The sequence below is a fragment of the Melospiza georgiana genome, chromosome 24, assembly GCF_028018845.1.
Source record: "Melospiza georgiana isolate bMelGeo1 chromosome 24, bMelGeo1.pri, whole genome shotgun sequence".
Taxonomy (NCBI): domain Eukaryota; kingdom Metazoa; phylum Chordata; class Aves; order Passeriformes; family Passerellidae; genus Melospiza; species Melospiza georgiana.
Genome location: NC_080453.1, coordinates 4,707,377 through 4,850,007, shown reverse-complemented (window position 1 = coordinate 4,850,007; position 142,631 = coordinate 4,707,377). Strand labels below are relative to the sequence as shown.

The window sequence follows — 142,631 nt, the reverse complement described above, 5'->3', positions numbered from 1 at the left end:
AATATAGTCCAGATGCCTGGGAAGATGTTTAATGTAAGCCAGAATGATTGACATGTCTCCATACAGGATCTGAAGGCTGTCAGATCTGAGGTTATTGAGTGTCCCACTTACTGACAAATATATACACCAGCTAAGTAGGGCACAGAGCCCCAGTCCACCCTGCTGAGCTCAGGCCCTTCTCCTGGAGCTGCTCTCACAGGAGCTGTGAGGTGCTGATGGCATTAGCAGATGATATTGGCAATTCCTAAAACCATTAACAGCCCCAAACCTGCAACTTCTCTTGTGCAAAGGAGGTTTGGAAAGGGCATTGAGTCAGGTAAATTCATTAATTTAACTCCCATTAATCCCTGACCTTGGGCTGCAGCACAAGTATAGGAGATATTTTCACCCCCCGATGAAGGGGAGAGAACGATGAGGACTCCATTCATATCAGAAGGCTAATTAATTACTTTATTATACTATATTAGTCTATACTATATAACATTACAACTAAACAGAATCTGCCAAGCACTCAACCCTGCACACACTGCACAGAATCTCGTGACTGTCACCCAACAGTCCTGACACACACACACACACCTGGCCCTGACAGGCCAAGGAATTCCCAATTCCTTGGGGGGAAAAAGCACTGAGCTTCTGCCAGTAATTAAAAAATAATTATATAATTAATATATAATTAATTGATTATACATATTAATACAATTAATATATAACAATATAATATAATTCTTCCCAATTCTTCTTGGGAAGAATTGTGCCTTGCCTTTCTCTGTGAAGAGAAATGTGGGGCTGCACACTTGGCCCTGACAGGCCAAGGAACCAGAACCATCATTTTGGGTAAAAAAATCTGCATATTGCATTCTGCTTTGGCACAAACACAGGCACAGCAAATGAGATAAGAATTGTTTTTCCTTTCTCTGAGCTTCAGAGAATGTGAATCTCAGAAATATTCTTGGGAAGTTGTGCCTTGCATTTCTCTGTGAAGAGAAATGTGGGGCTGCACACTTGGCCCTGACAGGCCAAGGAACCAGAACCATCATTTTGGATAAAAAATCTGCACATTGCATTCTGCTTTGGCACAAACACAGGCACAGCAAATGAGATAAGAATTGTTTTTCCTTTCTCTGAGCTTCAGAGAATGTGAATCTCAGAAATATTCTTGGGAAGTTGTGCCTTGCATTTCTCTGTGAAGAGAAATGTGGGGCTGCACACTTGGCCCTGACAGGCCAAGGAACCAGAACCATCATTTTGGGTAAAAAATCTGCATATTGCATTCTGCTTTGGCACAAACACAGGCACAGCAAATGAGATAAGAATTGTTTGTCCTTTCTCTGAGCTTCAGAGAATGTGAATCTCAGAAATATTCTTGGGAAGTTGTGCCTTGTTTTTCTCTGTGAAGAAAGGACTTTGCCCCTCTGGCAGAGGCCTTGGCACAGCACCAACCTCCTTGGGCAGGGTGACAGCAGGCTCAGGTCACACCAGGCTGCCCCCATCTCCCCTGGCCTGCAGGCAGTTTGTGTTGGCCAGGCTCTGCCCACATTTGGGGAGGCCCCTGGGGTGCATTGCCTGTGGTTTCTGCCTCGGGAGCTGCTCCAGGTGGCTCAGGAGAGCAGTGGGGCTGGCACAGAGGGAGGGGAGCCCAGCAGCCAGTGACCCTTGAATGGTGGGGGGACCAGGAGGGGACAGTGACGCCACAGCCACACAGGAGCTTCTCAGGTGCACCAAGACTGTGATGCTTTGGGAATATTTCTGCACCTGGGCATCAAAACATCTCTGTTAGTGATGCCTTATGAAGCTACCGAAAACACAAGCTAGAGACTGTTAAAGGAATAAAGTATTTAGTAAAAGGCATCCAAAGGATACAACTTGGGCAGTGCAAGAGCCCAGCCATGGCTACACCCAAGATTCACCACGGGTCATGAGTTTTCACACTTTTATAAGTTTTGGTCCATTTACATATTGGAGTTAATTGTCCATAATAACAGCTTCAGGTTATGAACTCCCATTTTCCCAGTTTGCTCTCCTCAATTTGCTGTTGTTTACACTTTTTGGGCCTGAAGCTGCAATGATGTCCTTGCCTGCAATGGTGTCCTTAGCTGGAAAAGGATTGTTCTGTCTACTAAACTGTGAGGAGAACTTGCTAACACTTTATATGAAGTTCAGAGTTACACACTAATGCAGCACAGAATCTGGAAAATATGAAAGCTAAAACTTAAGGCATCATTAGCATTCACTCACTTTTCTTTACACAATAAAGGCCAAACTCTGGGATTTACATTGTCCTAGAGATGTTTTTGTCTGCATCAGCAAAGCTTGGATCCTGCTCCCTTTGAACCCAACCAAATATTTGGGCAAGAGACATCCAAACAGATTTGAGAGCCATGTCCTGAGGTTGATGAACTGACCAGGGCTTGGTGGCTTTAACAATTATTCCCAGGCTGACTTTGCCTTGCTGCAGCTCCCACTCAGGGGGTTTGCCTTGGGCAGCATCTTTGCTGTCAGTCTCTTGGGTTTGCAAGACACACAGCAGCACCCTGTGCTTCGGATCCAACTTAATGGGCTCAGGCAGCATTAACTGGGAAATGGCATCCTGGGGATAATGAACAGGTGTCAGCCCAGACTCAGGGTCTCGTGTTGAGGGAGGATTATTTTATTATAATTAATATTCTTATTTCTTATATTGTTAATTACTGGCAGAAGCTCAGTGCTTTGGGGAACGTGCAGTAATGCCTCCATCCGTGCTCCAGATGATCCTGCGGGCTTGGAGAGGACTTGTCAGAGCTCATCAGGTTTTGCAGATGACTGGCCACTACATAGCAACCAGAGGTGAGTGGAAATATTACAGACACACAGGGAAATCTTCTTTCAGACTAATCCCCGTGAATCATTTTGTTTGCATTCATGACCTCTTTTATATATGAGTATTTGGTAGGAAAACACTTCCTTCTAAAGAAGGACTCGTGAAAAACAAGCATGTCCTAATTACTCGTGCAAATATTCTCATTTGAGTATTTATGCAAATATACTTGCCCATGTGAGCTGGTATATCAAACTACCATGAATATGTATTTTCTTGAGGAAATACATAAGCTGAAAAAACCTTTTTGTCCAACTTCCCTAAAATTCACTTCAATATTACAACACTTTTCTTGTTAGTATTGATAAAACATGGGGTAAATTATGACTATGCGAGTTTATGTCTGTTTAAATGATTGTGCAACTGCAAAGGATTAACAGGGACGTGCCAGGGAAAGATCACAGTACACTTTAGCCACAATTTGGTGCAGATTGTGCAGCTAGAAACCTCTTCTGAAGAAAGAATTCATTTTCTTGTGCAGGCCTGTTGGCATAGCTGAAGTGCACTGTACCATGCTGATCCCGGCCCAATGGCCCTGTCTGCCCTGGAAATGAGATTTTTGTCCTGGGTTGGCTTAAAGAGTTTCCTGGCCCACCTCACATGAAACTCTCCAGACCCAGTGGGCTTCATTGAATCATTTAGGTTGGAAAAGATTGTTAAGATCACCAAGTTCAACCCTGGACTTAAGACTGCCAAGTCCCACAAAGCCACATCCCTGGGTTACACATCTACACATCTTTTTAACCCTTCCAGAGATGCTGGCTCCACCTGTGCCAGGGCTTGACCACCTTTTCCATGGAGAAATTTTCCTTAATACACAATCTAAACATCCCCTGGTGCAACTTTGGGTCATTTCTTCTTATTTTATTCTCTTTCATCTGTGAGATCAACCCCCACCTGGGTACAACCTCTTTTCAGGGAATTGTAGGGAGAGAGAAGGTTCCTCCATCCCTGTCTCTCTGTAGATGGGCACCACATTTGAAAATCTGAAGTCAGCTGGGACCTCCACAATGAGTCAGGAAAATAATAACATAACAGCTATTTTTCGACTTCTGGATTAATTTTCCTGGAAAATTCTGGCAATTTTCCTACTGGAAAACAGTAGAAAATTGTCAACTAATTGTTGTTTCATTAATTTAAAGTGTTAATGAATGTCTGTTTGATCTGTAGCCTTTACTGGAGGAACACTGGTGGATACTCACCTCCTGCAGGTACAAATTTTCATGGAGGAATTTCACGTTTTGGACTTTGTGTAATGTGATCCATGTTAGCCAGATGTGTTTTGCCTCTGAAGAGCTGAGTTTTGGGTCTGAGACAATGCAGCTGAGACATCACCAGCCCTGTTCTCTCCCCTCTGTGGCAGATAGGAGAATTTGAGGCACGAGGTCAGCCCATGGACAGTGCACAGCCCTGCCTTGTCTGCCTGCAGGAGTCTGTGCAAGGGGAATTTGGAGCTGAGGGAGGATGTTAATCAGCCTTAGAGGGTCAGGTTATCCTGCACAGCACATCCCTGCCATGGGTGCTGCTGAGGGCACACCAAGCCCCCTGACCACACAAGCTCTGTGGTGCTGTGGGAGCCCACAGGGCCACTCTGCAGCCCCCCATTTGGGGACACTTTGTCTCCTGCTACACCTGGCACTGACCATGGGGCACACGTGGCGCTGAGCTGTGCGAGGGGGAGAGCCTCAGACACCAGCCTGGCAAAGCCAAGCTCAGGCTCAGACGCCAGCCTGGCCAAGCCAAGCTCCTCTCCCCCAGTTGCTCCCTCCCCCACGAGTCTCTGAGAGCTCTCCCTCCTCTCTCCTCTCTCCCAGCGCGTTCCTGCAGATTGCTTTGTGGTAATTAGCACATCGGTGGGGCTGGGAAGTGGAACAGGAGGAGAAGCTAACGAGGTCAGAAGACAGCATGTGGCATCCCCGCGAGGAGAGGGAAGAGGATTCAAAACCTGCTGCAATCAAAGATGCACCTGCCTGGGATGAATCCCCGGGGCCAGGAGAGAAAAAGGAGAGGGAGAGGATTTCATTCTGCAACATAAGGCAGCAAGTCTTTCTCTCCTGTTTGTTTCAGAGACTAATTAGGTCAATGTTGCCCTTGTAGATTCAGCCTGGAAACCTGAGGTCTGCCTGCTCTGCAGATTGCAGGTCCTGGCAGGATGGAGGGGATGGGGTAGGAGCATTGAGGGGTAGGATGGTGGGGATGGACAGAGAGCAGAGAGCTGCCAGCCACAGCTCAGAGCAGGGACCAGAGAAGAGAGGGGTAGAGAGGATGAGAGAATAAGAGAGTAAGAGAGCAAAGTTCCCGTTACAATACAATAAATCTTCTTCTGTGCTGAATATTCTCATTCTCACTAACTGATCTAGATACAAATCCTACAGCATTTCCATATAGCCTACAAGAATCATTACATTCCCACACTGAGTTACATTTTAAACCCTAAAAACTCCTCTTTGGCCCCTTCTGCCAAGCTGGCAGGGTCTGCTCTGAGCCTTGGGCCTGTCTGCAAGCAGAGGGGATTGTTTGATCCAAAGGGGATCACCTTCAGCTGGCCATGCCATTGTTTTCCAGTTGTTCAGTAACTGAGGGATCTCAAAGCTTGCTTTCATTTCAATCTCGCTTAGAGTTTCCATATTCTCAAAATCTTTTGCCAGGCAATCACATTTATAAGGCTTTCCTGTTTCACCTTCCCCAACAGAGGGGCTGGACTGCAGGATGGGCACAGCTGGTTCTGGATGTGGATGGGACTTTTGGCCCCTTTGTACTTGGTCGGTTTCAGATGCTTTCCACCCCCAATAACATCCCTGAGCCTCACACATGGAGATTTACTGAAAGGTAAAATAGATCTGGCTTCAAACCCACATTACCATTCACAAGGTACCTAATGTGCTGTTCCCACCTCGCTGCCAGCCCTGAGTCAGCTCACAGCCGGCTTCAGCCACAGCCTCGTCCACCTGTTCCGTGTTTCTTATATACCACAGACATTCTGGGAAAGTTCTTAGGGATCATCTCCAGAAACCTGAATTTTGGGAGCATTTTGCTTCTGTGTTTGCTCTTAGTGGTGGAATGCTGAGCTGCACAGTGCAACAGTGGGTCAAGGAATGCAGCAAAATCAGGACAGGCCAGAAAGGATCAGCATGGAAGAGAGAGAAAAAAGATCCATCACCTCTCACCTCACCAGGATTTCTGCAGAAAGAAAAAGATAAAATCAAGATGTTACATATCTTGAACATGTTTCATAATTTTATTTGACAGCAATATACAAATATAAACCCTAAATCCCTGGGTATGAAGGTAGGAAGCAGCTGCAGAGGGAAGAAAAGAGGAAATTCTTTCTTACAGGGGTTATTATTGCCCAGAGAATCTGCTGATGCACCATCCCTGGAAGTGTCCAAGGCCAGGTTGGATAGGGGTTGGAGCAACTTGGTCCAGTGGGAAGTGTCCCTGTCCATGGCAGGGGAGTGGAACAGAATTCCTCTACAACTGCAGCCCTCTGCCAGCGCAGCTGAGGTGGGATTTCCAGGGATAGTTCATATCTCCAGGTAAACAGACACACATGGAGGGGCAAACCACAGCAGCTGTTGAAATGAAGCTCTCACCAAGCTCCCTGGAGCACTGCCTGGCACAGTGAGCCTGAGGGAGGGGGAAGCTCTTTCCCATCCCTGGTGGGTTCAAGCTCATGTGCTCACACGGGGCCCATCTCACGTACACCCTCCCGCCCAGCCCAGGACTCAGGCTGAGCTCCAAGCCTCCCAACCAGCCACCTCTCCATTTCACAAGCCCTGAAACCCCTCCAGGGCACAGACTCAGGACTCCAATACAGTTGTTTCAAATCTCATCCACTCAGCCATGCAGCTTTTCTTCTGGCGATGGTTTGTTTAGCCTGTCCCTAACAAGTGACCCATGAGGAGCCTGGCAGTGTTTATGCTACTGCTGATTAGCAAACAGCCCTGGGACCCGCTGGGAAAATCCCAGCCAAGTCCTTGTCTGGCTGCTGACCCATGTAAACAGCAAGAATTACTCCTGTGGCTGCAGTGCTGCAGGTCTGGGGTCAGGGGATTAAGCTGCAGGGAGTGAGAGCTGCTTTGCTGCTCAGTGACAGCATCTGCACAGAGCTTTGGTGCCTCACGCTGACAGGCACCACCTTCCCTGCTCTGCCTAACTCAGCTCTCCCAGCTTGGCAGGCAAGCCCAGAGCACCCCTCTGTTTGATCTGCTCTCCTCATGGGTCTGGGAAACCAGCAAGGGGTGCAAAGGAAGCAAAAAGAGGTCACAGAAGAAGCAGAGAGAGAAAGCACACACAAAGGAGTGAGGGTCTCTAGATGTCAGGTGTGGGACATCAGTGCTTTGGGCATTTCCCACCCTCAGTGCTGTCCTGCAGCAGCTCTAGTGACCAGATCAGGGTGAGCATGGTGGGGTCACTGGGGCAGAGAGTGCAAAAGCAGCACGAGCTGGTGTGATGGACTCTGTGTGACAATCCTGCCATCCCCACACAGCTGAGGCCACAAATGCTGACTCCACTCAGGGTTTCTGCTCAGGTCTCTTGAACACTTACTTCCTACAAGCTTGCAGCCATGCCTCTGGCTGTGCCTTCCATCCTTTGCATGCTTGGAAGGAATTATTCCAGCCAAGTGGCATTTGTGGTTTTTCACAGAGCCCAGGCAAAAACCAGAGCTGCACATGTGAACTGACAGCTCTCAGAGGGGATGCTGCACCAGGGACACAGAAAGAAACAGTCTCTGCTCCTCCTGTGCCTGCTCCACTTATTCCACATGAGAGGCACAGGGGCAAGGAGAGCAGTGGAATGATACAGGGATGATGGTGAGGTGCAGTTTTACTCTTTATTTCTTATTCCCATCTCCCTGTCTGGAGCTGACTTGAGGCTCTGCCCTGGAGCTGTTGCCCAGTGGGGAGCTCACTTCACAGCCCCGAAGTCAACAGAAACTTTGGGACCTCCAAAACCAAAAAAGTCGTTTTTTTCAAGAAGATGTTTCCTCTGATGTTTGCCACAGAAGGGAGAATGGGCACATGAAGGGCCAGGGTGACCCAAACTCTGAATACAGACCAGGAGCAAAGGGACAGCAGGTAAAGCCCTGGGCCATGGCTGATGGCAGGGGTACCCTCTCCAGGATCTTTGTTGGATCCAGTGAAGCTGTGGTGTCCCTGCTGGGCTCCCTCCCTTTGTCATGAGGGTGATGATGGTTGGTGCCTCACCAGACACAGCTTGGTAACACTGAACTTTAACCTGCCCAGGAGAGGTGACAGCATGGTTTATGCTCAGCTGGATTTCTGTGGTTACATCAAATGGGAGAAAGGAACACAAACCATGGGCTTGTCAGCTGAAATTCATGTTTGCTGGAGAAATTTCCTCACTTCCACATGATGGTACCAGGAATTGCAGGGGAAGCCAGCTGCTGTGACACAGCTGCTCCTGGCATGGTGCCTCAGACAAAGAGGATGGATTACTGGGACCTGGGGGACATTAATAAAAGATAGTTGTCCTGAAAGAGTTTTGTCTATCTCCAGGCTCCATGCAAAGAGAGCTCTCCCTTCCCAGGCAGCGTGTCTGTAACAGGGCTGGGAACAGCACACCTTGTCCTGTGCACCAGCCCCAGGCCCTGCTCGTGGTGGCTCTGTGCTGCCCTGGGTCCTTTTCCTTCTCACTTGAACTTCCAACACCTCCCCATACTCAGGGGATAATTAATAAGACATGTTTTCCTTCATCTTCACTGTAAACTGATAACCCACCAGTGTCTCTTACAGTGGAAAGCCATCCTTCACCTGCCCCAAGGGCTCACCTGATACCTGCTGCTCACCTTGGCTCAGCACAGGACCTGCCAGCAGGACTATTCAAGGACATGGTTTCCTGCTTTTTGCTGATCTGGGTCACTCATCAATTTAAATTCGAGTTAAAAGCCGTCAGCTGTTTTGCCTGATAAATACATGCACATGGGATTTGCTTCAGTTCAAGAGAAAATAGGAATTTATTTGACTAAAAGTTGCTTGGAAAAACTGTGGCTTACAGAAATTAGTCTTGCAACCTCCCAGCTTCGGAGACCTGCTTTCTGCCCTGGTATCGCATCGCGTTGTTATTCACCTCAGCACTCCGGAGTTAATTGCAGAGCTCACACTTTCTCTTGGCTCGTTCGCTTCCTGCTGTTTCATGATTCATTACTTGTAAATGAGTCCCTGCGGTTCCCACAAAGCTGATTCCCAGCCTCACAAAACCCTCAGATCTGTCCCTTGGCTGAGCTCTCCCTGCTCACGCCTGTGCCTGCTACTGGGGAAACTGTCGCTGAGTTACAGGTACATTTGAAGAATAGCTTCATCTTCTTGAAAAAAGACTTTTTTTTTTTTTTTTGTTTTTGGAGGTCCCAAAGTTTCTGTTGACTTCGGGGCAGTGAAGTGAGCTCCCCACTGGGCAACAGCTCCAGGGCAGAGCCTCGAGTCAGCTCCAGACAGGGAGATGGGAATAAGAAATAAAGAGTAAAATTGCATTTCACCATGATCCCCATATAATGCCATTGGTGTCCAGTGTGGATTCTGGCCACAACTGCTCCCCCTAACCAAAACAGCACCAGTGCCCAGGCACAACCCAATCCTGTCTCTGGGAAGAGGAATTCAATCACCTCTGAACTAGAGCAGTGATTGTTTTCACCTGAGATGGACAGACAATAACCAACCCAGACCAGAACCATGGATTTTGCTGCAGATTGCAATAATCCCCCCAAATTTCAGGGTGAAGCTCCTGCTTCAGTGCATATGGTGAGTTCCTGTCCCCCAGGGCATTCAGAGCAGGCTGGGATGGATAGGCCACTAAGAACTGGCTTCTTCTGGACCAGTCACCATGCTCTGAGTGGGGAAAGCCTCACCAGGATTTGTGTGATTTGTCCACAGCAGGACAGGCACAGCCTCACCAGGTGCCCCAAAGTGAACTCCTGTCTTGGAGCCCCTGTGGGTGTGGGCAGGCCCCTGAACACTGCAGCTCCTGGTCTCTAGGGCTCAATCCATCCCTTGATCCAGACCAGGACAACAGGGCTGAAGGTTAAGGATCAGTCAGAAGCTTGCAACACAACCTGGCAGTCATTTGGGGCATCTTCCCACTTCCTGGGGGGACATTTTAAAACAGCCTGCCTAACAGAGGGGTATGCACAGCTTTGACAGTGAGTACCATGGATCACTGAATCCCTTCTCCTGGGCTGATGGTGGGGGATGCAGCCCTTAGTGCTCACAGCCATGTCCTGTTCATGGACAGCTGTTTCCCCTCTGGAATGAGCCCCAAGCAGCAAGCTGGCATGACAGGAATCTTCATCTCTGGACCCCTTCTCCTTTGTATTCAGACAATGACAATGATTTCATTTTTGTTGCACTTTCTTCCTTGTCACCAACATTTCTTTTGTCCCTTTCTTTCTTTACAAATGTTAATTTCCGTCTTTGTCTCAGCCCGAGCTGTTTCAGTGCATTGTCTTCTGCCAACTGAAATGAAATCCTCCTCGATAGACAGATCTGAGAAAATTAACATCATGCTGCAATTTGGAACAAGCACAGCTGCAGCAGCTGCTCAGAGAGAAAGAGAAGAGAAAGAGGCACAAGAACAAGAGGAGTGAAAAGCACCTCCGACCCAGGAGAGCTTTGTGGCCATACTCTGCCTGTGTTCATCAGAGTGGCATTCCTTTATGATTTGAAATCAGTAAAAATGCCTAGGGACAATGTCAGGCAGGGTTTTACATTCCTGCTGAATTTGCATCAGCTGGGGCAAGAAGAGGGCTGGGAGCTCTGGGACAGTCACCTGCCTATGCAAAGATAGATCTTGGAGCTCATCCTCTCGGGGTCCTCATTCAAATGTGTGCAGGATGGGGAAGTGACCACAAAGAGCTGGAACAGATTTACTGAGGGCAAATTGGGTTTACAGAGAGGCTGGAGAGAGACTTTGGACAAGGGCCTGGAGGGACAGGACAAGGGGAAGTGGCTTCCCACTGCCAGAGGGCAGGGTTAGATGGGATATTGGGAAGGAATTGTTCCCTGTGAGGGTGCTGAGGCCCTGGCACAGGGTGCTCAGAAAAGCAGTGGCTGCCCCATCCCTGGAAGTGTCCAAGACCAGCCTGGATGGGGCTCAACCTGGGACAGTGGAAGGTGTCCATGGAATGAGAAAAGCTTTAAGGTCCCTTTCAGCCCAAGCTGCTCTGTGATTCTGTGATTCTATGAAAACACAGAGCTGCCTCTGCCTCCTTGTCCCATGACATTCCCATTAGCTTATTCTCATTCACACCAATATGAGTAAGACCAGAATGGGCCTCAAAGGGTTAGAAATGATCACATAAAGTTTTTTGGTTTAAAATGTTACAGTTCAGGAACTCAAATTTAACAGAAATGCTGTTATTACCTTCCAGATTACATCTTACATCTCCAATGTGCACAAATGCACTGAACAGAGGTGGAAGTCTCTCTGGGTATTGTATGATTTTGAGAACAAAAGCTGAACATCTTCCCAGACCACCAAGACAAACGCCAGAATCAGAGCTAATGAACAGCACAACCAGCTGCAGCTGCAGAACCAGGACATGAAGGAAAAAAGACTTTTCAGCACTTCTGCTTCCAAAGTGAACTTTCTTCCTTGAGCTGAGCAAAACAGCACTCAAAGAAAGGCTGGCAAAAAAGGATTTTGATCCCTCAAGTTTCCAGCAGCCACCACTCCAGGGATTTTGGAGGAGGTTAATGGTATTTAGTTATTCACAGGACTGAGTCCAAACGAACTGGAAAGCTCCAACTCTGGGAAGCTGACTGATAATGTTGTGGTAACCAGCAGAATGCCTCAATTAATTCCTCAATTAAACCCTCAATTAACTTATCAGATGCAGGACAGGCTGAGCTGGACAAGGCAGTTGATGCCTCAGCAGAATCCTTTGCCAGGATGGAAGGAATGTGGAAATCACTCAGGATTAAAATTCCTCTGGCCCATCCAGTTGCCCCTGTGCAAGCACAGCAGGAAGGCAGCCCCAGGGTGATGGCAGGGACAAAAGCTTCCCTGATCTGCCCTCATGGCACATCCCCTCCTGCTGCTGGACTCTTGAGGACATGCTCAGCCTCATACTAAAGAGATCAAGAGGGAGACTGTGGTGGTATTTGCAGGGTTCCAAGGAAGAGATGAGAGATGAAAATATTGACTCCATGTTTCAGAAGGCTGATATATTATATTATATTATATTATGTTATGTTATGTTATGTTATGTTATGTTATGTTATGTTATGTTATGTTATGTTATGTTATGTTATATTGTATTGTATTATATTATATTATATTATATTATATTATATTATATTATATTATATTATATTATATTATATTATATTATATTATATTATATTATATTATATTATATTATATTATATTATATTACTACACTAAAGAAAAGAGAAAGGAGACATCAGAAGGCAAGAAAAGAAAGGAATAGAATGAATAATAAAATCTTGTGGCTGACCAGAGTCCCAACACAGCTGGACCTGTGATTGGTCATCAAGTAGAAACAACCCACATGGACCAATCAAAGACGCACCTGCTGCATTCCACAGCAGTAGATAACCATTGTTTTTCTTTTCCTCTGAGGCTTCTCAGCTTCTCAGGGGAAAAAAAATCCATGCAAAAGGATTTTGCAGAAAATATGTCTGTGACAGGAGACAAGAAATAAAAATGGCAAATGCTTCCCTGTGGGGTGGGTATTGCTGATTTTACACTCCCAGGGTGATTTTACACTCCCAGGGCTGTTCACTGCTCCCTCTCTCAAACACAGGCAATGGATGGCACTTGTTATACCTGCAAACAACCCAGATGCGCTTCTGCAGAGCTTCCTTCTCTTCCTGACCCACCTTCTTCCACTCTTGACTGAAGGAAATAAATCCACTTGCCCCCCACACTCAGCTCTGCCAGGGTTGTGTAATTTGCACTGCCCCTGCCTGCAGGGACTGCCTCTCTCTTCACACCTTCAGCCCCTTTGAGCTCTTCATGCTTTTGTGCCTTTCACAATGTTGGGCCTCTTCTCGGCAAGGATTTGGGTTTACAACCTGCTCACACCTCACAAGATCCCGTCTGTGTGTGTGCAGGAATGTTCAATAAACGAGCTGGAAGCTTTAGCTTGGCTGCAGCACAGCAGGAGAGAGCACTCAAGCCCTTTGACTTGAGGGTTTCTTCTGTACTTGAGGGTTTCTTCTGTAATGACTCTCTTTGTGCAAGGAAATGTTATAAATGGAGGCAGGAATTTGTAGCACAAGTGTGTGAGTATTTCTTTATTGTCAGTTAAGCAAATCCAGTATAAAAATTAGCTGTGAAGTGGCCTCTAAGTGAAAAACTCATCACATCTCCATCAGCCCAGCAGAAGTAGAGTGCAAATGGGTTTGTGTCAAGAATACAAATGGTTTTATTTCAGGAGTTTTGATTGAATTAAATAGAAGTTGAAATTATCCTGCAATTGAATTAACTGAATGTCACTGTATTTCTCACACATTTCGTAGATTTTAAAGAGCACTTAGAGCAGGGTTTTGTGTCCTTAGGGCTGCATGAACAATGAGTGATTTGTCCTTTTCCATGAAGTGCCTTTTGAGATATCTCACACCGGTTGTGTGACACTCTCACTACCAACCAACAAAGCATGTATGCACTCAAAAAAGGGCTGAAATCCCTCAAGTTTTTGCCTCTTCAAAATTAGAAAATAAATGACACACCAGGAGGAAGAGGCCACCTGCAGAATCAGGTTCAAAGTGCAGAAGTCCAAGAAAATCAGTGGAAAGGAGTAAAAGACCTTTTGGACTGTTGTCCCTGCACGGTGGAGCTGCTGTGTCCCTTTGGGTGGATTCAGGGATGTCACTGGTGGTGACAGGCTGTCCTCAGGGGCTGTGCTGCTCAGTCATACCCTGTGTTGTGCTACACCCAAATGTTTTACCCAGGGCTTTATGTGTTTGATCTGGTGGCTCAAAGCCCATCCAGCTCCTGAAACAACCCCCCAGTTCTGCTGGCACCCTGCTCCTGTCACCTGCTGCAGCCAGAGGCTGCTTGTTAGAGGCAATGCTTTTTGTTGGATTTCTTTGACTGTGGACAGTGACAAAAACTCCCCACTGGATGCTGGGGTGCCCATGGAAATGCCATCTCCCCCTTGGCATGTGACCTGCATGTGGCTGGGGCAGAGCATGAGCTCAGCTGCTCTGTGAGGTTTCCTTGCCAGCTTAGCTTCACCTTTATAGGAGTCCACCCAGGAACCCTCCAGGGCATTCCTCCTCTCTCAGGGCTTTGTGTCATCCTGCATTTCCTTCATCCTCTCTCCACAGCCTTTGTGTCTTTCCTCCTCTCACCCAGCTTGCCAGGAGGAGACTCACAGGAGTGACACTGTGGGACCTCATCTTTCTCAGGCAGCAATGCTGCCCTGGAAACTCTTCTGCCTGCATGTTTGCTCCATGCTTCTCCACCTCTCTGCTCATGCTGCTTTCCTCACCCCAGTTCCTCTGTTTGCTTAGCACTTTGTCAGTGGAGCTCCTTCTGCCTGTGCTGAGCTGTGCTTTGCTGCTCTCAGGCCAAGGCTGGGTCCCACAGCTCCCACACATCACTGTGCTGGTGGCACACTCTCTCCTGCTGGTGGTCACATATGCTCTGCTCCTAAAATAGGATTCCACCTTTTTTTTACAGACAAAAAAGCCCCAAAAATGAGGGAAAGGGACACTGGGTGTGAGTCTGTGTCAGCTGTTCTGTGCACGAGAGTGATCTTGTCAGATTTGTGTTGCAGAGTGAAACATGGAGATCAGTTCTCACCCCTTAACTCTCTCAGAAATTGTGACAGTGTTCACAGGGGTCCGAGGATGAGGGAAGAGACAAGGATCTGGCTCCACGTTTCAGAAGGCTGATTTATTATTTTATTATATATATTATATTAAAACTATACTAAAAGAATAGAAAAAAAGGAATCAATAACAAAGGTTTCTGTCTTGGCCAGAGTCTGAGTCAGCTGGACTGTGATTGGCCATTAATTAGAAACAAGCACATGAGGCCAATCACAGATGCACCTGTTGCATTCCACAGCAGCAGATAATCAATGTTTACATTTTGTTCCTGAGGCCTCCCAGCTTCTCAGGAGGAAAAATCCTAAGGAAAGGATTTTCCATTAAAGATGTCTGCGACAAGAAATCCTATGGGACCTCCAGCAAACACTGAGTGCCTTCATTCCTAGATCACAGAATTACAGAGCCATGGAATAGTTTGGATAGAAAGGGACCTGAAAGATCATCTTGCTCCACCCTCTGCCATGGGCAGGGACACCTTCCACTGTCCCAGGTGCTCCAAGCTCCATCCAACCTGGCCTTGGACACTTCCAGAGATGGAGCAGCCACAGCTTCTCTGGGTACCATGTGCCAGGGCCTCACCACCCTTACACGGAAGAATTTATTCCTGATATCTCATCTAACCTTTCCCTCTGTCAATTTAAAACCATTCCCCCTTTTCCTGTCACTACTTGCCTGTATAAAAAAAAGTCTTCCTCTCTCTTTTTTCAGAGGCATCTACAAACTTTTGGGAGAATCTAACATTTTCTGAGAGCTTCCTGGCTGATCCTAGTCCCTAAAATTTACTTTTTGCACCCTGTTACCTGTTTGCAGCTCCAAACCTTCCTGTGTAGTATTGGGAAAAAGCAGCTCCCTTATGCCTTGAACAGAGCTGAGTCCCACACTGAGGTGAGACTGTTCCTAGAAAATGGGAAGACTCAGATATTCTCTGGTTATGCAGAATTCACCTTTGCTACAAGGCAAATGTTGAGGTGAAAGCAGAGTTCAATCATTACAATGCAAATATTGTCAGTACAGATTTAAAGACAGAAAAATGAAGCACTTGAGCAGAGCTTTAAATGAACTCCAGCTGGGCTGTTTTGTGTGGTCAGTGAGCTGATGGGACACTCACAGTTGTGGCAGAGAAACAGTATTTTAAAAAATTCCAGTCTTTGACACATCCATAAAAGCATCTTGGATTAGGGACAGGTATAATTTCACACCCCCAAAGCTCCTCTGGGATCCTGGTGCTCCCTCAGAGTGTTTTGCTGTGACACACAGGTCTCCTATGCATGGTCACACCTGATTTTCTAGCCATGGTGGCTTCTGTGTGTGATAATCTGGACTTGACCAGATGGTTCACAGTCCATGTGTGAGGAGAGGGCTCAGCTCTGTCCTGGACTTTTTCATATGTTACCTGAAAATGTCCTTCATGGATCAATTTTAAGATGTGCTGAGAGCCAAAAAGGTGCTGGGGGAACAATGGCCCTGGTGTGTGGGTGCATTTCTCTTCACAGAGTAAAGCAAGGCACAACTTCCCAAGGATTTTCTGGGATTCACGTTCTCTAAACCTCAGAGAAAGGAAAAAACAATTCTTATCTCATTTACTGCTCCTGTGTTTTAGAACAAGTAGAATACATTGTAAAAATTGTTTACCTAAAAGAAATTAGTAATTAAATTCTAGTGTAAGTGTTTGAAATCATTAACCAATTAAATCCATGTATGTGTGTCAGGACTGTCAGCTGACAGTCACAAAATTCTGTACAGTAAAGTACTTAGCAAATTCAGTGTAATATAGAATAATATAGTATAATAAAGTAATTATTTAACCTTCTGATATCAATGGAGTCAGATGCATCATTTCTCCCTTCGTCAGGGTTGCCCTGCTTTTACTACACTGGCGTGTATTTTAATTCAAGGAAAATGCTATAGAAAATCACATTTATTCTTTTCCCTGACTTTTCTGTTGAGAATATGAACTCTGGGACAGATGAGACCCCTCCCTGTGTGTCTGTGCAGCACCTCCCCTCCTGCCCTGGGCCTGGCACTCTTGGTTGGCATTAATGTAAACCTTGGCCACACTCTGTTTATGTGTGGTACGTGGCAAATAGTGAGGCCAAAACCTGTTTTGCCTCTTGGCACCTCAGTGCTTTGCTGAGTGTTCCTGCCCTGCAGAGCTCTCCAGGTTTGCTGAACCTGACCCTGCCTGGGTGAGTACATTGTACATTGTTTTTCTAAGCACTGACACCATGTTCTGTGCCTGGCAGTGACATTCCTGCCCCCATGCAGGTCCCACCACAGCAATTCTGCCCATTTACCAAATGCCCAGACAGGCAACCTGTCCTGCACTTTATCACAACATCAAAACAGGTGTGACTGACAAGGTCACAAGCAGCAGGGATGGCTTGGGTTAGTTTGTGAACCTACAGGCACACCCTGACATCCCAGGGTGAGGTCACCTCAACAAATCTTCCTGCACATTTCTCACCCCATCCCTTCAGCTCTCTGGACCAAGCCTTTTCTTCAACACTTGGTTCATTACCACAACCATGACTGAAGAGCAGCTCTGTGAGATAATTTTATGATGGCTCCTTGCTGCTGCTAGAAAGATAGGGAACAATTAGTCTCCTTGGCCAATAAGAACAGAAGGTGCTACTTGACAGCAGATCAAATTTAAGACTTGAAAATACAAACTTAAGACCTGAAAATACAAACACAAGACTTGAAAATACCAACACAACAGTCAGTGAATGAAGATTTGAGTACCAGAGAAAACCCACAGAAAGTCAAGCTCACAGCATCAAAGAGGCAGATGAAAATGGACCTATGGAAATATGACAGGCTAAAAACATGAAAGGCAGATGATTGAATGGAAAAGCCAACCAGCATGCTTCCTGTGGGTAACAGGTCTCTTTTCCCCACACTTGGATGACTCACTACAGAGTCCTTGTCCCAGCTTCCCCTGGTCTCTACTAGAGGCACCCTACAGGCTGCAGGGCTCCCAGACCTGTCACAGCACTGCAAATCGTTACAAACCTAAATCTCATGGTTCATGTGCAAGGGCCAGGCAGCTCTCCTGAGAGCAGAGGTAATTAAATTTTGCTCAGTCATGCAGGTAGAGAGAAGCAGCTCTTGATAATCCTGCCTCTTGTCCTTGCATGTCTTTGTAACACACTCTGTGGCAGCTGGCTTGGCCTCTCCAGAATGCATGAGCTGGAAATGCACTCAAGCAGAGCACTGGGGGAGCTGAGGACACTCCTTAGGCTTCACATGGTCTGTGTGGCTTCTGTCCTCAGAAAAAAGGTGTCACAGAATCACAGAATTACAGGATGGTTTGGGTTGGGAGGAACTTTAAAGGAAATCTTGTTCCAAGCTTCTGGGCAGGGACACTTTCCCCTGGAAAGGGGGCAAAACCACCACCAGTACAGTCCCCTCAGAGAAGGAAACTTCATTTGTTAAAGGAAAACATTCTGTTTAATTAATTAATTAATCTCATTCCGTTTCTACAGCTTCTCCACTCATCAAATCTGCATGAATCTTTCTGCAGACATGAAGGTTCGGCAGAGCCTACACCCCCAGCAGGCTGGCCAAACAGTGACAGCAGCTCAAGCAGCTCCTGTCACCCCTTCAGCAGCAGCTGGCTCGGGCACATGTCCCTTTGCTGTGTGCAGGACAGGCAGCTCTGACTGAAATGAGGGAACCAGCACAGTGCAGGCTCAGCCCCCTGCTCTGGACAGTGCCATGAGTGGAGCTAAAGCCTCAACTCCCCAGCTCCAGGCACAGAGGGCACAATCCCACCAGTCAGTAATGAAAACAGAGAGCTCTGACACCCAGTTCATTGTAGATAACAAAAGACTGTTCCCAAAAGGTCAGAGTCCTTGACTCCATCTTACACAGGAGAAACTGAGGCACAGAACTGTGACATGACCTCTCAGGGCTGAGGGCTGAGAGCTGATTTCAGTTCAGCACTGTGTCTAAGGCCAGCACTGCTCCATCACATAGACTTGAGAGCTTTAATCCCCATCACACATCTTCTGCACCTGCAGAACTTTTCCTCCCCATCCCCCCCTTTGGTGACATGCTGTCCTATTCACAGTCCTCCAGCCAAAACATTCCCTTCCTGGCACGGATGAGCTCTGCAGCACACCAGAGGCTTCACTCCTTGCCCCCTAGGAAAAAGGCAGCTCTTCTCCGTGGAGAAAAGGAAGTGGAGAGGAAGAGACCTGAAGGTGAAATCTCCCTTTCTGAAAGAATCAAGACCTGTGGAAGGATCACAATTTTTTAGTCCCAGCGGCTTTGGGATGGCACCGCAGAGACTGATGGAGAGGGGGGCTCCCAAATGCCCCCCAACACGCAGGGCACGTGTGGTGCTCCAGGATCTGGTCCTGAGAGCAGCTCTGAGATCCCCACGGGTGCCACCACGGCCTGATGGTGTCCCTTTGTTACTGCACAAACTCTTTTACTGGTGCATTCCACCATCTAGTGGAGATCTCGGAGAGGACAGAGCGCAGCAGGGCAATAGCTGCCACAAGACACAAAACCACAGGACAACTAAAAATGGAAACGACCTCCAAGATCATCAAGTGCTACCTCTGCCTGAATCCCACCCTGTTCACAAACCATATCACGAAGTGGCACAGTTAATAATTTTTTGAACACTTCCAAGGGATGGTGTCTCCACTACTGCCCTGGGTGCCCTGTGCCAATGCCTGACCACTCTTTCAATAAGAAATTTTCCCTAACATCCAACCTGAATCTCTGGCACAACTTGAGGCCATTTTCCCTTGTTCTGTCACTCATCCTCTCAGCTGCTCCTCATCACATTTGTGCTTCTGTACATGTACTAACAGCTCTTGTTCCTACATAATTTTCTATCTTATTCAAGATCCTTTGGTTGCTCAGGGTAACAGATGTGTTTACTTTGCACTTAGATGAAAACTTGATCCAGTTCAGAGCACAACTGTAGACTAGTAAAAGTCTACACTTTTGATTTGAACGTTTTACACAAACCCTGATTAATCCTGCAAATGGAGACCTCAAGGAGCCATACAGAAGGCTCACAGGGAGCATCCTGCTGTGTGGAAGTGGGACTGGACAGTGCTTGACAGTGATTCCACATCACCCCTTGTGAAGTTTATATTAATCACGAAGTGAAACCCAGTGATCAGCACACAGTGGAAACCAAACACAGAACAGCTTTCCCAGTGTGTTCAAGCACTGGATCCTGGCTTTGAACCATGTGCTGATGGGAGCTGCTTAGGAGAACCTAAAAATGGGGAGTTTTACAGTCACCTCTATGGAAGGAAATTCCCTATCCTATCTCAGACAGTACACACCTGCATTGCTAAGAAAGAACTTCCACCCCAAACCACTGAAGAAGCCTTTCAGAAGGCTTTGGGTCACAGCAGGAACTATTTCATCACCACTTCAGCAGTCACAGAGGGTGAATATGGTGATATGACAATCACCCCCACGCCTTGATTTTTAGCTGTTTGCAATATTCTTTACTTAAAAATGAGCCAAGATTTTGCAGCTTTTCACAGATACTCAGAGACAGAAATGCCCAGCACATGAGATGCTCTGCCTGGAGGTGTTCAAGACCAGGCTGGACAGAGCTTGGATCAACATGGGATAGTGGAAGGTGTCCCTACCCATGGCAGGGGATGGAACAAGAGGACCTTTAAGGTCCCTTCCCACCCAAACCATCCTGGGATTCTGTGATTCCAAGTGTGCTGTCTGTCCTTGGTGATACCAGAGTTCTGCAAAGCCCTCTGCTGCTAACAAGGGATGGGGTCAGCATGGATGGAGATGGTGACAGGGATGTCCTCACCCACACTGCTGCCACCTGGGGCATGTGCAGGGCATTTGGAGTAGGAATCAGTCAGAAGAGCATGAGCTGACACCCACGCACCATGATAGGAGTGCTAAATGTGCACATCAGACACCTGTGGTGATAAGCAACACTGGTAACAATAAAGACAAAGTGTTTTCTCTGCAGTGCTGCCCAGTGGTGGGGTGGCAGCCCCACAGGGGCCTGCAAGCTCCTGGATATTCTGTCAGGAACATTCCAGTGCAGGAGTGCCACCTCTTTCACAGGTCACAGAAAGGAGTCACTGCCTGACAATGGTATTTCAGTCTCATAATCTTGTTGCAACAGGTCACCCTGTCACCTTCAGGAGGGACCATGTAAGAGGAGGCTGTCCTGACTGTCATACATAATATATAATTTATTATTATCACTGTCATTAATGTTATATTAATGTAACATCACAATAAGCCTTTCCTGACAAATAGGCCCCTAAACTGCAAGGAAGTTCAAGTGAGTGTTTGAGGATTCCAGTCTATTCATTCCTTGCATAATCCCAGTAACATATTAACATTCCCCCCAGCTATGCCAGTCCTCCCAGCAATGTTTTCCAGTTAAGTTGTTTTGTCGTGAATCAAATCCTGTTAAATAAACAGAGCAGATCCATTTAATCTCATTTCACATTTCTGAAAGGGAAATATTCAGTATGTATTTTGCTGAGAGCTGAGAACAAGGCACTGCGAGGGCAAAACTTACTGAGGGAAAAATTAAGGGTGAAACACACACATCCACATACACTTTCACCCACTTCAGCAAAAAGCAGATGTAATTTTGCATAACTTGAGATATTTGTGATCTGACTTTTCTGGGTCACTGTTATTCCACACCATTTAATGTTCACAATAGCTCCCACTGAGTGCAGTTCTCTCCTGAGCACCACGGGATGTCCAAGCCCTGAGGCCTTTAATGAGGCACTGAGAAGAGGATTTGTGTGTGCTGAAGTTAATGCTCCCATCGAGGTTACACACATCTCCACAAGAATGGACTTCCCTTCAGCTACAAGACACTTATCTTGTGCCTCACTCATGAAATGGGAAAAGCTGGGATGTCTAAATGGAGAGCTCAGCCTGCCTGTGCCTTATCAGGATGTGCCACCAGGCAGTGACAGTCTGAGCACACACAGCCCTTGCTGCTGTCACCCATCTCACTGCCACCAAACCTGTGGCCACCATTCTGCAGAAAAGGTGCTGGAAATGTTGTTTTTTTAATTTCCCCACTTAGGAGCTACTTGTGGGACAGCAGAAAACAGGAAGAGTGCTTTGTGGAGGAACAAATGAGCATGGCCAGGTAATTCTGAAAGCAAACGCTTCCTCCAAGGGGGCAGCAGGCACTGCACTCCTGTGTAGGGTCACCAAGTGCCAGCAGCGAGGGGACAGCCCCAGAAAGCAGAGAGACATCTCTGCCCACAGAGCTATCAACACCCAGGGGACATGTCCTTGGGGAAATGTGCTGGCAGGACACACGGACAGCAGAAAATGTGGCCAACAGTGACAGAATCCACCTCCGGCACAGGTGAGGGAGCTGGAAGGGTCTGGAGCCCCAGGGGAGGCTGAGGGAGCTGGGCAGGGGCTCAGCCTGGAGCAAAGGAGGCTCAGGGGGCCCTTGTGGCTCTGCACAGCTCCTGCCAGGAGGGCACAGCCGGGGGGGTCGGGCTGTGCCCCAGGGAACAGGGACAGGAGCAGAGGGAACGGCCTCAGGCTGGGCCAGGGCAAGCTCAGGGTGGATATCGCGAATTTCATTGCTGAAAGATTGTCCTGGCCTAGACTGTCAGGGCAGCGGTGGAGCCCCCATGCCTGGAAGCGTTCAAGAAAGGTGTGGATGTGGCACTCGGGGACATGATGAGGAGGTGTTAGTTCATAGGTCGGACTGGATGATGGTAAAGGTTTTTTCCACCCCACTTCATCCCGAGATCCCACGGCCGTGCCGGCCCTCCATGAGGCGCAGAGGGGGCCGGGGCGGGGCTATCCCGGCTCCGGCGACGCCCCCGCCTTCAGGCTCTGGGCCCGCCCCCTGCCCGCCCCGCCCCGCGCATGCGTAGAGGCGCAGCTGGGCCTCATGCGGTTCCCAGCCGAGCCGGCCGGGAGCGGCGCCGCGCGCGTTCCGCACCTCCCGCCCGCTCCCCCCGCGCGCGCGCTGTCCGCGCGCCCGGCGGCCCCAGGTGAGAGCTGCGGGCGGGACCATCCGGGCAGCGCTGAGGGGGGGGGACACGACCGGGGCGGGCAGCAGAGCGGGACCACGCGGACCCCGCGGGCCTGGCGGCGGGGCCACGCGGGCGGCGGTGGCGGGAATTTATGGCGGGAGGAGCGGGCAGCGCGCCGGCCCTCAGCACGGCTCGGGGGTCGCTGTCAGCGATGTCAGCGGGCAGGGCACCGGCCCTCAGCACGGCCCGGGGGTCGCTGTCAGGAGTGTCAGCGGGCAGGGCACCGGCCCTCAGCACGGCCCGGGGTTCGCTGTCAGCGATGTCAGCGGGCAGGGCACCGGCCCTCAGCGCGGCCCGGGGGTCGCTGTCAGGAGTGTCAGCGGGCAGGGCACCGGCCCTCAGCGGCGGGCAGGACGCGGCCCAGGGGTCGCTGTCAGGGATATCAGCGGGCAGCGCACCGGCCCGGGGCCGCTGTCAGCAATGTCAGCGCCCAGAGCGCGTTCCCCCGGCAGAGCCCGCGCTGAGGCGGTGCCAGTCGGTGTCTGTCGTGTCCAGGCTCGGGGCAGATGAAGTACATCCTGGTCACGGGCGGCGTGATCTCGGGCATCGGCAAGGGCATCATCGCCAGCAGCATCGGCACCATCCTCAAGTCCTGCGGGCTGCATGTCACCTCCATCAAGATCGACCCCTACATCAACATCGACGCCGGCACCTTCTCCCCGTACGAGCACGGTGGGTGCCCCGCGGGCTCGGTGTCGGGGGCTGCCGGGTGGTGCCGGGGCTGCCTTTCCTTGCCGTGAATCGTTTCCTTTGTACGAGCCTTTGTGCCTGCTCCTGAGGCTGCCAGCACTGCGGGCCGGCTGCTGTGCCCACAGCACAGATGTGCTCTGCCTGTTCTTGCTGCTGCCTGAAGGGGTTCGGTCCCCAGAGCAGCTCCTCTCGGTTATAAAGGCTTTCAGTTCTGTTCGCTACTCCTGAACTCGTGGCAATCACGGAAGGAGTTTCCTTATGTTCCCGACACGTGTGCCTGTTTCTGTGCCTGCAGGGGAGGTGTTTGTGCTGGATGATGGAGGGGAGGTGGACCTGGACCTCGGCAACTACGAGCGCTTCCTCGATATCCGACTCACCAAAGACAACAACCTGACCACGGGGAAGATCTACCAGTATGTCATTAACAAGGAGAGGAAGGGAGATTATCTTGGCAAAACGGTCCAAGGTGATGCAAAACTTCTTTCCTGGTGCCTAGAAGTGCATTCTGTATATTTCAACCCTGGCTGGATGCTTTTGCCTTTCATCTTTGCTTGAGGCTCTGCACCATCCTGCCTGTGTTTGGACTGTGCTGGACTTGGGTCCAGCTGTCTAATGTACCCAGTGATAAATGTGAACAGACTTTCAGACCAATACTGGGGTTGTTTTTTAGCTGGTTAAAATGGTAAATGCTTTTGTTAACTCATGTCATTAGAAAACCCAAAGGATTTCTGAGTATCAGATCAGTGTCTTTTTAACCACTCTTCACAGCTGGTTGACATCAGGACTTTTACAAACAGTTAAAAAGAGAGTTACTTTCTCTATTTAGGGCAAAGAACAGTTTGTGCTTGACTCTTTCAGCTTAAAGGAAACGTTGCTTACATGTGTTTAAATTAAGGCAGGGTTCAATTTCCTGCCAAGGCCCTTGAAAATCATAGCCAAGAATAATCACTTCAAAAATGCACAGTTCTTTAAAGACAAAAATTCCTGCTCAAGCCCTATGGGGAGCACTGGCCAGTGATTGTCAGTAATTTGCTCTTTAATGAGTTAAGAGGGAGAAACGTGTGGGGACTTTAACCCTTGCCTGGGTTTCTTTTCCAGTTGTTCCCCACATCACAGATGCCATACAGGAATGGGTGATGAGGCAGGCACGGATTCCTGTGGATGAAGATGGCATTGAACCCCAAGTTTGTGTGATTGAGGTTTGTAACTTTTTAAAAGTAGATAGTTTTGTTTCTTGTTTGCAGTAAGCTGATCTATGTGCATATTTTGCATTTTTTCTTTACAGAAATGTTCAACTTTGTGTGTTATTGAATGGGTTAAAAATTTCCCTTGTTAATTTCAATTATTAATCTTTTGAATTGCTGCCTCATGAGGGGCAGCCCCAGAGGACCCCAGGGAACAGCTGGAGCTGTGTCAGGGGAGATTTAGACTGGAGATCAGGGCAAGGTTCTTTCCTCAGAGGGTGCTGGGCACTGCCCAGGCTGCCCAGGGAATGGGCACAGCCCTGAGGCTGCCAGAGCTCCAGGAGTGTTGCCCAGGGTGGGGTTGCTGGGGAGTCTGTGCAGGGTTTTAGACTGGACTCATTGGTCCCTTCCAGCTCAGGATATTCTATGAATTAACCTACAGAATGAATTTTTTTAGCTCAGTATTCCAGTCTGAGTTAATTGTGCTGTGCCCTCTTCTCCCTTGGTGGATGGAGGGAGGGGAGGTAAATCCCCCTCTGGGCTCAGTTGTGTTTCCTGCTCCCAGTGACCAGTTCAAGCACAGACACGCTGCAGGAACTGGCACAAGGTAGTTGTGGCACTTCTCAGGGTGTTCGTGGAGCATTCTGCTGCCAGAAGGACACAGAGCAGGGTGAGGGCTCTGGGAGTGCTGAGCTGGCTGCTGGGATGTGCTAACACAGGAGAGGGAGTTTGTCACAGAGCCCAGGGCAGGGTGACTTGGACTCTGCCTGCAGCCAGTTTGTGTGCCAGGATCACAGGATCTCAGGTACCCTGGAGGCACTGTCTGTCTTGCATCTGTTCCTGCACGTGCCCACTCTGTATAGTCCTAAAACTTAACAGGAATTTTGCTTCTCAGTGCCACCTAATGTTCATAAATCATAATTTTCACATCTAAGTCTTTTCTCTGACTAGAAAATAGAAGTCAAGCCGACGCCTCTGAGGCGCTGCCCATAGCAGAAGCTGTTTTTCTTGTGGCTTTTTGATGTATGGGGAAATAATGACAGTAGAATAGCACCTGGAGTAGATGATGTGTATTTTCATGTCTCTAGTGTGCCCCTTGGGCAGGTTTTGGCAGTAACTCCCACTGTGTGTGTGTGTGTGTGTTGCCAGCTCGGGGGCACCGTGGGTGACATCGAGAGCATGCCGTTCATCGAGGCCTTCCGCCAGTTCCAGTTCAAGGCCAAAAGAGAGAATTTCTGCAACATTCATGTCAGCCTGGTTCCCCAGGTAAGGACCTGGAACATACTGGTGGGCAGAACCTTCCTCAGTCCAAAATTTCCTAAATAGGTATTTCTGAAATGCTTAAGTGCTGTTACTTCTGTATTTCTGTGTACATATAAACTTCTGGAAGAAATGCAGAGATTACATGCTGATGTATTTAAACAGTCTCACAGGAATTTAAAAAGAACTTTTCAGAGGGTGTAAATGTGTAATAAAGGTTTGGGAGTTGCAGAAATGCAGCATGAGGATTCCTTGTGTCAGACTGAACTGGATTTGACAGAGCAGATTGATAATTATGGAGTGCAGATCAATCTTTGTTCTCTTGTCCCTTTTCCCCCTTCTGTCCAGGCCAGGTGATTTATAAAGAAAAATCAGAAATACGAAAATTAGGTATTTGGAAGGAGCAGTGGATAAACCTTAGGGTCCTGTCCCTCTCCTTCCTGCACTCCAGTGGGCAGATTGGAATTTGGGTTCCTGCTGTTGCTCTCAGTCCTGGGGATTAAATGGTTCAAGTGAATTGTCCAAGAGCTGAGTCAAAGTTTTTATGAGATGTCTGAGATATTAACCTGCTGAATCACTGCTGCTTATCACAATCTGATGCACCCACTGCTCTTCTCTGGCCAGCCAAGCTCGACAGGGGAGCAGAAGACCAAACCCACCCAGAACAGTGTTCGTGAGCTCAGAGGTCTGGGACTCTCTCCAGATCTGGTAAGGTTTGTGTAGCTTGGCTTTAAATGTAAAAATCTGGCATGTTGCAGCAGCAGTCTGGTCTAAGTAATTCTATGAGAACTCTTCTATAGTGGTGATAAATAAGGAAAAGAAACTGAATTGTGTTTTTTTTTTTTTCTCAAATCAGAGGCTGCACAAAGACAGCTCTTTCTAGAGGTTTGTTTTGTGGATGCCTGAGTGCTTCTGTTTGCATCACAACCCTGATGTTGCTGCTGTGTTAGATTGTTTGCAGGTGCTCCACTCCACTGGATACCTCAGTAAAAGAAAAGATTTCCATGTTCTGTCATGTTGAACCAGAACAGGTGAGGATTGCTGTCTGTGCTTCCTTGCAGTAAATACTGGAGCTGCTTGTCAGATGCTGAGGGAGTTTTGTCTAGTGCAGCAGTTCTAGCTCTGTGTTTTGGTAGCTGCATAATTCATTTGCTGCTTTGTCTTGCCTCCCTTCCTGACACATGAACCTGCTGCTAAACCAATTCTTTGTTGTGCCAGCACCCAGGTTTTCTTGTAAGGTGATTGGTATAAGGTTCTATGGAATCCAAGGTGATTTCTGAATCACTGTTTTAACCTTAATTATAGTTCCACTTTCCTTCTGTGAACATAGAACGAGATTTTCCAGTATTTAGAGGTGAAAAGATTACCCAAAATTAGTTTTAAAGGATATATGACTGTGCTTCTGCTCTTTTCACAATATTATTGTTCTGCCCAAGAATTCTGGAGGAGAGATTTCTCAGAGAGGTTGAAATGGTGTTTGGGAGAAGCAGTGCTTCACTTGAAGGTTGTGATGTACACAAATTCCATGTTTGCACGATTCTTTCTATACTGAGACTTGTAACACTCTAAGGTAGACCTTGGAAAATAGTCAGAAATGTGAGGCTGAGTTTTAGCACTTTGCAATCCAGCTGGAGCTTGAAAAACGTTGTCTTTTTGTGAAAGACTGAGTATAAAACTTCACAATCCCATGTTCTGTCAAGTAATTTTCATTAATCTGCTCTATAGCAAGACCAAACTTGAGTCCTGCAATTTCAAGCACTGCACTGCTGGCAATAATGTTGATGTGTCATCAGTAAAATATCTACCTCTTGTTGGCCAGGAATTCAGAATCAGTTGGCTCTTGTCCCTTTCCAGGAAGTTTAATGCAGTTCTCTGTAGTTCTTGCTCTGACTGCTGTTGCACTTGGATTGAGAAGTGAGCAGTAAAAGAGGAAAATGTGCAGCCAGAGAGGTTTGACTGGTGCAGAACTGAACTCTGCTTACATTTGAGTCAGTAGAAATGAGGATTTTAAAAAGTTTTGCCAAAATGAGGATTTAAGGAAGTTTTGCCAGTCTGTATTGGATCCTCAAAGTACAGGTTCATTATTAATGTACAGGTGACATTTGTCCTGAGCCATCTTTTCCCATTTCAGTGCACTAGAACTGTGGATGTAGATTTTCCTCATTGACCTAAGAATTCTTTGCTCATAATTGTGTAATCCCAAATTGGATGAGGGGCACTGGGGTCACAGATTGCCCTGGGTTTCACTCAGACTGGGAGCCCTGGTTAGGAAGGACAGGGAGGGAAGGGGGAAGCTGTGCCTGTGGCAGTTTGTTTGTCTGGAGCTTCACTTGTGATTCTGCATCACAGGAGCCTCTCTGGGCTGTTCTTTGAACTTTGCTGAGTGCTGCTCACATGAAGTGCTGGGCAGCTGACTCTCCTGCTGGGTTACTGTGTTCTACCCCTTCCAAGGGGCTCCAGGGAGCAACAATGCCTTGGAAGTGCTGAAGAAATGGCTTTTTCAAGCATAAGCAAACCAGTATTAAACTACTGATAATTATATTGTGGTGGTGTTCACAGGGGTCTTAGGGTGAGGGAAGAGATGAGGATCTGACTCCGTGTTTCAGAAGGCTGATTTATTATTTTATGACATATATTATATTAAAACTATGCTAAAAGAATAGAAGAAAGGATTTCATCAGAAGGCTGGCTAAGAATAGAATAGGAAAGAATGATAACAAAGGTTTGTGGCTCGGAGAGTCTGAGCCAGCTGACTTTGATTGGCCATTAATGAGAAACAACCAACAAGGGCCAATCCCAGATGCTCCTGTTGCATTCCACAGCAACAGATAATCAATGTTTACATTTTGTTCCTGAGGCCTCCAGCTTCTCAGGAGGAAAAATCCTAAGGAAAGGATTTTTCAGAAAATATCATGGCCACATTATATTATTCAAAATGTTATTGTCTGGAAGTTTAGGTGATCATATGGTTTTCTGCTGGAGGAACTCTGTGACTATCTGAATAAAAATGATTGTACAGGCACTGTTGTAATGATATCCTTATTTTCTGAACAGGTCATTTGTGTCCATGATGTCTCCTCCATCTACCGGGTTCCTCTGCTGCTGGAGGAGCAGGGGGTTGTGGATTACTTCAGGCACAGGCTGGACCTGCCCATCGAGAGGCAGCCCAGGAGGATGCTCATGAAGTGGAAGGAGATGGCAGACAGGTGAGCTGCACTGCTGGGCACACTGCAGCACGCTTCAGGATTTGTTTCTGTTCTTGGTTGTTGATTGTTTGAGATAATGTGTGTCTTTTCCTGTTCCTCAGGTCTATTCTTACATGCTCACATTGGTTTTTTACTTTTGCTCAGAGCCCCATCTGCACTTTGAATGTTTCCACAGCTGCTGTGGGAGGTTCTTCCCAAAGCATTCATGTTGAACTAACAAAAATTTTATTAATGCTTTCAAATGGAAATGAAAATTATGTGTTATCTCAGAGATGTCAGGCTTGATGAAACCAAAAATCCTACAGCTCCAATTTCTGTTCCTCCTGCTTTGTTTAGCTGAGCCTTAATGCAGTGATGATCCTGCAGACCCTTGGAGGTGAAGACAGAAACCCTGACTGGATTAGAATGTGGAACTTTTATTCCAGCTGGGTTTCTTTTGCTTGCAAGAGCTTCTCTGAACTTCATTCATTATTGTGCTGCTAAAACAACTGAATGGCTTTCAGACAACCTGTGCCAGTGCCTCACCCCTCTCATTGTACAAAACTTCATCCTTATATCTGCCTAAATCTCTCCTCTTTTAGATTAAAACCATCACCACTTGTCCAGGCACAACAGACCCTACTAAAAAGTTTCTCATAAATCCTCTTACTGGAAGGCTTCCATAATGTCTCCCTCTCCCTGGGGCTTTTTCTTCTTCAGGCTGAACCACCCCACTTCCCTCAGCCTTCTCTCCATAAAATCCTGTGGGATTAAACTTAGTGAGATCCTTATCTTCTGTTGGAAGTTTACTGTCTGAGTCAAACCCAGCTTGAAGTTATTAAAAGCTCTTGAAGTTATTAACAGCTGGACAGCTCTGCCCTCCATTTTTATTAAAAAAAAACCCCAAACTCTCAGTAACATTACAAAGTGTTTTGTAGCTATATGGAGATGTCAGGAGTGTCAAAGAATATCTTTGAGAGTGCTTTCAGGCAAGTGAGACAAGTTTGGTACCTGTTCTGAGACTCCTGAAATTGAGGAACTGAATTGTGAGGGTTTTTTTCTTGTGAGGAATAGACTCACAGTTCATGGGGAAATGGTGAATACAGTCTTTTCAGAGAGTGCTTGAATGTCAGCTGAAGCCTTAAATATGCTTTTTCTTAAAATAAATTAATTTTCAAGATGTAGATGCTTTCCTTGATTTCCTTGACATAAGCCAGCCCTGTCAATAACATTTCTTGTTGATGGGAAATGCCCTTGTCACCAGCTGGGCTGAAGTTATTTAGCAATTCTGAGAGAAACTTCAAACAAACTCTTGGCTGTGGCCAGGAATTCTGTGTGAATCCTGTGCTGCCAGGTGCTGGGGATTGAGGGTGGAGGCAGCACAGCCTCAGGGCTGCAGAAATGCTTTCTGTGTGTGGAGCTGCTGATAGGAGCTCAGCAGCAGCGTGGGAAGATGCTGTGCAGTACAAACATACACCAGGCTGTGCTTTGATCCTCTCCTAGGAGTTCACTGCAGCCTTTGAATCTGATACAGCTTCCTGAAAAGGCAGCTTGGATCTGCTCAGAGTGGCTTTTCATCATCAGCACAGAGGAGTGAATTTATGTGTGGCTTTCTGCAAGTGTTTTCCTCAGTCATTGTTCTGGGTTTGATCTCGCTTTGATGTTTCTAAATCATAATTATTGTAAAAGGTCACTCTTGCAAGGACATCAGCTCTGCTGGACACACTGAGGAGAGCAGGAAAAGTTTGTTTGTTCCTTGGAAAGCTGAAGAGAATGGAAGATTCCATCCCTGTCCTGTTGCTGCTGGAATAACCTGTGTGCTCTGGTGTCCTGCAGGTACGACCGTCTGCTCGAAACGTGCTCCATTGCCCTGGTGGGCAAATACACCAAATTTTCTGACTCCTATGCATCTGTCATCAAAGCCCTGGAGCACTCTGCCCTGGCCATCAACCACAAACTTGACATCAAGGTAGGGCTGGCTCTGTGTGTGGGGAAAAACTCCAACCCATCCTGCTTCCACCCACAGTGCTGCCCATCCTAACTCAGATTTTCACAAAGCCGTACACAGAAAGGGAGAAGTGATTCAGCCACTGAACATCCAAATTATCCTTGCATCAAAACAGTTGTTTTGATTATAAGAGCTTTAAAACAGCTGTTATCAGGCCCAAAGCAGCTTCAGAGCAAAGCAGCTTCAGAGCAAAGCAGCCTGTCCTCCTGTGAGCTGGAATGGATGGAAACTCCACTGTGACAGTGGTGGATGGATTGGAGGTGGCACTCTCTGCTGTCATTTCTCTGACACTTGTTATAAGTGATCCTTTTTGTTGTTTTATCCTTTTTGTTGTTTTATCCTTTTTGTTGTTTTATCCTTTTTGTTGTTGTTAACCTTGTGATACTCAGGTTTTATGATGCTCCTGCCTCTGCCTTTATTAAGGTTTTCATGCTGGTTTGGATGCACAGATGCTTTCAGGGGTCTTGGTCATAGCTGGATGCTCTGAAGAGGTGAAATAGGAATTCTACCTGTTGCTAGAAATTTAAATTTCATTTCAATAGATTTCTAAATGCCCAGCAGTTCCATGATGTCAGTGAGTCATGGAAATAAGTGATTGCTTTTTAACAGTGCTGATCTAGGTCAGGGTTTCCTTTCAACTTCCAAAATCAGTAGAGGTGAAAATAAGCAAAACAAGATTGGTAAAGTGCAAAGCCTGCATGTGGATCTGTGGGTGTTCCCTGGCACAGCTGTGTCTGAGTGGCTCTGGAGTGAAGTGAGCTCTGTGAGCCTTGTGCAGGGAGAACTGAGTGACTGTAGTTACTTAAAGAACTGATTGGTAGTTTTGCAACTTCCAAAAAACAAACAAAAAAGGAGGACAAAATTGTTCTTTTAAAGGGTCAGCAGCCTGCCAGACCATCCAGAAGTTCAGAGGTAATGGAATGCTGGAGATGAGAAAATGGAAAAATTGCAGGGTTTTTTCCATTGTCATAACACCCTTTAATTACAGCAGCCTGTTTCACCATAGCCTGTTTCCTCTGCAGTGCCTCTTGAAGGAGATGTTTATTTGATGAGAGAGGGACAGGTTTATTCCTCTTTGTGTGGTGGTTTGTGCCTGCACAGCCCCATGCTCCCACCTTCCTCACATTGACCATCACAGGCTGGGGCTCAGGGGCTGGGTGTGAGGCCCAGCAGGGCTGCAGAGAGGGGAGGACACAGAAACCATGGGTTCTGTTTGTGCACCAGGAACAGGGGCGTGAGGAAAGGAGTTTTGTTGGCTAACAGATGGGAAATCAGCCCAGAAAAAAAACTAAAGAATCCATTAGGAAACAAACCCAGAGTTTTCCAGGAGGAATGATGCTGTCTCAGTATCTCATCATCTTTTTTTTTTGGATTTCTTCCCAGTACATTGACTCTGCTGACTTGGAGCCAGACACTCTGCAGGAGGAGCCTGTCAGGTACCACGAGGCCTGGCAGAAGCTCTGTGGTGCTGAGTAAGTTCTGCTGTGGCCCTTTCCTTGGAAAATGTCTGATAAATCTGTTTTCAGCAGAATGTTTGATAAATCTGTTTTCAGCACACTCTGACAAGGCCCCAGACACCTCTCAGGGACATGTAGGAGAAGGTGTTCAATGAAGAATTGTTAAATAAGTGAGGGAGGTCAGGGGAATGGTCCTGCTGGTGAGGATATGCACACCTGCATGATCAAGTGGAAACAGAGGAAATCAGGAGGAAGGAAAGGTACTGGTGAAGCCAGAGTGGGGATGGAAGATGTAAATGGGGTAACAAGTTCTTCAGAAATAGTGTGAGAGGGGGGAAAAGCATTGGTATGCAGAGGAGTGCCAAGAATTAGCACAAAAACAAGAACAAGGATTGGAGTGAGAGCAGAATAAAGAACCTCCTGCAGTTTGGTGTTGGGACAACCTGACACTGGGCTTTCCTCAGCATGGGCCTGGCTGGGTGATGTGTTTGCAAACATGTTTGGGGCAGGGTGTGTGAGTCCCACAGCATGAACCATTTCTGCACGGGAACCTGTGAGATATTTGGGATCTCTCTTTGGGAAGGTAAAATTGGCATTTATGAAATATTTCCCCCTCTTTATGTGACAGCTCATGTGGGAACTGCTGCAGCCTGGCCTTGCCACGTGGCTGTTTCAGGGCCCTTTTCAGGGCAGAGAGGCCTTGCAAGGCCAGGATTTTATGGGAGGGAGGTGATTTGTGGGTTTGTGGTGTGGGGCAGCCATGCTGAATGGAATCTCTTCATCCTCATGCAGTGGAGTTCTGGTTCCTGGTGGATTTGGTGTTCGAGGGACAGAAGGCAAAATCCAAGCTATTTCCTGGGCAAGGAAACAGAAAAAACCCTTTTTAGGTGAGAATAATGTTTCATCCATAAGAAATAAAGGAAAGGAGGTTGAAGGTGTCTGTAGTGCTCTGCAGCAGGAGCTGCCCTGATCTTCACTGGTGTGTGGGATGAGCAGGCAGTGCAGCCTCACCCCTGCTTGGCTCTGAAGTGCTCACAGTTGGCTGGGCTGGCTGACAGGGAGTGTGTAATGAGGGGATTGCAGTCTGGGGATGTTTCACATCAGGCTCTGGTGATCTTGGCACCAGGAGATACAAGGCTGCATTTCAGTGAAGTGTCTGTGGTGAGAAAGTGGAGTTTGAGCAGAGGGGATGAGAAAGGGAGGGAAGTGAAGCTTGTCAGGACTACAGAGCCCTAAATCCCAAAGATCTGCCTCATCCAGGTGTTCCTCTGGCTCAGGATCCTCTGTGAGGGTGTGTGTGCTTGCAGCAAGGGCTCAGAGGTCCCTGTCCTGACCTGATCCATGTCCTGTCTGTCCTTCCACAGGAGTCTGTCTGGGAATGCAGCTGGCAGTGGTGGAGTTTGCTCGCAGTGTCCTTGGTTGGAGAGGTAATGGCACAAAACCCTTCCTGCCTTTGGTCATTTCTTGGGTTGCTGTGACTTTTTTAGATACTTTTTAGACTTTTTTAGATACCTGTGATTTTAAGTTTTTCATAGGTCAGTTTAATTTTTCACTTAGACCTGTAAAAATCCCTATGTCTTTTGCTAATTCAGCTTAAAAAGAGCAATTTCCTTGCCCTATTTGAATAAAAATCAAAGGAGTAAGTCATGCTGAAAATGACAGAAAACTTCCTATTGCTCAACATGAGGTTCTTAGCTCCTGAAAATGAAACACCATGGCAAATTCCCACTGCAGCCAGTGGCAATGAAGCCCAAACAGCAGTTCAGGCAGTCAGCAGCTGCAGCTCCTTCAGGGAGTGGAGTTGTCTTCTGAGCCCCTCTGCTTGGATTGTTAACACAGCTCCCTTCAGAGGGTGCTAAATTGAGTTCTCAGCCTCTTTGATTCTCTGCAGTAATGAGGGTGAGGAAAAAGGAATTCCTCAGGGCACTGTGCTCCTTTCCCCCTCTCTGCCTTTATTTCTGTATTTGAGGGTGAGATTTCCTGAATGAGGGTGGGTTATCCTACAACTGCAGCCTTTGAAATTGGTGCTGAACAGTGCTGGCAGCCCTGTTCCTGCTGCCTGGGCTGTTCTGGGGATGAGCAGCAGCAGCTCCTGGAGGTGATGCCATGGTTTGAGCCACTCTGTGCTCCTGACTGCTCAATGTTACCTTGCAGATGCCAACTCAACAGAGTTTGACCCCAAAACTTCTCATCCAGTGGTGAGTTCATGGTGATTTATTTGTGATAGCCTTACCTGACTTTGCTGCACATCCCTGGGCATGATGGCCAGGAGAAGCTGTGGCTGCCCCTGGATCCCTCAGGGCTGGACAGGGCTGGGAGCAGCCTGGCACAGTGGGAGGTGTCCCTGCCATGGCAGGGGTGGCACTGGGTGGGATTTAAGGTCCCTTCCAACTCTAACTGTTGTATGATAGCTGCAGACAGACCTGAATTCCTGGGAACAACTGTGGAAGGCTCTGTGTTTCTGGTCCAGGGTCTGCCACAATGATTGATTTCCTCAAAGTTGAGGAACTTACCAAAACCAGCTTATGGTGTTATTTATCAAAGAGTGAGCAAGTCTGATTTCATTTTTTCCCCCATAAATTTGCTTGTTTGTTTAAAATGCAGTTCAGTGAACAGCCCAGTGTTGGTGTGTGCAATCTGTGTAAACTCTGACTGAGGCAATTTCCTCTGAGAAAGTGCCCTGAATATCCACAAACCTCCCATAGGTACTGAACAACTCAGGCCAACCCCAGTTCTCTTGGTCTGCCTTGTCAGGACAGTGTTCTTGGGCTGGTTTCCTTGGTTTTTTGCATGAATGTTGGTGGGATTTTTTTTCCTTTTATGTGTCAGAGTCTGCCTGTTATTGTTAATTCTCCCTGATTCTCACCTCCCTCTGAATTCTTTCCACAGGTCATAGACATGCCAGAACATAATCCTGGGCAAATGGGTGGGACAATGAGGCTTGGCAAGAGGAGGACACTCTTCCAAACCAAGAATTCAATCATGAGTAAGGCCCTTCTTGCCTCTTCTGGAAATGTTTCCTTGGGGATGTTCAAACATCCCTGAATGGCAGCTGTTCTGTTCTGCTGGGGAATGGGGATCAGGGAATTTAATCCCCTCCAGAAGTGGCAGATTCTGAAGGATGCTGATCAAATGGATGTGTTAAAAGCTGTGATCACTGCTCTAAGGAACATTTTACTTCTGCAGGGAAGCTCTATGGAGATCATGATTTCTTGGAAGAGAGACACAGACACAGATTTGAGGTAAAAATGCTCATGTGGGTGTTGAGCTATCCTGTGTAATCCAGACACAAGAGATCATGGCTTGTCTTGCTTCTGATTGTCTAGGTCAATCCAGAACTGAAAAAGTGTTTTGAAGAGCAAGGTCTGAAGTTTGTGGGGCAGGATGAGGAGGGAGAGAGGATGGAAGTGGTTGAGCTGGAAGGTGAGTCCTTAACCAGCTGGTTTGTGTGTGTGGGATGGACAAGGGAAAGTGTTTGGAGCAGCTTTTCATGTGAGACCATTCAGACTGTCTTGATTCCATCCATAAATGATGGTAAAAATAAAATCCCATGTCTCTCTCCATTTATGGACAGCACAAAGAGGATTTCACCTGCAGCTCAACCCCAAGCTTGAGAGCCTTGACCTGAATGTTTTGTTTGCTTTCAGACCATCCTTTCTTCGTTGGTGTTCAGTATCACCCCGAGTTCCTCTCCAGGCCCATCAAGCCATCACCCCCATACTTTGGGCTCCTCCTGGCATCTGCAGGGAGGCTCACCCACTACCTGCAGAAGGGCTGCAGGCTCTCCCCCAGGTGGGTTCCACACAGACCCCAGTCAGAGCTGGCACAGGACAGTGCTGCTTCCTGCAGGACAGCCCAGAGCATCCTCTTGGCACAGAGCTCCTGGGGATAACTTGGTATTGAACCTTCTTCTTTCCACTTCTGTTCTCAAAGCTCACATCTGATGTGTTGGGGCTGATTGTGGGGCCACAGAGAGGCCCTGGCTTCAGGGAGAGGATCTGCAGCCTTGTGCTGTATCAGTCAAACTCTGGGGAAACTGAGCTTGGGCCTGCTCTTTTACATAACTGGAGACCTCATGGGCTTTTCCCTGCATTCCTCACAGTCCCATGTACAGGCTGGTCCATGAGAAACCTTTGCTGGTTTAAAGAACAAGCCCTGGTCCATGAGAAACTTGTTCCTGTTGCTGGTTTAAAGAACAGGCCCTGGTGGTTGCAGCCTCTTATTATTTTTTTTTCCTGCTGACTTCAGCTTTCTTTGTTCCAGTTTGCAAAGCAAGTGGTGTTTTGGGTGGATTTAATGGTGCTGCTGTTCCCCAGTGCCTGCAATTCCCTTTGGCACTCAGGACTGTGCAAGAAATAACAAGCATTTGGTGCTGACCTGTTCTCCCCCCCACACTGAGGGCTTGCTGAGTGCTGACAGGCACTGAACAAAAACCAGACCAAATGCTGAGGAGAGTTAGCAGTGTCTGTATCAAACCCAGGCAAATGCAATGCTAAAAATCAAGTGTGGGCTTTGTGGGCTGAGCTGCAGAGCAGCTGCACCACAGGATTCCTGTGTTGGTTCAACATCACAGTGCTCAGGTGTGGTCCAGAGGAGCTTCATGTGTCAGGCACTCTCATTTCAGTGCCTCCAAGGCTGGAGGGATATTTTAACTCTGCTTTTGCACATTTGAGTTTGAAATGGCTCCTTGCAGCAGAGGAGCTGAATTTTCCCCGTGCTGCAGCGTCCCACATTAATTAATGAATTAATTAATCTGTCCTTAAAGCACTTGTGCTCCCTGACCCCAAATCCTTTACTCCTGCAGGGACACCTACAGTGACAGGAGTGGCAGCAGCTCCCCTGACCTGGAGATAACAGAGCTGAAGTTCCCTTCAGCAAACCACGACTGATTCCTGGTAATGTTTCATTATCTCAGCCTCTTCCTTTGGGGAAAAAAAAAAATTCTTGGCCAATCTTTGCTCCTGACAACTGATTCCCACATTATTTGGTAGAAATAATGGAGACCATGAGATGTGCTGGTGCTCACAGTTGAGATGTGTTGGCACAGTTTGGATCTGTTCCAGCTGTGCTGAGGGCTGGGTGCTGCCTCTCTGGACCAGCTGGGGATGGGTGTCCCCTTAGCAAAGTGACACACAATGAAATAGAAATACACACAGAGGAATTTGGGCTTAGATTTGGATAAAAGCACCAGTGGAGCACTCCTGGAAACGGGGGCAGAGCTGCATAAGGGGTTCCTGGGTTTAGGAAATTCAGTATTTTGCAGTCCCTCACCATAGTAAAAGAACATCTTGGAAGTATCCATTGTGTCCATCTTGTGGGACAGGAGATCTGTCAGATCTAGGGCTCCAGCTCTGCTCTGTAAGGGCTGCAGGTGTTACAGGGATGTGAAAACTGGATGTAAACAGTCCTGGGAAGGAGAAGACACTAAAACCTGGCACTCAGACTGCACCAGCCAAACAGAGTTTACATTTGCATCCTCCCTCTGTGCAGTGGGTGTCATGGATGTGACACCTGCCCTGCTCTGGCTGCTTTGTGAGGGGATTTTGCAGGAGCTGAGCAGCCTCTGCACACCCTGTGCGTGTGTGGGCTCCACTGCTGAGTGCCAGGGCACTGGAGAGCTCCAGGCCTTCCCTCCTGCCCTTCCAGAGTGCCCTGCAGGGGGAAGCAGGGTCAGCCCCAGTCTGCCACAGCAGTGCCCCCCATCCCTGGGCACAGCACTGGCACCAGATGGGACTGATGGGTGTTGGGCTGCTCCACAACACCAACAGCTGAAGGATTCATTCTCCCTGTAAATGTTGATCCTAAAGATACTCTGAGCCTTGGTCTCACTGAAGCATCCCCTGGGATTTGTGTCACCCAAATCTGGGCTGCAGCACAGTGAAAATGCTGCTTTGGTGGTGGCTGTGGCTGAGCTGTGCTCACTCTCTGTGGAAGGAGCCATGGCCAGGGCAGCAGTTCAGTGCCCCTGGAGGTGCCCCTGTGTCACACTCTGCCTCCAGTGCTCTGCAGTTCCAGCTGTGGCTCTTCCCTGTCAGTAATTCCTGCTCCTTTTCTCTCCCCAGGTGTGTCCTTGCTGCACAGAGGAGTCTCCATTAGGTTTTCCAGGTGTTCTTACAGCAGCAGCTTCAACACCCTCAGCTTTGGCCTTTCCTAACTTATGGGTTTATAATTTTTGTTCTGAGATCCTGTCCCTTTTTTCCCTCAGCTCTTCTGTCCTTCCTTTATTTTCTCTATAGATCTTGGTTATTTGTGGAGGAGAGTTCACAAAGGCAGAGTTCCTTCAGCATTTTGAGTTGCAGCAGCTTGGAGGTCAAGGCAAGCTGGGTGTGGGATTTGCTGTGCTGAGGGGAATCCCATGGCACAAGTCCTTCCCAGGGCAGGGCAGGCAGTGCCTGGCACCAGGGTGCCTTGGGCACTGACAGTGGAGCTGCTTTCTCCAGTGTTCCTGCTCCCTCCTCAGTCTTTACTCACTGGTGAAATTATGGATGGCACAAGATTTTGGGGGCTGTGCTGCAGCTTCATGCAGCCTTTTTGGTTTGGTTTTTCTTTTTTTTATTTTTCAGGGAAAGGGGGAAGGGGATGATTTTTTGTTTATTTTTTTTTTTTCAGTAGCATTTGCAGACCTGGTGCTCTTGGTGCATTCATTGTCACTATGAATTTGTAACAACCAGGAGGATCCTCCTGGAACAGTGTTAGTGTGGAACATGCTCAGCTCTGGCTGAGGTGTCACTGCAGGGATGTGATGAACTGGGATCAGGCTGGGGGGCAGGAGAACAAAGCTGCCAGGGAAACCCAGACCTGAGGGGTCCCTGTGAGCCCTCCCTGTGCTCCTGGGGCTGGGAAGCTCCAACCCCTTGCATCAAGGGGGAGGTGAGCACAGAGTGAGCCCCTGAACCACTTCCACTGCTGCCTTCAGCTGTGTCCCTGGCCTGGGGCACGGCAGCTCCTGGTGCTTTTTCATGGATTGAAGTGGAGCCTTTTTGTTGCCTTTTTGTCCTCATTGCAGTCATGTCCTGGGCTTTGCAGCAGGAGCCCTTCTCCTGCAAGGGCTGTTCCTGAGGGAGGGGATCACCACCCCTGCCTGGGTGTTGCTGTCCAGCTGTGTGGGGCTGAGCTGCCTCGGTTCCCTGCCCTGTGTGGCCCTTGATTGAGGAGAAAGGAACAAAGAAAGGAAGGAAAGTGTGTCCCTTGTCTGATGTTGCACAGACTTCAGCAGCTGCATGGTCAGACCTGGCTGAGCCACCAAACCAAGCCCTGTCCTGTCCCTCCCAGTGATCCATTCCCTGCTTTAATCCTCATTTGTTTTAAATATTCCTGTAAAGCTGCTGTGAGCCTGGAGAGCTGGGAGCATTCCTCGTGTGCCAGTTCCAGCTGTTGGGCAGGAATCCTCAGCTGCAGTGCTCTGCTGCTGCCCACTCCTGCCCTGGCCTGGCCATCCTGGGGCAGGGTCAGATCCTCCCTCAGCTGCAGCACAACTCTGTGGGTTTTTTTTTTTCCTCCTGAAATGTTTGTTTTGGCCAAAACTGTGCAACTGACTCAGTCATTAAATGCTCATTTGTAACAAACTGAGTGCGGAGCCTGCTCTGTTCTGCCTGCTTGGAGGGAGGGAAGGAAGGGATTGAAGCAAAAAACTTCCCAGTCTTGAATAAGCTAACAAAAACTTGTGAGCTGTATTCACAGTGGGTTTAGACGTGGAGCTCCAAAGTCTGAAGTTACTGAGCTTCCTTCCAGCCCTGGAGAAACCTGGGGAGCCTGGGCTGAGCCTGCAGGCTCTGCAGGGCAGGAAAAGGTTTCCAGTGCCTTGGAGCTGCCCCAGGAGGGTTTGTCCCACTGTGTCCTCCACACCTGGGAGTGCTGCCCAGTGCAGGACAGGCAGGGCTGTGCACAACATCCACGGGGTGATGTGGGGCTGTCACTGGCACCACTCTGCTGTCCCCAGAGCAGCCTCAGCCCTGGCTCTGGGGTCAGGAACAAGTTCAGGAACAGGATTGGGATAAGACCTGTGGTTCAGGGGGGACAGGATGTGCTGCCCTGGCCTCACATCACCCCCAGCCCCACCCTGGCCCCGCTCTCCCTCCCTACCCAGGGCAGCTGGGGCTCAGTCCTTGCATTCAATCCCTGGGTTTCAGTCCCTGGGGTTCAGTCCCTGGGTTTCAGTCCCTGGGGCTCAGTCCCTGGGTTCAGTCCCTGGGTTTCAGTCCCTGGGCTCAGTCCTGGGCTCAGTCCCTGGGTTCAGTCCCTGGGTTCAGTCCCTGGGTTTCAGTCCCTGGGGTTCAGTCCCTGGGGCTCAGTCCCGGGTTCAGTCCCTGGGCTCAGTCCCTGGGCTCAGTCCTGGGCTCAATCCCTGGACTCAGTCCCGGGGCTCAGCCCGGTGCTGCCATCAGTGCACAAACCACGGGGAGGAACTTGGTATCCTTTTATTTATAAACAAATCAAGGTAAAATAAGTGCAGAGGAAAGCACAGGCTGCCCTGGGGCAGGGACACACCGAGGGCCCCGCGAGCAGCGCAGGCTGCGCTACAGGACAAAAGCCATTTTGCCTTTTTATTACTTTGGGGTTTGGGGGATTTTTTCTTTTTGTTTTTTTTTTTTTTTTTTTTTTTTTTTTTTTTGCAACTTTGCCCCTTAGGGGTAAACCTGACTCAGTGCAAGAGCCTGGAGGGTTGGTCACCACCACAGGGGCTGGTCCTGCTGCTGCTGGCCAGGCCCTGGAGGCTGCAGGGAGGTGTGAGCTGTGGCTCCCATGCAGAGGCTGGGGACAGGAGAGGGAAGTGCTTGGAGTGGAGATTCTGTCCCAGCCCCTGGGTCACTGCAGAGGGAGCGTGCTGAGCTGTGTGCCCTGGCACCATCAGCCCCGTCCTGCCAGGCTGGTGCCAGGGGTGCTCCAGGGTCTGGGCAGCCCCCAGCTGGCAGCTGCTGTCCAGGGCACACTGCGGTGGCTCCACTCTGACACTCCTCGTGCAGCTGCAGAAACCTGTCTGGGACCATGGGAAGCACTCAAGTGCCATCAAAAATAAATACATTAAACTGCCTGAGACCAATAGGTGCCTCGGGAAGGGCAAAGCCCTCACAGCCCTCACAAAGCCCTCTTCTGAGAGATGCCAGGACAGGTCACCATCCTGGGATGCTCTGGCCAGACCCAAAACCCTCACACACGCTGAGCTGGGACAGACCAAAACTCTATAGAGGAGCAGCAGTGCCCCTGGGAAGACAAACCTTAGCAGCTCTGGCTAAAAACCACCAAGAGCTGCGAGTTCAACACAGGTAGAAAAATCATCTCGTCGTTTGAAACAGACAACTCCTTAGTAGAAAAAAAAAATTTCCAAATTAAAAAAAAAATTAAAAAAAGGTGAGAAGGATCAGCTGAGTCCTGCAGCATCCAGGCAGCCTCCAACACCAGCCCAGGCCCATCTGTGCCAGGGGCACGCCAGGCCCAGCCCTCTCCATGCTCCCACACGGCCTCCCCAGTCTGGAATAAATACAGAGGCCTGCACCCCCAGCCCAGTGTGCCCAGCTCAGGAGCTGGGGGCAGGCAGAGCTGGGTGCATGGGCTCCCCCAGTTTGGAGACAGGGCTCTGAGCTCTCTGTGGTGGCACAGGGCTGGGGGCACCGAGCCCCTGGAGGCAGGCTCAGTGCCCAGGGGCTGCCCCAGCGGGCACAGGGAGGGGCTGAGGCAGACCCCGGGTCCTGGGAGCCCTGCTGGAGCTGCTCCATCCAGGGAAGCAGCACTGGGAGCTCATGGAGAAATGCTGGCTGGGCAGCAGGGAGAGACCTCGGCTTCCAATGCCCACAGCTCAGCCTGGTGCAGAGCCAGCTGTGCCCGTGCCCACAGCTCAGCCTGGTGCAGAGCCGGCTGTGCCCGTGCCCACAGCTCAGCCTGGTGCAGAGCCCGGCTGTGCCAACACCCACAGCTCAGCCTGGTGCAGAGCCCGGCTGTGCCAGTGCCCACAGCTCAGCCTGGTGCAGAGCCCGGCTGTGCCAGTGCCCACAGCTCAGCCTGGTGCAGAGCCTGGCTGTGCTCGTGCCCACAGCTCAGCCTGGTGCAGAGCCCGGCTGTGCCCGTGCCCACAGCTCAGCCTGGTGCAGAGCCCGGCTGTGCCCGTGCCCACAGCTCAGCCTGGTGCAGAGCCTGGCTGTGCCAGTGCCCAGAGCCCGAGTCTGGTGCAGAGCCCAGCTGTGCCAGGCCCCTCCTGAGCGCTGTCGGGGGCCCGGCTGGCGTCGGGAGTGTCCGTCTGTCCGTCTGTCCGTCTGTCTGCTGCGGCGGAAGGGGTGTGTGCATGCGAACCTGTGGCAGGTGAGCGCGGGTGGGGCGGCCGGGAGCGGAGCTTCCAGGGTCCATCCTGCCAGGAGTCCTCTCAGAACTTGCCTTGCTTTAGCTTGTCGATGTGGTAGGTGAGCTTCAGGGCTGGCCCCAGCTTCAGCCCCATGTATTTCATCATCATGTCACTGCGCAGCAGCAGCAGGGCCTTCCCGTCGATCTCCTGCAAGGACCGACCACAGAGCTCCTGATGGCACCTGGGAGCCACAGCCCTGCCTGAGCCAGGCCCAAAATGCAACAGCAGGGCTGGGTGGGAGAGCCCTGCTCAGCAGCATCCCAGTATGGATGTCCCAGTATGGACATCCCAGCAGGGACATCCCAGTATGGACACCACAGCATAGACATCCCAGAATGGACATCCTAGTGAGGAGATCCCATTATGGACACCCCAATATGGACATCCCAGCATGGACACCCTAGTATTGACATCCCAGCTTGGACACTCCAGTATGGACACCCCAATATGGACATCCCAGTATGGAGACCTCAGTATGGAGATTCCAGTATGGACATCCCCGTAGGGACATCCCAGTATGCCCAGTAAGGAGACCCCAGACACACAGAGCTCTGCACATGAACCCCAAATACACACAGATCTCTGCACATGAACCCCAAACACACAGAGCTCTGTACATGAACCCCAAACACACAGAGCTCTGTACATGAACCCCAAATACACACACAGAGCTCTGTACATGAACCCCAAACACCCACACAGCTCTGTACATGAACCCCAAACACAGCCAGAGCTCTGTACATGAACCCCAAACACACAGAACTCTGTACATGAACCCCAGACACACAGAGCTCTGCACATGAACCTCAAATACACACAGAGAGCTCTGCACATGAACCCCAAATACACCCACACAGCTCTGTACACAAACCCCAAACACACAGAGAGCTCTGCACATGAACCCCAAACATCCAGAGCTCTGTACATGAACCCCAAACACCCACACAGGTCTGCACATGAACTCCAAACATACCCAGAGCTCTGCACATGAACCCCAAACATCCAGAGCTCTGCACATGAACCCCAAACATCCAGAACTCTGTACACAAAGCCCAAACACACACAGAGCTCTGTATATGAACCCCAAACACCCACACGGCTCTGTACACAAACTCCAAACACCCACACAGCTCTGCATATGAACCCCAAACACACACCCAGAGCTCTGCACACAAACCCCAAACACAGCCAGAGCTCTGCACATGAACCCCAAACATCCAGAGCTCTGTACATGAACCCCAAACACACACACAGCTCTGCACATGAACCCCAAACACACAGAGCTCTGTACACAAACCCCAAACACAGCCAGAGCTCTGTACATGAACCCCAAACACACACAGAGCTCTGTATATGAACCCCAAACACCCACACAGCTCTGTACACAAACCCCAAACACACACAGCTCTGCACACAAACCCCAGACACACACCCAGAGCTCTGCCCACTCACGTGTTTTCGGAAGAGGTCGGCGTGGGGGCCCAGCTGCGGGTCGGCCTCGCGGATGAACTGCATCACCTCCTCCACCGTCCAGGCCGAGGGGTCGCGGCTGCTGAGGCGGGAGCTGTCCCTGGAGCTGTCCCTGGAGCCCGGGTACCTGTCCGAGCCTGGGGAAGGCACAGCTCTGTCACTGGGGCTCCCTGGCACCGCCCCAGCACTGCCCCTCAGCCCCTCAGCCCCCCACTCAGCTCCTCTCCACAGCACGGCAGAGACACAGCAAGGGATGCCCCAGATTCCTCTGGCACAGGTCTGGCACCCAAACCTTACTCCCCCTCTTTAGGTCTGACTTTTCAGGGCAGCCTTCTATACTGAGCTCCACTCCCCTTGTTTGGCCCCAGCTCCCTCTCCTCCCTGTCCATGGGCAGACACTTCCCACCTCAGCAGAACATCCCCTGCCATTCCCACGTCTCTCCCAACACCTTTAGCACATTTAACGTGGCAAAACTGGTTTATGTTTTCACTGGCTGCATCTTCTGACGGACTGAACCCACAGGTGACCTCCCAGCCTGAACTTCACCATGCACAGTCCCTTGTCTTAGCTCTGCCTGAAAATCTGTGGCAGGCAGCAGCAGCCTGAGCTTTTCAGAGGCTTTTACTGATGCCATGCACCTAAAATGACATTATTTGCAACCCCAGTTTCTACAGTGAGCAGTTCAGCTCTCCTGCCCCTCTTCCCCCATACACAGAGGTGCCACTCATGCATCTGCCCATCCTCCCAGCCCCACCAGGCAACTTTCGACTCCCCAGCCATTCCCAATCCATCCTTGTGGACTCAGACACCCATTTATCACTTGGACACAGTTCAGCTCCTGCCTGTTCCTCTCTCCCCGCTGCCAAAGCAGAAATGTCACCTGTCCACACTGCCAGGCGCCATCACACCTAACAGACTCTGCTGGCTGTGCAGAGCCCAGCCTGTGGTACTGGCTGAAGTCAGGAAGGTGTGACTGGAGTCAGCCCAGCCCTTCACTGCCCCACGCACAGCTCAGGGCTGTGTGAGCTCTTACCCCCAGAGCTCAGCCTGCGCAGGGCAGAGCTGCTGCCCTGGCTGAGGCTGCAGGGCTGCTGCAGGTGCCTGTATCCCGGCAGGCGAAAGTCTCTGGAGCTCCTGCTGTGGCTGGATGAACTGACAGAGTTCAAGGCAGAGTCCATGGGGTCCAGGCGAGGCTCTAAGGGCCCTGGGAGGCCATCTCCCAGGACAAAGGTTTCACCTGGAATGCAGCAAGCTGCAGTTAGTGCACCTGAACGCCACAGCCATGCTCCTCTGCTGGGCTCACTCCAGCACAGGGATCAAACCAGGCCCTGCCACAGCCCTGGCATTCACCAGCTGCCAATGGTGTCACCATCTGCCAGTGCCAGTCTAACTAGTGTCATGACAATGGTCCCAGACTGGAGCAGCAGCTCCTTTTTCAGCTACTCTGCTCATGCCACCACCAGCCTGACTGCCCTGGGCCCCTGTGGACACCCCAGCAGGGACATCCCTGGGATGGGCAGGGCTGTCCCCTCTGGATGCCAATTGTCCTAGGGTGAGGTTATGATGCTGTATCCCCATTCCTGTGTTCTGTTCATGCTGGATATCTGTTCTGTGCCTTCCAGACTGGCTCTGAAGAGTGAATGTTTTGTTTTGGTTTTGCTCTCAGCCACTCCCCCATGGTTGGTGGGACACGCAGACAGGGCAGTGCATGGTGCTGCTTTTGCTTTCTGCTTTGCTTTTCGCTTTGCTCTTGCTTCTGCTTTGATCCTGCTTTTGCTCCTGTTCATTAGTTAGTTTAGCTCAGCAGTCCAAATTTTCCCTGGGCTGTTTCTCCTTTCCCTTTTTTGGACCCACTCGAACCTGGTCCAGACTGGGACCTGGGAACACCGAGAGTTTGCACCTTGGGCCTGGTGGGGCCTACTCTGGGCAGCAGCTGCCCCAGCACAGGAGGGACTGAGAACAGAGCGACCACCCCCGAAAGAGACTTTCTGACTTTGTCATCTTTGTCAGAGCGGTGACAGAGTGGTGTCACCTGGTATTGTTCATTCCGTGTGCTGGGGGCGCTGTGCCTGTTCAATAAACAGGTTCTTTCCACTCCTCTCTGAGGAATCCTTCCCGACCCAGTTGTGGGGAGGGGCTGTGTGGGTTTGCTTTCTGGAGGGGCCCCTTTGGAGATTCTCTCCCAAATTTGCCCTAAACCTGGACACCAATGGACACAGGACTCACAGCCAGGCCTGAACAGAAGGGGAGGGGATGCTCCCCGAGGGGTCACACACCGAGGGCACGGCCCTGCTGCTTGGCACGGGGTGGCAGACACACGCAGAGCAGGAGGGAGCTGTGCCATCAGGGCCAGGCAATGCTCCCACACCCTGCTGCTCCTCTGGCCCCAAAAGCAACCATGAGCTGCCCCAAAAGCCAGTGATGAGCTGCTCATCCATCCTGGGCTCCTGCTGGGTTCTTTTCCAGCCTAACCACATCAGAGGCCAATTCCCTGTACTGGAACATGCACAGGAGGGCCTGGGCCTCTAATACCCTTCCCAGAGCAATGGTGGCTTCCTCATCTTCCCCAGAAATGCCCTGAATTTGCAGCTGTCTGTGTGGCAATGCTGGGATGGAGGGGCTGAGGAGGCTGTCCAGGGTGACAGGCTGCACTGGCTGAGGCAGCAAGATCTGCTGTCACAGACATCTTTTATGGAAAATCCTTAGGATTTTTCCTCCTTAGAAGCTGAGAGGCCTCAGGAACAAAATGTAAACATTGATTATCTGCTGCTGTGGAATGCAACAGGTGGATCTGGGATTGGTCTCATGTGGTTGTTTGTAATTAATGGCCAATCACAGTCAGCTGGCTTGGACTCTGTCTGAGACAGAAACCTTTGTTACCATTCTTTGCTATTCTATTCTTAGCCAGCCTTCTGATGAAACCCTTTCTTCTATTCTTTTAGTATAGTTTTAATGTAATATATATCATAAAATAATAAATCAGCCTTCTGAAACATGGAGTGAGATCCTCGTCCCTTCCCTCATCCTGTGAACACCATCACACAGCCCTGACCTGCCAGGGCTTCACACTGTAAGGACATGAAATGGGAACACCCTTGTGTGCCTGCTGGCCAGCCTGGTGTGGGGTTAGCACTGGGAAACTGCTGCTCCCACCCCAGGGCTTTGCCACTCTGCACTTGAGGCACTGCTGCCTTTGTTTGCTTTTGGGTCTCTGGGATGTGCCCAGGAACAGCAGCACAGCCTTAAAATCTCCTCTACAAACTGATGTGGACTGTCACCCCTGTGCCCTGTGCTGTGCTGGCCCTCTTGTCACTCTCCCCCTGCATGGACAGCTGTGTTCTCACCTGCTCTGCTTGCATAAAGAATGGTTTGCTGACTCACGGCTGTTCCTGAATAACCTCAAACCCCTCCTGCACTCTCCCCATTGCATTTCAGCCCCAGACTGGACACAAAGCAGAGCTTGGCTGCCCTGGCCTGGCCTAGTGGGGATCCCTGCCCAGCCAGAGCCACTTGTGGGTGTCACTTACACCAGTGGGGTTCCACTGCAGCTGCTTCAAACTACATTTGGTCTCCTCCTTGTGAAAAATGCATGTATTTTATGATTGGCTTTTTGAAAATATTAAAATGAATATTATATGTGTTGTGTCAGACAGTAATGCTGTATTAATTCTCTTAAGTAGTGTGGTAAATATAGTTTTAGCTTATAAAAATGTTAAAATAGAAACTATGCTATGTAGGATACTTTTTTTTTTTTAAAGAAAGGACCAACAGCAAGGTAGCAGCCACAGGACACCTGAATATTTCAGAGAAAAAGAATTTACTGCCCTCTTATCAGAAGAAATGAACTTCTTCCCATCTCAAAGGTGCTGTCAGGATTCAGAGGAAGAAGCTGACACTGCCCAGACAGAATCCTGTGTTTGAATGGAATTTATGCATCATGTATGAGGTGTATGAATATGCAACAACCTGTTGTTTTTAAGGGTTAATCCTTTGTTAACTGTGTCCTTTTTCAGGCTCATTTTGCCCAGAAAGAGGTACCTGGACTGTCCATAACTCTTTGTTTCTATTGTCTCATATTGTCCTAATTCAAATTGTCCAAATGATTATTACTCTAATTGTGTTACTATTTTAGAACCATTTCATTACTATTAAACTTTTAAAATTTTAAAAACAAGTGATTAAAATTTTTCACACTCCTCAACAGGACAGTTCTGTTGAAACCCCAAAACTTTTCCCACGAAACACCTGGGGGAGGGTTCTGACTGCCAGGGAAGGACAGGGCAGGAGAGGGGTCAGTGGGCACAGCCCCCAGTGGCTGTGGGCGTGGGAACAGGTCCAAGCTGGGCATCTCAGCCCTCCAAGGACTCCCAGCACCTTCTGGGGTGACACAGAGCTGCAGCTGGCCAGGAGGCCCTGGGACACTCACCCAGATGTGCTGGGTCACACAAACACATGTCTGAGTGCTCCCAAAAACCCCAGGGCTCTCAGCAGGGATTGGTGTCAGCAGAAGGAATTTCAGGGCCCAGTTTAGGAGAGCACATGCACAGATTCCCGAGGATCCAAAATTCACCCTCAGAAATGACTTCACTCAACAATGAGCACTGTCATGACAGGAATGTGCTGTGATGCATTCTGCAAACACAAAAATGTGATCCTGTTCTCACAGCTGTGATCACACACTGAGGGCTGTGGGATCTCAGCACCTCAGGACTGATGTGCAGAGTGACCGAGACCACCCTTGGGGGGCTCGGGAGTCCTGGAATGTTGCCAGAAGTGTCTGGTGGCTGGACTTTGATCCTGCACGGGAGATGACACCTGTATGAGGATGGGAGGATTTCACTGGGTGAATGGTGAAGGGATAAGTTAATTAGAGTGTAAGACACAGGGTTTAGGATTTCTGTACAGGGGGGTCTAAAGAAGTAAGATGGAGGAATTGGGGCGTGTCCTGTCCTTCTTCTTCTTCTTCTTGGCCTCCATCTTCTGTGGTGATGGTGGCACTTTGGGATTGGTCATTACTAAAGGTGTACTGGTCAATAAGGGTAAAAGGTATTGGGGGAAATTGATAAATATTGTATACGTAACTTCGAGTATAAAGATAGGTGACCGCCCCGGGGGCTCTCAGTGTGCTCATGGCTGGCTGCTGTGCAGACCTCTGTCGGGCTGAGAGAAAATCTTTTAGATAAACAACTAATAAACACTGAGACCGAGAAAAAACCTGAAGCCTCTTCTCATCCTTTGGAGCACGGGCTGTCCAAGGCCTCCCCGAGCCTTTCCAGGTCATTAAAACAGCTGAGACACCGACAAGGGCCACAGGTGAAGCCCTGGGGCCACGATGTGCCTTTGCCCAGGAGCTAAAACTGAAGGCACACAGTGACCCCCAGGTTCCCTCACCCTGCACAGGGCAGTGCCTGCTTGGGCTGTAACTCTGCAGCAGGATCAGTGCATGAGGGAGTGAGGGTTTTCCTAAAAATACAAAAATACAAGTACACGGGGAACTGCTGAATGAATGATACCTCCAGGGAGGGGAGAAGGACAAGAGGGGAATGATTGCTGCCCTGGGAATCATCTGTAGATGAGACACTCCTGCACAACTGCACTCAGACAACACCCAGGATCCTTCACCCTTGATAACAGAGTGGGAGGTGGCTGATCCTCAGGCAGAGCTCCTTACACACACTGTTAGATTTAACTAAAGGCTGGCAGTTGGCACATTGTAGGGAAACATGCCACAATTAGTGGCTGAGAGGCAGGGAGCAGATAATTAAAGTTTAATTAAACAAATAGTGCTACAGACTCAACAGTGTCACTTTACTGCTAAAACATGGGAGTTTAGCCACAAGCACAAATGTGATTTGCACTACTCCTGAACACCCACTGCTTCCAGCAAGTGATGGGCTGTGAAGGCAGGTCCCCACTGTGCTGGGTTTCAGCAAAAAGCCACACAAACTCCACTGGTTGCAAGAGGAAAAACAATGTAATATGTGAGATCCCTTCCTCATGTCTCTGCTTCTTGCCAAATGCAGAGTGAATGGAGATGTCCCACTGCTGCTCACAGCCTTCCACATGGCAAAGTGGGATGTGCTCAGGAGCTGCTGTGTGAGACAGAGTTCATTCCCATGAGAAGATGTGCCTTGTTCAAAAATACTCAATATCTGAGTATTTCAGGTGCATATTCTTAAAATATATCCTCTGAAATGCAAATATTCCTGCCTGAACCTCAATTTCATGGTGGAGGAGGAGGAGGATGTATTCATTCCAGATTTTAGCTGTGGGATAAGAATGAATTTCTAGATGGAATTTGCACCTCATTTCTCCCTGCCTGGATGAAGAACTGAACAAGACCAAGCTGCTGCAGGAAGGATAAGGATCCCCCCTCACATGCAGCCACCCTTCCTGCCCACTTGTCGGGGTTTTTTGGAAGAGGCTGGAGCATTCTGGCATCCAGATGGCACAACCCACTCAAAGGCCAAGGAATAACTGAATAGACTTTGCAGCAGACTAAGATTCAATCTTGTGGGAACCTAATGAAGGCTCCTCCTTGGAATTACCCATTATGGAAGCCTTCTCTCTTCCCTGACAATACAGAGTGGGCAACAATCACCACCCAACCAAGGCATCTGATCCTTTGGAGCAATCCATTTCTCCAAGATCAGGCTGAACACTGCCTGTCCCACCTGCTGGGGGAGAAGAAGGGGCTGGGCAGTGCCAGCAGTTACCCACATTCAGTGGCTGATGCATCAGAGGGGAACCAAGGAGAACAGCACCCATTTGGAGGTGAGGAACAGAAGGGGACTCTGGGGACAGTTTCTGACCTGTCTAGATGCTGGAATAGATGAAAGTGGTGTGTGGCACTGCTGTGACAAATGTACAGTTTTAATCACTGCAGATAAGGAGGCCACTAGAAACTGTTCACCAGAGAGCCAGGGAATGATTTGGGTTGGGAAGGACCTTAAAGCCCATCCAGTGCCACCCCTGCCATGAGAACCAGGGAATGATTTGGGTTGGGAAGGACCTTGGGTTGGGAAGGACCTTAAAGCCCACCCAGTGCCACCCCTGCCATGAGAACCAGGGAATGGTTTGGGTTGGGAAGGACCTTAAAGTCCATCCAGTGCCACCCCTGCCATGGCAGGGACACCTCCCACTGTGCCAGCTTGCTCCAAGCCCCAATGTTCACCTGGCACTGGAAACTTCCAGAGATCCTGGGGCAGCCCCAGCTGCTCTGGGCAAGTTCAGCGTTAGAGGCAGGGTCAGAGATCCTGCAGAGCACAGGACACAGTGATGGACACAGACAAAAATCACCCAGCCAAACCAGGGAAATGGGCATTCTAAAGGGACACAGCAACAGAGCATGAAGCCACTGAACTGGGAGCCTGCCCAGGAGTCTCCAGCAATTTTTCAGGGATTTCAGTCACAAAGAATTGTGACTAACACTGGCAGATTTCACGATCCATTAATTAAAGGCCCCAGTAAGATTAAATCTTCAGTCTGCATTAGGAAGGGTTTGCAGTTCAGTACAAAGTGGGAGGGTATTTATTGAGGATTACTCAGTTCAGGGAGTCCTCCAGCTGCCTGGATCTTCTGGAAATCTTCCACCTGTGCATGCACGGGTCACCTATGGATCCCACAGCTAAAATAACTGAGTTCATGAAAAATCAACTGGGCAAACTTTGCCTCTTCCTGGGAAGATGAATTCTGCTGCTGATTTGCATCCCAGCTGTGAAGGGGTTTAAGTGTCCCTGTGCTTAGTAAGGAATAAAAGTGGCAATTCCTGCTTCTGCACCAGTGGCATCCAAGGGACTCTGGGAAGGAGCAGCAGTGTGGGATGGGAATGGTGTGGCTGAGCTGGGGGAGCCAGTGACACCCCACAGCTGTTACAGTGAGGAACAAGATGAAATCCTGGGAAAGGGCAGCAAGTTCCTGCACATCAGCATCTGTACAACAGGCTGCAGCAAACCCTCAGGGAAAAATCCACAAATCAGACTGAGGCAGCTGGGCAGTCTGAGCACTGTTAATCCCATGCACAGTGAGGGAAACTAAACCAGATTATACAGTGAGAGATGATGCCTGTCAGGCTTAGGAGGAACTCCTGCTGCATTCCACATGCCTGACACATCAGTGTGGGGAACCTGGCTCACCACAGAGCAGCTCATCTGTCAGGACCCAGAATATCCCTCTGGCTGTCCTGAGCAGCCAGGACCTCTGCCAGGGGGCTCAGGGACCCTGGCACAGAGCCCAAAACACCTGTGGGTTTGATTATGACCCGTGGAGCAAATTACCAGCCTTAGATGAGGATCTGTAAGCCACAACAGTTTAGGTAGAATAACAGTGAAGTTATCACGGGGTGGAAAAGTCGATTTTGGGATTTTGGTATGGGGGTTCAGGGAGCAAGATGGAGGGAACTGGGTGTGTCCAGCCTTTCTCCTTCTTCTTCTTCTTGGCCTCCATCTTCTGCTGTGATGTTGGCACTTTTGGATTGGTTTAGAGTAGAAGCTCACTGTCTAACCAAGGTGATAGGTATTGGGAAGTGATTGTAAATATTGTACAGGTAGTTTTTAGTATAAAGACATAACACTGCCCTGGGGGCAGGCAGAGTGCCTGGAACTGTCCTGCTGGATGGACCTCGGCAGGGCAGGAGAAAATTTTTATAGATAAGACACAATAAACAACCTTGAGACCGAGAAATGAAGAGCCCTGACTCTTTCTTCAAGTGCTGGGCTGGGGAAAGGGATTTTTAAACTCTTCTTGGGGTCACTGTGAGCAGTTAAAGCCCCAACACTCACCCACTCCCCTCTGGAACACCAAGCACTGCCCACGGCAGGGACGAGCAAAGCAGCTCCCTGCAGCCAGGGCAGTGTGAGCCTGCAGCAACCAGGACAGGCTCTGGAGCAGCTCTGGGAACAGACACACTGTGCTCACCTTCCAAAGGGTGACGGTCATTCTTTGGTACCTTGGGGGAGAGAGGAGCACTGTATGGAGGGGGGTCTTGGGAAAAGCGCTTTGTACCCCGGCCTGGTCCCTGCAGAGAGCCGTCTAGGGAACTGCTTCTGTCTAGGAAAAGAGAACAAGGCCTCTTTAGTCACACCTCTGACTCTGGTTAGTTTATCTTTAAGTGCTGCAAACACTCTGAATCAGAGTTCAGGATGGGCAGGTCTCAGCATTGTGGCACATCTGGTGCTCTGCATTTCCCTGAATTCTGATTTCTATTTTTCCACTCTGCCCAGCAGCCCAACTCTTGGCACTGACCTCTCACGGAGGCTGGAAACTCTGTGTGTGAGCTGATCCATGCCCAGAGCTGGGTGCTTCCCCTCTCACTCAGGTTTTGCCCTCTCTCATGATGACATGGGTGTAGCCATGATATTTTATAAAAAATCCTTTTGCTAGGAATTTTCTCCTGAGAAGCTGAGAGGCCTCAGAAACAAAATGTAAACAATAATTATCTACTGCTGTGGAATGCAATGGGTAGATCTTTGATTGGTCTCATGTGGTCGTTTTTAATTAATGGCCAATCACAGTCAGCTGGCTCAGACTCTCTGAGAGTCACAAGCTTTTGTTATCATTCCTTTTCATTCCTTGCCAGCCTTCTTATGAAATCTTTTCTTCTATTCTTTTAGTATAATTTTAATATAATACACATCATAAAATAATTAATCAGCCTTCTGAAACATGGAGTCAAGATTCTCATCTCTTCCCTTGTCCTTGTGAACACCACCCCACATGGGGATTTCTTTAGGAGTGCAGACATCCTGGGAAATGCAGTCTTGCCAGAGTCCCCTGAGCCCTGTGGGCATCACCAGCCTGGGCACCCACCACCTGCTCAAGCTGCAGCCCAGCACATCTGGCAGGGCTCAACAGAGCAGAGTTTGCAGGTTTTACCAGAAAGAAAACGGGTGGTGTGAGAAAAATAACACAAAATCTTAGCCACGTTTTGCCATATTTCACCCAAATTATTGGCTTAATTCCATTTTTCCTCACGGCTCATCCCACACAATTCCTGCTGATCCCACTGTCACCTTTCAGATGCACACAACCCTTGGACAACTGGCAAAGAAGCCTTGGATGATTTGTTGCTGGATTAAACCCTACTCCCATTTTCAATCTCCCCCTTCCATGGAACCCCCAGGCACTGTCCTGTCTGCACTGGCAAACAAACCTTGGATGATTTGCAAGCCCTCTGCCATACCCAGTGCTGGATTAAACCCTACTCCCATTTTCAATCTCCCCCTTCCATGGAGCCCCCAGGCACTGTCACTGCTGCTCCTCTCCAAACTCACCATCCCAAGGATGGGACTGTGAGCAGAGCAGACAGGACACTGCCATGGCACTGTCCCTGCACTGTCACTGCTGCTCCTCTCCAAACTGATCCCAAGGATGGGATTGTGCCCATCCTGCCCACCAGACAGGACTGCCATGGGCTGGGACAGCTCTGCACACACAGCATCAGTGGTGGATGGACAAGGAATGGAAGGAAGCACTGACACTGATGGGGACAGCAGCCAGGTGAGTGACACAGGGGTGGCAGAGCCTGTCCCAGCTCAGGTGACCCCTCCTGCTGCCCCACATTGCCCAGCAAGTGCCAGCTGGGCCCTCCAGCCACCCTGAGAGCTCTGGGGTGGGCACAGAGGGTGAATGCTCCGCACAAATGCCAGGAGCCAGCAGCAGCCCTGAGAGCTGGCACAGGGACAGCAGGGAGTGACACCAGGGAGATGCACAATGCCCAACAAAGGGAGGGACAGGTGGGGGAGCACCAGATGGGCACAACTGAGGTGATTAAGGAGAAACACAAAGGTGGAGAAGGTTCCTGTTCAATCAATATCCTTCAGGGAAATGAAAGAGCTGCTTGCACTGAGGATTCCAAATCACCAAAAATCACTGTGACATTGCCAGAAAAACCAATTCCGTCCTCAGAACCAGTCCCTGTAAGAAATACTCACTGCCCAGAGGGGGAACACATGCTCTTGGTAATGTCTCTGTGTCAAACTGCACAACCTTCTTCACCCAACAGCCACAGAACCACAACACAAGGTGATGCTTTACAAAGGTTTTTCCATCAGGTTTTGGTATTTCAGCTTGTTTTTTTAAGTGGTTGATGTTGAAATACTGCAAACACAACAGGTCAGGTTATAGAAGTTAGTCCTAGGAATGAGAAGTGAGGTTGGTGTAAATTAATGAGAGGATAAACCAAAAAGAGAATTGTTTTTAAAGGACGAGTTTTAAGAAAATAAAGAGATGGAGTAACAGACAGAGCTGTACTCAGATTATCAGGAATAAAAGGAAAATATCTTTAGTCCAAAAATGACATAAACCTCATGAATGTGCTCATCAAAGAGGAAATAATCTGAGAGGGAAGGACCCCAGATTTCAGTGGATAAATGCTCACTTTGAGAAGGATGCTGAGAACAAGCAGATCATTTCCTTGGATAAAAGCAGACTGTGCACCTCAGGATGGGGAGTGCAGGATGAAGGGAGGTTATGAATCACAGAATCACAGAAGTTCAAGGCTGGAAGTTTTGGATGAAGGGAGGTTTTCAACTCATTCTGTGTTTGGAGACAGTGCAAAGGCAAAGATGGGTCTGTGTTTCAGCTCCAGAGGAACAGAGTGAGGGGGCACTGTGCAGAAAGGTGAAAAGGGCTGTCTCCAAATGACAGCACAGCTGGGAGGGATATTCCACCTGCCTTGCCTTGGGGGGAAGAGCAGCTCAGCTGCTGTGCCTGGGTGGTGCTGTGGCCACCCCAGGGCCATCAGCATGGACACCTCAATGAGCAGTGACAGCCACTCACCTCATCTCGTCAGCCCACTCCTAATTAGGGCTTCTCATTTAGGACAATGCACCTTGCACTGAGTGCACTGCCACCTCCTCCCTGGCTGCAGAGCACACCTGGCTCAGGTGTTGATGCATCCACCTGCACTCGGTGCACTTGTATGCTGAGAGATGGCAGATTCACACTGGATTTATGGAAGAAAAGTCTTCCCTGAGGGTGGGCAGGGCCTGGCACAGGGTGCCCAGAGCAGCTGTGGCTGCCCCTGCATCCCTGGCAGTGCCCAAGGCCAGGCTGGATGGAGCTGGGAGCACCTGGGACAGTGGGAGGTGTCCCTGCCATAGCAGGGGTGGAACGAGATGAGTTTTAAGGTTTCTTCCAACCCAAACCATTCTGGGATTCACTTCCAGCTGCAGCCATGCTGAGCATTGGGGCAGGGCTCTAAGGATAAAAGAAACAGGACAGGAACTAAAATATCCACCACTAAGTCACACAACTGAATGCCCTCAAATTGGAGACTTAAGGGTGCAGAGGAAGCCAAGAATGCCAGTGCACCTGAAACTCTGGGTCTGCTGCAGTAAATTCTAACAGAACTCAGCACTTAATTACTGAGACTCACTTGAAATGTGGTGCCAATATTTGAGAAAATAAGTGGAAAACAAGATTTTTACAATAAAATGCCTATGTCTGACCTCAGCAGCACCACGAGGTTTGTGGCAGGCTCTGAAGGAAAGGGCAGGAAACACACAGGGCACATTTTATGGCAGGTGTTCATCAGAGGAGGCCATCCCAACATCCTCCCTGTGATGGGAAATCCTGATATCACATGAGGGAAGAGACATCAACCTCACACACCTGGAATTCAGCAAGATGCTACACACAGAGCCAGCTGAGACAGAACATGAATTAGCAGGAGCCTTGCTCTATGCACAGAAACATGATTTGAGAGGAAAAGCTGTTGGCAGCACACTGAGAAGGAACATGAGACTGGCAGTGAATCTGCCTGAGGATCACCCTTGAGCCCAGGCTCATTTAATAACTGCAATTATCTTGGCAGAAATTTAAGAGATTTACCAATGAAATCTGCTGATGCCTTCCCATGTCAGGTGAGACAAAGCAGCATTTAAAACCAGGCAGGAAGGATAAATATATACATATATAAAAATATATATAACCAAGAATCAGCAAAGAGGAAAATCCAGCAGCCAAATCCAGATGTGCACTTGCAGCACTGTCCCATGTGACCTGCAGGTGACACCACTGATGAGAAGAACAGTTTCTGTGACCAAGACAGGCTGATCACCACCTGGCACAAGGACACAGAGGCTCAAAGTGACTGCAGAGACATCTCCTGTCACCATGGTGGTGCCAGGGCTGTGGCACCAGGTCCCCATGAGCTCCTCCCCAGAGTGCTGGGTGGCACTCTGAACGCCCCATGGAGGTTAAGTCAAACCAACACTGTCTGAGGAGAGCAAAAAGCAGAAAAGATGAACTCCTCTGAGGGCTACAACTGCTCTGCAACTACTTCCAGAAGAAAGAGAGCCAAGTTAAACTAAAAGACAATATTAAGATCAGGAGACACAGACACCAAGTTGCCCAAGAATAAATCAGGGCTGGAAATTACAACACAGTTTCTAAAATCTCAGCATAAAACCCTGGAGCAGTGGAAAAGCAAAATCCACAGCTCCAGAGTAAACCCAAGAAACTCCATGTGCTGTGGTGCTGCAGGAGCCAGGGCTCTGTGGCCCAGAGGGTCCCTCCAGTCCTGAGCTTTCAGACAGCTCCAGGTCCCATCATGTTCATGGAAGCTGTGAACAGCAATCAGGGCTGCTCCTGATGCACAACCCAATCTGCTCCTCCTTATTTCCATTTACTCAGCCAGAATGGCAGCAAAGTGCTGAGCTAAGGGGCACTGCAGACCTTCCCCGTGCCCCAAGCACACAGCCCAACTCTCCATGGTACCCTCAGGGTGCTCCTGCAGAGCCACTTTGCTCTGGGAACTCAGAGCAGCTGCCAGTCCCAACCAGTGGCTGTTCACTGGGAGAACCAGCCCCACACAACACACTCCTGTCCTGCAGAGGGAACAAGGCAGGACATGCAGAGCTCAGTGTGAGACCACAGCAGCCTTGACACCTGGTGGGACTGAAGGATGTACACCTCCACCCTCATTCCTCCATGACCAGCTCAAACCTCCCAGAATCACCTGCACTGATTCCCTGCCCTCACCAGGAGCACTGTGATGTGTAGATCATCACCTTCTTTCAGGTGAGAAAGGTGTTCCATGAGCAGATGCCCAAGAAGCTCACAGATCAGCATGAACTGCAGGATTAGGTGCTGTCACACCTCTGACTGTGGTTAGTTTTTCTTTAAATGCTGCAAACACTGAATCAGAGTTCAGGATGGGCAGGTCTCAGCATTGTGGCAGATCTGGTGCTCTGCCTGAGTTGCCCTGAATTCTGATTTCTATTTTTCCAATCTGCCCAGCAGCCCAAATCTTGGCATTGATCTCTCATGGAGGCTGGAAACTCTGTGTGTGAGCTGATCCATGCCCAGAGCTGGGTGCTTTCCCTCCCTCATGCCCTCTCTCATGATGAGAGGGCACCTCCACACTGAAACATGGGGATTTCTTCTATCTGAGGGTTCCTCAGGGGAAAGCCTCCAGCCCCAGTAACCAGTCATGGTGCTCCTGTCCCTGCATATCCTACAGCTCCTCTGCTCCTGGCCCTGCTGGCTCCAGCCAGGAGGAAGCAGAGGATGGGAAGATCCTCTTGCTCTCCAGACTCTGCCTAAGGTGCTTTGTGAGGTGCAATGAATCTTTGTGAGGTGCAATGAATCTTTGTGAGGTGCACTGAAAAGCACTGTGGCCTTTGGCTGTTGCTCCTTCACCTCTTAGCAATTTCTCTTTAAACAATTCTTCCTAAGTGCTCATCCTTTTACATTCATACAACTTTTGCTTTTCTTGCCAGAACCATAATTATGCAAAGGATTAACTTTGGAAAGACCTCAAACAACACAACAGCCACTTGCTGACTATAGGGGGAAGAAAGCAAGACAGGAGAGGAGACCAGCACTTGTCAGCCACCAAAGAGGGTGCAGACAGCTTTGATCCTCTCCACAATTGACATTCCTGGAGCAGGAGCTCCTCAGTACCCCCAGACAGCCTGTGGGCAGCCATCACCCCCGGCCTGCTGCCACTGCCCAGCACTGTGGGGGAACTGCTGGGTTTGCTTTCCACTGCTTTTACTTCAGAGCAGTTTTGCAGCCTGACAATCGGCACCGTGGCATGAGCTGTCTTGCTGGGGTGAGCTGGAGCTGCTTCAATGCCATGCCAAGGAAAACAAAACCACCTCTGCCTCGGATTGAGCCTGAACATCACCCCTGAACAGGAACCCCACGTTGTTACCAGGGCTATGCCAAGGAAAACAAAACCACCTCTGCCTCAGATTGAGCCTGAGCATCACTCCTGAACAGGAATCCCATGTTGTTACCAGGGCTGGATGCCCTGGCTGATGCCAGCAGATCCATGACCAGTGTGGAAACCACTCTGCTTTAATTCGTTTCTAATTACAGTTTACTTGCTGCATGTTATCACTGTCCCTTCTCTTGCAATCTTTCACCTGAATTCCTAGCTGGATGAAGTCACCACAATCAGACCACAGGAAGTGGGAAGGACTGGGGGACAAGGGGAGGAGGGAAGACAAGGAGACAGCATGGATGAGCGGAAACCTCCAGCTGAGATGGAAACCAAACTGACAGGCAGAAAATGCAACTGGAACCCTACACAACAAGAGTGTGTACACGACACTGGGTGTGATGTAATGAACCCTGGGAGTGGGCTCTGGAACAGGAGCCTGCCTTCTGAGATAAGAGACAAAACCTGGGTCCCTACAGTGCCACCCCCCCAGCTCCTACCTGGTAGATACCTGTCGTGGTCGTACTGGTGAGAGCGCTGCATGTGGCTGTGCTGAGTGAAAGGCTGGTTCCCAAAGAGGTTGTCACTGCGCAGATTGTGGCACAGCTTCTCCAGGAAGCGGAGGACGTAGGTGATACTGTTAACTGCTGGCAGGTTCAGAGTGTGCTGTTCCCGATCAAACACAGCTGGAGACAGAAACAAACAGAGCCCAACACGTGAACCCCCTGCCAGGGCGGGAGGCTACGCCCAGGGCCGCGCAGGCAGCTCCTGGATCTCGGCATCTTTGGGCTCTCAGAGCCAACAAAGCCTTCCTCTGCCAGGGCAGGCCAGGACCAGCCTGCTGCACCCAGCGCGGGGCCGGGGCAGCCGCGTCCGAGCGAACGGAAAAGATTCCAGGAGGGGCAGATCCAGCTAGGCACGGGCTTAAAGGAGACATAAAACCCAGGGTATTTCTTGTCTTTCCGTGAGGAGCTGTGCAATCCCCCCTGGTGTGGCTCTGGGATCGCTGCCCAGGCGGGCCATGGGAACTGCTCCGCTCTGAGTCAGCCGCCAGCTGTTGCTTCACTGACACACACGTGTGGCAAGAAAGAGAAGACAGAACTCTTGTGTCTGCCCCTGGCCTGTGGCTGCAGCGAGCTTCAGGACAGACATCTTCCAACGAGAGAATTCTTGCAACAACCTCTCTGGAGGAGGCCAAGTGCTGCGGGCCCGTTCTCACCTGAGATCACCTCTCCCCCGTGGCCTTGTTTTAAGAAGGAGAAGACTGTTTTCTGATGATAAGCACAATCAATGCAGGCCTGTACTGCTTGCTGCAGGACAACAGAAGCTCGAGCTGGTCCAAAATGGTCTGGCAGCTGCTGAACTTTCTTCTTGTCTAGGTGGGGCCCAGTGCTGCCGTTCTTGTTCAAGTAAATGCAAACTGCCAAGATGAGAAATGTGTTTGCTGTTAACCCACTCGAGAAAGCAAGAAACAGATGCCTAAAATCCAACCTGAGAGATGCTGAGATATTAAGACTGTGCCATCACTGACAAAGTGGAATCCACCATGACTGCCTGACTGCATCCTCACAGTGGAGCCGCTTCTAGAGGGGAAGGAATCCCCTCCAAAATCTTCCTGCCTCAAGCTCACCTTCCAAACTGCTGCTGTTTCTCCCACGCTCTCCCCTGCAGTCAGGCTGTAAAGTGCTTTCCATGCCAGCCAGGTAAGGTGGCTGTGATGTTCAGAGGGGAAGAAGGAATGCAGCCCTCACTTTCTAGAGGTTCCCACAGTGTTTCCTTTTTAGGGAAACTGGCTTCTTTAGGTTCCTCTGAAAACTGGCCAATTACATTCTAGGGAAACAGAGGGCTCAGCCCATACCCAGTGCTTGACTCAACATGTCAAAAGCAGCTTCGCATTAGACCTTCCTGACCAGATTCACCCTGTAGCACTGCATACTCTTCCCTGCTACTCCTTCTCCTCCCCTATTCCCTCCTGTCCCTGTGTGCCTTGATATCCTGGCTGGAGCTGGGCAGACCTTCAGCACCTCCTCTGCCCCTTGTGCAGTTCCAGCAGCTGTGCCTTGCGTGGTGTGGGACTCACAAGGGGGGCTGCACACCCGACTGCCCCAGGGCACAATGGACCACAAATGTATCTGGAGAGCTGTGGAGTCACCAGCATGCAGGGGAAAGGGGTCCTTGCACTCAACAAGTGGGCTTGCAACCTTCCTACTTCATTATTTCCAATAGAAAGATAAATGAACAGCTGCTCTGGCCTCCCTCAGGCCAGCCTCTCTGGAGTGGTAAGGATTGCTGGTTTACAGGCTTAGGCAGAAATGGGACTCTCAGGGAGTTGCTGCCTGCCTGCTGCAGCTCCTAACTGTGCAATCCTGTCAAGAACGTGGTCCAAGACCCTCCTTACCTGTGGGAGCCTGCATGGCAGAGCTGGGGATTGTAGCAGCGTCCTGGGGCACAGTGCTTGTGTCTGGCTCTGGGGTACTGGTTGTTGGAGAGGTGGGTGCTGGGTTCAGCAATGTCCTAGGTTTCCTCTGCAGAAAAAGAGGAGATATTTCTCCTTTTACCCCTGCTCTCCTTTACCACCCATGATCACTACACTCTCTCCTCTGCATCCAACAGACAAGGCACTGTGGAACATGACACATTTCTGATGGTGATGATGGGGTGTCTCAAGAACCTAGCAATCAACACGTGTGTATTTTACAAACCACAAGCCTGGGATCTGCCACCTCTGTTTGACTCAGACTAGCCACACACAAAGGACAGGAGAGCTTACTCTACCCTTTGGCCATCCTGGCATGCTCCCAGCATCTGCCATGCTACTCCACAGCCAACGCACTTCCAAAGCCACGGATTCTTGATGGAAATGATCTTTAGGACACAGACATTCTCTACAGCTCTGGGGCTGGGCTCTGAGGACACTCCCAGCCCACACACCCCTCTGCTCTCCTACTTGCTGCAGTCACCCAGCCAGAGGCTGAGCCAGACGTGCACAAACACACGCATGCACCAACCCGTGGCAGGACCTGCAGCACCCGCCTGCATCAGCATCAGCTTTTACCTTACTGCCAGGCTTGGGGCCTCTCTTTCTGGGGAATTTCAAAGGCTCCACTGACTTGGAGGGTGTAGGCATGGGGTGGTGGATTAGTGTTTTGGTCGTTCGACCACTCTTCTTCCCTGTTTTGCGACGCCTTTGCCCTTGTTGATGCCCCAAACCAGTCTTTGTGCTACTGTGCATGCTAGGTTTCTCCGAGTTTACTTCGGAGGCAGGTAAAGGGCTCTTTGGAATCACAACTGAAATAAAAAGAGAAAAAGCAAATGTAATTAAATCAGGTGAGAATCAAAACAAGAGCAGCCTCCATCTTTATACACATGGAAAAACCTGGAGAACTCGCAGACCCCTGCGTGGGGGGACTGCTCTCCATGCCAGAGTTAAAATCAAACATACAGACCCCCAGCTCAGAACTCGAGCTGGGGGACACTGGGGCTTAACCTGGATGGGCTGAACTCCAGAAGGATCATGCCTGCAGCCATACCTTCCTTCCTGAAAATAACTGGCACCTACATCTCTTCCTTCTGCAAGCAGTGACCTGCCAGTGGCCAAGGAAAAGGCTCTGAGAGCATTCCTAGGAGGGATCAGCCAAGACCTGTCTGACACTCACAGAGCCAGTGCTGCAAACACTGGAAATCCCCTCTCTCAAGGCTGATGTCAAATCTGTCCCTAAATTCCCAGCAAACTGCAGTGGAAGGGACCAGCTCCATCCTTGCTGCCTGCAGGGATTGCTGCTCCTGGTCCTGAGCAACAGCTCATCTCTGCTGGACCAGCTGCCCTGCTCATCCACAAACCAGAGCCAGGTCTGTTCCTTCTTATCTTCTCACTCTTTCCATCACAAAATCAGGTTTCTGCTATACTTGCCCACACATCCCCTAAATTTGTTCAGCCATCTTCCCCAAGCCTGCTAAAGGCCAGAGATGTGCTGGCCCAGCCTAGCAGACCAGTATTTCCTTCTGTTTTAAATTTCTGCTAAAAACAAACAAACCAAAATCCTGCTGCACTTTGAAAACTGCAGCGTGATCTTTAGGATGTCTTGTTTCTCACACCTGGAAACCTCAACATAGGGGCAAGGAATTAGGAAAAAACACAGGCAAACACTCTTGAAATCAGGGGCCTTGTAGTGAAGGAAAAAAGTCTTAGCCAAGGAAAAAAAGTGCAATCAGATTGATACCAGGATGGCACAACTGTGGGTTTATACAGAGATTTTTAAGGTTTCTGTAATGAGGTTTTAGGAGCAGTTGCTGTGAGCAAGGATTTATTCCCCTGGCTGCCCCTGGATCCCTGGCAGTGCCCAAGGCCAGGTTGGACAGGGCTTGGAGCACCCTGGGATAGTGGAAGGTGTCCCTGCCATGGCAGAGGGTTGCAAGGAGATGAGCTTTAAGGTCCCTTCCAACCCAAATCACACAGTGCATCCAGGATCCAGCCCCATTCTGCTTGCCATGGGGGCATGTTTAGTTTCAATTTTATTTCCTTGCTTTTGTGCATTCTGTATCAGAAGCTGGGAAGAAACACAATCATCAGGATGTATCTGACTTCCTGAATAAAGACTTTTTTGTTTCAGGCAGACACAGGGAATGTGGCAGAAACTGGGTTTTACTACTTTTTGCCTGAGCTGATAGTGTTAAAAGCAAGACTATTTTGCTGTTAAGAAAATGAGTGTGATAGCTCAGGTGCTTCTTGCAGTTGATGGTACTGCAGAAGTGTCACCTGCTCCAGGTGACAGCTGGCACTGAGCTGCAGGAGGAATGGCACAGGTAAGGCAGGTGCTGATCCTGGAATCGTGGGGCCTCTGGCTTCAGGTGTGCAGTGACTGATCTCAGCAGAGAAATGTTTGTGTCAAACCACTTATTAGAAACCCACAAGTTGACAGAACAAGGATAAAGGCTAAATGGAACAGGGTGCCCAGAGCAGCTGTGGCTGCCCCTGAATGCCTGGCAGTGCCCAAGGACAGGGCTTGGAGCAACCTGGGACAGTGGGAGGTGTCCCTGCCATGGCAGGGGTGGGATGGGATGGGATTTAAGGTCCCTTCCAACCTACATCAATCCAAGATTTCATGATTCTAAAACTCTCAATACTTCAAAGAAACTTAAATATCAAAAGGATGTGGAAGACAGGGCAGGGAGCATTTCATTTGAGATCAGCACAACACTCAGTGTCTAAACCAAGCTGTGCCATAATGAGGTTTCTCTAATGTGGAGAAAAATTGAGAATTCTACAGACAAGCTGTGAGGCAAACATGTTTTCTCAGTTTTACTAGTAACAAACCCAGAGAAATGGTGCATTTGGGAAGCTGGCATGCAGCAGGCAGAGCAGCTGGACTGCACCCTTTGCTCCCAGGCTGGGACCACATCACTGCCAGGAAAAAGGAGACTGCAGTCAGATTAAGTCCTGGTGAAAGCTTTCACTGTATAATCTTATGTTAATAAGTGATTTTAATATGTGATTTCATCTTTTGGTGAAATAAATGCAAGAAAAATCTGTTGCCCACTTCAGCTGTAAAGACAGTACACATGACAGTAATTTACCAGGCTTGAAGAACTGGTTGTGGGATTTGGACAATAAAATCCCATAACTGGGTGCATGCAGATCCCCTGATGGGATACCTCATGTCATTCAGCCACCCTGAGGAGTTCCCACTGTGCCTGTGCCCCTGGCAGCACATCCCTGGTCCCTCCACAGCCACAGCTCCTGCAGGGATGGAGGAGCTGCCACAGCAAGGGAGGCTGTTCACTCAAACAGGCAAAATTACATCTAAATGTGCAGCCAGCTCAGGCCAGAGAGACACAGACTGTGACCCAGATTGGTGCTGTGTGCCCAGCAGGGCTGCAGAGCACAGCCCTGAGCACAGCCCTGAGCACAGCCCTGAGCACAGCCCTGCACAGGCACTGATGTTTTCCCTGGGGCTGATTCCACCACACTGATGCAATGCACAGACATTTTTCTGACCTGCAGTGATTTAATGAAATGAGCTCTTATCCTCCCACGATCCAGCAGACTTGCCTGGCTTTCTGTTGGATTTGAACCAGAATCTGAGCAAACACCAGGCTGTGCTAACACATTTCTGCTGCCCTAGCAGATGCACTGAGCAGAGTCCTGCCACCAGCTGTAGCTGCACATCAATGGTGCAGCCCCCAAAGCACAGGGTTACAGCTGGCCACACTGCCTCACCCCCAAGGCACCACTTCTGTCACAGACATCTTTTGTGGAAAATCCTTTCTTTAGGATTTTTCCCCCTTCTGGGAAGCTGAGGCCCCAGAAGAAGAATATAAACAATGGTTATCTGCTGCTGTGGAATGCAACAGGTGCATCTGTGATTGGCCCATGTTGAATGTTTACAATTAAGGGCCAGTTAAAGACCAAGCTTTCTCTGGGACAGTATCAGAGAGGGCTCCTTTGTTGATTCATTCCTATTCTATTCTTAGCATAGCAAGTTTCTGAACTTCTCTCTCTATTCCTATTAGCATAGTCATAATGTAATATATATCATAAAATTCATAAATCCAGCCTTCTGATCATGGAGTCAAGATTCTCGTCTCTCTCTTCACCCCCGAGGAACCCTTGCAAGCTCGGTAACACATTTCCAGTGACTGCATGCTCCCTAAAGGAGCCTGTAGCTCCTTTTCAGGTGCCTGTTATTTTCCTGCAGGATTTCAGCCCCTGCTGTCATGCAGATGTGGTCCAGAAACACCGGAGTGCTATGGAGGGAATCAGTGCCCAGCACTCAGCCCTGCCTGCACCCATTGAGCTCCAGAGGTGGAAACAGCTGTGCCCAGCAAGCAGGATTATCTCACAGCTCCAAGCACTGCCAAAGTCTCCTTTAACTGCCAAAAGCTTCATTTTACTGCATCTTATTCTTACTATTCTTACATCTTAATTATTAAGGATCTAAAGGTATCAAAGAGTGTCCAAAGAGGCGGCACAGGAGGAGCAGCTGAGGGCTCTTGGTGTGTGCAGCTGGAGCAGGGCACACTGAGGGCAGAGCTCAGGGATCTGCAGCTCCTCCCGAGGGGCAGCTCCCATCCCTGCTCTGGGACAGGGACAGCAGCCAGGGCACGGCTGGGGCTGGGCCAGGGCAGCTCAGGCTGGAGATCAGGGCAAGGCTCTTCCCCCAGAGGGTGCTGGCACTGCCCAGGCTGCCCTGGCAATGGGCACGGCCCCGAGGCTGCCAGAGCTCCAGGGATGCCCAGGCTGGGCTTGCTGGGGGCTCTGGGCAGGGTTTGGCTTTGGCATTGATCATCCCTGTGGGTCCCTTCCAGCTCAGCACATTCCATGATTGTGTGAGAGTGAGGGATGGGGGAGATGAAGGATGGGGGAGAAATTTGGGCAGCGCTGCAGGGATGGCCAGGGTGGGGTTGGTGGGGGGTCTGGGCAGGGCCAGGGGCTGCACTGGATCATCCTTGGGTTCCCTCCAGCTCAGGATGTTCTGTCATTCTATGATTCAGCTGGTGACAGAGGCAGCCCAACAATGAGCAGCTGCCAGAGACATTCTCACTTTCTTCTTCCTTGTACAAGCCACTAAGAGGAGCCACATTTTCAGAAAATCAAGTGAAGCCTCTCTTACAAAAAAAAAATCAACTCTTCCTGAGTAAAGCAGCATCTCTGTGCCACAGCTTTGTTGATCACCTGAGCTCTGAGCAATCTAACCATCCAAAGCTGGCCTTGCTTTGCAGGAGTTGAGCCATGCAACCCTGAGCTCCTTTCTGACCTGAATCTGAACTCATGGCTATTTCAGCTCATTAAGGGGACAGAAAACTAATCACTGGGAATTTTCTGCTGGCTGAACTGTCTTGTTTTGGGTCACACAGGCATGCAGGACAATGGCAGACATGGAGGAGGAGGAGGAGGCTGGCTGGCACTGCATGCATTTGGCACAGTGAGAAACATCACCCTGAAAATGCAGCTCAAACACAGCTGAGCTCAGAGCCAAAGGGAAGCTGGGCACCACTGATGATGTTATTCACCACTGAAAGATTAGTTTAAACAACAAAGAGACTGGACAGAGAATTCCTGATTTCAGGCTCTACTTCCTAATGCCAAAATATTCCATCAGCTGATACAGACACTTGCAGCTGCCCACCACCCAGGGACTGAAACCTTTGCTTACAGAGACTCTGCACAGTTGCCATCCACACTCTGAGGGCTGGTCAATGCTAGGAAGCAGTATTTGTCACCCATCAGGTTATCTGAGACTTGTCACAGCTTGAAGAAGACAAAATTATGTCCTTGGGACAAGAATTACAAAGTCAAAACATAGAAAAATATGGAAGAGAAAAGTTTGAAGTTGCAGAAATGTTTCCTGCCTTTCTCTCCTATTTACAAGGTTCATTTACCAAGAACTGCAGGAGCACAAATCCCAAATTCCCATTTTCTGTGCCAAGGGCTCTGTACTCTCATTTGCAGCTGTAGCTCATGTGCTTCTGCCTGGAGATGTCCACAGTGGCCCCTGCAGTGTCCTGAAGTGCAGGGGGAGATTTCTGAGCACAGCACTCATGCCCACTCTGACACATGTCCTGCAGGCCACCCTCATGTGTCCTTGGTGCTCACTGCCCCTTGTCCATCTTCAGCACTTCCCAGGCAGAAGCAGCACTCAAAGAGGTTAAACAGACCCATTTAAGATAAGCAAATTTGCCAGAGCAGAAATCTTGTTGAGATCTGGCCGAATCCTTCCCTGCATGAGGCATTTCAATCCCAGACATCCTTGAAGTTGGAGCTGGACAGGAACCAGAGCTCATTGCCTGTCCCAGAGCAAAATGTGAAAGCTTCCAAGCCCTGTGATTCCTCCCAAAGCAGAGACCATCATCACTGGCCACCATGAGCACAACTGGGACAGAAATAGAGGCCCTGGGAAGGCACCAGGCTTGGACTGGGCTGAGCTCTCAGCAGACACAGCACAGGACCAAGGGTGTGAGACAAAGGCTCCCTGCAAGGACAGGGATTAAGAACAAGACTCCAAATCCTGGAATTTAAAGGGTGACCAAGCTCCTGTCACCAAGGCTGGAATATGGTTACAAACAGAAACAAGGTGAGGAGTGTGACCTCCTTGAAATGTTTTGTAAAACTGAGTGTTTAAACCCTTCCATCCTGATGGGAAATTCTGCTCTCCTTGTGGAGAGCAGAGCCAGCATCCATCCCTGGCCCGTGGCTGATGTGGAGAGAGGACCAGCACCCCCACCACAGGCACAGGCACTCCCAGAGCTCCAGTTCCCCATGTGGTGTGCTGGTTTGGATCCCCCAGCAGCAATTCTTACACAAACTTCCACCCTGGGCACACTTCAGGCTGACTCCACTCTGCTCCCAAAGCAGCAGAGGATGGCTGGGAAGAGCCACCAGCCCTGCCTGCAATCAGAGCTCAGTCAGGCACTTTCAGACCCCTATAAATAACAGCCCTGGAGCACCCTTCTTCCTTGAGGTTGTGCAATTCCATCCTGAAAGCACTCAGACCTGCACCATGTCCCAGTGAACAGGAGTGTTGTTACTGGTCAGAGATCCTGCAGAAACAAAGTGATGGCCCCGGTGCTGTTCAACCAAAGAGAGGGAGGCTCCAGCACCAAGAACCTCCTGCCAAGGCTCAGGAACACCCTGAGATATTGAAACTCTGATTTGGGCCAGGAAGCACAGTGGAAAAGGGAAGGAAATATCCTAAACAAAACCCAGATTCTCTGGGATATGAAATATTTCAAAACAAAACATGAGGAAAAGTCAAGTTGAGAGGAAGGTCTAGACATTGAGAGTAAGGACAGGCTGGAGAGCAGAGGAAACTGCTTCTGCCAGGTCAGATGTCTTCTCAGGACATCACTCAGCACCCTCAGGTCTGTGACATGCCATGGTTCCCATCTGCTGTTTGCTGAGCCACAGGCACTGTCAGCACCCCAGAGCCTCTTACCCCAAACCCCACATCTGTATTCCAGGACACCATCCAAGCTGAGCCAGGGTCACTGCTAAGAGCCTTGGCTCTGTGCTCCAAATAACTCAAGAGATTTTCTTGGGATCTTCCAAGAGCAGCCTGAGAGGCAGCACCCCCAGGCTCCAGGGTTGTTTCTGTGTTACACCCATGGATAAACACCTGAAGTGCTCTGTGTACCCTCCTTCCTCCTGCTGTTGGTGCATAAACTCGACCTGTGTGGTCCCCCAAACCAGCCATGCCAGTGCAAAGCAATGTCACCCAGCTTAATGTGTGAGCTCAGTCCTGGAGAGACAGCAATTAATTAATATTTTCCCATCTCCTCCAAGCAGGAAGGCACAGGAGCTCACCTGAGCTCTTATCCTGCCAACTACTCCTGATGAGGCTCCTCTTCCCACCACTATGTTCTCACCCTGAAGAAGGAAGAGAAACCAGGCAATGTCCAAAATAAAATAATAAAATCCACATTACCTTTGCCCCTGGGCAGGAAACCTAGCAGATGATCACCATCTTCCTTTGAGGAGACAAAGCAGTTAAACAACAAATCACATGGCAGCAGTGGTGGTGAGAAATGAAGAACTTGATGAACTTTCTGTCCAGGATCAGCATCTTGGAGTCACAGCAGGCAGCTCTGGTCTCAGGGTAACACAGAGCTGTGAGCCCAGGGTGGATGGAGCTCCCCTTCAGCCCATCCCCATGGTAAATACCTAAAACTGCTCACATGGGCTGGCTCTGCAAGCAGAGGGGGCAGGGTCTGAGGGCACACAGAAAGCTGTGCAGGCACTGAGCAGTGCCCCCTGTGGCCTCCCCCAGCTCCCCCCAGCCCTGGCACACTGGCACAGGATAAGCTCTGTGTTAGCTCTGCCCTGCCTGGGCTTGGGGCTCTCTGCCAGCTGGGCTGCAGCCAAGGCAGCAATTCCAGTGCTCCAAATTCCAGAGCTGGAGCAGCTTCCAGCTCTGCCTGCCAACCTTAACCCTTTCAGCACTGCCCCTCTCCCACAGCACAGTCACCCCTCTCTGTGTCCCAGAGCATCCAGAAGGGTGGAACAGGGGGTAGCAAACCCATCAGGAATCCAGAGCAACTTGGCATCAGGAAGGATGGAGGAATAGCACAGGCACCTTCTGAGATACAGACAGTGAGGGCTTTACCTGTGTCCCTGCTTCCCTGGGTTCAAGGTGACAGCATTCCCCTGCCCTCCACAGTACCACATGAAATACTGGTGACACTGGTGTCTGTATGTGTGTGTGGGCAAGGTCCCTTCAGGCTGCTTTGATTGTGGCTGTCCTGTACTGGGCCAGGAGCTGGGTTTGATGATCCTTGTGGGTCCCTTCCACCCCAGGATGTTCTCTGACTCTAAACCCTCTGAGCAGAGCTCCCAGCCAGCACTCAGCTGAACAGAAAGTCCACTTCACCTTATACTCCTAAAAGGTATGTACAGATGTGTATTTAAGGTACAGATATGTATTTAAGGGTAAAAAAGTACATGTGTAAGAAGCATGAAAAGACATGTAAGGTGCTATACACCACATATGAGGAGTGGAGTAGAGATTCCTGGCCAATGGACATCCCTGGGAGCACCCCAGGTGTGGGTGGGGTGCTGAGGGAAGTTTGCTGCACACACACAGAACTCCCCTCCTTTGGGACAGCCACTGGCACCTGCCCCCCCCAGCAGCTGGAGAAGCTGTGGGTGCACAGGATGAACTCCCCCACATTCTGCCTTGCTCTGTAGCCCAGCAGAGCCAACATCCATCCCTGGCCCATGGAGAGAGGACAAGGATCCACCACAGGCACTCCCAGAGCTCCATTTCCCCTGTGTGATGTGTTGATTTGGATCCCCCAGCTCCAAGGTGTGCAGCATGCAGACAGGAGCACCAGGAGATGCCCAGGAGCCCACAGCCACTGCACAGGCAGCAGGCAGCACTGCAATTACCAAGCAGGCATGCAGCCTGCTCCTCCTTGCTGTCTGACCTTCCTTTCCTCCTTGAACACACCTAATGAAAGCTCCATGGAGTGGCTGGGCCCCAGCTCCAGCAGCTCCAGCTCAGCAAACACTGCTGGGACTGGGAGGCCCTGGAGATGGAGAAGGACCTTGGGAGATGGAGAAGAACCATGGGAGATGGAGAAGGACCATGGGAGATGGAGAAGGACCATGGGAGATGGAGAAGGACCATGGCTGGGAGAAGCCCTGCACTCCTCCACCTCTGCTGGCAGCCAGCAGCAGAGGCAGACTGGAGCTGACTGGAGTTACCAGCATTAAATAAACATGCCTGCCCTCTTTGAAGTTGTGCTTCCCTTGAACATGAGCTCATTCCACGAGGCCTCTTTTTGCTACTCATTCTCCATGGAGTTAACTCTTCACAGGATTCCCCACCTTCCACAAGGGCCAAAGTCAGCCCAGTAAATGAGCACACAGCAGTTTCCCACAGCAGCAGCTACTGCCTGCATGTCTCTCCAGTTCTCTTTAAGAGGAATTCCCACCAGGAAAGGGAAACTGCCTGACTCCACCACATGGTGCTGCAGGCTGGCACATGGAGAAGGTTTATTGGAGCTCAAGGAAACGGCAATTCCTCTGTGGTGATGCATCCTCCCACCCTGCCAAGAACACTCTCAGGCCTGGGAGGGCTGTGCTCAACCCTCCACCACAGCAGAGCTGAGGAAACACAGGAGGAATTTCACTAGAGAAAGCTCCCAGCACTCTGTTCCTTTGGTTTAATCCCACAAAGTGCAAGTCAGAAATTCTCAGTCAGGAGAGGGAGCAGACAGTCACAGAGGGCAAAAGCACAAAGCTCAAAGACAAGGCTGATCTCAACTCCCTGGCATTTGTGCATGGCTCATACAACCCCTGCCAACCCCTGCTCTTGTCCCAGGAGTTGCAAAAAAAGGACAAAGAGAGGAGAAATTTGCCTGAGGGTGAGTGGGGAGATGTGACTTCTTGAGGGTCACTGGTTTTGTACACGAGCAGGAAGTGCAGAGTGACTGCACATGGAGCCAGTGGGAAAGGGAGAAGCCATCCCAGCCACCTGCCAAGGGGTGGCACAATGGGATCTTGGTTCTGCATTATTGACTGGGCCCTGCTCACTCACAGCTTCAGCCCCTGGCAGATGAAGTGAGGAGGAGGCTGGGGAGGAACAGAGCTGCCTGTGCTGGGGCTGAGGGTCAGACAGGTTCCCACTTCTCCTGAGGAAGCTTCCACCATTCTCCTGCAACCTTCCACCCCCTGATTATTGCCAGGAAAGCTCCCACCAAACACAAACACGTCTTGAGCCACTCGTGCAGTACTGAGAGACACCCTGGAGATGCCTGTGAGAGCACCAGGGCACCACTGGAGCAGTCAGCCACTGCCTGAGAGGGCCCCAGTGCTCAGCCGGGACACAACAAGCAGCAAGAAGAGAGGGAGAGGCTGGGAACAGCAAGGCAAAATGTAGAAATCCAAGATAAAGAGGAATCCTCCTCAGCCAAGGGGAGCTCAGAGCTTGGCTTGCACACAGATCACCTCAGGCAATGCAATGAGACCAGCCCTGCAGCCCTGAGCACTGACCTTGCCAGGGACACAGGGCAGCACCAGCCTGACAGGGCAGCATGAGCTGACCCAGGACTTCCAAAAGGAACAGTCCTGTCAGAGAAATGCCCTTCCTAAGCAATCCTTCAGCTCTGGCAGACAGGCTGTTCTCCTGGCCCTCATTTCATTGACCAGCCATGTGCAGGGCTTGCCAGCCAGAGGGATGTGCTTGGGGACAGTGACAGCCCCCTGAGCCCAAACACAACTGTGATGGGAGAGAGCTTGAGACAGGTCTTGAGAATCAAACCAGCCCAAACACAACTGTGATGTGAGAGAGCTTGAGAGACAGGTCTTGAGAATCAAACCAGCCCAAACACAACTGTGATGGGAGAGAGCTTGAGACAGGTCTTGAGAATCAAACCAGCCCAAACACAACTGTGATGGGAGAGAGCTTGAGACAGGCCTTGAGAATCAAACCAGCCCAAGCACAACTGTGATGGGAGAGAGCTTGAGACAGGTCTTGAGAATCAAACCAGCCCAAACACAACTGTGATGTGAGAGAGCTTGAGACAGGTCTTGAGAATCAAACCAGCCCAAGCACAACTGTGATGGGAGAGAGATTGAGACAGGTCTTGAGAATCAAACCAGCCCAAACACAACTGTGATGTGAGACAGCTTGAGACAGGTCTTGAGAATCAAACCAGCCATTGCTCAGGGCTTTGCAAGGCAGCAAGTTCCCCAGCACTGCTCCCACCCAACAATCACAGCCCCAGGAACAAGGCAGGCACAACCTGCTCCACACCTGCTTTGTCCACGTTCACAGAAAAGAAAACTGCTCAAAGCACAAAGAGGAGCAGTCCTGCAGCTTCACACTTCTCATTATTCCCCCTGAGAAAAGTTGCACAGCAAAATGTGGTTCAAAGGCGCAGGAAACACTTCAAGGGAATTCCTGGAGAGGAGCAGACCTCAGCAATGTTGTATACAGCACCATCCCTCCCCAGAGCCATCATCCTGCCCAGCTTTATGGACAGCCACTCCTCAGCACCCTGGTGCCAGTGCTATAGCTCTGATCACCTTTACCATGCACAAAAACCACACAGAGCACCCAGGTGTCCTTGCTGCCAGTCTCTGCCTGCTTTGCTGCTCTTTGAGAGCTGAGTGGAGGAGCCAAGCCAGCTAAAAAACCAACGTGGGCCTTACCTTTTGTACCAGGGGGCTGCAGATTATCTCCAGTCAGCGAACACCAGCCTACGGGAAAGATGTCCCGGGAATCATATCGGCACCAGTAATCGAAGGCACCTCTCCAGCCATCAAATGTTATCAGGACCTCAGAACCTCTCACCTCCCCAATGGTGGCCGGGCAGATGAAGTGAGGGTTCTTCCTGTCCACTGCCTCCAGCTTCATACCTGTCTTGAAGAAGTTTTGGGAAGGAGATGGTGGTTCCTACAAGAAGAAGTGGAACATGTGCTCAAAGGGGATATGGCAGTGCCTCCCCACACCAGGGCTGTGCCCTCACCAGCAAATTCACCTCCACAAGGAGCTGAAGGGAGTTAGGGGGCTGGATTTGAACCCCAATAGGCTACACAGCCACTGCCCTTTGATCAAGAGGCAGCAAAGTCCACCACTTACTGCTGGACTGAACCCAGGAGTGGGACATTCCACAGAGATGCTCCCACCCTGCATTCCCCACTTTGAGCAGCACCTGCACCCCAGTGAAAAACCAGCTCCTGCCTCAAGCCTGAGCCCTGAAGCCCAAACACTTCCTTGGCAGACCTCTGGCTACATCCTACCACTGCTATGACACAGAGGACACAGCTCTGTCCTAGAGCAGCCCTGAGCTGTGCAGTGTCACCTCCTATGGGACCAGCACACCTGTGATGAGACAGCAGCCCTGAGTCTGCTGCTCTGCCAGAAGGATCTGCACAAACAGGGAAATACCTTGTGAAAAATCCGGACAGGAGCCATCTCTGCTCCATTCAGAGTCTTCAGAAGGAACATGGGCCAGGAGGAGGCATTGAGGCGGAAGCCTGAGGGGAGGGAAGAGGAGATGGACACTGTTAGACTCTGGGGGTTGATGGATCTGGCAGCACATGCCTGCTCTGATGGCAACTCACACAACTGTGATCCCACACCACCATGCTGGAGTCAGACGGGACTTTAGCCAGTTATTCTGAATGCAAAGCATTTGTGTTATTGAAAAGAAACATCTGGAAACAGCTGTCTGATTGCAATATTCACTTATCACAACAATCCCACTGACCATCCAGACTAAGCACTTTGTGCAGCATCAGTGCTGCCAGCTCCTGCTGCAGGGGAGACATGAATCAGCAAGTGCACACTCAGGCTATGGAATTTCTGCCTCAACAGGGAATCACAGCTTCTGGGTGGCCTCCTCCACCTCTAGTGTGAGCTGCAGGCAGGCTAATCTGGAGAAATAGAGGCTGTGATTTGGCTGGAGCACATTACAGGGAAGGAAGGCAGGTTTTGGCTTGACACCTGCTGTGAAACAAGTGGAGAAATAACAAGAGAGGGCTTATGGGAAGAAAAAAGCAATTTCACATGCTCTGAAGTATGTGGCACTGACTATACAACCAACAGAAGGCTCTGGATATCACAGAGTATCTTTGCTAAACATGCATCTTCCTGTACAGGCAATTTCTGCTGCTCAGCTGTGTTTGGGGAGTTTTGAAGGTAATCCTGGCTCTGCACCCAGACCAAGAACATGGCAGAACCTTGCCAAGGTTGCAGTGCTCAGCACAGGTCACTGTGCCAGCCCTGAGCTCTGTCAGATCAGCTTGGAAACCAACCCAAGTAGCCACAACCACAGGGGATAGGAGAGCTCAGCTCCCACAGTGGCAAAGAAAACATTTTATGTGAATCACAAAATATCCTGGGCTGGAAGGGACCCACAGGATCATCCAGTCCAACCCCAAACCCTGCCCAGACCCCCCACCAACCCCACCCTGGCCATCCCTGCAGCGCTGCCCAAATTTCTCCCCCATCCTTCATCTCCCCCATCCCTCACTCTCACACAATCATGGAATGTGCTGAGCTGGAAGGGACCCACAGGGATGATCAATGCCAAAGCCAAACCCTGCCCAGAGCCCCCAGCAAGCCCAGCCTGGGCATCCCTGGAGCTCTGGCAGCCTCGGGGCCGTGCCCATTGCCTGGGCAGCCTGGGCAGTGCCAGCACCCTCTGGGGGAAGAGCCTTGCCCTGAGCTCCAGCCTGAGCTGCCCTGGCCCAGCCCCAGCTGTGCCCTGGCTGCTGTCCTGGAATTATCTGTGTAAAAAAAGAGCAGCAGCAGATGTGTGCACATGGAAAATACTACAGGAAAGAGAAAACCCTTACAGAGTTTTCTAGGCCCTTGAACTCTGCAGCAGAAGGACACCTGCAGCACTAGCTCAGTCTTCATGCTGGGTGCAAAATCATCCAGTTCCACTCCCTGGCTATGGGCAGGGACACCTTCCCTGATCCCACTATGCCAGGGCCTCCCCACGCTCACAGGGAAGAATTTTTCCCTAACATCCCAGCTAACCGTGGCCTCTCCCCTGGCACAAGGTTAAGCAGGTAACAGAGCAGAGCTGGGCACACGGGGATGCACTCCCGGACCTGTTCCCGAGCACAGCCAGGGCTGCTCCCCGTGCCCTCTGCTGGCCACACCAGGCACAGGAGGGACCCACCGGCCCACAGGGCTTTGGAAGAGATGGGCAGCACAATCCCTGAATGGTTTGGGGTGGAAGGGCTCAGATGACCAATGACAGCCACTTGTGCTGAGGCTGTGAGCAGTCACAAGATTTTAGTATCATTCCTTTTCATTCCTTGCTAGCCTTCTGCTGAAATCCTTTCTTCTATTCTTTTAGTATAGTTTTAATATATAATTTCCTTTTTTATAATATATATAATAAAAAATAAATCAGCCTTCTGAAACATGGAGTCAAGATTCTCATCTCTTCTGCCCATCCATGTCATCAGCTGATTAGTAGGAAGGACATGATTCCAACTCCTTCTCAGCCAATGAACAGGATAAATAGATTATTGGCAATGATTAGGATGAGTATGGCAAATAGGAAGAATAGTAGGTAGGTGAAAAATTTTGAAATGTAGGGGTCTGAGGCCATATATCATGCTGCAAATTGTAGGACAGATCATGATACAAAGAGTGCAATGGGGAAGAAGGTAAGGGAGTAGAAATCTATTTTCAGGCTGACGGGATTTTGAAGTTTATATTGAATTTTCATTCTCAGAAGCTGGTGAGGCTTTCTGTTCTGCTGCGGATGCCCCCCCATCCTGTGGCCCCTGTGAACACCACCACATTTGCTGAGCCCCGAGTGAGGAACATTCCCACATCCCAAACTTTCCCCACCATCAACTCCACCCTTGTTGAACAGCCGAACTCCAGCTCACCCAGAGGAGGCTGCAGCATGCCTCCATTCTTCTCACAGTTGCCAATGGGCTGGATCTCAGCAGAGTCCACCAGCCTCCAGAAGTCGTTCTTGTTGTCGCTGCCGTCGAGGCGCAGGCGCAGGCGGGCGCCCGTCAGCCCCACCACGGTGGCGATGCACGTGGACGTGGTGTTCCGGGGGTCCTGGGCCTCCAGCTTCATGCTGATCTTGAACTCGTTTGCAGGTGGAGTGTAGGACTGAAAAGAGTGGAATAAAGGCTGTGGTGTTATGTTTTAGTTCAATGGTTTGCTCTGTGTTACCCTTGGAAAACGTAGGGTTTGTTCCAAGCCTGTGATCCTCCCCTGAAGCATCATGGATCTGTAAATTCCATTGGCCCAAGGATTATTCTGCACCCACTTTGAATCTCCCTGTTAAGCCACAGAATCTCTCTTGGCCCTTCTCTCTCCCTAGGCTCTCCCTCTCTCCCCCTTCTCCCTCAAACCCTGCTGCTCCAGAGGTGGGACCCCCAATAAACCCTCATCTAATCAGCACCCTCAGAAGCCATGTGGATAGAAATTTTCCAGGGTAGAAATCCATTTTGTTATAGGTGAAATGTACATTTTTGAGTTGAGTCTGTGATTAGAATATATAACTATTAAGCCTGACTGCAAAGCCTAGGCTCAGAGAAACTGCTTCAGTGAAGGACAGAGATAAGGGGAAGGGGGGAGACAGAGGGTGACAGAGAGAGACAGAGACTGCTGTGAGAGCAGGTCAGCCTGACCTAAGAAGTCTTTCTGATAAAGAAGAACTAGCAGCAAATGTCACATGAAATTCATAAAAACGAATATGTATGAATCTATTGTGAAATTGTGTGCATATGTATCTGAGAGGGGGATAAAAAGGGACCTGAAGTCCCCAGAAGTACACATGTCATTTTAGGGGAATGATTCCCACGTGTGTCCAGTGCTGTAATAAACATACCAGCTTTACAACTTTCACAAAAGTTGTGGAGTTTTGATTATCTCTGCAAAACATCTCCTTGCCTGCCTGCTGCTACCAGCAAACACACAGCTCAGGGGGCTCCCTGGGGACCCTCCAAACCAACAGCAACAAGGGCCAGTCAGACCAGGATTACCAATACATGCATGCACCAGCTCAGGCACAAAGCTTCCAGCAGCAGGGGCACCCAAAGGGGTCTGCTGAAGGCTGACAGCCCCTCCAGGCACAGCAGAGGCACCACTGAGAACTCAGCCAGCCCTGGCAGGTCTGTAACAGACCCCCATCCTCCCATCCTGCATCATCTAGGCAACTAGTCAGTTCTCTTGGAATCACAGAATCATTAACGCTGCAAGACACCTCTAACATCATCAACTTCAGTACTGCCAAGCCCACCACTGACCCAGTACCCCTAAGCACCACAATTACATGTCTTTTGAACACTTCCAGGGATGGGGACTCCACCAGTGTCCTGGGCAGACATTTCCTTGGCCTGATCACCCTTTCAGTGAAGAAATTTTCCTGATATACAACCTGACCCTCCCCTGGCACAAGTTGAAGCTGTTTCCTCTTATCCTATCCCTGGTTCCCTAGGAGCAGAGCCTGACCCCACCTGGCTCCATCCTCTTGTCAGGGAGCTGTGCAGAGCCACAAGGTCCCCCCTGAGCCTCCTTTTCTACAGCCTGACCCCCTTCCCAGCTCCCTCAGCCCCTCCTGGGGCTCCAGACCCTTCCCCAGCTCTGTTCCATTCTCTGCACATGCTCCAGCCCAAAACTGTTGTGAGGGACCCAAAACTGATCTCAGGATCTGAGGTGCAGCCCCACCAGTGCCCAGTGTAGGGGATTAACCCTCTCCTGGGAAGATCACCCAGCCAAACCCAGTCCCACACAGACACTGATGCTCCCTCCTGCCCAGACCCAGGTGTCCCATGCAGATTGACTCCTGTACCTGCTACCCAGGGGCTGCTATTCTCTCAACAATTCACAACAATTGGGTGAATTCTGCTGAAAATCTCCTGATTGAGCAGGATCCACCAAAAGCTGGATCCCAGCCTATTCAGGACACTTTCTCCAAGGGCTTGGCAGAGTTAGTAGCACACTCATGCTCACAACATGCACATTTGAGAGGAAAATCTTATGCGCTGCTCTAAATGAATCTTTTTAATCTTTGCTTCAGCACCTGGATTTCTGTTAATTCTCCAATATCCTTAAGTATCTTCCTTTCCAAGCCAGGGGTCTATCCCAGGCACAGAATTCCAGGGCCCCCAGCAGACCAAAGCCCTTGACCTTTCTTGTTTTCACCCTCTTACCTGCTTGAAGCAATGGGCAGGAGCTGGGATGGCACATGTCTCTTTCAGGTACTTCTCCCACGTGAAGTGACCTAAGAAGTAAAAACAAAAGGATTCAAATAGGAACAGATGAGCAAAATTCTCAGCAAAAGAACTGGCCAGACTCCTGAGCTGGCAGTTCTGCACTTCTCACAGAGGAGGTGCTCACAGGACACGTGTTTTCACCAAGAAGCTCTGATGTTTGTGAGCACAGAAGATTTACAACTGCAAGTGACAGGCAGAACAAAGCACAGCTCTGCCTTGGGCATCCTCCTGCCTCGGTGCTGCTGAGAAGGGGCTGCACAGAGCCAGGATAACAACCTGCAACTTAATGGAAACCACCCAGCACAGATGGGAATCTGCTGAGTCCTCCAGACAACTGTCCCTTCAAAACCGTTCATTAAACACATCACTCAGTCTGGGGACTGCAAACAGTCACTGTGGGCTGTGAGCAGCACAGCTTGGGGGCTGGAATGAGATTATCTTGAAGGTTATTTCCAATCCAAGCCGTTCTGTGATGCCATGATTGTAAATCATGGATTTAGAACGGGAATCTGCTTTGTGGTGACTGGATGGTCCCCCTGGTCCAGCACAGACCAGGGATCAGCCCAACCCCAGCAATAAGTGGACAGCACAAAAATTAACTTCCTAAGTGCCATGAAGTCCACAGGATGGGAGCAGGGATCCTCCAAACAAGGATTTACTGAGCTCAATACCTCACACCCAACCTCAAGCCCCCTTCCACCGATGTTGCTGCCAGGGGAAATGCATTTCATCCTTGCCTGCACCTTCCTCATGTACAGCAGGAAGGGTAAAAGCAATATGCCACCCAGGGAAACCTGTTATTAAATGAGGAATTAAAATCTCCTGTGATCTGAGCAAATCATGACTTTTGCCATTTAAACTGAGCAGCTGGGAGAGGAACCTTGCAGCATGACATTCACTTGTATTCATCCCAACAGCTCCCGGGAGACCACTGTTTTCAAGGCATTTCAAGAGCAGTGGTGGCAGCACAATTAAAGTCAGCCACTGCTTCCCCGAGTCAGGCAAGTTCTTAATCAGTCTATTTTCAAAACAAAAGCTACATTAAGAGCCATTTTAGCTACTGCAGCACACACCACACCTCTGAAAACCGAGGCGGTAAGGTCAGCACACATTGCTTCAGTGCTGCCTTGTGCACAGAGGAGCCTTCAGAATCTACAAGCTTCAAATAAATACAAGGAATGCTGCTTTCTCACCACCTCCCATGCAGATGACTAGTACACTGTTAAAAATGGGGAAAATGAACAGAAAAAATACAGTTTCATTGCCACACTGGCTGAATATTGCTGTTTGCAGACTGACAGCACTCTCCATGCCACAGAGTACTCAGCTCCATCCACTGGCACATATTTTCATTTCAGCCACAGCCTCACACTGGGTGAATGAAGAAATTCAGTGAGTTACTGCAAAGATGCTCTCACAAAATCAAAATTCTTTTGCTTTAATTGAAGATATGATTTTATACTTGGTTCTGTCAATGAAACTCTTTGTATGAATAATGTGGAGTAAACATCCAGGCAAAGCAAAGCTGGGCACTCCTGGCCTGGAAATGCCTTAACTCCTTAACTCTGGTGGCTGATCTGGGCTCATCTCAGACTGGGGTGGCCCTTCTTGTCCCCAGAGCACAGAGGACACCCAGGTGACAGTACTGGGTGAGCAGTGCCAGTCTGAGCCTCAGGCCCTGAGCCAGCAGCCTGAACAGGATCAGCTGTGCTTGATAATTTTATTTTAAAAAAACCAAACAAACTCCCCTCAGCTGGTTTCAATCCATCACTATTAAAAGTTGTCATGGTTTTAATCTTCCCACTTTCCACTCTCTCCACACCAAGCCAGGCCATCCTGCTCCCTGCAGCAGCTTAGCCCACAGCCCAGATCCATGCTGCACAACCCCAGTGGGGGCAGAGAATTTCTGACACAGCTGCAGGCCTCTAAAAATAGTGTTTGGACATGGAACTTATTTGAGATTAATTCTAAAGCCTGCTGGGATTGAACCACTGTATGGAGACACACACAGCACTGGAACTGCAGCTTCTCCAGGACCTGAGGGAACAGCTGGGGCTGGGCCAGGGCAGCTCAGGCTGCAGATCAGGGCAAGGTTCTTCCCCCAGAGGGTGCTGGCTCTGCCCAGGCAATGGGCACGGCCCCGAGGCTGCCAGAGCTCCAGGGATGCCCAGGCTGGGCTTGCTGGGGGCTCTGGGCAGGGTTTGGCTTTGGGATTGATCATCCCTGTGGGTCCCTTCCAGCTCAGCACATTCCATGATTGTGTGAGAGTGAGGGATGGGGGAGATGAAGGATGGGGGAGAAATTTGGGCAGCGCTGCAGGGATGGCCAGGGTGGGGCTGTTGGGGGCTCTGGGCAGGGTTTGGGGTGGGACTGGGTGATCCTGTGGGTCCCTTCCAGCCCAGGATATCCTGTGATTCTCTCATTCCTATCACTAATGGTTCTGGTGATTTATTTTGCAAAGAAAAGCAGGAGCAGCAGAAAGACTTCTAAGAAAAGACAGAGCTGATCCAGCAGTGTCACTACCATCCCCTTACACACAGGTGGCAGGGCAAGCACAGGTAGAACCTGCACATCTTCTTCAAGATTACCCTCAGACCAAGGTAAAACTGCAAACTGCACTTGGAAGCTGCCACAACACCCTTAGTATGAGAGGAAACCCTGCACTTCAGACCCTTGTCCCAAGTCCCTCTCTGCTTCTCTCCAGCACACTGGATCTTCTTCACAGGAAGAAACGAGAGAAAGACCCTTAAATGAGAAACACCCTCTTTGCAATTCCATCTGTGAGCCAAACCAAAGCCAAGGATTGGGAACCTGTGTGATTCCCTGTGCCTTGGCTGTGGAAATGCCACTGGGGTGACTGTCTGTCACTTGTGCTTGCCTTGGGAAAGCTCCCTGTCCTGTGCTCATGCCAAAGGCAGATATTACTTCCAGGCAGAGAGTCACATTTGGGCTCTGATGTCTTAACCTCCAAAAATATTTACTCCAAACAAAACACTCCACAAACCCAAGGGGTCGAACTGCAGTAGCTGTGAACAATGCAGCTCTGCACCCTCATGTTTTGATTTTCTTTATGTTGCACTTAACATTGATCCTTTGCCCAGAATTTAAATGAAGATGGAGTTTGTGTTTATATCTTTAACTGAAGTCTGCTTTGGGCTCCATTAGCATTTTGGCTCCCGAGGGGTCATCAATCCAACTGAAACAATACATGTGCGTTTCAGGTCACATCTGTGAAGGAGAACGTGCCCTAGCCAGATCAAGGCATCCCATTAAAGTCTGCAGCCCATATGTGTGGCTGCTCAGGAGCACCAAGGCAGCACATGAAAGCAGCAGCACAGTTTGAAAATGAGCAGAGCGTGCTCTGGGCTGGCAGATCCCAGTGACAGTGACAGTGGCTGTCCCTGATGTCTGAGCATGGCTCTGAGGGGTCAGCTCTCCCACAGGCTGTCCCACCCTATAGGAGTGTGCTTTCTGTTGATAGAGTGACAAAACTATCCTCAGTCCCCTCAAAAAGGAAAGAAGCCCACAAGGTTTCTCTCCTCCATTAGGTGAAAAATCCACCTCATAGGCCTGGGGGACTTCACCTCAAACTTAAGGAGCCAAAAAGTCTCACCTGGGCAATTTACTAGAAAAAGAAGTGAACAAAGAAAATAATCACTTTTGTAAGGTGTGTTACCAGGAGCAAGGACCTCCTGCACCTAGCTCAGTTTTTCTCTGTTTGTTATTTTGCCTTTTATTAAAACTTTTTGTTTCCAACACTGCAACAGAAGCCATCCTGCTGATTTTTATGGCTCCAAAGGTAGCTGAGCTATCTTGAATGTGTTATAGGCCTCTGAGAGCTTATGAGACCTGGCTTGAGGAGGCTCCTGCAACACAATCCTGCCCCATCCCAGGTCCTTTGCTCAGCCATCAATCCAGCTGCACTAGTAACATGAGCCCCACTGCTCTGTCCTGCCCAGTAAAATGTGACAATCTGTGAGTCAAAACTATCAGCTCTGAAACACCAGGGTGCTGTCTGCTCTGTCCTGCTCTCCTCAGAGGTGTCCCAATGCAGCTTTGACCCGAAATCCTTCCAGCCTGGATTACAGGGTGCCAGATGCTGCAGTTTTACCCTCTCACTGTGCAGAATCACAGAATGGTTTGGAAGGGACATTAAAGCCCATTCCTTTCCACCTGCCATGGGCAGGGACACCTTCCACTGTCCCAGGTTGTTCCAAACCCTGTCCAACCTGGCCTTGGACACTTCTAGGGATGGGACAGCCACAGCTTCTCTGGGCACCCTGCGCCAGGGCCTGCCCAGCAGGGTAACAAGGAATTTATTCGTAATATCCCATCTAACCCTGACAAAATCTAACAAGAATTTGTTCTAAATATCCCATCTAACCCTAACAAGAATTTATTCTCAATAATAAATAGAAGAATTTAACAAAAATTTATTCTCAATATCCCATCCAACCCTAACAAGAATTTGTTCTCAATAATAAATAGAAGAATTTAACACAAATTTATTCTCAATATCCCATCTAACCCTGCTCTCTGACAGTATGATGCTGTTCCCATTGTCCTGTCACTTCAGACACTTGTCCAAAGTCCCTCTTCAGCTCTCCTGGAGCCCCCTGAGGCACTGGAAGGGGCTCCATGGTCTCCTCAGACCTTTCCCTTCTCCAGGCCCAAACCCTGTAAGGATGTGCCCACACTTTGGGCAGTGATGAGCTGCTCAGAGTTTCTTACAGGTGATCACCAATATTCACTGCTGCACCATGCACTTGTCAAAAAAACCCTTCAGAAATCACAAAAGGCAGAAGGGAAGGCTAAAAGAAGCAGGGAGGAAGAAGGGAGCTCTCTTACCTTGGTACTGGGAGGGAGACTCTGACGGGCGGCTGTACTTGTGCTTTTTACCATCTTTCCAGTCTATGGCTGAGACAAGAAACAGAGCATTTGTGTCAGGGAAAGAAGGCAGGCAATGCACCCTTCTGCACTGTCTGTGGGGAGCAGTGACCTCTCTATCCTGACCCCAGTGATGTGGATAATTTGCTTCCATCTCTGGGCGTGCTCCCTTCCTCTCCACAGGTACCTGACAGGAGGGATCCACATCTGCACCTCAGTCCCTGTTCAGTTCCCACCAGCCACTGTTCTCCTTTAGTGACAAGCAATAAAGAACAGCAAACCCCATCATTTTAGCTGTGAGAAGAAGGGCCTGAGAGGAACAAACATAACAGCCACTAAAAATGGCTCATGTGGATCTTTGGTGCAGAATGGCTCCTTGTGTATCAACTCCAGGTTGTTCCACACAAGCAACGTCAGCCCTTTGTGGTGACTTCTCTGAAAATCTGCACAAGTGCCCTCTCCACACACAACAGCAGTTTCCTTGTGTCCCTTGCAGCTCAGAGGAGAGCACAGCAAAGCAGCACCAGCTCTGCAGAGCAGCTCACATGAACTGTTTTTGCACATGACAACTTTGGGTCTCAGAGGCCCAAAAAAGTTGAAGTTCTCAAGACAGTTCTGGAAAGTGATAGAGCAAAAAGTGGGGAATGCTCATCCTGGCCTCCAGCCCTGTGCCATGGCAGAGCTCACCCTGAGCCAGCTCCTCAACCTGCTGCTGCCAGGTTGGCACCCTGGGATTGCTGCTGCACTCCAGCTCCTTTATTTTACAGTTCATTTTTAGGGTTATTGTAGACAGCAGCTTGGTAGTGCCCTGTGAAATGTGCCTTGCCCTCATGAAGAACAGTTCCTTGTGAAAGGAAAAGGTTTGAAATCTGAGCAGTAGCTGGAAGAGGCAGGCTAAGAGCTGCCTCTAAAGTGGCCTGGGGTGTCTTGACGTGTCTGGAATTGCTTTGGGACAATTATTTTTACAATCTTCTCTTCTTTTCAGCACAATGGACAGGACAGCATGTAGGTTTTATTGCTCTGGAAAGTGAGAGAGCAAGAAGTGGGGGATGCCCAGCCTGCCTCCAACAGCCTCCAGCCCAACAGAGGGATGCCAGATCAGCATCCCTTAAATGAACACGAGGGACATATGGAGTGTGGCCACAGATTCATTCCCTAGACATGGGCCAGACAAAGAGCCTCCTTGGAGAGACATAAATGAATGAAAAGGATTGAAGGACACCCTTCCTAATAAATGCATTACCACGAGGCACAGCATTGTGCCATGTCCCTAAGAAAGCAAGAATAAAGGACATAAAGTATTTAAGGCAGAAGCAAAAGAGTCCCCTGGGTGGGTAAGGCTCCCCTCAGTGCTGCAGGACAGCTCTAACAGCATCCATGCACTCAAAGGAGCTTCTCACCACACTCTGCAGGTGAAGGTACATTTTGTTCTTAACCTTTAACATGCAAAAATCCTCATTAAGCAGGATACAAAAGCAGCAGAAAAGAGAGCGAAACAAGAATTTCAGCAGACAAATAAAGAAACAGAGCAAGTTCAATGCATTATTAAAAAAGCAGGTAAGTAGGACAGAAACCCACATGTGCACAGTGCAGGTGCTGCCTCTGCAGCCCACAGGCTGGCATTGTGAGCCCAGGTCACAGAGGCAGGCTGGCTGCAGGCTCCAGGAGCACAGAGAACAAGCTGTGAGTGAGGCTGAACCCAGCCAGCCTGGCCTGGGCCATGCTGCTGACTAATCAACCAGGCTCCTTTATTGCCAAGCCCTCCAGCTGCCTCACAGCAGGGTCTCCCCATTCCCTGCTTTCCTTCATTTATTTTCACTTCATTAAAGGACAAGCAGTGTTAGGAAGAGGATAATGCCGCTGTAAGATGAACCACGACAGAAGCAAAGGAGACATTAAAAAAAAAAATAAAATAAAGGGAGCAGAGAAATCGAGCATAGAAATCTCCTGCAATAAACCTTGGGAGTGTGGAGCAGATGTGAACAAAGAGCTGTGGAGGATGCTCCATCCTCTCCCTTCTCCCTTCCCCCCTCCTCCCTGATGAGATCACTCCAGTCAGACGCACATGCATGGCACAGCACTAAAGGAAATCAATATTTCTGTTCAGCACAAGAAGCCAGAGCAGCTCAGCCTGCTTGGCTTCACCCTTTTTGCTGGGGATGCAGGACCCAGGAAGCACGTGCTGTGTGAGGGGCCAAGGGACTGGGTGGCAGGGGAACCTCCTGACAGATTTCCTCTCCACAAGGCAGGCTGGTTTCTGGTTTCATGCCTCATTAGAGGGGGAGGCTGTGCCAGCTCAGGCAGTTTGCCTCATGCTGGGAGCTCTGCCAGATGGTGCCCTGGGTTCTGCAGGGCACCCTCCATGAGCTGCAGGGATGCCCCTAAAAAGACTCTTCTCTTCCTGTCACAGAGGGGATTGATGAACTGCTCTCTGCACATGGATTGAGAAACACAACTCAGTTTTGGGCTTCCAGCCACATCCCCTCAGCTCCCACCCCACTGAGGCACTGAGGCCATGCCAGCTCACTGCAGGGCCCTTGGCTGTGCCAAATCACTGCTCACCTTTCTGAGGGCCTGGTTTCCGCATTCTACCACCTGCTGCTGTCCTTATCCTGGGACTGGGCTGCTCTTACAGGACTGAAGATGTCTAGGACAAAAGAAATAAAGATGAGAAAATTCCCCATTCTGGAGCACACAGTTATCTGCAGCATGAACTCATCACACAGTAGGGGGAAAAACACATTCTGTCACCTGGGGTAGCACAGAATACACAAAACTCATTTCACCCCCTCAAACTTTCTCCAATTTGTGGACAACACCAAATTCATGGCAGCAGGAGCAGCATGAATAAGCACAAGGAACACATGGCTGTCTCTGTGCTAACCCTACAGCGGGCCCAGGGCGTGTGTGTGGAAGGAGGGGCTGCTCCCACTCACTAACAAAGGGAGGCAGAGCTGGAATTTATGAAAGAAAACACATGGAAACATAACATTAACTCTGGCAAAGCAGCACAGCAATCCCCAGCTTGCCACTTACAATTCAAATTGCTCACAGCAGTTCTGGGGAATAAGGATGAGAAATTGGACAATGACCCAGGAAATACTTTTGCTGTTAGTACTGCCACGAGTGTCCAAGATGTGCTGCAATTTTTGTTTTCCTTGTTGGAGAAAAACTGGCTGGACTTTGCCCAAAAATCAAAGGCATTTGCATTCTTGTTATAAAGAAATATTCCTGAAAAATCAGAGCTCCTGGGAGATGTGTGCAGGGATCCAGTGCTCCAGCACAAGCACTCTCACAGGGCAGGGCTGCCACAACCACACAGGCCTGCCAAGCCCTGCCACAAAACACCCAAATGAATGGCTGAGCCACAAACCAGCCCTTGGGAAAGCCACGAATAGCATGTTTTGACACTCCACTAACTAATGAAAGATTAATTGTATCAATATAATTCCATTTTGTTCACAGTGGGGCAGTCAGGAGAAGGAGGAAGCTGTCTCAGGACGCAGCACTGAGTGGCTGCTTAAAGGTTATTTACAGATCCAACTTGGCAAGAGTTTGGGGTTTTGAAAACCAGGCTTTTTCTACATGTAAGAGAAATAGAGTTTAACTTTCTGTAACAGCTCGACAAACTACAGCCTCTTTACATGCAACACTGAGCAATACTCTGAGAAGAAAAATACTGAAAGAATATTAAATACTGGTTGCTTTTTAATCCAAATCAAAAGGTGCACAGTAGTCACTTATTGCCTCTCTCCTAAATAGTGTGTGTGTCTGTACACACTTGTGAAAGGAGTAAGGTTGGTTTCCCTTTCAATAGCAGAAGGTAACCTACATGTGAAAGGTTATTTACAACTTTTAAGGCTTCTTTTCATAATTTTCTTCAGTCATTTTTATTAAAGGCTAGCAGTCCTGGCAGGAAAAGTGCCCTAGACATAAAAACCCAGGCTGAAAGGTGTTTATGTATAAAGGCAGCAGACAAGCACTCTCCATCTCTGGCTCTGCCCCTCTGCTGTCTGTGGGACTTTCTCAAGTACCCACACACATAAATCTCATGGCACAGGAGTTTCTGTGCCCCTCTGAGGGCTTCTGAAAAGCTGCTTTAGCCTGAGCACCTCAGAACCCTGCTGGCAGGCATGTGTGACCTGTTCCTTTCAGAAGTATTGGAAGAAAAAACATTGTGACTGTGTTTGAGCTGCTCAAACAGGGTTTGTGAAAGGTTATGGCCCAATAACCCTAATGAGGTTAATAATAACCCTAATGTGTCACCCTCCACAGCTCCCTGACAGGAGGGGCAGGCAGGTGAGGGTCTTCAAGGGAACAAGGGACAGTTCAAGAGGAAATAGCATCAAGATGTGCCAGGAGAGGTTCAGGTTGCACATCAGGAAGAATTTCTTCACAGAAAGGGGTGTAAAGCATGGGAACGGACTGCCCAGGGAGGTGGTGGTTGCTGAAGAAGTGTCTGGATGTGGCACTAGAGCTCTGGTGTAGTGGACATGGTGGTGCTCAGTCTTGAGGTATCTTCCAACCTTAATGATTCTATAATTCTGTGATAAAGCACAGAGCTGACTGCTGGTATCCCTCAGCCAACACTGCAGCAGGCTCTCAGCAAGATCTCGTGTCATGGAAGAGAATCAGATGTTGTAAATGTCCAATTTAAATAAATAAATAAACAAATGGTGACTCTTCCCCAAAGGAGGAGACTTAAGCTGCATGGGGATCCCACTTTGCTGAGAGCCACATGAGTGCCAGCTCAAGGACACTGCACTCTAAAATATGCTTCCAACAAACTGCCCAAATGTGACAGCCCCAGCCTGACTCCTGCCAGCCTCCATGAGCCTCTGACACAGCTCTGCACCACCCAGATCCCTCCTGTATCTCACATCACAGCACAGCAACACGTGGGTTAATCCTGCAAAATCATAACTCAAGGGGGGAAAAAAAAGCAAAATAATTGGAGTGCTCAGAGCCATGTAATGCCTAGAGAAGAGGCAGAGCCAAACTCCATGATGCAAACTCCAGGGGCAGCTGGACCTACACAGCCAGGAGCCATCAGCCTCACTGCATCCCAGGGACAGGGACAGGGACAGGGACAGGGACAGGGACAGGGACAGCTCCTGCCCTAGGATGCAGGAATGCCCTTCTTCAGCCATGGAGACAGACCCTGTACAATCACAGCTGGGAGGGATCCACAAGGATCACCAAATCCAGCTCCTGGCCTGTCACAGAAGCCCCAGCAGTGCCACCCTGGGGTGTGTGACAGTGTTGTCCAAATGCTCCTGGAGTTCTGGCAGGCTGAGGGTCATGAACATTTCCTGGGGAAAGAACCTTTTCCTTACATCCAGCCTGACCCTGCCCTGACACAGCTCCAGCCACTCCCTTGTCACAGGGAGCACAGACAGGAGCTGCCCCTGGGCTTTACTAACACAGGGCTTGGGAATTGATCATTTCCACTGACTGTAATTTATAGCTGCCCAGTGGAGCTGTAAAATCTCCACCCTTGGAGATACTCCAAACATCAGCAGCTCCTTCCCCTGCCAGCCTGATCTCACCTTGTACCTGACTCTGACTTCAAAGTCAGCCCATCTCTGCATGCAGCATTGGACCAGACAACCTCTGAAAGCTCCTTCCAGCCTGAAACACCCAGGGACTTTATCTCACTGCATGGCAAGGGGAATCACTCTACAAGTTTTGACAAGGCTGAAATGCCCCAATGAGGAGAATTCAGTGTAGAGAGAAGAAAGTCAAAGGCAGAACAGACAAGCCCACAGGCACCTGTGGACAGGAGAACCATGGTACCAATGGATGTGACCTTTACTCCATTCAGGGACTGAAGATTGAAAAAATGTGAAGGTAATAAATAGCAGAAGGTACAGACAAGGAGGAAAACCAGGCTACCCACAGAGACAGATCTTCCAGATCACCTCAGGCACAAACATGCCCCTGATGAGGACCTGCTGGCTGGATCCATGGCACAGAGGACACAATCTTACTGTTGCATCAAATAAAGCCTTTGAGATTTCCAGAGCCCAGCACACGCTGCAATGCTCCATCTCCAGAGCCTGACACTTGCACAGAGCTGCACACCAGAGTTCAAACTCCCCTTGTTTTCAAAAGCTCTGTTTCTCCTGCTTGTGGAGATCAAGATAATCTCCCAAGGATGAACTACAGCATTACAGAGTGCTGGTTTCCAGAATTTATAACCTGAAAGGACAGATCAATGTGCAAATTCACTTCAGCAGGATGCTACCTTAAAAACGTAAAAAAGACCAACTAATTTGCTGCCTTTAGTAGCAGATGAAGTTCCTCTCCCAGAATTTCAAACAACTTTCACTCACCAAGATATCAAAAGTGCCAAGGGCTCCACTGAACTGTCATGGGCTCTAGTTCCCCATCACTCCTACAAGACAGCAGAGTCAGTACAAACACTGCGGCATAGCAAAACCTGAAAGCACAGAGACAAAATGAAAAAGTTTGCATTTAATTGCAGAAAGGCTAAGTTACCAGCTGCATTATTCATGTTCATATTTAATTCATTTAAAACATCCAAATTTAAATTTAAAGACAGCTGTAACAAACATTCCCACTTGCACTCACAAAGCAGCACAGAACTTGACACAATTTAAGTTGAGCTTGCAGTGAGTACACGGGACTGCGGCTGTTAAACACCTTTGATATGAGTAAGATCACATCAACTGAGCTGATAGAAACTAGTTCAGCTTTTGTAAAATGAAACTATCGCACAAAGGAGGATTGAAAAGACTAGACCTGATTAGTAATGAAAAGGAGAGAGACCACAGGAGAGGCATATAAAATAATGAGTAGCATGAAGAGAGAGAACTGGGGACTCCAAATTATCCCTTCCCAGTGCAGCAGAGCAAACCTACAAAAGTAAAAAACTCCCAAGTATATACCAGGGAGAAGGAACAGTTCATTGGAAATTAATAGACATGCAACTTCCTTGTGGAGGAAGTTATCAAGAGAAGTAAATGAGTAACCTTAGAAATGACAGACATTGAAAAGCAAAGCAGAATTTGTAGGAGTATCAAAGTATGAGACCCCTGGGCCATCAGTACCCAGGCCCCAAGAGCTGAATGAAGGCTGGTGCCCAGCCAAACCCTGCCCACCACATCACTGCCTCAGCTGCTGTGCTGGGGCAAGGAAAAGCTGAGCCTTGCCCTGCTGCCAGGCTGCTGACCCCACTCACAGCCAGGGGCAGGACACAGCTCAGGACATGGTTTGTTCACTGCCTGGTGAGTTACACTGAGATTCACACCTCTGACGCATTTTCCTTTTTCTCAGGCAGGCAGGCAGGGCTGGAAGAGCAGCCCAGGGCATCCCCAGCTCCTCCAGCACTGCACAGCCTTCAGCAACACTGTGGAAATGCATCTTAATCTAATTAAGTTCTCCCCCCACTGCTCTTGCCAACAGCCTCTTCCAAAAGCTCATCCCTAAGGGCAGTCAGATTCAATTTACCTGTGCCAGATTGGAAGGCAACTGCAGGGTTACAGAGGAGCCCACTCTGCAATATTCTTCCACAAAATGTGGCAACTGCAATATCAGTAAAACAAAAATGAGAAAATGTGGATGGAAGATGCTGTCCCATCTTTCCAGACCTCATGAGATGCATGTAATCCCTTTATCTCCAAAGCCTCTGCTCCTTCAGAGTGCATAATTATCAAAGGAGTTAGAGCTGAGGCTCTTAATGTCTCTTCCAGGCACTTCTTTGTTCCACTCAAGGCACCAGTCACATCTGAATTATTTCCTGGGGTTGTTTGGACTTCCTATTATACAAGGATGATTATGGTGAACCTTGGGATGGAGTCCAAGTGGGATCTCAGCACTCCCATGTTTGACTGAAAGGGAACCTGAAGGTTTGCTGACAGAGTGCCAAGCTTCAAACCTCGCTGGACAATGGCACTGCCAGCAGGCCAGAGGCTTTCAGAGACAAGAGGAAGAAAACCACCAGCAGTGAGGCTGGAAAATGGTTTTATTAGGTCAGATACATACCCACAGATTAGGATTCAGGGCAAATAAAAGGGAAACTCTGCATATTGACAGAGGACTGTGAGAATGACGCTCCTTGGAAATCCCATGGGGCTGCCACAAGAGAATCCTGACAGTTTCTCATGATGCAAAGTGCCTGCAGTCATTGATTTGTTCCCCACAAAAGCACAGGGCTGGAGCACCACGATCACTGCAGCCACTAAAAATCCCTCCCAGGTAACCTCTGCTTCAGCTGAGGTTTTCTCCACAGTGATGTTTCCATCAAACCCCATCAATGTTTGCAGCAGTAAAGAGCTGTCCCTTACAAATTCCCTCAGGAAATGTGAGGGCAGCCCTGTAAGCTCCTGCCTGTCACGGGTGATGGCAGTGCTGCCATTCCAGCCTCCCTGCTGGAACGTTTCAGCTCCATTCTGGAAGCCCCTGTGTGATACAGGCACATCCAGTGCAGAAAATCAGGCACATGATGAGCAGATAATGGGAATGACAGAATATCCTGAGCTGGGAGGGATCCATAAGGAGCATCAATTCCAACTCCTGATCCCACACAGGACACCCCAACAATCCCACTCCGTCCCTGAGAGCATTTTCCAGACTGAGCTTTGGCATCCTTGGAACCATGACCATTCCCCGGAACCCTGTTCAGTGCTCCATGACCCTCTAGGGGAAGAACCTTTTCCAAACTCAGCCTGCTTGCTCATTTAACACCTTTTTTGCCATTTTAAATATCTACGGTGCAGAAAGAAAAGCACTTCCAGCCTACCTGAGAAATCAGAGGAATGTCAGTGCACGATCTGACTCCTCTTTTAGTTTTCTCACCAGACTTGGCTCCTCTGATTTCTGCCTGACCTGTGGACACCAGAACTTTTGCTGGTCTAAACCCCAGTTTTTGCTGTCAAGGTATGCTTTGAAGAGCCAATTTACTGACCCCTTTCCTGGGCAGAAGCCAAAGACCAGCTCCCAGCACTGAGCTCCAGCCTTCTTGGAGCCAGACGTGCACACAAGGAGTCCTAACCAAAATGCCAAATGAATGCTTATGTGGAACCTGGAGCAAACTCTCAGGAGTGATCAGCTTCCAAGTCTGAAAAGGTGAGTCAGAATTTATCTTAAACAATGATTTGAGTTCCTTCCACCTCCCTGTTCCCATCCTCCTGAGCAAGACTGGAGTTTTATTTCTCCTAGTCTGTGCAAAGTCACATTTTTGGCAGCTCCAAACAAAGGCTGATGAACATACAGCACCTCTGGAAGCATATCCCCTCATGAGATCAGGAGAGCCCTTACATTCACACCAGCGACTATTTCTAAGCAACACTGTACAATGAATGCTGTATTTCCATCTGCAGCACTGATCCCCTTGTGTGATCTGAAATACCTGATGGCTGTAAACCATTACTCCTCTTTCTACCAGAAGGATTTTTTGTTATTTCCAACCTCTCTCATTCTCTGGAATTAATTTTATCCTTCTATCATGTAAGAAGTGGACTGATGAACTCCAGACTTCATGACAGGCTCCTCACAAACACATTCTTGTGTTAACACACTGAGGTGTCTCGAAGATGTGATCACAAGGAAAACACTTCCTCAGCCCCTGAGCCAAGTCTCATGGGATTACATATTTTAAAAGACAAAAACACGTGAAAAACTTGGATAGACCATGTTTCTACAATGAAAATATTGATTTTATGACTTCCTTTTGAACACCTTCAGGTTGGTGGGGAGAGGAAATAGGTCAGCCCCCCAGGAAATGGCAGCTGGACCACCAGACACTGCTGAGTCAGACTCAAGAGATCACTCTCAGGGTGAGTACAAAAACCAGGGAGAGGAACCACTACTGTGAGCAAAGCTACAACAGCTACCACTGCTCATAGCTGTGGAGGAAATTAAATAAAACCTTGCAAGATTTCAATAAAAATTTCCTTCCTATGCAAAAATAAACCCAAAAAACCAACCCACACACACACAAAAAAAAAAAACCCAAACCAAAAAACAAAACTAAAATAAACCAAACAAAACTAGCATGGGCCTAGGATCAAACCAAAAACATTCTGACATGTATCACTGTGAGCAGACCTAGCTCTCCACAAAGACTGAAGAGGCTGCAATCAAGACAACATATTTGGCACACTCCAGGAACAGGATACCAGGCTGAGAGAAATGGAGAGATGAAAGGGCTTCAAATAAAAGACAAATAAGATAATCTGACTTGAGTCTGCTAAAGGAAGCCCCTTAACAGGATGAATTTTCTCAGCACAGACATGTTTACTGATGAGCTGGGAGTTACAGCTCTGTGGCTGCCATTTCTGTAGTGAGGGGGGTGAGCACTCCAGCCCTGCTTGGAAAAATCCTCCTTGGAAAGATGGGGATCTGTAGGAGAGATGGGGGTAGGATGGTCGGGATGGACAGAGAGCAGAGATCTCTGCAGCCAGGGCTGGGAACTTGTGGGTTATTGCAAAGGGCCTGGGTGCAGGGCCCTGCTGGGAGCTGCCAGCCACAGCTCAGAGCAGGCCCCAAAGAGGGAGAGAGAGATAAAGAGAGTGGGAAAGAGAGAATGAGAGAGTAAAAGAGAGGATCACAGGGTGAGGTTCCCGTTACAATACAATAAATCTTCTTCTGGTCTTGGAATTCGGGGTTTATTGCAAAGGGCCTGGGTGCAGGGCCCTGCTGAGAGCTGCCAGCCACAGCTCAGAGCAGGCCTGAGAGAAGAGAGGGGGAGAGAGGGTGAGAGGGTGAGAGAGGTAAAGAGAGCAAAAGGGTAAGAGCACGAGGTTCCTGTTACAATATCATAAATCTTCTTCTGTGTTATAATATTCTAATTCTGAGAATTAGAATATTCTCATTCTCACTTAACCAATCTAGTACAAGATCCAAATCCTACAGCATTTCCATACAGCCTAGAAGAATCATTACATTCCCACACTGGGTTACATTTTAAACCCTAAAAACTCCTCTTTGGGCCCTTCTGCCAAGCTGGCAGGGTCTGCTCTGAGCCTTGGGCCTGTCTGCAAGCAGAGGGGATTGTTTGATCCAAAGGGGATCACCTTCAGCTGGCCCTGCCATTGTTTTCCAGTTGTTCAGTAACTGAGGGATCTCAAAGCTTGCTTTCATTTCAATCTCACTTAGAGTTTCCATATTCTCAAAATCTTTTGCCAGACAATCATATTAATAAGGCTTTCCTGTTTCATCTTCCCCACAGGGCTCGACTGCTCTGAGAAGTCCACACACTGCTGAAAAATCAGAGCTGCTTTTAAGAGGGGTATTGGTTTCCCACCCACTCCAATAGAAAGAAACCAGTGCAAAACCTAATGCAGGGAACAGGGAGTCACGGAGTGGTTTGGGTCAGAAGGGAGCTCAAAGATCTTCCTGTTCCAACCCCATGGACATGGGCAGGGATTCACAGCACTCACAGCATCCTGTGCTGCTCCTCCCCAGACAGGACCATGTCCAAGCTTGGAGCCAAGGCCTGGGCTGCCTCCCCCACTGGACAGGCCCACCTGGAACTCGTGCTGATGTGGCACAGACCTTATCTAATCACACAAATCCCCTGTGGTAACAGCTGGGGGTGAGGAAGCTTCACTGTGCTTCAGAATTATTTCAGCAAATCCTTCATGGCTGGTCCTACTGCTGAAGTCACTTTGAGGTTCTCCCTCTGAGCTGAGCAATGCCCATGTCCCACATCCCAGTGTGAAAGATGCCACCAACACTCTCCATGACTCTTCTGGAGTTTTGGGAAAAGCTGCAGATCTCTGTTTCTGGGTGTTAAGAAGAGATATTTCTGACTGTACCTCCACAGAGCTCTCCCAAATGCACTGTAACAAAACTCAACACAGAGATCTGCTTTTTGGGCAGGTAAAGTGCCTGTTACACATAGAAAAGCAAAGCACTGCTGGACTTCAGGGCCGTATGGGAAGAACATACCAAAACAAGGAACTGAATCTGCGTGCCCAAGGCTGCTCTTTCTAACACTGAACCATCTGTGTCACAGCTATATTGTGTCAGCAGGACCCCCATAGATAGCTAAAAGTTAAAGTCTCCTGACTTTAGAAGAGGAATGGCCTGGGTTATAGACTGGCACAGCAGTGTACCCAAACCACTGAGGACAACTTGAAGTAGAGAAGATTTATCACACATGGGGCTCTGGCATATTCTGCCCATCTCCTGACACCCAGGTGACTGGGAACCAGCCCACAGGCCGGGTTTGCAGTACCTGAGTTTCCTTTCATGGCAATCCCAGAACATGGAGAGGTGCAGGACATGGTGCACCCCACACTCCTGTGCTGGGTCATGCCCCCCTTGCCTGGGGACAACCTGGAGGGTGAACCTGGTGCTGCAGGGCACCCTGAGGGTGCACCAGCCTGTGCAGGCATAGTGGGAAGCCTAAACTGATGCAGGCAGTATAGGAAGTTTTGCAGCACTGTGGCAATTTCAGCCTGCACTGAGCCACATGCCAAAGCTAAGAGCTATTACTGAAAGCAGATGGCTTTTCCAGGAGACCTTGAAATGGGATTCTGCCCAGGGCACTTACAAAGTCACCCCTCACAAAAGCACACAATAGGATGCTTCAAAGTCTTTAAATAAGAATTTAAACAGGAGTACATTAAAAACCAGTGCATGGTTTCCATATCACCCCCAGACAGGCCAATACAGCCCCCCTTGCATAGTCAGCTGTGGCTGCTTTCCCAGACAGCAGTTACAGGGGTGATGGATGTGGCCCCAGAAAGGGCTACAGGGTGTAAACTCTTCACAGGTCTCTATTTGACAACCAGTAGATGTATGTATAACATGTTTAATCAACCTTTTATCCTTACTTCTCTACTGGACTCTATTAAAAAATAAGTCCTCTTATTATCTTATTATTATCTTCCATCTCTTTATGGGATGGAAGATATAGGAGGACAATGTATTCCTATGGAAGGAGAAAGAGGAGGCAATCCAGAAGGAAAGGACTGATTTCCAGTTGTGTCTCTATTGGAAATGTCAAGACAGACTGTGCAGTGATGCTGCAAGCAGGATGTGAGAATTCCTCAAAGAAATTTTTAACTATTTCTAGTCATGTAAGTTTGATAAAGTTTCAGCAGAACATCCTCAGGAGACCATAAGCAGGGAAAGGCAGCTTGAGGGGGAATAAAAAAGCAAAGGGATGGTAATTAGGGGACACAACAGAAATGTAAATGAGGAAAACTCTGCAAAGAGAGGGGAAGGAGATGACCCAATCCTTTAAAGTACCCTGTATCCCACAAGCACGAAGGAGGAGGGTGATCCTCAGGGAGAGACACACGGGGCAAGGGTTTCCACTGAAATGGCAGGGAGGGAAATGAGAGCTCAGGGAGAACAAACCAGCCCTGAAGAGAAGGTGAGGGACAAAATCACCACTCTCTAATGAGCTAAACACTGAGACATGGGGGATGATGATGGTTACATACACCTACAATTACATTTTCCTTCTCCTTTCCTCCTATAACCAACCCCAACAATTAAATGGAATGCTTAGCAATATCCCTTGGGAAAATACAGGGATGAAAACTCATCCTCAAGCCTCACATGGCATCAAAGCAATTGCTGAGGATGTTACTGGAGTGCCTGAAGTGCTCTCTTTCCTCATCCAGCACAAAGGAATGACCTTCCATGGAGTTAAGCATTTCTTACCTTCCTGAGGTCCAGCACCAACACAAACACGTCCTTAATGACAAAGGGGAGGAGGGAGTGGGGCACAACTCCAGTCACACTCAAGGCTGAATCCTCCACAGATCCACATACAAATCCCTGTCCCTGACTCAACATCCAACCTGCCCAAACCTTCCAAATGCAACTCCCTCCACCCTCCTGAACCTGCTCTCTCAGAGAAAACCCCTTTAATGTGTGTGTGTATATATATATATAAATTTACCCTTAGACAAAACTCAGGGTCTCCCTGGCAGGAAGCACAGCCAGACTCCCCTCCAACCCTTCCAGCAGCTGATTCTTCTTATGCAAACAAAGGACAGATGAGAAATAGTTCCTACTGATCTGCCCCATCTGCTAAAGAAATGAAAAAGATAAAATCTCCAAACCCTCAGGGTATGGAGCAGAGCCACAAAACCTGGATTTACCCTTGTTGGAGCGGAAGGGGAGTCAGTCTCTGCTGCTTGGAGCACTGAGACAGAGATAATCCAGCCCTGAGAGAGGGAAAGGAGGATGTCTGGGGAGGGAAGGATGTGAAAGCATCATTCCTCCCAGTGCCTGGTCTGCTCCAGCCCAGCCAAGGCAAAGGGCTGCCCAGGAGAAGAGCTCCTCAAACTCACTGTACCCCGAGGGAATGGTGTGCCAGGGCAGGAAACAAACATCTTTATTTTATTTTCTCACTCATGTAGAGAGATATTAATTCATCTATTCTTAGGAAAAAGAAAGGAAATTGTTACAGTGCAACATGTCAAGAGAAACCAGCAGAGCCAGGAGGATGGGTATTAATTACTGCTTGCTATTTTTAATCTGTGTATAACTCTGGTCTCATATGTGATTTAAGAAGATAAAATCCCAGTATTCAAAACTATGTATCTACTCAAATTGAAATATCCTCTACTGGGTACAAAGTCTGGATACAGAAAAAGTATAACATGCCCATCAAAATTACACTCAATTTTAATAACAAAAGAAAGAACAATCTAGATGTAGACAGAAATGTTAGCTCAGGAGAATTACTCCCAGAGAGGAAAAATCACTAGCCAGCTCCTGCAGGAAACCCTGAACAGACTGCTGTTAATTTTGTAATGAAAAAGTTGTTAGGCTGCTTTACATTCCTGAAGGGCCAAGAGTTTGGACAACTAAAAAATATCCTGTGAGGCCCTTTTTTAAAAAACCCAAATCATGACCACAAGCAACCAAAAGTCCATCCTGCAGCTCTGCAAGTATGTTCAGTGTCTGCCAAGGAGCTAATGAAAACAAGGCACTCTTACAGACTCTATCTGCTCGGCATTCAAGTACCTGCTGGACATTTTGTACAGCTTATAAAGCCATAAAATATCACAGGGCATTTACAGATTTTCCAGCTGACAACAATATGAAATAAGTGAGCAGCCCCAGAACACACTGAGCGCTCTGGTCAGGCACAGGATAATGCTGAACAGATACCACCACACACACACACACATATATATATATATATAGCTGGAGACTCTGCCAGCAGTGTGCAAGATGTGACCAAAGCTCATGGTGATGGAAAAGGAGCCAAGATTCAAACCCCCCCCCCCAATAAAAGGCTTCTTTATTCATAATATTCTCCACCATCATTCTCAAGTCAAAGACTTCCAAGATTTCAGCAATCTGAGCCAGTCTGGTGAGGTCTTTTTCATTTTCATCCAGTTGGCCTGTGTATAAAAACTGCAAAACAGTTTTAAAAGGTGCAGCCTGCATAGAGGAATCCATTTTTACCACAGTTACAGGACACATCCTCTTTGAGACAGGATTCACTTGCATTTCCTTGTGCACACTAACAAACCCCTTACCCCAGCAGGACAGAGATCTTGCTGCAGAGTTTGTTTCACCACATTCAGATTCAAGCACGTTTAAAGACTCACTACTTTCTGGTGGGGGAATTTTAACATCAAGAGATTTCAGGGATGCCTCGTCACTGTCACTGTTTGTCTCAAGATGACTTGCCAGAACATCCTTACTTGTATTTTCTTTATTACACTGTGTTTCATCCAAGTATGGACTTTCCTCATATTCCATTAAGAAAAGGTCATAAAACTTTGAAGAGGAGGTAGCTACCCCTCCAATAATGCTGGAACAACAGTGGCACTGCCCAGATTCACAGTGCAGGGCTCGGAAATGCCCAAGGGAAACAAAGCCCTCCTGCCCTCTCCAGGCACAGCAATTCACCATCAAGCGAGCCGCTGCCTCCTGCTACCTCCTGCCATGCTGGAGGAGATGTGGCACCGTAAAAACCTCCAGTGTGGGGCTGTGGCAATGACAAATGACCTCAGGAGCCAAGTGACAAGCCAGGTCAGCCAGTTTACCCCACTTGTGGTAAGAGTTAAGGGCTCCAGGTGAGCAGCAAGGTAATGGAAGTGACACCTGCTGCTCACCACTGGCCAATATCCTCTGGAAAATGTCAACTGTACATAACAAGCACTACAGCATTTTTCTTCTCTTGGTAGCTTGCCAGAAGAGAATGTGAAATATCAAAATGATTGGGTTAAAGTACAGCAATACCAGCCTGAAATCAAGCAAAGCTCCTTAATCTCAGAATAGTCAGGCACTGGAGTAAATTGCTGAGGAAAGTAGGAATCACCATCACTGGAAATCTTAGAATACCCTAGAGAAACCTCCAGGAAACATTAGGTATGGGTGATCCTTCAAGGTCACTTCTACAAACACTGAAACCACAAGACTTTCTGCATAGGTACCTCCCTGATCACACAGCCACTGCACAATTTTAATGGACTGCAGCATCTAAGATTTGCTGTAAAAAGACCAAAAAAAAAAAAAAAAAGCAACCACAGTGAGCGTACAGAGAGCAGCAGTCTCTGGGATGTGTGAACAGCCACTCGATTTATTTTTAGAAAGCAGAATTGGTACAACTTCCTCCTCAGTCCACATCACACTCCATCAGCTCTTCTGCTTGCTCTCTACTCCTTCACTTAACTAACGAGTATAGAGCAGAAATTTCTCCTACCTTATGTGCTGCAGCTGGGCAGGAAAGGCACAAACGGGGAGCGAGGGGCCCTGCAGCAGTGAGTGAGCACTGCTGGGAGATGCCAGCACTCTGCAGAGCTCCCCCAGTGCATTCAGCCTGAGCTCAGGTAGCCACCCTCACCTTGAGCCATCACCTCTGCAGTCCAGCTGCTATCAGGACATTCAACTGCACTGTGGGGACCTTTTGTGCCACCCAGAGCCAGAGCCAAGCCTGGGTTCCTGCCCCAAAGTCCCTCCCCACTGAGAGTACTGACTGTCTATGAAGAAGACAATCCACTAGTGATTGTCTATGAAGAAGACAACTCCAGAAGTTAATAAATTCCTTCTAACTATCATAGGAGTGGCTGGAAGTGAAATGCAAGTCCAGCATAACTCAGCAGAAATTCTGGCTTTTACTAGCTGTAGACAGGTCAGAATTCAGTGATTATATGTGGGTTGCTTTTGAAAACTCTCTGAATATTTAAGATGGATATATACACATGTAAGGTTGTCAATAACAATGAGCCATCCTAAAGCTGCTGCTCATCCGTGTCCCCCACGGTGTGTGCAGCCCCTGGCTTGGCTTGGCTTGGCTTGGCCACAGCTGCAGGGACACAGGGAGGGCAGGCAGGCCCTGGCAGCAGCCCAGGGAGGCTCCCGCAGCCAGGAGGGAGCGAGGGGGAGCAGGGAGCACAGGCTGCCCTCCCGCTCACCGCACACACAGCTGGACACGCGTCCCACCGCTGAGGGCTCAGCACGGGGGAGGAGGCAGGGGCTGCTCCGAAGGGTGAGGGAGGGAGGCCAGGAGCAGGGACACCCTGTACAGGGGAGGGCAGAGCAGATGGAAGCTGGGCAGGCACTGGCAGCAGGTGTTCCAGCATGAGGGGACTGCAAGCAGCAGCCGACCTCACACGGTGCAGCACAGATGGGCTTCACCCTGTGCAGCCTCTGCCAACACTGAACTCAAACACTCTAAGTGTCCCCCAGCTCTTCCCAGGCACAAAAGCCATTTTTCCTGGCAGGATCTTTTCCTGTGGTCAAACATCAGCAGCACCCTGAGCAATCAGAAGGATGCACCCACTTCCCTCCACCCCCAAGCAAACCGCAGCAGATGTCACCCCAGAAATGGGTGAACCAAACTTGTTCCCTTGCCACAATATCGAGGAGAAAGGACCTGGAAGGGCCAGGAGAGAGGAAGAATTTCAGGAAATTCAATGGGTTTGCAAATTTCCACTGCCATCTACTCCTACAGTTTCCGTTGTTGAAAACAAACCCCAGCCACAGGGAGGTTTCTGGGCTGCTCCCACTGTGGCAGTCTGGAAAATGTACAAGCTAACTGGAGCTGGCTAACTCTGAGCACATTGGCTGGGAGGAGGCACCTCCAGCAGGAGTTTCTTTTCTGACTGGTGATAACACCATTCAATTTATAAAACAAACAGAAAAAAAAACTTCTGAGCAAGAAATGGAGAGCGGCAGCAGCACAAACTTGTGCCAGGGAAAAACAGCCCTGCCTGAATTCCCACGTCAGCTCCCTTGTGCTGGCAATGACCACACTGACTGTGCTCTGCTTCCTCATCTCCAGTGACATATTACCAACCAGCCTGTGGAGCTGCAGGGGCCACGTCCCTCTGCTGATCAAGGCAGCTCGGAGGAAGCCAAGTGCTTTAGATTCATTCCCCAGACATCACCTGTCCATCTGGCCTGTTGGACGAGGCTGCCACGCAAACAGCAGAGGCAGCAAAACAGACATTCATCTTTTCCTTCAGCTCTCAGCCAAATTCTTGATTTTTTGCTCAGGATGAGTCTGCATAAAAGTGTGAGATTCAGCCCAGTGAGAGCAGAGGCACACACAAACTCTGCTTAAATCCCTGCTAGAGAGGCAGAAACATTTGGTAGTGAAGACTGCAAACTGTGTATCACTGTGTCTAAATCTACTAGAGGTGGTGTGTGTAAGAAACCTGGGTAAAAGAGGTAAATATTACTCTGTTTTTAAAGGGAATTGAATGAAAATAGAGATCTCTGGGAATTAAGTGCTTTCAGCACCAGCCAGGCTGCAGTGATGTCCCTGTACTGATCTCTCCTTCTGCTCACAACTGAAACCACCTCTGAAATGTCCTGCTAAGGGAGATTGCCACCCAGGACGAGCACAGCGTTGCAAAGAGGAGGAGGTGCTGATCTCCAGGGCTCAGGTGTCCCCACCACTCTGACACCACTGTTCAGGCCACTGGATTTGCTCACTCCAAGCCCAGTGAGACCTGGTGATACACAGGGAAGATCTCTTTGCTTCCTGCTGCTCTCAGACTTGCACTATCTGGTTAAACATAGTGCAAATGTTTCATAACAGCTTCCACTGGTGGATATTTAAGCTGGGTAAGAAAGGGATTTTTTACAACTGTATTAAAGCCAGAAAAAGCATTTCCTTTAGGATTAGGCTGTGCTATCTTGTAAATGAAGTGGGATGAAGCATTTATGTCCCAGCTTGGAGTGCAGGTGCTACACCCGGACGTAGTGCTGGGGTGAAGGAGGGGTCAGAGCTACAGTTCTGCTACACTGAGAGTTCACTTGTGGAGATAATTTTTACCTTGGCATGTCTCTGAATTATATATATGCAGGAGATTAACCACCTGACAAGAGAAGCTGGCAGCCAGAGTTGCTGCTCTGTCCTCAATGCATCTTCCCTCACTTCTCAGGGATCCCTCCTTGTCAGGAAACTTCTCAAGCACAAATGGATGCATAAAGGACTCAAAATCTTTTTGTCTCATTGCAAAAACTGAATTGCAGTAGCAGGCAAGGAAAAGGAGAAAAGGCAGGGTGGAAGATGCAAACATTACAGCTCAAACAAGAGCCCCAAACACACCAAGGTTTAACTCAGCACAGCTCTGAGCTCACGTTGATAGCACGCTACTCCAGATTTGCAAACAGGAGCTCACCGAGCACACCAAGCCCTGTCACAAACACACAGTGCAAACATGTGATGTGCATTCCTTGTCATGTAACATGCTGAGATGTACCCAAAACGGGGTCATTTGGGCCCAGCTTATTACAACTGCTCTGCAGAGTTCTGCTCTGACTGACCACGGTACTTTGGGTGAAGTGTGAATGAGAGCAGAACCCAAATCAGAGACAGAGGTCAGCAAGGCTGACATGCCCATGTGAGAAGAAGTGAGAAACTGATCTTGCTCAGCTCAGGGAGAGGGTAAAGAAATCTTCAAATGCTTCTAACTGAGATGCAGACGTAGGAAGTGGAGTGATGTGCTCTTCGTGAGCTCTGTACATCAGAAAAAGAACAGGTTTAAAGTGCAAGACAAAGATTTAGATTAAAACCCTGAAAAATCTCTGTAATGATGGGGAGGCCTAAGTGTTGGCATGCACCACCTGTACAGGATATGGAATTGCCAGCATGAAGAGCTTAAAAGAAGAATCATTACTCAGGAAGGGTTTAGAAGCCTACCTGACCTTACCCAGGGTTGGGAAACAACCAGGACATCTCTGGAGGTACCTGATGTCTGAGTCTACCAAACAGTTTCAGACATTCCTTTAAATTAGACATAGGGCAGGGACACAACTCCCACAGCACTCCTGTCTAGACTGAAGCACAGCTACTTGATGAATAAGATCATCATTTAATACCTTAACAGAATCTTTTATTTACAGGCACCATATTGTCCTGCAAAATTCATCAGGTTTCCACAGAAGTGCCCCAAGAAAAGCAGATAATCAAGATGCAGAATTGTTGAATGCTAAGATGTAAATACCAAATCAGGAGCACCAAGACTCAGCATATCTCCTACAAACAGAACACACTCAAACTTTTAATTAAATAAATACCTTAAATAGCACAGAAATACCTGCATTTCCCTGGTGCCCATTGTAAAGGACTCCCTGATTTCCATCTGCATTTTCATACCATCTACTGGGCACATCCTGAACTACCCACCAGCACATGCAGGGCTGCATACCACGGCAGCTTGTCCCAAGCTGAGACCCCCATGAGCCGAGTTTTGTTCCCCATATTAACACCAAGCCACATACCAGTGCCTGAAATAAAGCACAAGGAATGACACCACCATCCCACGCTCCCAATATTCCCAGCAAACACATATGGACAGCACAGCCTGGCCAGCAGAAGCTGAGAGTAAGAGAGGAAGGCGACAGGAGGAGGCCCAGCCCGCAGCGAACCGAGGTGGGAGAACATTTTCCCCCAATATTACTGGCTGCGAACTGCAGCGACCACATGGCTGTTCCCAGCCACTCAGTGCACGCTGTTTACTATAAACAACAACAGTAAACACAAACTCAGCCAAAAAATCCAAGCCGGAGACCCCAGAGCTGGGTCTGCACATCCCGACGCTCCCCATGGAAATAGTTTCATGTTCAGCTGCTGAACCTAAACCACCCGAGGCCCAAGGGAGCCAAGCTGCTCAGCGCATCCCAAACTCAGGCTGCCTGCTCGGATTTGCCAGCTCTACCTTCAGTCATCCACACTCCAAAGTGCTGCCACAGTTTTACACGGGAGCTTCAAAGAGCTGGCGGATTAAACCTGCGCGGCAGGAGCCAGCCGTCACCGGGGTTATTTTTAAACATCTCGCTGTGCACGAAACGCTCAAATCTTGTCTCGCTCCCAGCTCTACCCCAGCTGGGCTCGGGGCGGCTGCGAAGGAGGCGCAGCTTTCCCCCAGGCACGGTGGTATAATGGGATTTCTCCCTGGGGTCAGCAATGCCACCTCCAGCAGCAGGATCTGCTCGGAGCACCGGGCACTAGCTCCACACACACACTGGGGTGATAGCACGGTGTCACCGAGCCCCGAAGGGCTCACGGGGGACGAAGGGCACAAACCCCCGCGGGCACAGCTCGCAGACAGGGCCACCTCCTGCACCTCGGTCCCGCTTTCCCTTCCCTGCCGGGAGCGTCCGGCCGGTACCGAAACACGCCGGGGAAGGGGCAGCTCCGGCCGGCCCCAGAACCGCTCCGAGGCCTCGGGGCGAGGCGGTACCGCGGCTGCCCGAGGCCCTGCCCGGGGACACCCGGCACAACAACAAAGCCCTGGAAGAGGCTTCCCCGGGAGGCACAGCCCGGCCGGGCAGCCGCGGGGCCGGGGAGCCCCGAGGCGCTGCCCGGCCGCCGGGAGGGCCGGTCCCGGACGGGCACCAGCAGGTGCGGCCGGTGACAGCCGCCCCTGGCCCGGGCACCGCGCGGAAGCGGCGGCCGGGCCGCGCTGACAGGAGGGATGAGATCCGGGCCGGGCTGCGGGCCCGATTCCCGCCCGAGCCCCGCCGCGCTTCCCCGGCCGGGCCGGACCGGACCGAGCCCGGCCGAGCCGCCCGCCGCGGGCCGCCCGCTCACCTGCGCGGCCGCCGAGCGCTGGCGCTGCTCAGTCCCTCGCCGCCGCCGCCGCCGCCGCCATGTTCGCGCTGCGCAGGGAGGCGGGGAGGGAACGGGAGGGAACGGGAAGGAGCGAAGGGGGAGCGGCGGGGGATCGGGGAGGAGGGACCGGCGGCCCGACCCGACCCGGCCCGGCCCGGCCCGGCCCCGCGCCGCCTCCGCCGCCGGGACGGCTCCGGCCAGCGCCGGCGCTTCGGCAGCTGATCGGCCGAGGCTCGGAGAGGCTCGGCTGGGTCCGTGCGGCTCCACTCGGTTCAGCTCGGTTGGGTTCAGCTGCGTTCGGCTCGGCTCGGTTTGGCTCGGCACGGCTCGGCTCGGCTCGGGCAAGGCTCGGCTCAGCTCAGCTCGGCTCGGTTCGGCTCGGCTCGGGCAAGGCTCGGCTCCGCTCGGTCTCGGCTGGGTTCGGCCCGTCCTGGCTCGACTCGGCTCAGCTCGGCCCGTTTCGGCTCGGCTCCGCTCGGCCCGGCCCTCACAAACCCCTCCACTGTAGCTGAGCCCCGCGGGCCGCCCCGGCCATGCCCGCTCGGGACCGTGCTCAGGCAGGGACAGACCCCGGTCCCCACCTGCACTCTGGGCACGGGGCAGACCCGCGGTGTCCTCACCGTGCCGGGGAGGAACCTCTGTGCCCTCAAGGGACCCCCAGGCACAGGGCAGACCCCCACCGTGATCTTCAGCCTGGGCACAGCCCTCTCCAGCCCTCCCCAGGACCCTTGGGACAGCACAGACTTGCTCTCCCCTGAGCCCCAGCCTTGGGGTAGACTCCCCTGCCTAGCCAGGACACATGGGCACAGGGCAGACCCCTACCATGATCTCCAGACCTGGGAGTGGGTGCCCCAGTGCCCCAGTCCCTATTTGAGGACTCAGTATCCCCAAATTCCCCCCAGACAAAGACCCCTGTGACTCCCTAAAGCTAAAAGGATCCCTTGTGCCTCTGTTGTACCATGTACCATCTCCAGGTTCCATGTGGAGGGAACCGTGTGCGAGCTGACCCCATGAGCATCCTTGGTGCTGTCCCCTGACCAGAGATGGACCTCACTGGGGACCTTCTCTGTCCTGTAGAGCCACCAAAGCCAACACATGGTACCCCAAAACCATGCTCTGCCACCCCTTAGCTTGGGAACTCCCAGGTAACGAGAGGAAACAGCCTCAAGTTGTGCCAGGAGAGGTTTAGATTGGATATTGAGAAAAATTTCTCCATGGGAAGGGTTGTCCAGCCCTGGCACAGGCTGCCCAGGGCAGTGGTGGAGTCATTGGAGGGATTTAAGACACATAGATGTGACACTTGGGGACGTGGGTTAGTGGTGGCCTTGGCAGTGCCAGGGTAACTGTTGGATTTGATTTTAGAGGGCTTTTCCAACCCAAGCAATCAGTGATTCTTGTGGTCTGGAGATTCAGTTCACATCTTTTATTATCCTCAGGTGAGTGGTCAGTGAGGCTAAAGGACTCTGGGAGTAGGTATTCCAGTGGGGCAGTGGAAACACCATAGAATCTCAGAATGGTTTGGGTTGGAAGAGGAAAAAATACCCCAGTGCCACCTCTGCCATTGCAGGGACACCTTCCACTGTCCCAGGTTGCTCCAAATCCTGTCCAACCTTGGACACTTCCAGGGGGTTGCCCGCTCTGGGCAACCTGTGTTAGGGCCTCACCACCCTCACACGGAAGAGTTTTTTCCTAATATATTTTCCTATATATTCTCCTACCTACCTTTGGAGTGACACAGACATGTGTGACACATCTTCTCAGGGAGAAAGCACTGAACAATTTCCAAAGCACAGCTGATGTAGGAGTCTCCCCTGAATGATTTTTTGTTCTGGGAGATTCCATGGAGGCTTGAGTGCTTTAGGTCAAAAGAAGATCAGAAGGAAAACACCCCTGGTGTGGACAGGGCTTGATGGAGTCTGGAAAGCTCTGTGATATGTGTGGCTTCCTGCATGACTGGTTTGTTATCTGTGACAGAGAGAAGGCCAAGCTGTGGTTTATCTGCACCCTGCCATGCCTGGTGCCAGCCAGGGAGGCACAGGGTGGGCAAAGGCTCCAGGGTGGGACCTTCCCACCAGTACCCAGCATTTCAGGAAGGGTTGGAACCACCTCAGCCCATTCCTGTGTTCCTCCCTTTTCCTCTGGGGGAGTGAATGGCATTGCTCTGATGGGCTGAGGGCTGCAGTGCTCCCCAGGGAACAACTGCACTGAAGGCCAGGGACACCCTGTAGCTGCTCACGCTGTCCTGGTTCAGATGCTGGACTTGGTTCAGTTTGTGCAAGGCTGAAAGTCCTACCCAAGGCCAAAGGAGCTTCTGCCTGATCAGCAGCTAACTTCTGGGGTCCACCAATTTGTTCACAGCTCTTTGATTCCCTTCTCAAGGGGAGAAAAGAGGGATCAGTACTCTGAGAGCAAAAGAAACCTGCATTTGCCTGTCTCTCACCCCCAAAAAATTATAAATAAAAGCATATACTTCATCAAACAGGGTGGGATTTCTAATAGTGTGGGGGGGAAACTCTTTGAAACTGTTCCAGAGCTGCTGTTTGGAGATTTCTCATGTTTTCTTCTGAATGGTGACACTGACCACTGCTGAGGGCCGGCACTGGCCTGGAAAACCTCTTGTTCTGAAATACATTGAGGGATGGACAGTTTGAAATGCTGGTGAGGGCTTCTATTTTAGGATGTGGAGCAGTCCTACCTTGACTGAAGTAGGACATGGAAGTGTATTTGCTTCAGCCTTGCACCTGAGCACCCTCTCTATAAATTCACAAGTATTACCAACGCTTCTCATGGGTGTCATCAACTCTGGTATTCCCTCATGTCCACAGTAAACAGAATTTCATGAATGGAATAAATGCACAAGAGCTCAGAGCTGCAGGATGGAGACAGGAGTGAAATTTCTCCATTGGCTTCAATTTGGAATGAGCAGTGGATTTACATATGACATCCATATGAGCACCACAGGACTTCAGTTTGATTAATATTCCAATGGAAACGAGCTGCAGAAATGGTTTGCCATTTATTCTGAAGCGTTGCCAGGAAAGCTCAGCACATTTGCAGCCTGCTTTGGGCCAGCTCCTGGGGATGAACAGCCAGGAGGGAACCCTCAGAGGGGCACTGATGGTCAGGGTGTTGGACACACTGGAGCAGCACTGCAGGAGGAGAGGGTGCAGTGGGATATGAGGCAATGTGGCTGGGAAGAAAACCTCCTGCTGTCTTCCCTTCTTCTCCCTCATTAGTGCCTTGCAGCAATCTGGCATTGAATGTCCTCCTAAGCTGGTTCCCACTATTTGCAGTGCTCCCATTAATGAACTTTGTTTTCTGCCACAGATTGATCCTCAGTCTGGCATGGATGAAAATATAGAGCATGTTCTGCTTGAAAGAAAAAGCCTAATGTCCCCTGATCCGTGACCTTTTTATCCTGAATCTGATACTTCATAAAAAGGTGAATAAGAGGGCACAGGGATGGATGTAGAGGAGGAAGATCTAAAGGAACATGTGCACCCAGTATTCCTGCTTCTCTCATAGATATGTTCTTTGACCTGACGTCTTTATTGGAGAGGGGAGATGGGAATCTTCTCCCCATGCCTCAAAAAGGCAGAGGAAAAGGTTATTTACAGAGATTAAAGCCCCAACAATCAGCAGATCACTTTGCAGGGCCTGCCATAAGTTTCCTTTCCCAAAGCAATCTCATATTGAGACCAGCTGTTGAATTTGCCCAAAAGAGTCCATTTTTGTTCTGAAGACTTCATGGCCTGGAAAATCACCTTTGTGAATACCAGAATGCTCTCTTGGCAGTGGGAAATCTCAGCCTCATGTCCCAGACATTTGCAGGCAGCTCTGCCTTTCCCTGTCCAATTGCACAGAGACCCTCTGACAAAGGCTGCCCTCTGAAAGCCCCTGTGAGCCCCAAATATCCTCCTGAGGCAAAAGAACACATTTTCTCATTTATTTGTTTATTTCTATATTTATTTCACTATTTATTTCTCCTGTTTCTCATGGCTCTTTGCAACTATTTCTATCTTTTCCACACGCCAGATTGATGCCGAGCCTGGGTCCAAAGTGCCAGGGTGTCACTGTGCCATGTCCAGGGCTTGTACCCCCTGTCCTGCTTAAATGTACCCATTCCTGTCAGTATATACACCCAAATTTAAGCTAAAACCCCTCTGTTACAGAGGCACCCCTTGCACTTCAGCTCTGCTTTGCTCACCCTGAATTTCTCCCCCGAGTTGCTGCTTTTTTGATCCTTCCCCACCTTTGCTGCTTAACACCTCACCAAGCTTAAGTATATATTTATAATCCTTCTATTATTCTAATATGAAATTATTATCTAATTATTACTTAATATCAATATACAACCCATAATTATCTGATTTCAGGCTGTCACAATAGCTCAACTCAGCTGTTGTCTGGTATTTCCAAAGCTTGCTTTACACCTCTGTCAACACTTCAAGCATGATAGTGTTTGGGTTATCTGGCTGTAGGTGTAAAATATCAGTTTATTTTGGGGTATGTGGTTTAAATTTCTTGGCTAATAGCAGTCTTGCAAGTCCTTCATCAGCTTTAAGAAAAGCGATCTGGTTTCTCTGCAAAGTCAGAATTTAGGAAGTTATTGAACACTTGATTTGTTGCCGCTGTTAATAAATTTCCTCTGTCTATTAATAGGCTCATATGGCTTTGAATTCCCTTTGTTCCCAGCGCCTTCTAAACATTTCCTACTGCTGCTCTTTGATCCTGCCAGCCACGAATCCTTCCCCTAATAGCTCATTTCTTCTGTTCCTACCCTTCACAAATTACTGCACGCCTTAATCCCAGCCGACCCCTCGTCCTCCCGCAGGGATTCGCGGCTCCAGAGCCCTCTTTGATCCCATATCAGAAAGAGAAGCCATTCCCAGCCCAAGCTGCTCTGGGTCATTAGCAGGGGGCTGCAGGGAAGGGGCAGGGGCACAGGGACAGGGGCACAGGGACATGGGGCACTCCCTGCTCCGTGCCCGGTGCCTGTGCCTCGCTGGTGCCATCCCAAGCGATGTGGGAGAGTGTAAATCGCCGCCCCAAATCCTGTCCTGGATACCCAGCAAAGCTGAGCTGGGTGAAAATTTTTATCAGTTTTTGACCTTTCCACTCCCACCCAAACTTTAAAACTGTTTTTGGTATTTAATTTAATTTAATTTAATTTAATTTAATTTAATTTAATTTAATTTACGAATTCTCATGTTCAACCCCCCTCCTGCACTTTCTCCCCTCTTTCCTTTTCGCCGTTTTCCCCAACACAGCACCTGCCCAACTTCTGGAATTACTGTAAAATATTTCAAGCAAGGGATTTTTCAGAATCATAATAAACTGCTGGACAAAGGAAGCAGCTCAAGGTATTGATTCAATTTGAGTCATCTTTTCTCAAGCCTCCCATTGAATTTCTGGCATTGCTTAGATTCAGGGTCATCTTGTACTCACTGATCAATATAAAATGTTATTATTTATGTTGCTATTTGTTTGCCCTTACTGCTCTTTGACACATACATATCAATTTAGGATCATCAATTTACTATTTGTTCCTCTCATTTTCCAGTGAAATAGGATGGATTCCAGCTGTTCTTCTCCTTGCAATGATGTGACCATTTTGATTATCCAAAACCAAAGTTTCACTGGGAAGTCTCCATCTTAATTTAATTTTTCTGACTAAATTTTTCTCCTTAATAAATAGAGCTAATAGTTTGCAGCTCCTTCCTTGACTGCTGGCTGGGATCACCCTCCAGAGGTGACATTCAGTACAAAATATCCCTTTAGAATGCAAAATCATATTAATTATTTTAGCTTATTGGAGGAATACATAATCAACAAACCAGGATGTAGAGTCCACCTGTGACTGAAGGTTGGATGTGACAGGACAAGGGAGAATGGCTGCCAGTGCCAGAGGGCAGGGCTGGATGGGATCTTGGCAATTGGGAATTGTTCCCTGGCAGGGTGGGCAGGGGCTGGGCTGGAATTGCCAGAGCAGCTGTGGCTGCCCCTGGAGCCCTGGCAGTGCCCAAGGCCAGGCTGGGCATTGGGGCTGGCAGCACCTGGCACAGTGGCAGGTGTCCCTGGGCTGCAATCAGCTGCCATTGAAGATCCCTTCCCACCCAAACCACTCTGGCATTCACATTCCTGAACCAAGGATGGAAACCAGCACCAAAACCCATTGCAGCAAATGGAGAAAGGAAAGGAAAGAATGATTTCCTGGCTGGTTCCAGGTGCCCCCAGTGCCATTTGCCACAGGGGGTTTGTAGCCTGGCAAGGCCTGGTTAGAGAGGTTTGGGCTGTGCCAGGGTGCCCAGAGCAGCTGTGGCTGCCCCTGGAGCCCTGGCAGTGCCCAAGGCCAGGCTGGAGCCCCTGGCACAGTGGGAGGTGTCCCTGCCATGGCAGGGGGTGCAACCAGAGGGTGTTTAAGGTCTCTTCTAACCCAGCTGATCTGTGGTTTTGTGATTCTATGGAATATTGCTACAGCTCAGCTGGTTTTCCTTGGACAATCTGGCATGTTGCACTAAGGAGGGTGCAAGCCCTGGGATATCCAACGTTTTCAGGTTGATGCTGTGGAAAGTCTAAACCTGGGATGCACAAAGGTGTCAGCTGGGAAATTTGAGTTGTGAACCAAGAGGTTTAGCAAGCCTTGAAATCTTGGGAAATCCCAAGGGTCTGGGGATTTACAAAATTATGATGGTTTGAGAAAGGAAGCCATGAACCCAGATCTGCTGTTAGGAGGGATAATTGAGTTCCTGCAGCTACACACTGGCAAAATTAATGGCTTTTGGTATGGAAAGTGGCTCTGGCTGGACAGACCCATGGTGAAAACATCCAGGCCATGTCCCAGCAGTTCTGAGTAACCCCCTGGCAGCACGGTGGGGTAGGGAAGCTGGACACAAGTCCCTGAGGATCCAGCACCAGCAAGGACATCATTAATGCTGTAAAGTGGACATGCCAAATGTCAGCTGTGCCCAGCTTTGTGCCAGAGCCTCTGCCCAATGCCAACCCTGAGATGAAGGAGAGGTGCTGCCCCTATAGAGACTGAAAATTAGAAAGACAGAGCTGTGAAGTAATTTAAGTAAGGATGATAACAATCATAAAATTGACAGTAAGGTTTGCAGGTGGCAAAAATCCTGAGCAGGGCAGGTTATGGCTGCCAAACCCTCAGGACCATTAAACAGCCCCAGTCCAGCTGCTGAATTTGAAGAGCCATCCACAAATCCACCCCTGAGAGCCTGGAAAATGCACTCTCCAAGATGAGAGACTCAGTCTCACAAAGCATCATTCAGGGCAGCTTCAGAGTCATTCTGTGGATCTGCCTGACACTGGGTTTATAAAAAGGGGAACAGCAGAGAGTCAGGAGTGACCTAAATCCTTCACACGGCGTTGGAAAAGCTATTCCAGGAACAACACAGCAGCTCTGCTGTCAGCTCTGACAGGGCTGCAGGAGCACAAAGAGGGCTGCAAGAAAAGCTACAAAAGTCTTCTGGGGGCTAGAAAACCTCCTTGACTCGAGGTCAAGGAGCTCTTCATGCTTGGCACAGGAAGCTGGAGGATCTTTGCCATGGATGGGTGCCCTGCTGGTGTGGAAGTTGCTGCAAGATGCAGTGAGATGGAGGGGCTGGAATGAAAATGGGGGTGATGCAGAGAGGGGAGAGATGTCAGTGCCAGGGCCGGGGAAGTTGAGCATCTCACTCTGGGGCTCTACCCCTTCACATTGATCCTGGCTGAAGAGAGAAATTCCTGCCCCAGAGCAGGGATTGCATTTAAATAGCACGTACTGAGCTTCTGTTTGGATCTGCAGAAACACTTCTGTTGGGGAAGGTGAAACAGGAAAGCCTTATAAATATGATTGCCTGGCAAAAGATTTTGAGAATATGGAAACTCTAAGTGAGATTGAAATGAAAGCAAGCTTTGAGATCCCTCAGTTACTGAACAACTGGAAAACAATGGCAGGGCCAGCTGAAGGTGATCCCCTTTGGATCAAACAATCCCCTCTGCTTGCAGACAGGCCCAAGGCTCAGAGCAGACCCTGCCAGCTTGGCAGAAGGGGCCAAAGAGGAGTTTTTAGGGTTTAAAATGTAACCCAGTGTGGGAATGTAATGATTCTTCTAGGCTGTATGGAAATGCTGTAGGATTTGTATCTTGTACTAGATTGGTTAGTGAGAATGAGAATATTCAGCACAGAAGAAGATTTATTGTTTTGTAATGGGAACCTCACGGTCTCATCCACTTTACCACTCTTTTAAGTTTTGCAGTCCTTCTGTGTTTCTATTTTTTTTACAGAAATAGCCATACAGTCCATTCATATCTTCCAAATTTCCAAATTAAATATAGTTATTTCCCATTTGCATGTGTTGAGCTTCTCCCGGGTCAAGAGAAATCAGCCATTTTCTCTGGGGGGTTGAATCCTGCACCCAGGGGTGGTGGGAAAGTAGGGCCAGCCCTTGCTCATTCCTGTGGGGCTGGAAGTTCTTGGATTCCCCTGCAGGCTCCTTGCTCCAGCAGCATCACAGGGATGCTCCACCAAGCTTGGCCACTCCCTGGATCCACAGCTGGAACCATTTCCACCTTGTCTTTGCCTTTTCCTCATCACCACTTGCAGCAGATCCTTGACTGCGGGCTCAGCTCAAAGCTGTCGCAGACATCTTTTATGGAAAATTTTTTCTTTAGGATTTCTCCTCCTGAGAAGCTGGGAGGCCTCAGGAACAAAATGTAAACATTGATTATCTGCTGCTGTGGATGCAACAGGTGGATCTGTGATTGGTCTCATGTGGTTGTTTTTAATTAACGGCAAATCACAGTCAGCTGGCTCAGACTGTCTGAGACACAAGCCTTTGTTATCTTTCCTTCTTTTCTATTCTTAGCTAGACTTCTGATGAAACAATTTCTTCTATTCTTTTAGTGTAGTTTTAATGTAATATATGTAATAAAATAATAAATCGGCCTTCTGAAACATGGAGTCAGATCCTCATCTCCTCCCTCATCCTCACACCCCTATGAACACGGTCACACAAAGCCTGTCACAATAGGCCACAAAATAAAACAGTGTAGACATTGGAACTCCAAGGTAAGAAGAAAATTAAGAATGGAAGTTTAATTTCTGACTCCAATATTTATAGATTTTCAAAAGTGACAGTGGATTGGAGGATGACAGTGCCACCTCTCCAATGACACTGGACAAACCAGCAGTCCATCAAATTTCTCCTCCTCCAGAAAAGAATGTAAAGCAATAATTATTTACATAAAAGTGCGTGAGAAACTCCATTACAATAATGTAAATTTCAGAAGGCTTAGAAGAACTTAGAAGAACAGGGCAACAGAAGCCAGTTGGAAATTCATTTTGGTGAATGAATTTATGAGTTGTTCATTGGGATTATTCACAGGTGGCCGGGCTCTGTGGGGACACAGCTCCCACACAAGGGGGCCATGGGCAGGTCCTGGGCTTGGAGCACTTTCCAGGGCATCCTGTGCTTTCCTGCAGATGTGTCCTGGGTTATTCACTGCCCATCAATACAGATAAAAACACAGAGGCTGTGCTGGAGAAAGGGGGAGGTTCCTGTGCAGTCCTGCTGGGAAATGGCTCCGGGGCTATTTCAGGACACGAACTCAGAGGGGCTGTTCAGGATGGAAGTGGAGCTGTTTGCTTTCCAAGTGCTTTTCCAAGGAACTCTCTGCTCTCCTCGGGACGCTGCCAGCATGCTGAGGACGCTTACACGAGGAGTTTTTTAATTTCCAGGGCTTTGCCTCTGCCCAAAGCCCTGCCTGCAGTGGGTTGTGCTGGGCAGGGGTTTTGGAGGGAAGTGGGGTTGTCCTATTTTCTACACTTTGGCACTGCCAAGGCTGCTACTAAAACACATCCCAGGTGCCACATCCATACATTTTTTGAACACTGACTCCACCAGTGCAGCCTGTCCTAATGCCCAGCCACCCTTTCACTCTTTTTCCTATTATCCACTTTAAATCTCCCCTAGCATAACTTGAGGCAGTATCCTCACAAGGCTCAGAACGGGCCCTGATTATTTTTTAAGACCAGCTCCCCTGTTCCACTTAAATTAAAATTGCAGCATCCTGCTGCTTCCAGGAGCATAAAACCCACTGGATGCACACACAGCTGAGTGACATCATCTGATCTGATTCATGTTTTTAAATCTGTAGACTTCAAAGTTGATGCTCTTATTAGCAGGCAGATTTATAAGTGAAGTATCATGTACTTCTGTGCCAACTTCAGGAGGGGTTAAGCGCTGTTTTATGACACAAAAGGTGTTTCAGGGCATGTCTGAAGCCACCCCCTGGTTATTTAGGGAATCCCTGTGTGTTTGGGGTCTTGCCCTGATCGACTTTGAGCCCCTGAGAGAGGCACTGCCAGACTCCTCTTTCCATGGGAACTTGCTTTTCTGAGACAGGAGGGACCTGGGGATGCTAATTTGCCTCTCCCAGAACATTAATTGAATTGCAGATATAAATTGATATTAGGGTAGTCTGGAAATAAGATATAAAAAGATTTCCTGGCATGGTGCTGCAGATTTTTCTCAGTTAACATTTTGCAGAGAACAAAACATGGCTCACAAATACCTGCTATTAGTTTCAGTGTTTATTACAGTGTCACCCACTGTGCCAGAGACACGAGAGCTGCAGGATGCTGAACACAGAGCTGTGCTGGCCTATGGGAGGCAGGAGAATGGGCACTGCCAGAGCCTTGAGTTCCTGCTCCTGCTTGCCAAAAATTAGGGAAATAAGCAGGATGAGCAGGAGGTGACGGATGCTGTTATGTGAAGGAAGCAAAAACTCCCTTGGTTCTGTTTGACCCAAATTTTGTGGTGGAGAAGACACTGGAGTAGTGTTCATACAGTAGCTGAAAATAAAAATAAAATTGTTCTTTTTTTAAAGAGTTCTGTCTCTTCCTTAAGGATCAGCTCTTGTTTTAGGGGCAAAATAGTGCTGAGCTGAGCTTGTGTGTGCTCGTGGCATGGTGGAGTGTGCCCAGCAGTGATTTCCCACTGATAATCCAGAATAATGTGATGTGGCTGTGCAGGAAGGGCAGGATGGGATGAGCTCCAGGAGGGGCTCAGAGATCAGGGCAGAATCTCCAGGAGGGGCTCAGAGATCAGGCACTCTCCAAGGGACTGGCTGGGAGCAGCTGTGAGAGGGAAGCACTGTGAGCAGTGTGGAGCTAAAAACCTGGGGGAATTTTGGTAAGGCAGTAGCAAAAAGCCCATAAAAAAAATATAAAATCCTAGACAGAATGATCTGCTGATGTGTAAGTTCAATCAGGATATGGGAAAAATGGAAGAGCTAAAATTGGGAAAAACACGGGGCAGCTCCAGCGGGACTTGTGGGTGTGAAAGGGGGAAAGGCAAAACATGGGGCAAATCCAGTGGGACTTGTGGGTGTGAAAAGAGGAAAAAACACATGGAAAAGAGAGAGAACAGATAGGAGATGAAAGCCTCACAGGTGCCATGGGCCTCCATCTGCTCCCACAGGTAGGAGACACTGTGAGCAGCCTGGAAGCACAGCTGCTCACAGGGATGTTCCCCTGCCACAGAGCCTTCAGTTAAATGAGGGGGAAAAATGCCTGGAGAAGCTTGTCTTTCACATTTCCAATCTGACAAAATTGGCAGGGAAGAAAAGGCAGCTTTGGGGTCTTGCTTTCATCCTTTCCACAGTACAGTGTTTCACAGGATGGTGAAAGGGGGAGAAAACACTTAGAAGAGAAAAGGGAAACAAATTTCCAACCTATTCCAGCTTATTTTTTGGAACTGATGGAATTGTGATATCAGGATTTTAAAATGAAGCGCTGCTTTCCCTTCTGGGCTGGCCAGGAGGCTAATTCTTGAAAAGCCTTGGGCCTGACCATATCAGAGAAAAGGAAAAGAAGATGGGTTGGAGAGCTTGGTCTGAGATGGGGAACAGATGCTTATAGTTTGAGTCTTTGGGGCTGGACTATTTTTATTGTACAAGGGAGGAAACTGAGGCAGCAACTGAACCAGGCTCTCCATATGCACTCCAGGCTCTGTGTGGTGCTGTCATTTTCTTCCTGAAGCATCTTTTATTCAGAAAAGCCTGCTGGGGACATCCAGAACAGACAGACCCGAGGCAAAGCCTTCAGTTCCTCTCTGTGGCTGAGCTCACAGTTCTGGCTCTACAGCACCCACAGCTGTGGGGTGGATGGTGTCACTTTTAACACAAGTGTTTCATTTATTGCAATCCCTCACCTGCAAGGCAGAGAAGAAGTCCAGGACTGGAATTTTTGTTTCCCTTTTCTCTTCTAAGCATTTTCTCCCCCTTTCACCATCTTGTGAAACACTGTACTCTGGAAAGGATGAAAGCAAGACCCCAAAACTGCCTTTTCTTCACTGCCAAATTTCTCCAGTTGGAAATACAAAAGACAAGCTTCTCCAGGCATTTTCCCCCCTCATTTAAGTGAAGGCTCTGTGGCAGGGGAACATCCCTCTGAGTAGCCTTGAGCTCCTGGCCCCTGTGTGCCTTCCAGGAGGATGGGCAGGCTGGAACAGAAGGACTCAGGTGTCCCAGGGGCTTTGGCCACGTGGTCCCACCAGGTCAGCTCATGTCCCCCATGGTGCTGTTCACTCCCTGAGAGGAAAGGGTGAGGCTGTGTGAGCCCAAACCCAGCTCTTCCCTCCCCACAAATCTCCAGCAAGAAGTGGAAGCAGCATCCTGCCATAGGGGGTAAAAGATGCAGGTTGCTGAGGGAGAGAAATACAGCCCATAATAACAACAAACATCCAGCTTGTGTGTTGGGGAAGGTGAAACAGGAAAGCCTTGTAAATATGATTGTCTGGCAAAAGATTTTGAGAATATGGAAACTATAAGTGAGATTGAAATGAAAGCAAGCTTTGAGATCCCTCAGTTACTGAACAACTGGAAAACAATGGCATGGCCAGCTGAAGGTGATCCCCTTTGGATCAAACAATCCCCTCTGCTTGCAGACAGGCCCAAGGCTCAGAGCAGACCCTGCCAGCTTGGCAGAAGGGGCCAAAGAGGAGTTTTTAGGGTTTAAAATGTAACCCAGTGTGGGAATGTAATGATTCTTCTAGGCTGTATGGAAATGCTGTAGGATTTGTATCTTGTACTAAGTTGGTTAGTGAGAATGAGAATATTCAGCACAGAAGAAGATTTATGGTATTGTAACGGGAACCTCACGCTCTTACCCCTTTTACTCTCTCACCCTCTCACCCTCTCTCCCCCTCTCTTCTCTCAGCCTGCTCTGAGCTGTGGCTGGCAGCTCCAGCAGGGCCCTGCACCCAGGCCCTTTGCAATAAACCACAAGTTCCCAGCCCTGGCTGCAGAGATCTCTGCTCTCTGTCTTTCTCGACCATCCTACCCCACAATGCCCTTTTACAGAGGCCATAAATCCTGCCAGACCTTCCCCAGGTGACTCCAGCTTGGTGTAAGGGGCGAGCTGAGCTCTGGCTGCCCAGTCCAGCATATTCAGGAGGTGAAATAGCTCCAAATTGCACAGCTGATGGTGGCACGAATTATCAGCAACTGCTGTTGGGAAGTGTGGCCCAGGCATGGATCAGATGGTCCTCCCTCTCCTCATTACAGGCATCCTTGCAGCAGCTGAAGCCACCAGAAGCATGGGCAGGGATTCAGGCTGTTGGAGGTGGAAAGAGACACAGTTCCCAAGAATTGATTAAAAAAAAAAAAAGCTCAAAAAAATAGCTTACAGTGTGTGTTGTTTCAAACCCAGTTGGAAGCAAAGGGATGGTTGTGCACCATGCCAGCGTTGTCCTTCACTGCTCAGCATGGCTTTCCTGCTGGAAAACCTTAAATCTGATCCCCTGGCCCCAAGGTCTGAGGGGGTTTCATCTCTCAGAGAGCATTGAGGTGTTCAGGGCAGGCAGAATTGTCTCTGAAGCAGAGGGACATCACCTCAGGAGATGCTGTACAGCAGAGCTGAGGTCACCTGGCTGGGGAAGTGCTTCCAGGATTTTTGGGGAAGATGAAACAGGAAAGCCTCATAAATATGATTGCTTGGCAAAAGATTTTGAGAATATGGAAACTGTAAGTGAGACTGAAATGAAAGCAAGCTTTGAGATCCCTCAGTTACTGAACAACTGGAAAACAATGGCAGGGCCAGCTGAAGGTGATCCCCTTTGGATCAAACAATCCCCTCTGCTTGCAGACAGGCCCAAGGCTCAGAGCAGACCCTGCCAGCTTGGCAGAAGGGGCCAAAGAGGAGTTTTTAGGGTTTAAAATGTAACCTAGTGTGGGAATGTAATGATTCTTCTAGGCTGTATGGAAATGCTGTAGGATTTGTATCTTGTACTAGATTGGTTAGTGAGAATGAGAATATACAGCACAGAAGAAGATTTATGGTATTGTCACAGGAACTTTGCTCTCTTACCCCTTTTACTCTCTCACCCTCTCATCCTCTCTCCCCCTCTCTTCTCTCAGCCTGCTCTGAGCTGTGTTTGGCAGCTCCCAGCAGGGCCCTGCACCCAGGCCCTTTGCAATAACCCACAAGTTCCCAGCCCTGGCTGCACAGATCTCTGCTCTCTGTCCATCCTCACCCTCCTACCCCCTGACACTCCTGCACAGGATAACTTTGGAATCGCAGCCTGGAGAATTGTGATCTCCTGATGGGCAAGGGAGCTCTCTCCCTGCACTGATTTCCTGAAATGTGAGAGTGACTGAGAGTGGTGGGGGCTCTCCAGGCCCTGCCAAGCCTGCTGAGGCTCCTGGCAGTGCCTGCAGGATGCTCTCCTGCCTCCCAGCTCCACCCTGCTGGTGCTGGGAGCTGGGGCTCCTGCACTGCCTGCCACTTGCCAGGCTGGCAGATGGGCACCGGTGCCTTCCAGGCTCGCTGAGTGCCCAGCAGCTTGCCAGGCAGGTTGCTGCAGAGCGGGGATTGCCAGCCTGCTCCACGGCGTGCCAGATGGACCACGGGGCTGGCAGGGATCCCCTGCTCCCTGCTGGCTCCCTGCAGGCTCTCAGCATCCCCAGGCTGGCCTGCTCCCCGGGGCTCCTGGCCCAGCACTGGGGTGCTGCCGTGCAGTGAGCTCAGGACCTGCAGGTGCTGCCTGGCCAGGTGTGGTGCAGCAGGGAAGCTGTGAGCTGGAGGAACCCCAAACTAAATCCTATTTTCTCAGGATCTCTGCTGGTCAGAGTGACTCTGAGATATGTACAAGCCTCTTTTCCCAGCCTGACTGCCGAAGAAGGAGTCAGGATTCTTCTATTCTCATTCTCAAGGTTGTTTATTATTTCGTATCTATAATATTCTTTCTCTGACCTGCTGAGGTCTGTCTGGCAGGTCAGGAAACATGTTCATCCCAAACCTGTGGCTGAGTCAGAATTAGGTCTGTACCCCTGACTCCCGACTCCCGGAGCTACAATATAATATAATATAATATAATATAATATAATATAATATAATATAATATAATATAATATAATGTAATGTAATGTAATGTAATGTAATGTAATGTAATGTAATGTTATGTTATGTTATGTTATGTTATGTTATGTTATGTTATATTATATTATATTATATTATAATATATAATATTATATTATATATCATAATATAATAGAATTAATATAATTCTATATAGGATAATGTATATAATGATTATATGTATATATAAAAAGATAAATATATTCTATAATATATAATATATAATATATAATATATAATATATAATATATAATATATAATATATAATATATAATATATAATATATAATATATAATATAATAATATATAATATAATAATATATTGTAATATATAGAATAATAAATATTATAATATATGTTATATTGTATTATATATATAATATATTATATATATTATATAATATAGCATATGATCATTCTGTGATTATGTGTTCCTGGACACTTACATCCTCACCCACTGTCAGGCTGGGAGGCAGCTCAGGCCTCCTGCAGAGCTTCTGGAAGGGTCTGGGCCTTATGGGGATGTGTAAGGTGCTGAGCAGGGGGTGCTGGTTCCTCCAGAGCTCAGGGAGGATCCCCTTGGTGCCCTGCTGAGGGGTCACCCTGTGTGTGCTCTCTCTGTGCCATCCCTCCTCTGGCTCTGATGGCACAGCCAGTGTGGTCTGGGGGCTGCTGGAAGGGATTCTCGGGGCTTTCTCCACACTCCCCTCACCCCCAGCAGTCTGCCAGGCAATTCCATGCAGGAACATAAGTGAGTTATTGAAAGCCTTGCTGGCAGAAACATCGGGATCTAATTTCAGCGTGTGAGTGAAAATATTATTCTCCAGTGTGAGGGGAGAAGTGATGAAAGAACAAGAGGCTTTTTGAGATGAGTCGGGAACATCGAGTTACACCAGGACAAAAACTGAGCAAAGAGGTTTCCCAAGCCCCAGACTTCCTGCAGAAAGGATTTGGTTGTGATTAAAGCATTGTTAGGAGCTTCCCTTTGCTCCAGGGTGTGATTTCTGCTCCTGGGGGAATGCAGAGGAGTCTGGAGCAGGAGCTGCAGGGTAATTGCTGGTTTAGAGCTGGGTCATGCATGGCCTGGGGTGTGACGGTGTTCACAGGGGGTCTTGTATGAGGGAAGAGACGAGGATCTGGCTCCATGTTTCAGAAGGCTGATTTATTATTTTATATATATTACATTAAAGCTATACTAAAAGAATAGAAGAAAAGGTTTCATCAGAAGGCTGGCTAAGAATAGAATAGCAAAGAATGATAACAAAGGATTGTGGCTCAGCTCTCTGTCTGAGCCAGCTGTCTGTGATTGACCATTAATTAGAAACAACCAACATAAGACCAATCACAGATGCACCTGTTGCATTCCACAGCAGCAGATAATCAATGTTTACATTTTGTTCTTGAGGCCTCCCAGCTTCTCAGGAGGAGAAATCCTAAGGAAAGGATTTTCCATAAAAGATATCTGTGACAGCCTGGGGCAGTCCCTGGGAGCTGGCCTGGGCTGCTGTGGGGGCAGCAGGAGGAGGATGCCCTGTGCCAGGGGGCTGCTGGAGCATGGTCGGGGCAGAGGTTGGATCAGTGGCTCCATCAGAGCCTCAGGGGTGGGACATGCACAGCCCTGCCCTCATCTGCTCTGGTGCCAGCCTCACATGGCAGAGGGTGTCCTGCTTTTCTCTGGGGTACAGCTAATTTCCTTCCCAGTAGCTGGTACAGTTCTGGGTTTTGGAATGAGAATGATGGTGATGAAGTGATGGTTTAGCTGCTGCTGAGTGCTTCCTCTAAATCAAGGATTTTTCAGTACCCAATTCTCTGCTGATGGCCAGGGCATCTGGCCCAAACTGGCCAGAGGACATTCCACATCACAGCAATATTGGCCAGGAGATATATATTCCACACCACAGCAATATTGGCCAGAGGATATTCCACAGAAATATTCCACAGAACAGAAACTGGGGGGAGTCACCTGGAGGCTGTTGGTGGAAGCTGGGCAGTGGGTGGTGAACATTTGTATTGGGCATCACTTGTTTCTCTCAGGTTTTACTCCTCTCTCTCCTCTTGCTATCTCCCTTTTCATTTTCATTATTATTATTACTATTATTATGATGTGTTACTTCATTTCAGTTATTAACCTGTTCTTACCTCAACCTATGGGTGGTTCCTTCATTGCAGGCTGGGCTTGAATCCCATCAGAGGGACAGGAGCAGCAACCAGGGAGCACAGGAGGAGCTGCTGCTGTTTCCAGCTGCTGGTCCCTGTAAAGACCAGGACAGTGGTGGAGGTGTTGGGACAATGTGAAGACCAGGACAGTGGTGGAGGTGTTGGGACAATGGGCAGGGGACAGCTGTGCTGGCCATGGAGATGTCACTGCTTTGTGCATGGAAGCACCAGCCTGGGGGAATGACAAGGGACATCCAGCGGGTGTCCACAGCGTGGCAAGAACAAGGATTAGCTCAGTGCCCCTTGCTGCTGGAGGAAGGTGATTTTTGGCAGCAGGAAAAACACAGCCCTGCCTTGGCAGCGACTGGAGGAACCGTGGGGCTGGTTCCTGGCTGCCACCAGGACCATCCAAATGCTGTACATGCATGGGTGCTCCCAAAACAAGCAGGAACAGTTGAGAAGGACTGATGTCCTGAGGATCAGGGCCATTCCCCCAAAGTGAAGAGGCAAAATCGCCCAGAGCAGCTGTGGCTGGTCCTGGATCCCTGGCAGTGCCCAAGGCCAGACTGGACAGGGCTTGGAGCAACCTGGGACAGTGTGAGGGGTCCCTGCCATGGCAGGGGTGGCACTGGGAGAGCTTTGATGTCCCTGCCAAGCCAAACCCAGCCCATTTCTGCTGCGGACCCTCCGTAGCACTGGGGGTTCACGGTGGGCAGAGCAGCCGTGCCCTCGGCCTCGGGGGCAGCCCCGCACCGTGCCAGAGCAGCCGGGCGTGCCCCGGGCCCCTCCGCGCCTCGCTGTCCCCAAGGGCTCGGGGTGACAGGGACGGAGCCAACGTCCCGTTCCCATGGCAACCGCGGGGCCGCGCGTCCCCACCAGGGGGCAGTGCCCGCGCGCGGATCGGGGCTGGCCGGGAGGGGCCGGGACGGGACACGGGGACAGGGACAGGGATGGGGACACCGGGATAGGGACACCGGGATGGGGACAGGGATGGGGACACCGGGATGGGGACACCGGGATGGGGACAGGGATGGGGACACCGGGATGGGGACACCGGGATGGGGACAGGGGACACTGGGACAGGGATGGGGACAGCGGGATAGGGACACCGGGATAGGGACACCGGGATGGGGACAGGGATGGGGACACCGGGATGGGGACACCGGGATAGGGACAGGGATGGGGACACAGGGGATAGGGATAGGGGACACGAGGACAGGGATGGGGACACCGGGATGGGGACACCGGGATAGGGACACCGGGATAGGGATAGGGGATGGGGACACCGGGATAGGGACAGGGGATAGGGACACCGGGATAGGGACAGGGATGGGGACACCGGGATGGGGACACCGGGATAGGGACACCAGGATAGGGACAGGGATGGGGACACCGGGATAGGGACACCGGGATAGGGACAGGGACGGGGACACCGGGATAGGGACAGAGGACACTGGGACAGGGATGGGGACAGCGGGATAGGGACACCGGGATAGGGACACCGGGATGGGGACAGGGATGGGGACACCGGGATGGGGACACCGGGATAGGGACAGGGATGGGGACACAGGGGATAGGGATAGGGGACACGAGGACAGGGATGGGGACACCGGGATGGGGACACCGGGATAGGGACAGGGGACACTGGGACAGGGATGGGGACACCGGGATAGGGACAAGGGATGGGGACACAGGGGATGGGGATAGGGGACACTGGGACAGGGATGGGGACACCGGGATAGGGACAGGGGATGGGGACACCAGGATGGGGACAGGGGATGGGGACAGGGGACGGGGATAGGGGACACCGGGATAGGGACAGGGGACACTAGGACAGGGGATGAGGACAGGGGGACAGGGGATGGGGACACCGGGATAGGGACAGGGGGATGGGGACAGGGGATGGGGATAGGGGACACTGGGACAGGGATGGGGACACCGGGATAGGGACAGGGGATGGGGACACAGGGGATAGGGACAGGGGACGGGGACAGGGGATGGGGACAGGGGACGGGGACAGGGACAGGGGATGGGGATGGGGACAGGGACAGGGATGGGGACACTGGGATAGGGACAGGGGGACAGGGACAGGGGATGGGGATAGGGGACACTGGGACAGGGATGGGGACACCGGGATAGGGACAGGGACGGAGACAGAGGATGGGAACAGGGACAGGGGATGGGGATGAGGATAGGGATGGGGACAGTGGGACAGGGGATAGGGAGGGGGACAGGGGACAGGGACAGGGGATGGGGACAGGGACACCGGGATGGGGATGGGGGATAGGGACACCGGGACAGGGGATAGGGATGGGGACAGGGACAGCAACAGGAGATAGGGGCAGGGACAGGGGATAGGAACACTGGGACAGGGACAGGGATGCGGGATAGGGATGGGAGATAAGGACAGGGGATAGGGACAGGGATGGGGGATAGGGACAGGGGATAAGGACAAGGACAGGGGATGACCATAGGGACAGGAGACAGGGATGGGGACAGGGACAGGAACAGCGAGACAGGGGCACGGGGACAGGGACAGGGACAGGGAACAGGGGCACCGGGACACCAGGACAGGGACACCAGGAGAGGGGATAGGGACAGGGCATAGGAACAGGGCCACCAGGACAGGTGAGCTGGAGGTGGGACAGGGGGTGTCCCTGCAGCCATCCCAGACAGGGAGCCCGGCCCTACAGCCAGTCTGGCACGGACCCTGAGGTCAGCCCAGCACGGGGTGACCTGGCCCTGTGCACTTGGGGACAGGGATCCAGGCCTGGTGCCCTGGGGATGGAGAACTGTCCCTGCTCATCCTCAGAGCACCCAGAGCCATCCCCCGTGGTGACCCCACCGGGACACGGAGCTGCTGGGGGTGGCCAACGCCAGTTCAGCCGGTGGCAGGTGTTGGTGGTGTCACCTCCAGGGCTGAGTGCCACCTTCACCCACCCTCTGTGCCATCCACTCCTTGGGTCTCCCTTGGGCTCCTCCTGCTGCTCTGAGCCCCACTGCCTCCCCTGGACCATCCCTGGAGCTCCTGATATCCAAGGTTACCAAACTGTTCTTCCAAGTGATACCAAAGCAGGTCAGAGTCTGGGCAGAGCCATGGAATTTTTCAGGTTGGGAGAGACCTTTGAGATTGAGATCAGCGGTTCTCCAGCACTGCCACGTCCCATCTCTAACCCAGGTTAGCTGCCACATCCAGACTTCCTAAATCCCTCCAGGGATGGGGACTCCATCACTGCCCTGGGCTGCTGTGCCAGGGCTTGATCAGGGAAGGAATTTGTTGTAATATTCAGTCTCACCCTCACCCAGCAGAACCTGAGGCCGTTCCCTCTGCTCCTGTCCCTGTTCCCTGGGACACAGCCCGACCCCCCGGCTGTGCCCTCCTGGCAGGAGCTGTGCAGAGCCACAAGGGCCCCCTGAGCCTCCTTTGCTCCAGGCTGAGCCCCTGCCCAGCTCCCTCAGGAGTGCTCCAGACCCTTCCCAGCTCCATGCCTTTCCCTGGACATGTTCCAGGCCCTTCATATCATGATGAGCCCAGACTGACTCCAGGACTGGGGGTGCCCCAGCAGTGCCAGCACAGGGGGAAGGTCACTGCCCTGGCCCTGCTGTCACACCATGGCTGGCACAGGGCAGGTGTCACTGGCCTTCTTGGCCACCTGGGCACACCTGGGCCCATGTTCACCCAGCAGATCTCAGCTCTCTCTCATTCCATTTTGTGCCAGGCAGTTTCACACCCCCCCTGCTCCAAACCTGCTGGGAGCTCTTGGTCCTGATGCTCACAAACAGGAATGTGCCCCAAGGGCTGCCCAGGGAGCAGCTCAGGCCATCCCAGCGAGCCAGGCCATGCTGGGGAGGGGCTGATTGCTGCCATGCAGGGACAAGACCCCTGCTCAGCTCCCTGAGTGCATCTCTGGCTCCGTCCCGCCTCGGCACCGGAGCCAGCTGAACCGCTGCCAGCAGCACATCACCACCATCAGTAACATCGCTAAGACAAGCCTCTATTTGCATATTTTATGGCATTAAACATGCACTGCAGCCCACAGAACACACCACAGGGGCTTTGTGTCCCCTCAACAGCCTCTCCTCAGCCTGCTGGGGACACCAGCTGGCTCTCCCCATGGGTGACCAGCCTTTCTCAAGGAAAACCTCAGCAGGATCCCCCGGCCCAGCTCCTGCAAGGGAGGATGGTGACTGGGAAAGTCCCCTCTATCAGAGAAAAGCTGTTTTGCTCTGGCAGCAGGGTGACCAGGAGCTTTCCCTGACTTCAGCCCTGTGCATTTACAGATGCTCTGCTCATAATTTCAGCTCTGTGGGAACCCAGCACATCCCTCTGGCTGACTAGGACCCCTGCCAGGGGGCTCAGAGACCCTGGCACTGAGCCCAAAACACCTGTGGGTTTGATTATGACCCGTGGAGCAAATTACCAACCTTAGATGAAGGTCAGCAAGCCACAACAGTTTAGGTAGAATAATAGTGAAGTTATCACGGGGTGGAAAAGTAGATTTTGGGGTTTTGGTATGGGGGTTCAGGGGGCAAGATGGAGGAATCTGGGTGTGTCCAGCCTTTCTCCTTCTTCTTCTTGGCCTCCATCTTCTGCTGTGATGGTGGCACTTCTGGATTGGTTTAGAGTAGAAGCTCACTGTCTAACATAGGTGACAGGTATTGGGAAGTAATTGTAAATATTGTACAGGTAGTTTTTAGTATAAAGACATAACACCGCCCTGGGGGCAGGCAGAGTGCCTGGAACTGTCCTGCTGGATGGACCTGGGCAGGGCAGGAGAAAATTTTTTATAGATAAGAAACAATGAACAACCTTGAGACCGAGAAATGAAGAATTCTGACTCATTCTTCAAGCGCCCGGGCTGGGAAAAAGAGACTTTTAACAATCTCGGGGTTGCAGCAACCCAGAAAGGCCCCCAGGCCCCTCCTGCTTTGCCTGGCCTGGCTGTGCTCCTGCAGCCCCATCGTGTCCCAGGGCCTCGCTGGGATGGCTGCACCACTGGGGTGTGGAGAGAAGCCAGAGCAGCCCTGCATGGACATCCCTGCCTGCATGGACACGGGGGGAGTGAGGAAATTGGTGATTTCACCACATCTGGGTGGGTTTTGAAGGAATCAGAGCAAAGTGTGTGTGTGTGGGTTTCAGGCCTCATTTGGATGCAGCTCGGTGCCACAGCGTTCCCAGGCTCAGAAGGAGTTTTCCCTGGTCTCTCGCGTGGCTCCGTAGCCTCAGGCACACGAGCACAACCAGAAACATCTGCCCTTCTTTCATGCAATCAGTTTCAATCACTAATAATTATCTCTCCTCTTCCCTTTCCCTCCTCTGCTGGCTGCTGTCCTAGCGCAGCGTGGCACTGCTGGGCACCAGGTACCCGCCTGCTCTGTGCCAGGGCTCCTGGGCATGGGCACACCAAGCTCTGCTGCTTTAGCTGGCCACATCTGGCCAGGGCTTAGCCTTGCTTGCTAAAAAAAAAAAACCCTCCAATTTTTACCCCCTCTAAAACCCCTATTTTTACCCCCCAAGAAAACCATTTTCACCCTAAAAAACCCCATTTTTACCCCAAAAAACCCCCCATTCCCACCCTAAAAATCCCTCAATTTTTACCCCCCAAAGCCCCCATTCTGCCTCAAAAAACCACATTTTACCCCCAAAAAACCCCATTTTCACCCCCAAAAAACCATTTTCACCCTAACCCCCATTTTAGCCCCAAAACCCCCCATTTTCACCCTAAAAACCACCCCATTTTTACCCCAAAAAACTCATTTTCACCCTAAAAAACCCCCCATTTTTACTCTTCCAAAACCCCATTTCCACCCCACCATTTTTACCCCATAAAAAACCCATTTCCACCCCCCATTTTTATCCCATAAAACCCCATTTTCACCCCCTCATTTTTTACCACAAAACCCCCCAGTTTTACCCCAAAACCCCTCCATTTTTACCCCAACCTCCCCCATTTTTACCCCAAAGAACCGCCATTTTCACCATAAACAAACCCATTTTTACCCCAAAGAACCCCTATTTTCACTGTAAAAAAACCCCCACTTTTTTACCCCAAAAAAACCCATTTCACCCCAACCTCCTCCCACTTCTACCTAAAACGCCCCCCAATTTTACCCCAAAAAACCCCATTTTTACCCCCCCCAAATCCCATTTTTACCACCGAAAACCCCAAACTGTGCATCCCTGGGGATTTTATTGAAAACCCAGCCCTTGGGCACAGGTGATGGATAAAAGCATTTTCCTGTGAGTGCAGACTGACAAGGCAAAGACACTGAGGTTCCTCACCCTTTTACACACAGATTTCTGGGCAATTTCCAGGTTTTGGGTGCCTTGGAACCCTCATTTATCTTCTCCCTCTGGAGCAGGCAGGAAAGTGAGGATGGTTTATTGACTCTGCAAGAAAACAAAGCCCCCAAAATTCATTGTTCTTGTGGCAGGAGGGTTTGGGACAGCGCTCAGCTGCAGGTATCACCTCAATGGAGGTGTCACCCTTTAGTTTGTGGGCACATTTTGGTGCCACCCGTGTGGGGAAGCTCTGCAGCCCCAGCCTGGGAGCTGGGGGTCAGCTTAGAGCTGGATTTACAATCAGTTTATCAAGTTAGCTCGGGGCTTGTTTTAAACATTGGCAAATGGTTGAGCTCCTGGCTCCGAGTACCTGTGAAGATGAGACACATATATATATATATATATATTTACACATCTGTTATTAACCTAAAAATACAACCAAGTGGCAGATCACCTGTCTTGGTTTCGCACAGAAATGCAGGGCTTGGAGTCCTTGCAGGGAATAGAGAAGGGCTGATCCACCCTGAAGGTTTCCAGAGCTGCCCATGCCCAGCTGGTTGGTGCCAGTGCAGGAATGACCCTGTGAGGGTGCCCTTCTTATCCTGAGAGGCTCGAAACTGACCCCAGGATCAGAGACCCCATCAGTGCCAGCACAGGGGACAGCCCCTGCCCTGCTCCTGCTGTCACACCGTGGCTGGCACAGGACAGATTCCACTGGCCTCCCTTGTCTAGGGAGGAGTTTTATGGAGACTTGAAGAGGAGTCAGTGCTCACCTCAGTGACTCTGCTTTGGTCATTAAACCAGCACATCCTGGCCCTGACAGCCTTGGCCTGGTGGGGAGAAGCTCCCCAGGTGCTGTGAGCTCTGTGGGGCCATTGGCACCTGGGCAGTGACACCTGGGCATTGGCACCTGGGCATTGGTACCTGGGCAGGGGTACCTGGGCACTGATACCTGGGCAGTGATACCCAGGCAGTGGTACCTGGGCATTGGCACCTGGGCACTGATACCTGGGCACATATACCTGGGTAGTCATACCTGGGCAGTGGTACCTGGGCACTGATACCCAGGCACTGATCCCAGGGGCTGCTGCTCCCCCAGCCCCGTGGCTGTGCTGTGGCACCCTGTGCCCCCATCAGCTCACACACACACGCCCAGGATCTCTGCAGCTGTGTCACCAACTGGGCAGCTGCTCTGTCAGCTGGAAACTCAGCAGAGCATGAGCTGCACGGGGGGCTGAGCGTGAGAGCTGTGCAGGGGCCTCGGGGCTGTTCACATGCTCTGGGTTGTTATAGCCGGGATTGTGCACTCACATCCTGAGGGAAGGCCCTGACTCACGCAGGACGAGCTGCTGGCCCTGCTGCTGCCGTGGGGGACAGTGAGCACTGGGTATCCCACAGCTCTTCAAACAACTTCAGGGCACAGCAGCCTTCAGGAGAGCAATGGAGGGATCTACTGAACCCTCAGAGCAAAACCTGCTCCAAACCTACTCATCCTTGCCTCTGCAAGAACCCTTGAGCAATGCGGCCTCTCCTGCTCATGGCCAAGGTGTGCCAAACTGGGTTCATTCCACCCATCTGTGACCGTGTTCACAGGGGTCCCAGGATGAGGGAAGAGGTGTTGACTCCGTGTTTCAGAAGGCTGATTTATTATTTTATGATATATATTACATTAAAACTATACTAAAAGAATAGAAGAAAGGATTTCATCAGAAGGCTGGCTAAGAATAGAATAGGAATGATAACAAAGTCTTGAGACAGTCTGGACAGCTGGACTGTGATTGGCCATTAATTACAAACAACCACATGAGACCAATCACAGATGCACCTGTTGCATTCCACAGCAGCAGATAATAATTGATCGCATTTTGTTCCTGAGGCCTCCCAGCTTCTCAGGAGGAAAAATCCTAAGGAAAGGATTTTCATAAAACATGTCTGTGACACCCATCAGCATCCCAACGTGGTGCATGCAGTGGGAGCATCTCCTGCTCCTGCAACCTCTCCTGCTCGTGGCCAAGCTGTGCCAAACTGGGGTTCATTCCACCCATCAGCATCCCAATGTGGTGCATGCAGTGGGAGACAACCCCGTGGAGAGCAAAAGGCATCTGTGAAGTTCCAATGGTCCATTTCATCTTACACACTGTCCTGGCCCTCTCAGAGACCCTGCCTTGCCCCTCCACTGGGCTGAAATCTCTCTGATTTTAGGAGACCACGACGAGATGAATCCCATCCCAACGCCGAGAGTGTCCAGATGGAGAATTAGCGTAGAATATCAGATGCTCCTCACGTCTTTCCAGAGAAACCTTTGAGTCATTTGCTCTGAGGCTGTGTGGGTGGGTGGGTGGGTATTTGTGCTCGTGCACGTGGGCTTGCACCTGGCTACTTGTGCAGACAGATCCCTCCTGTGCCCATGAGAGCAGCCTGGGCATTCCCTGGGCTGTGCCCTGCACACTGGGGCACTGGCAGTGCCCTCAGGGAGGGGATTTGGAGCCCCCCATGCAGTCCCTGAGCTGTGCCCTCCACACTGGGATGGCTGTGCCCTCAGGGAGGGGTTTCTGAATCCCTCCATGCAGTTCCTGAGCTGTGCCCTGCACACTGGGGCAACTGGTAGTGCCTGCAGAGAGGGATTTCTGCATCCCCCCATGCTGTCCCTGAGCTGTGCTCTGCACACTGGGCTGGCAGTGCACTCATGGAGGGGATTTGGAGCCTCTCCTGGGCACACCCTGAGCTGTGCCCTGCATCCTGGGGCACTCTCAGCGCCCTCAGGGAGGGGTTTCTGCACACCCTGAGCTGTGCCCTATACACTGGGGGAGCTGGCAGTGCCCTCAGGGAGGGGTTTGTGAATCCCTCCATGCAGACCCTGAGCTGTGCCCTGCACATTGGGCTGGCAGTGCAATCCCTGAGCTGTGCCCTGCACCCTGGGGCACTCTCAGCGCCCTCAGGGAGGGGTTTCTGCAATCCCTCGGCTGTGCCCTGCATACTGAGCTGGCAGTGCCCTCAGGGAGGGGATTTTTGCAGCCCCCCATGCAGAGGGATCTCCTGCAGGCAGAGCAGATGAGGGGAGGCTCTGGCATGGCCAGCACAGCTCGGTGCTCTCACAGCATCTCTGGCTGAGCAGAGCAGGCTGGCAGAGACAAGATAACATGCCATGGGGAGCAAAGCTGCTTGGATCACCTCTAAAATGCCTTATGCCATCAGACACTTATCAACTCCAATCCCTGCCTTGTCCCAGGTCACGTACCACAAGCTCTCTATTACTAATATCATTAAGATCCCTTTGCTGGCTTCTAAATAATAAGCATAGGCGGGGACACTGTGATTAATGGAGGGCTGATGGATGAAACCCCCTGTCACCATTTAATACCTGTAACAATAGATTCATTAACTAGGATTAGTTTCAGACATAAGCTTTCTATACCCATGGCTATTACTCACTCAGTTCATTAACAGGACAGCATTAGTTCTGGTACCTTTGAGCTGCAACACATCCTGCATACCAATGATGCCCCAGTGCCGTAACTTTCAGGAAATCCGAAGACTGTTTATAAAAAATTGGAATCTCTTAATTCCAACCTGTCAGCCAAGGCATTTCTGCTCTCATTTTCTGCACGCTTCGTTTGTGAAGGTGAAGGATGGAGGTGATGCCACAACACAGCTCCCCACTGCCCCAGATCCTGCTAGGGGCTGTTCAGGGCCGCTTATTTAAAAAATAGACACTCTGAGCTCACCCAGTGAGCTCTGTGCCACCAGGCTCATCGTGTCATTTCCCAGGAATTAGCTCCAGAGAGTTTGACACCTTGGTTATTTCCCTGTGCCACCAAATGTGCTTCAAGGGACAGGCTGGCCAGCTGGCAGTGGGCTGCTGCATCCTCAGCATTTGTCCCCACGCAGCATCCTCCCAGGTTTGGCCAATCTGTGTGAGAGGAAAACACTTTTGTTCCCAGTCTGGTGTGTTTGTAAGCTTGTTTCTGTCCGTGGGCCCTGGAGATGGGTGGTTGGACGCTGCTGGGTGGGGATGTGATGGATCTCAGGTGATTTCAGGAGAAATGTATCACCAGGTGTCCGCAAAGGTCAGGGGGTGAGGTCAAAAGGGAGGAGTGTTTGCTGTCCCCATGGATTGTCCCACAGGGAAATGCTCCAGCTGTAGTTGCCAGATGTTTGCTTAGCTCAGGATTTTGCTGTGGTGGAGGAGTGGGTGGATGGGACTTCTTGTCTCATCCTGCTTAGCAAGAGAGCAGAGCCACAGGGATTCACGCCTGGTTGCATTTTCCAGAGGCTCTCCCAGAGAGAGATCCCTGTTGGGATCACAGGGACAGTGCTCAAGAGGGGGATGGCTTCTGCCCTGCTCTTCAGTGGGTGGTAGCACACGTTGGGTGGGACATCCTAGAGGTCCCTGTGCCTTAAGTGGTCACAGTGTTGGGTGTTGGGATGGTTAGCTGGTCAGAGTGACACTGAGAAAAGTTAGAAAGTCTCTTTTCCGAGCCCGGTGCTTGAAGAAGGAGTCAGGGCTCTTCATTTCTCGGTCTCAAGGTTGTTTATTTTATGTTATATATAAAAAATTTTCTCTTGCCCTGCTGAGGTCCGTCCAGCAGGACAGTTCCAGGCACTCTGCCTGCCCCCAGGGCAGTGTTATGTCTTTATACTAAAAACTACCTGTACAATATTTACAATCACTTCCCAATACCTATCACCTATGTTAGACACTGAGCTTCTACTCTAAACCAATCCAAAAGTGCCACCATCCCAGCAGAAGATGGAGGCCAAGAAGGAGAAGGAGAAAGGCTGAACACACCCAGATTCCTCCATCTTGCCTCCTGAACCCCTATACCAGAAACCCCAAAATCTACTTTTCCACCCAGTGACAACTTCACTATTATTCCACCTAAACTGTTGTGGCTTGCTGATCTTCATCTAAGGTTGGTAATTTTTTCCATGGGTCATAATCAATCCCACAGGTGTTTTGGGCTCTGTGCCAGGGTCTCTGAGCCCCCTGGCAGGGGTTTGGGCAATCCAGGACAGCCAGAGGGATCTCCTGGGTCCTGACAGTTGGGCTGGGCTTACTGTGGAGTGACAAAATGAATATTTTCCAGTGTGTCCAGATGAGTCCAAGGCAGGGAAAGCAATGCCCTGGCACTTCCCAGGGAGCAAGGACACGGTGCCAGCTGCTCCCTCCTAAGGAGGGATGGGAGCAGGAGCTCCCATTGCCTGGAGATCAGCTGTGCTCACACGAGCACTGGCTGCAGTCATGATATTCCCCTTATTGGAACACCCATGGAAAAATGTGAGTGTATCCAAAAATAATTGAGAGTTGAAGTCAGTCTGCAGGATTTTTGTCTCCTGTGGGAAGTGCCTTCTCAGTTTATCGTAATAAGTGTGATAAGTTCATTGTTACAGAAACTGCACAATATGTTTGGCCCAAAAAGCAAAATAAGGCTTTGGAGGATGCAAAAGGAGAGCTGAGTTCTTGCATTTTGATACATTTAAATCTCAGCCTCCTCCCCATTAATATGCAGTGACAAGCCGGGGGGTAGGAGCTGCGATTCTGCACATATGGAAAGATAGGAGAGATAACTCATTTCCTCCAGGAGCAGCAACAAGGGCTGCAAGAAACCACTCTGGGGCTGAGAGAGAGGAACTGGGGCAGGAGAGGGAAGGAGAAGAGGTGGTTACGTTTCTTAGATAACGATGTAGGTGCTGCGAACAGAATGTGAGCTCTGGCAGGAGGGTGCAGGAACATCCCCATGATCAGTCAGCTCTGGGGATGCTCCTGGTCCACCTGTGAGTGCTCAGATCCTGGACAATGCCTTGATTTTAATGCCACGTGCTGATATCCCAGCTTGGGCACAGCAGCCAGGCGAGCACCACGTCCCTGGTCTGAACCTGCTGTGGGATTTCAGCACAGCTCAGTGATGCTCCTGCTGCCTCTGCTCAGGGTAAAGGAGCCCCTGCTGCATCCCATGTGAGGCAACTCCTCAGTTAATCAAGGGATTTTTCTGTATGGAAGATTTCAATTAAAAAAGGAGAGGAAGGATGGGAAAGGATGGAGGGAAATACATCTTTATTTTTTTTTCACTGCAGTTTTCAGCTTTTAATCAAAACCCAGGAACAGCCTTCGACAATTTTGGCTCCTTCTGATGAAAGACTTTTAATGAAAACTGAAACCGTCCATAGGGAATAGGAGCTTAAAAAAGTAAACAATGAAGTCAATCAGGCGTCCAACCAAATATGAGCCACAAACAAATTTAATAAAGCAGAGGGAAGAAGTGGTGTGAGAGCCTTGGGAAGGGTGTTGGGATGCACAGCCACTGGAGAGAGGCGTGGCTGAGTCATGGTCAGGTTTGTATTGAATTCACAGGCAACCCCCAGTGATGGGAGAGAGAATGATGAGGACCCCATCTTATCAGAAGGCTAATTAATTACTTTATTATACTATATTACTCTATATATCATATAGAATAATTTAGTATAATAAAGTATATATATATATATTCCATTCATTCTAAACTGAATTTGCCAAGCACTCAACCCTGCACACACTGCACAGAATCTCGTGACTGTCACCCAACACTCCTGACACACACACACACCTGGCCCTGACAGGCCAAGGAACCAAATCACCATCACTGTGGGTGAACAATCTCCATATTCCATTGTACTTTGGCACAAACACAGGCACAGCAAATGAGAAAAGAATATTCTTGGGAAGAATTGAGCCTTGCTTTTCTCTGTGAAGAGAAATGTGGGGCTGCACACTTGGCCCTGGCAGACCAAGGAACCAAAACCCCATCACTGTGGGTGAAAAAGTTTCATATTCTACTTTTGCACAAACACGGGCACAGCAAATGATAAGAATTGTTTCTCCTTTCTCTGAGATTCAGAGACACAGCCACTGAGTGGAGGTCACCATCCCCTTGGAGAACAGGGATAGAATCATGGAATCACAGAGTTGTTAAGGTTAGAAAAATCTCTACGATCTTTGAGTCCAACAGTTCCCCAGCCACCATTAACCCATGTCCCCAAGGACCACATCCAAATGGCTTTTAAACATTTCCAGAGGCTTCCACCAGATCCATGGGCATCCTGTTCCAAGCCTGATCACCCTTTCAGTGAAGAAATGTCCCAAAATCCCCGCTGAGCCTGCCCTGGCCCAGCCTGAGGCCGTTCCCTCTGCTCCTGTCCCTGTTCCCTGGGGCACAGCCCGACCCCCCCGGCTGTGCCCTCCTGGCAGGAGCTGTGCAGAGCCACAAGGGCCCCCTGAGCCTCCTTTGCTCCAGGCTGAGCCCCTGCCCAGCTCCCTCAGGGATCCTGGGGCTCCAGCCCTTCCCCAGCTCCGTTCCCTGCCCTGGACTCGCTCCAGCCCCTCCATGTCCTTCTCATCTGAGGTGTCCAAAATTGACCCCAGGACTGGGGGTGCCCCAGCAGTGCCAGCACAGGGGATGGTCACTGCCCTGGCTCTGCTGTCACACCATGGCTGGCACAGGACAGGGGCCATTGGCCACCTTGGCCACCTGGACACACCTGGGCACACCTGGACACACCTGGGCACACCTGGGCACACCTGGGCTCACATTCAGTCACAGCCACCCAGCACCTGCAGGTCTTTTCCCACTGAGAATCTTTCCAGCCTCTCTGTCCCCAGTCCAGAGCCAGATTCAGAACCTGGCACATCAACCTGTTCAACATCACAGACTTGGTCCACCAGGCATGGAGCCAGTGAAGGAACCTCTCCCATCCTACCCCAGCAGTGCCCAGCACACACACTCCATGGAATGAGCTGAGCCCTTATTTTTGAGGCTTTGCATGAAAAATTCTCAGCCTCGAGTCCTGCCTGGCTCAAACACAGGTGCAGTTGGAAATGACAGAGGAAGAAAAGCCCTGACCCTGGTCCCAGTCCAAGAAGAGCTGAGGCAAGTCAGAAAGCAGGTCCCACCCTGGTAAGTGGCAGGTACCCTGTGTTTATGGTAATAACAATAATTTACCCTTCACTATCACCTTCCAGCTGAAGAGCATAAAGCCCTTTGCAGGCATTAATTATCATTAGCCTAATGACATGGTTGATGAAACGGAGGCTGTGAAAGCTGGAGTGATCCACCCAAGGTCCCCAGGCCCCTGCGGTGCCAGAGCCGGGAGTCACGGGCAGGCAGGGCTGCAGGGCAGGCTCTGGGCTCGGGGTGGGCACGGGGAGCTTTGCCCTGAATTGGGGCAGCTGGAGGTCAGCTGGGTGGCTCTGTGTGTGCCCCACACCCCTGCTGCCTGGGAGCGCTCCAGGATGGCGCAGGCAGGGCAGTGTGGGCTGTGCCCTGGGCTGGAGGAGTGTTGGGGTCACAGTGCTGGGACCCTGCTGGCTGTGCCCACAACGACAGCACAGAGAGCTGAGGAGCTGGGCAGCTTTTCCTGGGCACTGCAGGGGTGTGGGCAGAGCTGCTGGAGCCCCCCTGGCTGCAGAGGCAGCAGGGCTGGGGCAGAGCATCCACCCTGGCACGCAAAGCCAGCTGGGCATGGAATGAGGCAGAGCATCCACCCTGGCACACAGAGCCCAGCTGGGCACGGGGCTGGGGCAGAGCATGCAAAGCCCAGCTGGGCACGGGGCTGGGGCAGAGCATCCACCCTGGCACACAGAGCCCAGCTGGGCACGGGAATGGGGCAGAGCATCCACCCTGGCACACAGAGCCCAGCTGGGCACAGAGCTGGGGCAGAGCATCCACCCTGGCACACAGAGCCCAGCTGGGCACAGGGCTGGGGCAGAGCATCCACCCTGGCACGCAGAGCCCAGCTGGGCACGGGAATGGGGCAGAGCATGCAAAGCCCAGCTGGGCACAGGGCTGGGGCTGAGCATCCACCCTGGCACACAGAGCCCAGCTGGGCATGGGAATGGGGCAGAGCATCCACCCTGGCACACAGAGCCCAGCTGGGCACAGGGCTGGGGCAGAGCATCCACCCTGGCACACAGAGCCCAGCTGGGCACGGGAATGGGGCAGAGCATGCAAAGCCCAGCTGGGCACAGGGCTGGGGCAGAGCATCCACCCTGGCACACAGAGCCCAGCTGGGCACAGGGCTGGGGCAGAGCACCCACCCTGGCATGCAAAGCCCAGTTGGGCACGGGAATGGGGCAGAGCATCCACCCTGGCACACAGAGCCCAGCTGGGCACGGAATGGGGCAGAGCATCCACCCTGGCACACAGAGCCCAGCTGGGCACAGGGCTGGGGCACAGGAGCCTGTTAACACCACACAGAAACGTTCTTTGAAGGTGTGGGATGATTTATGGGTTATTACCGGCTGTGACAGGGTCAGCTGCCAGGCCTGGGTGATTTGGGGCTGGGGGCTCCGGGAGGATAATGGGGACAAATTGGGGCCCGGAGGAATGTGAGCTGGCAGAGCGGGGGCAGGGGAGGTGCCGCCTTCTCCTCCATTCCCAGACACAACCTGCTCTCATTATCCGGAGCCACCACAGGCGCTAACGCACACAAATATATTCTAATTTATTAGAGCTGGCAAAGATCTCTTTGCAGAGAGCGAACGTTTTATTTTTGAGGCTCAGTGGTTCAAGTGTTTGAAAGGGCAGCATTCTCTGTGCCTCCAATGTGGGGCTAATGATAATCTAAATTAGTTATTGGAAATAATTACCAAGGCTTTATTGTGCCAAACATAGCAGAGCCCTGGAGAGCAGTCGCGCTCAGACACGGCCATGCAGCTAAAAGCTTTGATGCTTCATTAATATTCAAGGGGAGTCTTTGGCTGTTTTCCCTCCTCCCCTCGCGCTGCCGCAGCTCTCTGAATGAACCCGAGGCCTCCGGTGACACCAGCGAGGGGCCTGCCGATTGAAATTAGCCCTGGTACCATATCAAAGTTCACCGCTCTCCTAATCTCCAATGGAAAAGGTGGCTCGGGGAAGGCGCTATCGCTCGGTGCCGAGACAGCTCCTCCTGGCTCCAGGCGCCTGGTTCCAGCCCGAGATAATGCTGGAGAGGAGCATCTCCAAGGTTGTCCTACACAGCTGGGTTTTATGATATAATGGACCAAACCGGCTGCATAATTAATCAGCCTATATTTTTTTCCCCCTAGTAAATCTTCCTGTGATGGGCAAACAGAAGCCCTGGAGCTGTGTTTGCCTGCCAGATCCGTGGTGGTGCGTGTGTGCGTCTCTTTCTTTCTCTTCTCCCCATCTCTCTTTTGGAATAAGTGCTGTGATTTGAAAGTGACTCCAGCCTGCTCACGAGGACAGGGGGCTCTCAGGGCTGCTGTTATTTTTTGCCTGTGAAGCAGCTGCGCTCTCCTTTCCAAAAAACCTCTGGGCTCCGAGCAGGACGGCAGGATGTATTTTTGGATGCGGGCTTGGCCTGGCAGGGCTCCAGGGAGAATTTCCTCTCCTTGCTCGGGATTCTGCACTAATCAAGCATTCAGTTCCGGCGCCTGCGGGCAGGGCTGGAGCAGAGGTACCGTGTCCATCTCGGAGATGATCTCCATGCTCAGCACATCCCCAGCAGCAGCAGTGGCAGGATTCCTCTGCGAGCCTTGGGTGGAGAGAGCAAATCCTTCTGGCTGGCAAGGCAGGGGACAGCTGCTGCGCCTGTTTTCCAGGCAAGCAGCACAGCAAATTGGGACAATCCAAGAATTTCACCCCCCTCTTACAATCCAGATTGTGCAATGGCTAAAAGAACCACGAGCCCCGTATTTTTGCGAGCAAATCTACCTCGCTCCAAGGCTGCTGTGCCAGGCTGGGGATGGCCCTGGAGGCTGCCCCGGCTCTGTGGGGGCGGTGGGCACGAGGGGAGCTGCGGTGGCACGGCAGGATGCGGGTGTGGTGAGTCATTCCTGCCTCCATCCCACGCCGTCTCCGTGCGTGAGTTATGGGACTTCTCCTCTGCTGAGCAGGCACAAATCATCGGGGCCTGTCAGGAGTCAGGATGAAGTGGGCTGGCTGGAGAGTCCACACTAGTCCTTTAACAAGATTGATGCTTTGCTGCTTCCCAGGTCTGAGTTCAAGAATCTATATTTTATTCCTTCCCTCCTCTCCCTTCTCCCTGCCCCATTCGCTGCGGCAGAAACGCACTCTTATAATTCCTGCTCAGGTTTGTGTGTGTGAGGTGGTAATGTGTCTCCCTGGGAAGGAAACAAAAAAAAATTGTTTCTAGGAAAGATTTATGTGGAATGAATTATTTAACCTCACACTCCTGGCTACTACCCCCATGCCTGCCCAGACTGCAGGACCAGGGAGCTCAGGTTGGGATGGGCCAGGGTGAGACTGGTGGGGCTTGGGGGACAGAGGGGACCTCAGGGAGTCCCCAAGGATGGGCAGAGACCAAAGCTCCAAAGCTGTCAGACAACAGGGTCTGATCTCTGCATGTGCCCCTGCCCAGCTGTGGCCATCGCTGCCTGCCCGTCCTCCAAACGGGCAGGAGAGAGCAGGAGAGCCCGTCCTCCTCTGAGAGCAGGGAGAAAACCAGATGTGAACAGCTGGTAAAACATCTGGATGGCCTCCTGCCCAGGCAGGACGTCACTGCCCCACCAGGGCAGGACACAGTGGTGGAGCTCAACCAGCATGACCCCGCTCTTGGCAGAAGCCCAGAGCCACGAACACCCCACACTTGGAGCTGCCTGCCAGGACTGACAGATCCACAGCAGCCATGGGGCAGCCCAGGGAGGTGCTGGGCTGGCAGAGGGACTGGGACAGGCAGGGAGAACTCTGCTGGGTGTTACCGGTGCCTGGCAGGGTCAGCAGCACAAAACCCAACCCAGGGCTTTGCAAACCGAAAGGGAAAAAAAACATGTTTGTTAGATATTTTTCCCTTGCAAATTATGATTTCTGCAGGAAGTGCCTGTCTGCAGAGAATTTCCAGAAAGAGAGAGAAAACACACACACACACACACACACACACACACACAGAGAATGAGTTTGTGCAAATTGAAAACAAAAAGCTGCCAGACGTTCCCTGCTCCTCGCTGCCCGCCCCCTCAAAGAAATATTGGCAGAAGATGGGGAAGGGAAGCCAGAAAACTTTTGAAGAAAAATATTAATGAAAACCAAACCCTTTCTGCTTCTTGTTTAACTTCCAAAGGGAAGATGAAGGGCTGCCTGCCCTGCCCTCTGGACTCATTGCTGACCCCGGAGTGAGGACAGGAGTGCTGCTGGTCCAGCCCTGCTGCTGCTTGTGGAAGAGCAGCAGGGCACATCTGGACCTGGGCACATCTGGCTGCACA

The 142,631-nt window shown here is 50.1% G+C and overlaps 2 protein-coding genes across 6 annotated transcripts; one reads left to right on the top strand and one right to left on the bottom strand.

Moving 5' to 3' along the window:
- The first annotated feature begins 22,622 nt into the window (after positions 1–22,622).
- Positions 22,623–40,064, top strand: CTPS1 (CTP synthase 1). The gene is made up of 19 exons (XM_058040390.1): positions 22,623–22,673; positions 23,211–23,387; positions 23,701–23,871; positions 24,504–24,604; positions 25,739–25,855; positions 26,474–26,557; positions 26,800–26,880; positions 28,904–29,055; positions 30,871–31,003; positions 32,426–32,514; positions 33,292–33,386; positions 33,864–33,926; positions 34,654–34,697; positions 35,389–35,485; positions 35,686–35,741; positions 35,826–35,922; positions 36,147–36,291; positions 37,304–37,394; positions 38,562–40,064. The coding sequence occupies exons 2-18, from the start codon at positions 23,222–23,224 to the stop codon at positions 37,386–37,388; spliced, it is 1,776 nt and encodes a 591-aa protein (XP_057896373.1). The 5' UTR covers positions 22,623–22,673; positions 23,211–23,221; the 3' UTR covers positions 37,389–37,394; positions 38,562–40,064.
- Positions 40,065–42,121: 2,057 nt separating this feature from the next.
- Positions 42,122–106,662, bottom strand: SCMH1 (Scm polycomb group protein homolog 1). Of its 5 annotated transcripts, XM_058040235.1 has the most exons (16): positions 106,557–106,662; positions 90,898–91,004; positions 87,125–87,209; positions 84,524–84,592; positions 79,613–79,683; positions 77,330–77,564; positions 74,862–74,950; positions 74,123–74,366; positions 62,528–62,760; positions 61,871–61,997; positions 60,692–60,892; positions 59,973–60,158; positions 53,220–53,351; positions 45,337–45,540; positions 44,285–44,439; positions 42,122–42,979 (listed from the first exon to the last, which is right to left on the bottom strand). In XM_058040235.1, exons 3-16 carry the CDS (start codon positions 87,147–87,149, stop codon positions 42,854–42,856), a joined length of 2,097 nt encoding a protein of 698 aa, XP_057896218.1. In that variant the 5' UTR covers positions 87,150–87,209; positions 90,898–91,004; positions 106,557–106,662; the 3' UTR covers positions 42,122–42,853. The 5 variants fall into 5 exon arrangements, with proteins under 5 accessions (XP_057896218.1, XP_057896221.1, XP_057896220.1 ...); XM_058040238.1 differs by lacking the exon at positions 45,337–45,540; XM_058040237.1 differs by lacking the exon at positions 53,220–53,351.
- Between the last annotated feature and the right edge of the window lie 35,969 nt (positions 106,663–142,631).

What these genes read in the sequence shown, in the direction of transcription:
- CTPS1 (XM_058040390.1), top strand. Translation starts at nt 23,222, where the DNA reads ATGAAGTACATCCTGGTCACGGGCGGCGTGATCTCGGGCATCGGCAAG. An exon ending in TCTTGGCAAAACGGTCCAAG is followed by an intron (nt 23,872 to 24,503) that starts GTGATGCAAAAC and finishes TTTCTTTTCCAG; the next exon opens with TTGTTCCCCACATCACAGAT. An exon ending in CAGAAGCTCTGTGGTGCTGA is followed by an intron (nt 32,515 to 33,291) that starts GTAAGTTCTGCT and finishes ATCCTCATGCAG; the next exon opens with TGGAGTTCTGGTTCCTGGTG.
- SCMH1 (XM_058040235.1), bottom strand. Translation starts at nt 87,149, where the DNA reads ATGCGGAAACCAGGCCCTCAGAAAG. An exon ending in GCAGCCCCCTGGTACAAAAG is followed by an intron (nt 62,761 to 74,122) that starts GTAAGGCCCACG and finishes TTTTTATTTCAG; the next exon opens with TTGTGATTCCAAAGAGCCCT. An exon ending in CCACGACAGGTATCTACCAG is followed by an intron (nt 53,352 to 59,972) that starts GTAGGAGCTGGG and finishes CTCTTTTCCTAG; the next exon opens with ACAGAAGCAGTTCCCTAGAC.